We start from the raw sequence: 144,179 nt of genomic DNA, 5'->3' as shown, positions 1-144,179 counted from the left end.
AAATTTAGTCTCACTGCTGGGAACGTACAAGTCCCCCAATAGTCACTAATCTGATCGCTACTCACTGCTGTAGCCTGTGGCATGAACCGAGCCCGTACTGCAACTGACAGACGTCGGACTGGAAGAGTGAATCAGTGTGGCCCTCCGGTCAGCGGCGGCGCCTAAATACATGCTGTCGAGAGGGCGTTGGCGGTGTGTTGCTTGTCGGTGTGTTCCTGGCCTCTCTCTTGAGAGGCACACTTGATCCAGCGCCTACTACCAATCTTCACTCTACATCTTTACCGACTAGTGTGCTGGTGACAGCTCACACCAGAACAGAAATAACTGGCTCATTTGTTTAGGGACCATACATTTAAGATTAAGTACATGATTATTATATCCCATATCTGTTGACAGAACATGGTGTGGTTCTCATACTAACAAGCAAATCCAGCAACATGGTTTTATAAGGTTGCTGGCCTCACTTTGTAGCAATGAATCTTTTGTTGCTTGCAGAAATGCTGCAACACACCCCTTACTAAGTAGATGACTTCATTACAAAAGAACTGTTAGCATCACTGCTTGTGTGTGTGTGTGTGTGTGTGTGTGTGTGTGTGTGTGTGTGTGTGTGTGTGTGTCTGTGTGTTTGTGTGTGTATGTGTGTGTGCGTGCAATATCCATGTTAAACCTATAGGTATACAGTGCATGGTTTTATAACTCATTATAGGTCCTGATTGTCTCTTTTAAACATGGTGTCTAGGTATGCTATTGTATCCTACCACTACCAAATAACCCACTAACTACAGTCTTCCAAAACATGTACATAACCAGAAAAATATAACACTCATGTATTCTAACTTTAGGATTCATAACCAGGAAGATGTCATGATCAAAAATGGACAAAACTGGAGAACTATCTTCAGACTGCATATAAGAAAATTTTAATAGGTAATGGTCTAAGTCTGCTCAGTAACCATTACCTCCTTTACACATGAAGAAGGTATAATTTGTTCTATATCTTTGCCAGCAAGACATTCAGAACCTCTAGTGATGTATAATTGTCTTAGACAGTTATGCACTCAGGGGTAGTATACAGAAAAACTCTCAGCAATGCTGTTTGGGAGCTCATTTAGTCGACTACCAGATAAAATATATAAAATTATAGACTTGTAGAACATAGCTTCATAACCAATTATCAGTGCTAATTACGTGGGATGTATGCACAGCAACACAATCAACATTATTTACTTTAATTTTCTGGGAGATGCAGATTTAGGACCCATATCAGTCTTCAGTCTGTCTTGGTATTCATAAAAGTGAAGGACAAACACTGGAATGCGTCTTATCATGGAAATACAACCACCAATATAAAACTCTTTTTTTCTAATGATGATTATTCACTCTAGTATAAAAAAACCGTCAGGTAAAGGTCATGATGATAACACTCTCAGCCAGTTGATCTTCTGGTCATACTCTAAATGTGAATGGACTTGCAATCCTATTACATTATTTTGTGTGTATGTACCGTGAAGCAGATACCCCAAGGGCCATTGGGATGGACGTGGGTCAGGGAGTGACAAGAACATGCACTCAATATGCAGCACTTTCTGTTATATCATCCAAGTGTGGCTGTAAGTACACCCTTTTTATACGTGCTGTGACGTAGATGCCTCAACACCATAAGTAGGGTGGGTGTGATATTTTTCCTGTATCCATGAACACAACACATTGTTTGTTTGTTGTGGTCTTCAGTCCTGAGACTGGTTTGATGCAGCTCTCCACGCCACTCTATCCTGTGCAAGCCTCTTCATCTCCCAGTACCTACCGCAACCTACATCCTTCTGAATCTGCTTAGTGTATTCATCTCTTGATCTCCCTCAACGATTTTTACCCTCCACGCTGCTCTCCAATACTAAATTGGTGATCCATTGATGCCTCAGAATATGCCCTACCAACCGATCCCTTCTTCTAGTCAAGTTGTGCCACAAATTTCTCTTCTCTCTAATTCTGTTCAATACCTCCTCAATAGTTATGTGATCTATCCATCTAATCTTCAGCATTCTTCTGTAGCACCACATTTCGAAAGCTTCTATTCTCTTCTTGTCTAACCTATTTATCGTCTCCGTTTCACTTCCATACATGGCTACACTCCATACAAATACTTTCAGAAACGACTTCCTAACACTTAAATCTATACTCGATGTTAACAAATTTCTCTTCTTCAGAAACGCTGTCTTTGCCATTGCCAGTCTACATTTTATATCCTCCCTACTTCGACCATCATCAGTTATTTTGCTCCCCAAATAGCAAAACTCCTTTACTACTTTAAGCGTCTAATTTCCTAATCTAATTCCCTCAGCATCACCCAACTTAATTCGACTACATTCCATTATCCTCGTTTTGCTTTTGTTGATGTTCATCTTATATCCTCCTATCAAGATACAATCCATTCCGTTCAACTGCTCTTCCAAGTCCTTTGCTGTCTCTGACAGAATTACAATGTCATCGGCGAACCTCAAAGTTTTTATTTCCTCTCCATGGATTTTAATACCTACTCCGAATTTTTCTTTTGTTTCCTTCACAACACATAACGCATACTAATGGAGAAAACTTAAAGACACCCAGGCAGCGTTATAGCAAGAGGTTGATTTATTTTAATCATCATAACAATAACATGTGATGGTAGAATGGAGGATGGAGACAGGAGGCCGCAGGATGACAGTTAGAACTATCACAAGACCATGGTGATTCAGCTGAGACTAACGTACCAGAACGGGATAGCTGTGAGTTATGAAGAACTAAATGCGCTGAAAGCATATTTGACCATCCATCTCCATTGTGCATTCAGTCCCCTCCATGACACTCAATTGCATACATGTCAAAAGCAGGAATTTCCCAAGACTGATAGCTACTGAAGAGAACAATCGAAAAAAATGGTTAAATGTAGGATAAATGATTTTAAAAATAAATGACTAGCAATAGTATTAGTGCTAATCTAGTCGTTACAATCCCTCTATGCCGATTACCGCATCTGTATAACGATTTTTTAAAATTTATACATATTTGTATTAGTTCATGTCTCTCCCTATGTCCTGCTGTATAAGAAACATAATCCATACCTTTTTTCAGGGGATCTACAAACTTTCTCTCTGGCTCTCTCAGCCTTTTAAAGTGGATCTATATCAAATTGAAGGTAGATGGTGCTGTGATGGTAATAATAGCTCATTTTTCCTTGTAGTTTCTAGGAAAGTATCAAAGAGATCTCCATATGCTTTGATCTAGTGCTTATGTCACAAAAAAATTTGCCTACACTCTAAGCATAAATACAAATATCCTGTATGATCATATTGTATCTGGATCTTATGGAATTTTTTATATTTTCCATATTTTCCCCTTTTTTCGATAATTGTCGTATGTAGATGCACAAGTACATAAATTCTCTTATTGCTTACATGACCAGATCCCGCTTCCTACTTTTTTGTACCATCTATCTATGATACAGAGTCCCAATCCAACCAGGGTACCTACAAACAAGACTTATTCCTCCAAATGTCAACACAGAGTGGCAAAGCCAACACTAAAACACACATGCATGTACATGGATTGCTGTGGAGGTAGAGAATTGACATTATCCCTTTGGAAACACGCACAGAGAGAGAGTGAGAGAGAGAGAGACAGAGAGACAGAGAGAGAGAGAGAGAGAGAGAGAGAGCGCAGTTATGCTATTTCATGTTCTGGCTTCACCATGGGGCATCAACTCCCCGCCCCCACCCCACCAATGCTGGAGCATCGTCAGAGGCAGAAGTGGTGATAACAGTGGCAGTGGCAGTGCTAGCAACCTTGGCAGCATTGGATCTAACATCAGAGGATACATCTTTTGGACACCATCCTCTAGATCATATGTTGATGGATACATATTGAAGATTATCTGGGAATTATTATGCAGATGGATCCACCCAACTGTTACCCCTGTCTTTCCATAGGTGGAACCCATCCAACAGTATTCCCAGACGCAGTGCATACTGGATCCAGCCTGCACAATATTTGCAGATTTAGCACATGCTGGATGCAGCCTGAACAATATTCTCAGGCTTTGTGCAGCTGAATCTGCCCTGAACAATATCCCTCGACATAGTGCATGCTGAATCCATGCCTAATAATATTCTTTGGAAAAGTGCATTGTGGATCGAGCATTAACAATCTCCCGTACACATGCAGTCAAATCCATCTTTCAGATGCAACACTGAACCCGCCTCAGAATGCTGCCTCTGTCAGCGCCAGGTAACGTCATGCATACAGAAAAAAACCACATCCACCCTACCCATGGTCTTAGGGTATCAACATCGCAGCACAAATGTAAAAATAATGTTATTACAGACACAATTGGACGATATAACCGAAAGTATTGCCATATTGAGTGCATGCTGCTTGTCATTGCTGGACCCGTATCCCTCCTCATTGACCAGTGGATATCCAAATGGCAGCATAATGTTGGGAAGGGAGTGCAGTTCCTCATAAACTAAATGCGAATTTGTAGCAGTCTTCGTTATTTCTGGGAGTGCAGTTCCTCATAAACTAAATGTGAATTTGTAGCAGTCTTTGTTATTTTCACCAATGTGTTGGCATCTGTACGCCATTATTACTGTAGATGGGGGAACCCTTGGTCAGAGCTGATATAGCAGCCGTGCGTTTTGTTCTCCACCAGGCCAGAGTTGATTATATCTATAATTAAGCATCTTCTCGGTCATTGCTGGGTGGGGGGAGGGACAGTGTTCATGGCTGTACACTACATGTCGGAGGTTGAAGGGTGGGCTACCCTGCAGGCGACAGACTTTTCACTGGGGTCTTCTATTTGGGTCTATTTCTAATTGTGTATTTTGTAGCACTGTGCAACAAATGCAGTATCTTTGGTTGGAAGCATAAGGATTTCGATATGATGTCACACAATATAGTAATGTGATGGTGGTGTGCCAGGTATTTGTCTATTGCATCGTGGTATTTCTTATACATACATATCTTTGATTTAAGTTCGGTAGTGCTTACAGAACTTGCTATGATATCATGAATATGACGTAACGTCATTATTTCTGCCAACATGTCCATTTCTAATACATATACTGTGGCGTCACACACATATGTGTAATGTAGTGGTGCCTTATCAATGATTGATAGTTCGGATACTTGCTGTATTTTGATTGATTGAGAGTATCATGACCTCGATACAATGTGTTGTTGATGTGACGTCAAGACAGAATTTATGTAATTCGATAAAAGTCATAAAATTGTGGGAGAATGAGACTATTTACATGGGAATGGTCTCTTTTGGTGGCTCAAATAACGAAATATTAAATTGTTACTAACAAATAGCCCTCGAATAATGTGATTTAACGTAACTTTTTGTGAACAAATACACACATCCTGATCCTCTCGCTATACCGTTTTAACAGGTAACTGGATAGGGCATTGGTAGGTGGAGGTCTGTAACTGAAAGAATTCTGCAGGAAACATACCAGACTTCAGTTACTATTTCTTTTATACAAATTACATTGCGTACTGGTAGCACAAAATTCCGAAAAATATTGAGTCTGCAGGTCTCAAGCTCGGCCTGTATGGCATTCAGGTCAGTAGGTGTCGTTATGAAAACAGGAATTCTCCCTGTGAAATCACTGTCTATTGTCTTTACAAGCTCTACAGTTACACACTTTGGCACAAAGGGATACAGGAATTTATACACAGCTCCACTTGGTGCCGGCCGGAAAGGCCGAGTGGTTCTAGGCGCTACAGTCTGGAACCGCGCGACCGCTACGGTCCAGGTTCGAATCCTGCCTCGGGCATGGATTTGTGTGATGTCTTTAGGTTAGTTAGGTTTAAGTAGTTCTAAGTTCTAGGGGACTGATGACCTCAGAAGTTAAGTCCCATAGTGCTCAGAGCCATTTGAACCAGCTCCACTTGGTAAACATTGACGATATTTTTGCTTAGATAGTCTACAAACACGTAGTAAGTTGCTCTTACATATGGCTGCCAACGACACAGTCTCTCTGTAGCAAGAAATATTGCACAGTACATATCATCAAATTCTACAACACTTGAATTCACTATATATTTTAACTATGGTCACTTTACGTCTTAACATTTGAATGTTGAATGTCAGTCGGTGTGTAGGAAGGATCCTACTCGTCTGTCATCTTATTCTTTACATAACTCATCATACTTCACATGTGTCTTCATTGGTACCATTAATGTTGAACTTTGAAATCAATGCATTGTGCTTTTTCAACTGCAATAACCATGGCAGAGTCATTATGCGTATACAGGTCGACATTTACTCGTTTAGATCCACAAGCAGTAATGGTAGGGACCTGGTAAACAGTACTACTCTTGAGGGGGACATGCCTGTGGTTCTGTGGGCTCTAATGGTGACAGGAGCTGGTGCAAAGGTACACTACAGTTGAATGGCTGTGGCTGTCATGACGGTACCAAATAGTTTAACAACATCAGGTCCAGTGAATCAGGAAGCCCCATATACGTGATATAGACCTGGAGAAATAAGAAGGTTTCAGATTGATTATATAATGCTAACACAGAAATTTAGAAAGCAGGTTTTAAATTGTAAACATTTCCAGGGGCAGATGTGGACTCTGACCACAATTTATTGGTCGTGAACTGCAGATTAAAACTGAAGAAACTGGAAATAGGCAGAACATTGAGGCGATGGAACTTGGATAAGTTGAAAGAACCAGAGGTTGCTGAGAGTTTCAAAGGGAGCATTGGTGAACGGTTGACTAGAAGAGAGGAAATGAATGTGTTAGAAAACGAGTATGTAGCCTTAAGAGACGCAAAAGTGAAGGCAGCAGAGGATCAAATAGGTAAAAAGAGAAGACTTAGAAGGAATCCTTGGACAACACATGAGATACTGAATTTAACTTATGAAAGGATAAAATATAAAATGCAGCAAATGAAGCATGCGAAAGGGAATTCAAACATTTAAAAAAATCAGCTTGACAGGAAGTGCAAAATGGTTAAGCAGGAATGGCTAGAGGACAAAAGTAAGGATTCAGAAACATATTTCATTTGGGGGAAGATAGATACCGCTTACACGAAAATTAAAGAGGTCTTTCGGGAAAAGAGGAGCAGCAGTATGAATACCAAGAGGTAAACCAGGCCTAAGCAAAGAAGGCAAAGGTAAAAGGTGGAAGGAGTGTGTAGTGGGTCTATACAAGGGAGATAAATGAGAAAGCAATATTATAGAAAGGGAAGTGGACGTAGATGGAGATGGGATGGTAGATATGAAACTACGAGATGAATTTGACAAAACCCTGAAAGATTCAAGCTTAGACAAGGCCTCAGGGGTATACAATATTCCGTCAGAACTTCTGAGAGCCTTCGGAGACCCAGCCATGACAGAAATCTTCCATTTGGTGTGCACATAGTATGAGACAGGTGAAATACCCTCAGACGCTAAGAAGAATGTAATAATCACAATTCCATAGAAATCAGTTGCTGATACAGGTGAAAATTACCGAACTGTCAGTTTAATAAGTCATGGTTGCAAAATACTAACACGAATTCTTTACAGAAGAGAGGAAGATTGGTTTGGATTCAGGAGGTTTGTAGGAATAGGCAAGGCATTATCTTAGAAAGTAGACTAAGAAAAGACAAATCTACGTTTGTAGTATTTGTGTACTTATTGAAAGTTTTTGGCAATGTTAACTGGAATACTATTTTTCAAATTCTGAGGGCATCAGGGTAAAATACAGGAGCTCAATGGCAATAGTAAGAGTCAATGGGCATGAAGGAGAAGCAGTGGTGGAGAAGGGAGTGAGACAGGGCTGTAGCCTATCCCCGATGTTATTCAATCTGTACACTGAGCAAGCAGCACACGAATTCAAAGAAACATTTGGAGTAGGAATTCAAGTTCAGGGAAAAGAAATAAAACTTTGAGGTTTGTCGACATTGTAATTCTGTGAGAGATAGCAAAGGACTTGGAAGAGCAGTTGAACGGAATGGACATTGTCCTTAAAGGAGGATAGAAGATGAACATCAACAAAGGCAAAGCAAAAATAATGGAATGTGGTCAAATCAAAGCAAATGATGCTGAAGGAATTGCATTAGGAAAGGAGGCACTTAAAGTAGTAGACGAGTTTTCATATTTGGGCAGCAAAATAACTTATGATGACCAAAGTAGAGAGGATATAAAATGTAGACTGGCAATGGCAAGAAAAGCATTTCTGATGAAGAGAAATTTGTTAACATCGAATATAGATTTAAGTTTTAGGAACTCTTTTCTGAATGTATTTGTCTAGAGTATAGCCATGTATGGAAGTGAAACATGGATGATAAACAGTTTAGACAAAAAGAGAATAAAAGCTTTCGAAATAGCTACAGAAGAATGTTGAATTTTAGAGAGCTCGATCACGTAACTAATGAAAAAATATTGAACAGAATTGCGGAGACAAAACAATTGTGACACAGCTTGATTAAAAGAGGGGATTAGTTGATAGGACACACTCTGAGATATCAGTAGCAGAGGGACGTGTGGGGGGTTAAAATCGTAGAGGGAGACCAAGAAGTGAATACAGTAAGCAGATTCAGAAGCATGTAGGTTGCAATTGTTATTCAGAGATGAAGAGTCTTGCACAGTATAGAATAGCACGGAGAGCTACATCAAACCAGTCTTCAGAGTGAAGACCACAACAACAACAACTTATATTTTATTTAAATTTAGTAACAATTACGTTATTATTATTACATAGAAACTTTCATATCTAACAGTCTTAGTCTTCTTGTGTCTGGAGGGCACTAGCTCGTCCTTGCTGCTGATGCTGGCACTTCATCATCCTCTCATTGTGAAGATTAGATCTCGAATGAGAATTCATAATATAATAAAGGGAGGGGAGGGACAGAGAGCTCGAATCTTATTGGTCAATTTTATTGTGCTGCCATTGGCTGAGAGCGTTGTAACCGAAGTTTAAGGTATTTTCTTACCCCATTCTTAAATGATGGTATCGATTTTTTACGTGTTGCAGGCTTTTTCGGAAATTAAAAAAGTTACTCCAGAAAAATAAGATTTTTCCAAATATTAAGGTACAACAACAACATAAAGTATCTAGGAACAAATATTCTAGTGAAATTTAAAAGCCTTGCATTCGAGAGCATCTCGTCAGTAACGTATTTAGTCGTCTATTACATTGTTACTCTGCTACACACCAATAACCAATAAGCGAAATCAAATAAAGTACAAGTTTTATCAAAACTGAGTTAAAAGATAAATACTTTTTGTAACTGGAACTCTTGGAAATCAACACAAATCTCCATTTCAGGTGAGATAAAATTGTTTATACATTAAAGAAGCTCAGTAAATTTACAAATATCAGATATTCCACGGAAAGGTTCGAGACAATGCAGACCATGAAGTATGGCTTACATGTCCGTATGTTACGTAACTAGTTTTAAAACTGCATAGAATTTGATTTGCCATAACAGTCTGTACCTGAAGAATTAAGAATTCTATCAAAATAGCTGTAATTGCAGATCTTAAATATGTGTAACTAAAGAAAATGCTGCACAAACACTACCTCATGATTTCCAAGAAAAGAGTAGACACTGCATAAACTGTTCATGGTGGTCTCTAACGTGCATTCCTTCATGTAATTCTAAAATCAGTCACCAGACTGAATTAGCTACCAAGAAACATCACCTGTTCCAAAGTACACTATCCTCTACGTACAACACTGCCTGGTACTAATTTAGTGGTTGTTGGTGTCAAGTGTATCTTGGCTGTGATAAGGCGTTTACTAAGCTGTTCTTACTGCTCATCCACATTTCTATTTTTCTTATTCGTTATTAGATCTACTCCTTCATTTTCCTTGTCTGCTTTTATTTAAACAGACCCATACTACCCCATGAGCATCTAGCCAGAAGTCCTTCCAGCTACCACACATTACTTATTTCCACTATATGTAACTTCAAGCTATCCATTTAGCTATTTAAATTCTCCAGCCTCCCTATATGATTAAGGGATCAAACATTCTTCAGTTCGGACTGTAGAATGCCTATCTTGTTTTTCCTGATGGCCACATCCTCCTCAGTAGATCCCAACAGGAAATCTAAATGGACGTTATTTTATCTCTGAAGTATTTTACCCAAGAGGATGTCATCGTCATTTAATAATACTGAAGTCCTGCATGCTCTTGGGAAAAACAACAGCTTGATTTTCCATTTGCTTTCAGCCATTCACAGTACCAGCATTGCATGGCCAGGTTCGCTAACATTACAAGACTAGATCAACCAGTTATCCAGACTGCTGCCTCTGCAACCACTGAAATGGCTGTTACTGCTTTTGAGGAACCATGGATAAGTGTGGCCACTCCACACATAACCCTTCGTTGAGGTTGCATTTGTGGCACAGCTTTCTGTATTGTCGAAGTTCTCAAGCTACTCCCACTTCGGCAAGATCTATGGGAGGGGATTTAATAGTGCTTTCTAGAAAACTGGCTGCACTGTCACCTATAATGTTGGGGAAATCACCTTGATATATTTTCTGGTTATAAATATATTTTGGGTAAGCAGGTATGACTGTCTCGCCATGTATATTAGCTCCAATATACCATTAAATAAATGTAGGTACCCCCCCCCCCCTTCCATGAATCATGGAACTTGCCATTTGTGGATAGGCTTACGTGCCTCAGTAAAATTCAGATAGCCATATTGCAGGTACAACCACAACCGAGAGATATCTGTTGAGAGGCCAGACAAACATGTGGCCTTTCAGTAGTTGCAGGGGTAACAGTCTGAATGATTGACTATCTGGCCTTTTAACATAAACCAAAATGGCCTTGCTGTGTTGGTGCTCCGAACAGCTGAAAGCAAGGGGAAACTAAAGCCGTAATTTTTCTCGATACTGTGCAGCCCTACTGTATGTTTAAATGGTGAAGTCATTCTCTTGAGTAAAGTATTCTAGAGGGAAAATAGACCCTTATTCGGATCTCTCCTACTCAGTAGGATGTCGTCATTAGGAGAAACATAACTGGCAATCTACGAACTGGAGTGTGGAATGTTAGATCCCTTAATCCGGCAGAAAGGTTAGAAAATTTAAAAAGGGGAATGGATAGGTTAAAGTTAGTTACAGTGGGAATTAGTGACGTTCGGTGGCGAGAGGAACAGGGCTTCTAGTCAGGTGAATACAAGGTTATACAATTATAAATACAAAATCAAATAAGGGTAATGAAGAAGTAGGTTTAATAATGAATAAGAAAATGGGGATGTGGGTAAGTTACTACGAACATCACAGTGAACACATTATTGTAGCCAAGATAGCCACGAAACCGACACCCACGTCAATAGTACAAATTTAAATGCCAACTAGCTCTTCAGATGATGAAGAGACTGAAGAAATGTATGAAGACATAAAAGAAATTATTCAGATAGTTAAGGGAGATGAAAACATAATGGGGGAGTGGAATTCAGTAGTAGAGAAAGGAAAAGAGGGAAAAATAGTAGATGAATGAGGACTGTGGGAAGGAACGAAAGAGGAATTTGCCTCGAACAATGTTGCAAAGAGCATAATTTAATCATCGCTGACACTTGCTTTAGGAATCATGAAAGGAAGTTGTATATATGTGGAAGATATCTGGAGACACCAGAAGGTTTCGGATTGATTATATAACGGGTCCCCAGAGATTTCGGAACCAAGTTATACATTTAAGAAATTTCCAACAACAAAACAAGGATAATGGAATGTAGTCGAATTAAATCAGATGATGCTGAGGGAATTAGCTTAGGAAACAAGATGCTTAAAGTACTAGATGAAATTTTGCTATTTGGAAAGCAAAGTAATTGGTAATGGTGGAAGAAGAGCGTGTATAAAATGTTGACTGGCAATGGCAAGAAAAGCGTTTGTGAAGAATAGAAATGTTTAACATCGAATATAGGCTTAAGTGTTAGGAAGTATTTTCTGAAGGTTTTTGTCTGGAGTGTAGTAAGTGAAACATGGATGAGAAAGAAAATAGAAGCATTTGAAATGCTACAGAAGAGGGCTAAAGATTAAATAGGTAGATCACGTAATTACCGAACAGAACTGGGGAGACAAGAAATTTGTGGCTCAAATTGACATGAAGGGATCAATTGATAGGACACACTACGAGACATCAAGGTATCACCAATTCAGTATTAGCGGGAAGTCTTTGGGGTAAACTAAGAGATGAGTAGATTCAGAAGGGTGTAATTTGCAGTAGGTATTCGGAGATGGTTGGACAGGGTTGAGTAGCACCAAACCAGTCTTCGAACTGAAGTCCACCACCACAACAACAGCCGATATCTATCTGAATGTTCATCAGAGTAGTGTGTATAAATGTGAAGTAAATCAGTCAAGAACATTTAGAGATTTTTGGTAATAACGTTGCCGCTTTATATATTACATATTTATTTAAATAATGTATCTTATTAAAAATAGGTGTATAAGAACACACACATATTCAGATGTAACGTTATGTCAAAATTTTGAAGCCGTCAATAAAGAACATTGGGAGATTTAAGATACTGAACAAACAAACAATTACATTTTTGTACAGATTTCCCCTATAATTATTACATACACTCCTGGAAATGGAAAAAAGAACACATTGACACCGGTGTGTCAGACCCACCATACTTGCTCCGGACACTGCGAGAAGGCTGTACAAGCAATGATCACACGCACGGCACAGCGTACACACCAGGAACCGCGGTGTTGGCCGTCGAATGGCGCTAGCTGCGCAGCATTTGTGCACCGCCGCCGTCAGTGTCAGCCAGTTTGCCGTGGCATACGGAGCTCCATCGCAGTCTTTAACACTGGTAGCATGTCGCGACAGCGTGGACGTGAACCGTATGTGCAGTTGACGGACTTTGAGCGAGGGCGTATAGTGAGCATGCGGGAGGCCGGGTGGACGTACCGCCGAATTGCTCAACACGTGGGGCGTGAGGTCTCCACAGTACATCGATGTTGTCGCCAGTGGTCGGCGGAGGGTGCACGTGCCCGTCGACCTGGGACCGGACCGCAGCGACGCACAGATGCACGCCAAGACCGTAGGATCCTACGCAGTGCCGTAGGGGACCGCACCACCACTTCCCAGCAAATTAGGGACACTGTTGCTCCTGGGGTATCGGCGAGGACCATTCGCAACCGCCTCCATGAAGCTGGGCTACGGTCCCGCACACCGTTAGGCCGTCTTCAGCTCACGCCCCAACATCGTGCAGCCCGCCTCCAGTGGTGTCGCGACAGGCGTGAATGGAGGGACGAATGGAGACGTGTCGTCTTCAGCGATGAGAGTCGCTTCTGCCTTGGTGCCAATGATGGTCGTATGCGTGTTTGGCGCCGTGCAGGTGAGCGCCACAATCAGGATTGCATACGACCGAGGCACACAGGGCCAACACCCGGCATCATGGTGTGGGGAGCGATCTCCTACACTGGCCGTACACCACTGGTGATCGTCGAGGGGACACTGAATAGTGCACGGTACATCCAAACCGTCATCGAACCCATCGTTCTACCATTCCTAGACCGGCAAGGGAACTTGCTGTTCCAACAGGACAATGCACGTCCGCATGTATCCCGTGCCACCCAACGTGCTCTAGAAGGTGTAAGTCAACTACCCTGGCCAGCAAGATCTCCGGATCTGTCCCCCATTGAGCATGTTTGGGACTGGACGAAGCGTCGTCTCACGCGGTCTACACGTCCAGCACGAACGCTGGTCCAGCTGAGGCGCCAGGTGGAAATGGCATGGCAAGCCGTTCCACAGGACTACATCCAGCATCTCTACGATCGTCTCCATGGGAGAATAGCAGCCTGCATTGCTGCGAAAGGTGGATATACACTGTACTAGTGCCGACATTGTGCATGCTCTGTTGCCTGTGTCTATGTGCCTGTGGTTCTGTCAGTGTGATCATGTGATGTATCTGACCCCAGGAATGTGTCAATAAAGTTTCCCCTTCCTGAGACAATGAATTCACGGTGTTCTTATTTCAATTTCCAGGAGTGTATATGCTTATATATTACATGTGATGCTTCATTACGTATATAAAAACATACACATAAGCAAATGCAACATTATGTCAGAATTTGAAATCAATAGTGAAAAACTTTTGGAGATTTCAGATTTTGAACAAATAAACATTTTGCTTTTATTTATGTAGATGTAAATGTTCAATTGTTCAAAATCTTAAATCTCTTAAACTTCTTCACCGATTGCTTTGAAAATTTTGACACAACATTGAATTCGAATACATGCATGTTTTTATACATCTACAGGAACACCATATGCTATATAAATATTACTTGTTATTAAATGTATATATGCTCTCCAGTAGGTATATAAAAACACGCTAATATCTGCATGCAACATGGTGTCAAAATTTCAAAGAAATCGGTGATGAACTTTCCCAGATATACAATTTTGAACAAAAACACATATATACTAACAGGAACAGTAAAACATAAAGACCACCGAGTCCTGCAGCAGTGACAGCGCAGCCGTGGCCCACGTTGACTGCTGCCAACATGCAACAGTGCTGCTCTGTCACTGCTTGAATACTGGTTACTCTTCCTGTTTTCCCAAAGTCCAACATAATGAGTCACGAAACTCCAACAGTTTTTCTGCGACTTCGCCAATGCAGCGTCTCCAAGCGGCTGGCACGTATAAACACACTGCAAAACGATTGTGTATTGTTTATATGAAGTGTTGAAGCACATTCACAGTGCAAATTACGTCTTTTTCGGAGGTTATTGTGGCGTTATAAATTGTAACAAAAACAAAAATGTAATTCGGAAACACCAGTTTTTGGATTTCCAAAAGGTCTCAGTGATCAAAGGAAACCAGTGTCATTTGTATGACAGATTTGAATATGTCAGGCCTGGGGTAGGTGTAAGGCAAGGATGTTCATTGTCACCGCTGATGTTTATTTTGTAATTTGAAAGGCGAAGGAGGGAAGAGAAGGACTGTTATTGCTTATCAAGGACAGAAAATTAGCACTATACTGTAATTAATGTACAACAAAGGTAGCCCAAAGTGGACAGGAATTACGTTTTGTGCTAAATGTAATAGAACATGAGCTAGCAACAGTTTAAGATATGCTCAAAGAGTAGAAGAAACCTTCACAAGTGGACACACTGGAGGATTAATATTACAGACGAGGAGGAGTACCCTGGAGATTTTCAAACATCTGGATGCCTGGAATACAGAATAGATAAAAAGTGTAAATGCACTCGAGGCATAGACTAGGAGAAGGTCAAAAGGGCGTTTATAAGGAGAAGCAGCAGCTATCTATAGGAATATAAAAACTTTGTCTAGTTCTAAATAATTAAAATGAGTCCAGAATCCTCAAAAAAACTTGTGAAACGAACTACAAACGACGCGAAGCATGAGAAGGTTCACTGGGGTGGCAAAAGTCATGGGATTCGTCCTATAATCGTGTCGGACCTCCTTTTGCCCGGCGTAGTGCAGAAGCTCGACGTGGCAAGGATACAACAAGTAGTTGGAAGTCCCTGCAGAAATGTTGAGCTATGTTACCTCTACTGCCGTCCATAATAGCAAAAGTGTTGCCGGTGGAGGATTTTGTGCTCAAACTGAGTTCTCAATTACATCCCATAAATGTTCGACAGGATTCACATCGGGAGATCTGGGTGGTCAGATCACACTCTCAAACTGTCCAGAATGTCCTTCAAACCAATAGCGAACAGTTGTGGCCTGGTGATGTGGCGCTTTATTATCCATAAAAATTCCATCAATGTCTGGGAACATGAAGTCCATGAATGGCTGCAAATGGTCTCCAAATAACCGGTCCAGTCGGCCCAGAGGTTCCAGTCCATTCCATGTAAACACAGCCCACACCATTATGGAGCCACCACCAGCTTGCACAGTGCCTTGTTGACAACTTGGGTCCGCGGCTTCGTGGGGTCTGCGCCACGGTCGAAGCTTACCGTCAGCTCTTATCACTTGAACTCGGCACTCATCTGACCAGGCCACAGTTTTCCAGTCATGTAGGGTTCAACCGATGTGGTCACTAGCCCAGGAGTGGCTCTCCACGCGATGTGGTGCAGTTAGCAAAGGCATTCGCGTCGGTCTTCTGCTGTCATGGCCCATCAACGCCAAGTTTCGCCGCTCTGTCCTAACACATACGTTTCAGTGGTTATTTCGCGCAGTATTGCTTGTCTGTTAGCACTGACCGTTCTTCACAAACTCCGCTGCTCTCGGTCGATACGTGAAGGCCGTCAGATATTGCGCTGTCTGTGGTGAGAGGTATTGCCTGAAATTTGATATCCGCGGCACATTCTTGACACTGTGAAACTCGGAATGTTGAATTCCCTAACAATATCCGAAACAGAATGTCCCATGGGCCTAGTTCCAACTGCCATTCGTGTTCAAAGTCTGTTACTTACCGTTGTGCGGCCATAATCACGTAAAAAACCTTTTCATACGAATCGTCTCAAGCACGAATGACAGCTTCGCCAACGCACTGCCCTTTCACACTTTGTGTACACGGTACTATCATCATTGTGTATGTACATATCGCTATCCCATGACTTTTGTCATCTCAGTGTGTGTGGTAAGCACTCGGATGTACTCGTAATTTCCTCTTCAAATTAAATACATCAGGTTACAATTCATTTCCTGTCGTACAGGATTTCAGAATATAGCTTTGTAACTTTGCTACTACGAACTGTATACATATATTTCAGTGCATTGAGATTTTTTTATTATACAGAGTGGTCCATTGATCGTGACCGGGCCAAATATTTCACCAAATAAGCGTCAAACGAAAAAACTACAAAGAACGAAACTTGTCTAGCTTGAAGGGGGAAACCAGATGGAGCTATGGTTGGCCCGCTAGATGCCGCTGCCGTAGGTCAAACGGATATCAACTGCGTTTTTTAAATAGGATCCCCCATTTATTATTACATATTCGTGTAGTACGTAAAGAAATATGAATGTTTTAGTTGTATCATTTTTTTCGCTTTGTGACAGATGGTGCTGTAATATTCACAAACATATGGCTCACAATTTTGGACGAATAGTTGGTAACAGGTAGGTTTTTTAAATTAAAATACAGAACGTAGGTACGTTTGAACATTTTATTTCGGTTGTTCCAATGTGATAAATGTACCTTTGTGAACTTATCATTTCTGAGAACGCATGCTGTTACAGCGTGATTACCTGTAAATACCACATTAATGTAATAAATGCTCAAAATGATGTCCGTCAACCTCAATGCATTTAGCAATATGTGTAACGACATTCCTCTCGACAGCGAGTAGTTCGCCTTCCGTAATGTTCGCACATGCATTGACAATGCACTGACGCATGATGTCAGTCGTTGTCGGTGGATCACGATAACAAATATCCTTCAACTTTCCTCACCGAAAGAAATCCGGGGACGTCAGATCCGGTGAACGTGCTTCGACGACCAATCCACCTGTCATGAAATATGCTATCTAATACCGCTTCAATCGCACGCGAGCTATGTGCCGGACACCCATCATGTTGGAAGTACATCGCCATTCTGTCATCCAGTGAAACATCTTGTAGTAACATTGGGAGCACATTACGTCGAAAATCAGCATACATTGCACCATTTAGATTGCCATCGATAAAATGGGGGCCAATTATCTTTCCACCCATAATGCCGCACCATACATTAACCCACCAAGGTCGCCGATGTTCCACTTGTCGCAGCCATCGTGGATTTTCCGTTGCCCAATAGTGCATATTATGCCGGTTTACGTTACCGCTGTTGGTGAATGACGCTTCATCGCTAAATAGAACGCGTGTAAAAAATCTGTCATCGTCCCGTAATTTCTCTTGTGCCCAGTGGCAACAATGTACACGATGTTCAAAGTCGTCGCTATGCAATTCTTGGTCCATAGAAATACGATACGGGTGCAATCGATGTTGATGTAGCATTCTCAACACCGACGCTTTTGAGATTCCCGATTCTCGCGCAGTTTGTCTGCTACTGATGGGCGGATTAGTCGCGACAGTAGCTAAAACACCTACTTGGGCATCACTTGTTGCAGGTCGTGGTTGACGTTTCACATGTGGCTGAACACTTCCTGTTTCCTTAAATAACGTAACTATACAGCGAACGATCCGGACACTTGGATGATGTCCAGGATACCGAGCAGCATAGATAGCAAACGCTTGTTGGTCATTTTGATCACAACAGCCATACATCAACACGATATCGACCTTCTCCACAGTTGGTAAACGGTCCATTTTAATACGGGTAATGTATCACGATGCAAATACCGTCCGCACTAGCGGAATGTTTTTTTTTATTTTTTCCTTTATTGTATTTCAATTCCCCATAGGGGCGGGCTGGCAGCAGCATATGCACTGCTCTTCAGCCGAAAGACATAGAACAAACAATAGAAGACATTTAAAAATACTCAAAGGAGAAAACATGGTGAACATAGATATAAAAAAGGAGGAACATCATGGAAGACAAGAGACAGAAGAAGAGGGCGACTGTAAAATGGAGATAAAAACCGTAAAAAATAGCTCACACACTGGGACAATTAAAATACCGCAAGGCACAGTATGACAGGAGCATAAAAGTATCGTCGGATTGCATAGCACATAATAAACTCTGACAGTGACACTAAGTACAAGACCAACACACAAAATCACACCTCTCGACGCACAGGAGAAACAGCACTAAACACAACACTGACGTGGCACACTGATGATGATCAAAACGGAGGATTATCCAGGTGCAAGGAGATGAGGGTGACCAGAAGAAGAGAGGGAGGGAGGGGAAGAGACGGGGGGCAGATGGGCGGGGGCGCGCTGAAGAGGGCCAGGTAGGTAGGGATGTGGGAAGGAAAGAGGCAAGGATGCGGTGCACGGTCTCAGGGGATGAAGGAGGAAAATCCGCTCTGGGAGAAGGAGGGGAGAGGAAAAAGGGGGCCCTGGGGAGGGAGGGCAACAAGGCCAGGCTATAGTTGGAAGGAAGGGTAGATGTCACGGCGAAGTTCATCATCCGGGAGGGGGAGCCACTGGAAATTGCCCTGATGAAGGAGATGGAGGGTGTGAAGGTGAAGAGAGGGAGGGATACAGCGAAAGAGGCGTGGCAACGGGTGGGGGGTGGAGAGGAAGGAGTTATAGTCGGAAGGAAGGATAGATGTCACGGCAAAGTTCATCATCCGGGAGGGGGAGCCGCTGGAAATTGCCCTGATGAAGGAGATGGAGGGTGTGGAGGTGGAGAGAGGGAGGGATACAGCGATAGAGGTGTGGCAATGGGCGGGGGGTGGAGAGGAAGGAGGAAACCAGAGGAGGGGGAGGATCAAGCCTGCGGACACTGTAAAGGATGTGGAGATGTTGGAGGAACAGGAGGAGGTGGGGGAAGGGGATGAGTTCATACAGGAGCCGTTTGGGGTAAGGACGGCGGGTACGGAAGGCAAGGCAGAGCGCATGACATTCGAGGATTTGGAGGGCCTTGAAAAAGCGGGTGGGTGTGGAGATCCAGGCAATGCTGGCATGACAGAGGATAGGACAGATGAGGGATTTGTAGGTGTGGAGGATGGTAGAAGGATGCAATCCCCATGTCCGGCCAGACAGGAGTTTCAGAAGGCGGAGGTGGGAATGGGCTTTCTGCTGGATGGTCTGGAGGTGAGGGGTCCAAGTGAGGTGTCGGTCGAGTGTGAGGCCAAGGTATCTCAGGGTGGGGGTCAGCTGGATGGGACGACCATAAAGGGTGAGGTAGAAATCATGGAGACGAAAGGAGCGGGTGGTGTGGCCTATGATGATTGCCTGTCGGAATGTTACGTGATACCACGTACTTATACGTATGTGACTATTACAGCACCATCTATCACAAAGCGAAAAAAGTGGTCCAACTAAAACATTCATATTTCTTTATGTACTACACGAATATGTATTAAAAAATGGGGGTCCCTATTTAGAAAACGCAGTTGATATCCGTCTGACCTATGGCAGCGCCATCTAGCGAGCCAACCATAGCACCATCTGGTTTCCCCCTTCAAGCTAGACGAGTTTCATTCTTTGTAGTTTTTTCGGTGATGCTTATTTCGTGAGATATTTGGCCCGGTCACTATCAATGGACCACCCTGTATATTGACATTAAAAGGGGACAAGGTATTACTTTAATTACGAGATGTATAGCCTCAAAAGTCGGCATTTGACATTTTGGCTCGAAAATGAAGTACAAAGATTTCCTGTTTCTTTATCTTGAAATATGTCCAAAAAACATCAGTCTACTCTCCGAAACCCTTCTTCTCTTACATAAAATAAGCATTGAAATTCAGAGTTATTTCCAGAACTCAATATATTCTCGCAAGAGAACTTTCCAAAACTCGACATATGCAGTTAATTCCAAACTCATATATTTTCCTTTGACTGTGAACCATGACAGCATGTAATTTTCCAGAACCCGACATCTTTTCACGTGACGTGTGTTGCTTTGAGGTACGTGGTATTTATTTTACACAAGTTTGTAACACTGCATCTTTATTGCGCGCTTTTCTCTGGAGGGAACTCTAACAATGTAGCATTAGCTTCATGTCATATTACTAAACTGTGTTATCGCCACATCCGCACTTGTCTATTGTTGCTCAAAGTGACTTGGTGTGTTATCCTGAGTTTATAAAATGGAATCTCACGCACAAGATGTGTTACCAGTAGAGCCAGGAAGTGGAAGGAATAGAGTCCGTGATACCACTAACTGGACAAAATACGTGAAACAAATAGAAAGGTAACTGTCAAGTATTTGCCCTCTAGTCGCCGAGAATATAAGCGCCGCTCCTGCCAGCCTCGGCTGCACCGTATTAGCACAGTACAAGACCCAGCCTAGCAGAGAGTGCTATGATAGCAGTCAGTAGTGGTCCACATCAATTGCTTGCATGGACACTGTCCATAGTGAAGAATATTACTTGTTTGCATGTTGCCCATCGCTTCCGACACCATAGTAAATTCAAAGTTAGGTATTGTCAATCTCCTTATTTGTAGTAAAAACAATGTGAATTGCTTGAATTGTTATATAGCATTCTTAGAATGCAGCATCTTTTAGGCACCCTATACGAGACGAGTGTGCAGGACCCCACATTGGCGATGAGGACTTCAAACACACCCCAGGCCTGACGTCCACAGAATTTTCTGTTTTTTTGCTGGAGCCTTAATTTTCTCTTGTCTTTACTTTGCAGGGGCGCTCATTTGCTTTAACAGTTTCTTATCGTTTTTTGCTAATCTGTGTTTTCAGGTGGGCATTGGGATGTTCCTTGCGACTGTATCTTCCAAAATGCCCACCCCTCCTGTCCCGTCCCCTGCTCAGGCGCCGCAGCCTTGAGCATTAGATGCCATACAGCTATTGCAGATGTCTCAGTTCCAGTCACAGCAGATATCTGCGCTACTCAACACGGTGCAATAGCTACTGGCCAACGCTGCGCTCCCGACAGAACAAGCACCACCTACCGCAACGCCTACTGCTATGCCGCATTTTCGACAGTTTAGTGAACATGAAGAGGAATGGATCGAGTGGTTTTCCCAGTTTGAAGCGCATCTCCTCGCTGGCAAATTACCAGGTACTGTGAGAAGCAATTATCTATTATCAACGGCAGCAAGTGCAGTGTTCCGCCTAACAAAAAACTTTTCCCTAACACCACTCCGAGTGAATTGTCTTATGACGAACTGGTGTACCCGCTAACAAACTATTATGACCAACAAGTGAATGTGGTAGCAGCTCGGTCTCAATTCTTTAATTCCAAAAACGGTCGGAACAAACTTATAGCGAGTGAGTAACAGATTTGCAGGGTATGACAAGGAAATTCAAATTAAAATGTGCTTGCGGTGCTTTATATTCGCATGTTATGTTGCTTGATGCATTCGTGTACAGTGTACTTGATGTCAAACTCAGAGTACAAATTTTGAAACAGTCTGAGCCATAATTTCAGCAGGTAGTGCAAATATTAGATCAGTACGATTCAGGTTCGGCTCATAAATGTGAGTGGCCAGCTGTTTGTTGGGCTGAGTCCCTTAGTAGGCGATCGCCCCGCCTTTTTCTTTAAAAAAATCTCTTTTTGTTCATTTTCGTTCGTTCTATCTGCTCGGCGCGAACGCCAAAAGACACCCGTTTCAGTTCGTTGTTGATACATTAACCCAGATTTTTTATTACAGAGAGTAGCTAATCCTCTAACCAAACACGCTGAGCTACCGTGCTGGCACCCATTCGGCGGCGACAGCAGCTCGCCATGCCGAATAAACAACCTTCCACGCCACGTAAGCAGTTCGCTACACAGGCAAACAGAATTAAGTCTTGCCCTCGGTGTTGTTCACGGCACAAACGCCAAGACTGCCCCTCCCGACAAGCTCAGTGTTACGCTTGTGGTAGGAAAGGATATGCACAATGCAACGGAAAAAAACGTAAGAATTCGGGCCACTCACAAAAATCTAGTCACAAGACCCATATCATTAATGCAGCATATTCAAAGTTTGCAACAGGGAAGCGTGCAGTTTCTACAATGATACACCAGTCAAACTTTTTGATCAATTACTGTTTTGTAGGAAACGTGTGAAATTCCGGTTGGACACGGGTCCCTCCGTCACATTGCTAAATCGTCACACACATGAACTGTTAGGCTCCCCAAGCCTGTCTAAAACTAGCAAGAAACTGATGGCTTATAGTAGACAAGACATTCCCGCTCTCAGAAAATGTACTTTGCCTGCCATGCAATGCTCGCATACGTGAATAGTGACTTTTACAGTGCTACAATCAGGCGAGTGTGAGAACATATTTGGTTTTGATTCTTTTGATTTGTTTGGCTTTAACATTCAGGACAATGTGATGTGTCTGCATTCCATGTAAAAGACAGTGTAGATAGCTTGCTAAGAGAATTCCTGGAACTCTTTTCTGAAGGTTTAAGCAAAGCTAACAATTTTCTTGCTCATATTACGCTGAAAGACAATGCTCAACCGAAATTTTGCCTTGCCAGAACTGTTGCATTATGAGACAAAGTCGCTGCTGAACTTAAGGAATTGCAAGATAACAGAGTTATTGTGCCCATATCAGCTAGTCAGTGGGCAAGTCCACTGGTTTTGCTCCACAAACCTTTAGGTCGCATTTGCCTCTGTGCTGACTTTAAAGTTTACAGTCAACTCACAAATTGTCATTGATACTCATCCATTGCCACGGCCAAAGGTTCTCATGGAAAGATTAGGCGCTGGACGCTACTTTTCAAAAATTGATTTGCGCGACGCGTATCTTCAAATACCGCTCGATGAAGAATCTAAAAAAGCGTAGTAAATACTCTTTTGGGCTTGTTTAAATATTTGCGTTTGCCTTTTGGCAGTGCTTCCACACCCGCCATTTTTCAACGGTATTTCGAACGACTGACTGCACAAGTGCCAAACTGTTCAACCTATTTGGACGATATTGTCGTAGCAGGTCGTACACCTGAAGAACGTATTGCAAATTTGGGTGCTTTGTTTCGTGTGCTATCTGAGGCACTTCAAAAGTGGAGACTAGACAAGTGTGATTTTTTTAAACCTGAGTTGCAGTATCTTTGCAAATGTCACAAACAGTCAATGTGTACATCCTCTTCAGTCGCATTTATTAGCCATCCTGCGACTTACCAGTTCCTCACAATGTCACAGAATTGCAGTCGATTTTAGGCAAAATGAACTATTGTATTCGGTTCATACCGAATGCTGCACAAATCGCAGCTCCTTTGCATCGCTTGAGTGGCAAGAAAGTCCTCTTTGTTTGGACAGATGAGTGCCAAGAAGCTTTTCAAAAACTTAGAGATGCATTGCTCAGTAATCGATGGTTAGTTCACTTGGATCCTGAAATACCAGTTGTATTGCAAGTTGACGCTTCCTCTTACGGTATAGGTGGAGTGCTTTCGCACAGAATTGATGATAAAGACAGACCTATATCTTTCGCATCAAAAGTGTTGTCCAAAGCTCAATATAACTATTCAGAAATTGAGAAAGAGGCTTTGGCTATTGTGTATGCCATATGGTGTCACAAATTCCACCATTATTCGTCTGGAAGAAAATTCTACTTACAAGGGAACCTCCCCATCGCACCCCCCTCAGATTTAGGTATAATTTGGCACAATGGATAGGCCTTGAAAAACTGAACACAGATCAATCGAGAAAACAGGAAGAAGTTTTGTGGAACTATGAAAAAATAAGCAAAATATACAAACTGAGTAGTACATGGGTAACATATGCAACATCAAGGACGACGTGGGCACAAGAGCGCCGTGGTCCTGTGGTTAGCGTGAGCGGCTGCGGAGCGAGAGGTCCTTGGTTCAAGTCTGCCCTCGAGCGAAAAGTTTACTTTCTTTATTTTCGCAAAGTTATGATCTGTCCGTTCGTTCATTGACGTCTCTGTTCACTGTAGTAAGTTTAGTGTCTGTGTTTTGCGACCGCACCGCAAAACCGTTCGATTAGTAGACGAAAGGACGTGCCTCTCCAATGGGAACCGAAAACATTTGATCGCAAGGTCATAGGTCAACCGATGCCTCCACAGGAAAACACGTCTGATGTATTCTATACGACACTGGTGACGGCGTGTGCGTTACATGACAGGAATATGTTGTCGATCCACCTAACTTGCACACTTGCCGAATGGGTAAAAATATCCTTCTACCTTGTCCGATTTTGGTTTTCTTGTGAATGTGATAATCATTCCCAAAAAAGTGATGAAAACGTAAGAGTTTGTCACATAAACTGAAAATAAAAAATTAAATTTTTTGCTCAAGGGAAGACTTGAACCAAGGACCTCTCATTTTACAGCTGCTCACGCTAACCACGGGACCACAGCGCTCCTGCACGCGCAGTTCCCTAAATGTTGCTTATGATGTACATGGACTACTCAGTTTGTATATTTTGTTTATTTTTTCACGGTTCCACACAACTTCTTCCTGTTTTCTCGATTGATCTGTGTTCACTTTTTCAAGGCCTATCTACTGTGCCAACTTATAACTAAATCTGAGGGGGGTGCGATGGGGAGGTTCCCTTGTTAGTAACGGATCACGCCGCTTTGCAGTCCTTGTTTCATCTGACGAAACCGGTTGTTGTACGAACCGCCAAAAAATGGCAAAGATGGGCTTTGTTGGTGTCTCAATACCAGTACAAGATTGTGTATCGTCCAACAGCTCAACATGGTAACGCGGACACGCTTTCACGTCTTCCGATTTGCCCTGATACAGACTTTGACGCTTCTGCTGCATCTTGTTATCATATCGATGCTCAGAATTTTGAATTGCTTCAGTCTTTTCCGCTGAACTCTAAGAAAACTGCATAGGCCACGGAAGCTGATTTAGATTTGAACATTTTGCTAAATACATTCGCACATCTTGGTCTCGTTCCTTGCGTAGCATACAGAACCCTGTAGTGCGCCGATACTTTGCCCGTTAGCATAGCCTCGCTGTACAGAAAGGTGCGATTCTTGTTCAAAATGACAGTGGATAGTCATGTGTGCTGATCCCTAAAGCTTTGTGAAAAGAAGTGTTGCAGTTACTTCACCAAGGACACTGAGGGATTGTTCGTGCGAAACAGTTAGCGCGTCGACACTGTACTTGGCATGGTCACAGTGTCACGCATGTGCGGAAACTCACGCTGCTCCGCCACAAACATGCTCTGCTTGGTCTAAGTCGCTATCACCACGGCAATATGTGCACATAGACTTTGCGGGACCTTTTTGGAACATTCACTGGTTGATTGTGGTTTACTCGTATAGCAAATTTCCTTTTGCTGTGCTGATGACCTCAAGGACGTCACGTAGCACAATTCAAGTGTTGTCATCAATTTCTTGCCTCGAGGGTTTACCTGAAGTCATAGTGTCGGACAACGGCTCTCCGTTCACGTCAAATGAATTTGAAACATTCTGTGAACGCAATGGCGTACACCATGTAACTAGTGCACCGTTCCATACACAGTCAAACACCGAAGCGGAATGTTTTGTCATAAGCAGATGGTCAAACTCCGCTCCGCTCACACCAGGGATCAAGCAATGCCACTGTATCTCGCCTCATATCGTTCGCAACCACGAGATGGACCATCGCCGGGGGAATTACTCCACGGCCGCCGCCATCGACACTGCCCTACCCTCCTCGGCATCCGGCGCCGAAGGTAGGCTGCAAGTATCGCTTTGCCCAGCATGATATTGTCTTTTACAGGGTTTTTAGCGGCATCATAAGATGGACGCGAGGCGAGATCGTATGTTGACTTGGTGCTTGCATGTATCTTATTCCAGGTCCAGATGGCTTGCAGCACCGCCATCAAAATCAACTTCGCCTCTGTCATGTACACGATGATCTTTCAGTCTCTCTTCAACCAGATTCACGGGTCCACAGGACAGCACGGCCATGGCACCCGCCAGAGGGTGTCCTCACGACACCGCAGGACGACTCCATGGAGACGGAACCTTCGCCTCCTCCGCCTAATCTCGTCCTGCCGATGGAGCAAGACCCGCCCACACCGCAGCTGTCACCGCCTTCATTTGGTCCATGGCAGCAGGAGTTGGACGCGTACCCTTCTGGTCGTTTTCTGGGGAAGTTTCCCCCAGAGCGCGCGGCGGATGGCGGGGTACGGTCGGAAGCTTGACGTTCCCTGCAGCAACAGCCACAGCTTCCGGTCCGGCGATGTGACTACACTCCTGCCTTCCCCGCCGTGGTCGCACTCTCTACACGACGGCGATCCATCGCTTTGGACGGGAGGAATGTTCCGGTGTAACGATAAGCGACGGCACGAAGATGAAGAACGCAAGAGCAAAGAAGGCTGTGAGACGACGTCTGCCAACAGCCAACTGACAAGGACCGCACCACGACAGGAGCGGCCTCTAGTCGCCGAGAATATAAGCGCCGCTCCTGCCAGCCTCGGCTGCACCGTATTAGCACAGTACAAGACCCAGCCTAGCAGAGAGTGCTATGATAGCAGTCAGTAGTGGTCTACATCAATTGCTTACATGGACATCATCTATAGTAAAGAACACTACTTGTTTGCATGTCGCCCATCACTTGCGACACCGTTGTAAATTCGAAATTAAGTATTGTCAATCTTCATATTTGTAATAGAAACTATAAATGTGAATTGCTTGAGGTGTTGTACAGCATCCCTTAGGCACCCTATACGAGACGAGTGGGCATGATCCCACGAATACTAAAGCAGGGAAACGCACTTTCTAACACGGGAAAAACGGGGCTTCACACAGATGCCTCCATCATCGAAAATTAAAAACTGCGTGATGGTGAGCAATTACTTGGGAAACATTTTGGAGATAGTTGGAGACAGATGGAATCCTTAGTGTGTTACAGGAATATAATAGATGGTATTTATGATGATGATGAAGGAGGAAAATGTGCATCCAGATCCAGACTGTGCTATATGTGAACCACAGGAAGATGAATATAATCTGATCATATAAATATTGTACTACATATTATTAACTAACGAAAACATAAAGACAGCGTATTGGCTTTGGCTCTGAGCACTATGGGACTTATCATCTATGGTCATCAGTCCCCTAGAACTTAGAACTACTTAAACCTAACTAACCTAAGGACATCACACAACACCCAGTCATCACGAGGCAGAGAAAATCCCTGACCCCGAAAAACAGCCTAAATTGAAGAGACTAACATATGTCAGTAAATGTTTTTATGTACAACATTTTGAGTAAAATAAGCATTCTTAACTAAAATATCACATATGGCTTTATAATGAGTTCCAGAGTCTGCGTTTCAAAAGGTGGCATATTCAATAATCAGTGCCAAAACACCACTTCTCCACATTTGTAGACCTTATAACCCACAAAATAGGTACTTTATTTTATTCGCACCTACATATTGTCTACTTAATGTTCTTTTTAATGACAATAGAATATAATTTCCATTTATTTTTCTAAGGATGACTTTGGAAGTGTATGTCGCCTTTTGGAACTATACACATCTTATATGTTCCTGTTTGTATTGGAAAAATCACCACATCATTTAGAGACTGACATACTTGGAAGTTGTGGAGTCGTCCTAAGACTGAGGTTCCAGGTAACAGCTGGTGATTCACGAAATCACCATTGCTGCCAGACGCAGCCAGGAATGAGAGATGTTGACGAAGATGCACTCTCCAGAGATTCCGTCCACTGCCGATGCTGGAAGACTACTTACGTCAGAGAGCAGCCCCACTTGCCCCACTCGTTGATGGCCGACTATGAGAACAGTTTTGTCATAGATCAGATGTGGCAGTGGTAGCATTATTAGTCAGATCTATGTATCAAACATTATAATTAAATGTACACTGACATGTGACTCTTTCAATACTATTCAATATTATAATCTCTGCAACAGTAGTAAAAGTATATCTTTCTGAGGCAGAACTTTCACCCTAGATATCCTTTTTAATGGGATCGCATACACATGTGGTGGGTAGGTTTGTCACTCACTGCTCATACAATGAATGCAATTGGATCTAAATTAATAGTTCGGGAAAAAGCAAGTCCACACATTCAACCCTTTGAAGTTAGCCATGTTTACTTCCATTACACTGAAGGCTTAGTGGAACGCACCTAATTATAGTGTTCTACAGCTTCCTTGTATAATAATTGCAAATGAGGGTTTCAAGTGATAGCGCCCTATAAAGGGGGTACTTGTGTCCTGAGTGGGCCAACACTACTTCAGACATGATACAGAAGCTGCAAGGACTACAGAAAATAGCATTTCTGTTCTGTCGTAACCATAAGTGCCGGAACAAAGATGAATGCAGGAGAAGAGAAGGCGGAGAAAGGACATTGGCCAATGGTGCTCTGATCAGGACATTACCATGATAGGAGCGGCATCTAGCCGAAGTTAATATAGGCGCCACTCCTGACAGCCTCGGCTAGACATTAGTGGACAGTATTCGCAGAGTATTAGTATGGCCTTGCAGAGAGTGCTTCGATAGCAGTTATTAATGATACACAAACTGTGTGTCAAACTTGCATGAACATTATATAGAAAAAAGGACTCGGATTTATGTTACATGTCGCCAATCGCTTGCGACACCATTGTTATTTCAAAGTTAAGTATTGTCAATCTGCTTTATTGAAATAAAACTACCAATATTATTTGCATGAATTCTTGTGTAGCATTCCAAGAACGCAACATCCCTAGGTACCCTAAATGAGCTGAGTGGGCAAGGCCCCCGCACTTTCGGCATTACATGTCCCTACTTAGTAAAGGTCACAGAGTTACCCATGAGACGGACATCCCACGCTTCTTCCAGAGATAAAAGAGGCTCCCAAACAGTTTTCATCTTTCATGACATACATCTCAAAACACACGTTTGGAACCTTGGGAGTATGACAAGAATGAAGCCTGGAAAAACTGGTGGCCCTTGTGACTGCTAAGGGATTGAGGCGACTCACTTCCAAGTCATTATGATTTCGACCGGTCACACCCAAGCCATCCTTATCTCCTTAATAGTCGGTTTCTAATCAATTACCGTCATATCATAACGATCAATAGCTATCGCCATACGATGGCGTGTAATATTACAATAAATATCAACTGGGAATAGACATTTGTGGTCTTTGAAAACAAGCACACCTAGTGATATGGGAATTGTGGGTAGAGACCTTTTCGTTCCTTAGGAAGGCAACCTTTCCACAACAGAACTGTCACACTGAATATCTTTTTTAAAGGGTCCGCATACACATGTTGTAGTTCTGTCACTCATCGACTGATAGTTTTACTTCATTTTATTATAGCATATTTGAAATAATCAGAGTTTCGACACGTGATCTTTCTTTCCTTATGAGATATGCATTGTTCAAAAACAATAAAATCCCAAATTATTTAGCTGTAGGAGTATAAAAATAATTTTATATGTTTCATCAAACAGATACCATTCAAGGATGATGTCATATTTAAGATTTTAATCCTTTTTTTAATGTTTGAGTTTAATGTATGTTCATGACACGTTTAGTTCTTTTAATGTTGGCAAGACTGAACAATGTACATGCCTGTACCAAATAAGCGACAATGTTGCTCAAGAATGTTTCATACATGTTGAAAATAAATCGATAATTCATCTCCTTATTATCAGTGTTGTGTCACTCATTGTTCTTAACTTGTAAGAAATACGTGTACTTAAACAAAAATGTCAATATTTTGTATCGCTATATTACGAATTGTGTCCCCAATCGTGAAATATCGATATTCGTGTGTCAATTTTTTAGATTCTTTTCTGAAAATATCGGAAACTATCACACTTATTTCAACAGACGTTAAGAAATTTTCTAACTACAAGCACGTGTTATCTGACAATGGACTCCCCTCATTTTTGAGAATGTTTTCATGCTGTCTGACATACACTGCGATAATTCTACAATGGCTCTACAACAATTTTCGTGCATCTTCAAAGAATGAAATAATTACCGTTTCTTTAATTCCAGTTCCAATCTTCTATTAAGTTCTCCATCCCTCTAGTTCATAGTATAACTCACTTAACATACATTTTATACAATTTTTACATCATTTTATCTATTTTTTTCAGGTCACTACAGTGATCATTTTCCAAGTATTATAGGTTGTTAAAGTGTGGGACTTGTAGTTAAGAGTCCTTTTTCGTGTTCTTAAATTAAGTGAATTACCACTAGGGATGACACCTACATTCAGCCCTACCCCCCTCCCCCCCATCCATGCCTTTCAGGCATTCCTGGTGTGTATCAACATGGTGAAAATTGTTCTTAATAGTTGACCTATGCTGCAGGACTGAAGTGAGTCTTATTTAATGCTCCTGTAAATGATGGAACAGTTTTGTCAAGTTCTGCTATGTTGTAATGATAGTGAGATCACATCTTTCACCGCCACATACTAAGCAGGAAGAAATTAAGAAGAAAATCGGTATTTGACACAACATACAAGTGGGAGTCCAATAAAGTAAGGAAATTGTAGTTTTCACTTTTTCCTTTAACACTTTTTCTTATGTATATTTCTTTCTCATTTTAGACCGTTTACAAGAGCAGCATCATGTTTTCTTGTTACCGATGGCAACATTAGAAATGCCTTATATGCGTTTGTGGCCGTACCTACTGGTGTCAATATACAGTACACACAAACAGTGTCTGCTTCAAAAGTGAGGTTAGCTTGACAAGCTTTGTTGGTACATATACAGGTTTGTCTGACAAATCCATGACCAGGTAAAAGTAAATTTGACAAACAAATTTAATCATCCATGTGGCCTGAGAATTAATCTGTTACTATATCGAGCTTTTTGGATTGCTACGAAAATTTCACGATCCAGCGGCAATTTTAGCGAAATAGGATATTTGTCGCTATGTTTGAGTTGTACGTAAGACAAGGTAAGTCGTTAATCTTTGTACTTAATAGGTTAACGCAGCACACAGGTCAGTGCTATTTCCCATAATAATGGATGCGATTTTGGTATCCAGCTCCCAAATACAAATGCTGTATTTAACCTTTGAGCACATTTACATGCAAATTGTTTCATTCATCAATGTTAATACAATAATAATAACAAAAACTTGGACAAATGTCATTATGAACCAGAAAATAATGCAATGTAGAATCACTGTATATTTCATTAATTGAAATCAACAACAGAAAGTTTCCTGACAGAGCAATTAATAGATAAAAGAACTACAGAGTTAAGTGAATGCCAAAGACAACAAATAATTAAACAGATAAATGACAATAAGTACATGAAACAATAATAAAATAGTTCCACAGATTAGCATATATACTGTTTGTTGTTAATTTACTGTTCATTCTCATAAGAAATGTGAGTCATTTATCATACACTCATGGAACTCTTGAGCAGAATAAATTCCTTTACTTTTCATCCATCTCCAAAAGCTAGTTTTAAATTAATTTACTGGCAGTGTATAAGCATTTTCATCTAATTTGTTGAAGTAGACGAAGAAATTTGTAATTGCTATGGGCCATTGGCAGTCCAGCATATGGCACATTGAGTGTATGTCCACTTCTTGTGTTATGGCCATGATCTGTCCTCCTTAGATCAAATTTAATTAGATTCGCTTTAACAAAGACAGAATAGTTGAATAGTTGTAGATATACAGACTAGGCACTGTCATTATATTTAGTTGATTCAAATAAGCTCGACAAGATTCATGTGGGCTAAGTTCTGCAATGGACCTTACGACTTTCTTTTGGCATTGAAACACTAATTATGAGCCTACAGAATTACCCCATAACAGGATCCTGCTACTCAAGTGGTAATGGAAGAATGCAAAATATGCATATAATTGAAGTTCTTTACTGTCACTGCTTATTAGTTGGTATGGCAGATAGATGACTCATGCTAGTCTGCCACATAATTTCCCTATGTGGATATCCTAGCTGAGCTTTTGGTCTATGTCAAATCCTAAGAATCTGACGGTTTTGTTATTATGACTGGGAGAATACAGATTGAATACAATGTCTTCAGTTCAGCTACAATTCTTCTGTGGTATATTGCCTCAAACTAAGTATTACACATCTCCAATGTTACTAACATGCTGTGTAGCACATTTTCAAGGGTAGTATCACGTGTGATGAGTGTTATTTCACATGCACATAGCATTGTATCACATGGTACAACTGTGGATAAATTATTTATGTAAGTAACGAAAAGGAAAGGTCCAAGAAGAGATCCTTGAGGTGCCCCCTTTAAATGTGGAAGATATTCTATCTTTTAATTATTTACTTTAATAACGGTTTTCTGTTGTCAAATAAGACTGCATTAAGCATAGAGCATTCTCTCTCACTCCAGAGTGGCAGAGTTTTTATATGAGAATATCAAATCTTTCCTGAGGCTCAACAGTATTATGCAGATAATATTTTTATTTTCAGAATAATTGTATGTCTTCGCTGCCACGCTCTCAACTGCTTTGACTGTTAAAAGGCAGAATCTGAAACCATACTGTGAGGATCTAACTATATAATTAGATTCAAAATATTGAGTCATCTCTTTATGTATGCAGTATTCTGTTATTTATGTAATTGTGGGTACAACTGATATATGTCGATAGTTGGATGCTGTGCTTCCTTTATTGTTTCTCCTTTCTTATGTATTGGTTTAACAACAGTTAACATTCTGGATAAATATCTTCATTTAAGATTTTATTGATTATTTTCGTAAATATCATTACAATTTGATTTTTGATATATACTGACAGAAAAAACGCAACACCATAAAATATTTAACGTAGATTTATGAAATTTTCGGGAATACGTTTGTCTAGGTAACATAGTTAAGTGCTTAACGTTGTAAGATCACAGGTTAAAGTAAACACAAGTAAAGATACTGCAAATGTGAAATGCTGATACATTAATAACCAGCGTAATTCCAGAGTTCAATGCAAGCGTGCAAACATGCATTGTGTTGTGCAGCTGTCAAAAAAATGGCTCTGAGCACTATGGGACTTAACTTCTGAGATCATCAGTCCCCTAGAACTTAGAATTACTTAAACCTAACTAACCTAAGGACATCACACACATCCATGCCCGAGGCAGAATTCGAACCTGCGACCGTAGCGGTAGCGCAGTTCCAGACTGTAGCGGCTGGAACCGCTCGGCCACCCCGGCCGGCTTGCAGCTGTCAGTTTTCAGTTTGTGGGATGAAGGTCCATGCCTGTTGTACTTGGTCAGTCAGTACAGGGACAGTTAATGCTGGTTGTGGATGACACTGGAGGACGTTCCGTCTGTTTTCGACTGGAGACAGATCTGATGATTGAGCAGACCAAGGCAACATGTCTACACCCTGTAGAGCATATTGGCTTACAACAGCGGTACGTGGCTGAGAGTTATCCTATTGGAAAACACGCACTAGAATGCTGTTCATGAATGCCAACACAACAGGTCGAATCACCAGACTGCATTCAGGGTGCATAGGATAGACACGAGAGTGCTCATATTGACATTAGAAATTGCTCCCCAGACCTTTAATCCAAATGTAGGTACAATGTGTCTAGCACGCAAACAGTTTGGTTGCAGGCCCTCAACTGGCCGCCTTCTAACAAACAAATGGCCATAATTGGCACCAAGGCAGAACCAAGTTTTCACAATGGACCTCCACCCTACCTTTAATTGAACTCTAGCTTTACACGACTGAAGACGCAAATGGCGGTTGTTTAGGGTCAGAGGAATGAACGCTAAAGGGCATGTGGCTCGGAGCTATCCTTGAAGTAAAGCCCGGTCCACAGGCAACGATCTGTCTGCGCAGACATCGGCGCAGATGTCTGTACATGCAAAAGATCGCTGCAAATGTGGTGTGTTCACACGACACAAACCCCAATCTACTACTCGCCTGCCATCTGTCGGTGTAGAAAAGAAATATCAGTGGCAAGCGACTACACTCCCACTAAATGTCAAAAATTTAATTCAGTTATTTTGAAATATAGAAATGGAGGAAGTTCTGTTGTGGTCTGTGTTCGCAACTTGTGCTGCAAAAAACATTCAGACCAACCGCAGGAAACAGAGAAAGTGGTCAAAATGGTGTAGACAGTAACTGCTAAAGCGAAAGCGGTTTTCTTATGTAAATTTACTGCGAGAGTTGCAGGGCAAACCTAACGACTGGCGAAATTATTTGCGGATGGATGTCGAAACTTATAATTATCTCTTAAAGCTTGTAACCCCTCATATCATGAGAAACAATACTTGTATAGAGAAGGGCAATTTCTCCTCATGAACGGCTGGCGGTAACATTAACATTTCTAGCAACAGGAGGGAGCTACAAGGATTTGGAATTTTCAACTGCAATATCGAAACAAGAGTTGAGTGAAATAATACCCGCAATTTTTCAATTAGAGCATTGTATGCTGCTGTCTTTTTGTCCCGGTCACTATATTCTTTACTTTAATCTTCCACAAACTTTTTTTTTTTTTTTTCTTTATTGTGATTTCATGCCCCTGCCCCATATGGGCTGGGGAGGGCTGTCAGCAGCACAATCCGCCGCTCTTCAGCCGAGTGACATGACAACTAAAACAAGAATAAAATAATACATACATAAGGAGGTAAAAAAAGGGGAACATAAAACAGAGTAAGGGGAGAAAATGAAGGTAAAAATCACTGACATGTAGAAGTTCATTGGGGACAGTTAAAATAGTCACCAGAAAGTTAAAAAACACAGTTGGCGATTCTTAAAACACAGAGAAGACACTGGATGCACATGCACAGATTAAAAGTCGGCCACAGTATTAAAAACACTCCGAAGACAACACACTTAAAACCCACTTGGAGCACACACGACGAAGAGTAAAACTACCAGGCGGGACCTGCCGAGGGAAAGGGCAGAGAGGATGGAAAAGGAGGGGAGAGCATGGGGCAGCTGGGGAAGCGGCGGGAGGAAGAGAGGAGGGGCAACTGTGGGTTCACAAAGAGGCAGGAGACACATGGGGCGGGAGAGGAAAAGGGAAGACAGGGCAGGAGGGAGCGCAGAGACACCGAAAGAAGGCACAAGAGATGGACGGGGAGTAGGAGGGGAAATCCGCTGAGAAGGAGGGAGGGGGAGGAGAGGGAGCCCTGAGGAGGAGGCAGGAAGAGGGGGGTTAGAGTTGGTAGGAAGGGTAGATGTCAGGGCGAAGCTCATCATCCGGGAGTGGTAGACGGTGGAAGTTGTTCTTCCACAAACATGGATGGTTTCTATATATTTCAATGAATTCACTTACAAACTCTCGAGAACACTGACGAGTATCAGCCATTTTAATGCCTGTGCGCACAAATACAAACACTAGACTGAGCAAACAGCTGTTTCGCGCCAGATTTGCGGCGATCTCCTGTCCACACGCTCCAACTTGTCTGCGCAGATGTGGTTTGAACCCACAGATTTGAGGGGTTTCGCTCAAACCTCCAATTCCAACTTCCAGGTTTGCACACACTTCAGCTTGGTGCAAATCTTCTGTCCACATGCAACGATCTGTCTGCGCAGATGTGATGTGCGCAGACATTTGCGCAGACAGATCGTTGCGTGTGGACGGGCCTTAACCAGTTTATAACAGTTTTGTCACTGTGGTGCCCCCTGCACAGTTTGTAATCTTGTCGATAATTTATTCTGAGTGCACATTCTTAACTATCTCTGAAAGAGATGTCCCAGGCTTGTCGAATTTCATGGATTTGACGGTTGATGCCTCATTAACACCAGAGGTGATTCCACGTCTGTGGCAATCCGCTAGAATGTAGCGGTCTTCCTGCGCAAGTATGTGTGCGTGCAATAATCGCTGCAAACGTGTTGTGTTCACGCGACAAAAGTTCCAACATGCTGCTCGGTCGCCATCTGTCGGTTTAGAAAGGAAACCTCAGTGGCGTACGACTACACTCCCGTAACATCATAAATTTATTTCATTTTTTAGGAATGGAGGCAATTTTATTACGGTACGTGTTCGCTATTTCTGTCACAAAAAAGAAATGAAAATAAATTCAAAAACAGTAAGATCGATCAAAACGATCTAGACGGTAGCTGCTTAAGCGAAGGTAGTTTTCGTAGATAAATTTAATTCACGAGTGGCAGGGCAAATCCGATGAAAGGTGTAGGAAGGAGCTGTACGGGCCTAGAAGTTTCTACTACAGTTTCAAAAAAAGAATTGAGTGAAATTCTATCCTAAATTTTGTGAGACTAATTTTAAAATAAAGATTCTCTCACTCTTTCTCTTTTTTGTCTCAGGCACGTGCCTCCCCCACTGAATCCGCTCTTGCACCAAACATACGCGACGCTATTGACCCTGTCATGAAGAATGACTTCTTGGAGGCAAGTAAAGTACTGTACCTCAATTCTGGCAAGTTGGAGATAATATTTGGAAATTTGTGGTAAGTTCCTATGGTACCACACTTCTGAGCCCATCGGTCCCTAGGTTTACACACTACTTAATGTAACTTAAACTAACTTACACTAAGGACAACACACACATACACACACACCATGCCCTAGGGCAGGCTCGAACCGTGGTAAGGCGCTTCAGATCGCACGGCTACCTCGCGCGGCTTACAAATAATATTTTTTGTCTGAAATAGTGTATTTTTAGAAATTATACGAGAGGCCAGTGACATATAATGTAATTTGTCTCTGAGTCGGGATTTGCAATTCCCTACTTGAAGTCTACCAGCAACCTGTTAAATACTTTTCACCAGAATATAAGACTCCATTCTGAGTTCTAAGCAGGCAGTCATAGTTTATCTGGAGTTTCACTTCCACTGTTGCGGTAGTGAGTTGTAACAGTACACCTCTATACCACTCTAGTTATGAATTACATATTATATTAGGAAGCAAACAAAGTGTAACTATCGTCCCTGGAGAAACTGTTTCCAGATTTCCCCATATCAGCTTAACGCAATATTCTGACTGCACTCTTACTTAGAAAACACAGAGCCTATTTTATTTTGCTACACTGCCACATAAGACTGTGCCATAGGACCAAGCTGAATGTTAGTAATTCCGCTATACTAGATCGAATAGAATTAGTTACTTTTCTTGGCTCTATGCGATAAACAGTCCACAACGAGTTATTTTTTTTTATTACCGTTTCCTGTTTTCCGTAGGGTCAACCGGTCATAATTTGTCTATTAAATAATTACAAGCTGCCGTCTTCTTCTCTCTATGGCTGTAGTCCCTGTTTCCAGTTTTCCACGAACATGTATGACTCCTATACATTTCGATGAATTCGTCAATGAACTCTCTAGAACATTGAGGGTATCTGCCATTTTAAACGCACTATGCACGCCGACGAAAAACACTAGACTGAACAAACAGCTGACTCAAACACGTTTCGCGCGCCAGATTTGCGGTGATCTCCAGTTACACGTTCCAATTTGTCTGTGCACTTGTAATCTGAACTCCCAGATTGACCGGCCAGGGTGGCCGAGCGGTTCTAGGCGCTACAGTCACGAACCGCGCTACCGGTACGGTCGCAGGTTCGAATCCTGCCTTGGGCATGGATGTGTGTGATGTCCTTAGGTTAAGTTAGGTTATGTAGTTCTAAATTCTAGGGGACTGATGACCTCAGAAGTTAAGTCCCATAGTGCTCAGAGCCATTTTTCCCAGATTGGAGCAATTTCGCTCAATCTCCTTACTCCAGACTTCACACGCAAAGATACGCCTGTGCCGATGTGATGTGCGCAGACATTTGGGGTCAATTCTCGTGTCCTGTTACACCAGTCGGCTTTGAGCAATAACTCATATCTGAGGTAAAGACGCTATGTAGAGGCAATATTTGAAACCAGCTATCATATTCGTAAACAAACAAATGTACCATACGATGAAATTACAATCACAAGTCACGTGTTTAATTACTTAGCTAAGAATTATAACGAAAAGAATGGAAGGTAACGAAAATAAATAAGAATAGAAAAAGAGAAATGTGCATGTCTGAAATAAGTTATTATCGTAAGAAAAGCGCAGAGAACATTTCGATCAGTTACAATACAGCGTGTGATGAATTTGTGATATTATAAAATAGCTTTAATTCATAATAATAATTATTGAATCTAAAAGGACTACCGTGGGAAATTAGGGAGAAACTACAGTGTAACATAGCAATGGAAAATGAAATAAATAATAACATTTCTTAAACAAAGTGAAAACTGAATGAAATGTGAAGAAACCGACTCAAAAATCGTAACAGAACTGCCAGCAGACAAATAACGAAAATTCAAAAAATAAGAAATACTGAAATCGGTAGCAAGGTCGTCTTTAGTCACCTACTCCACCTATTTCACGGTTCATTAATTAAATCGTTCCCCAAGCAGTTTTGTGAACTGAAATATAACAGGGTTTCAGTATTTGTAATAGCTGTCTGAACTACAGCGAACAAATAATAAATATCGGAATGGGTAACTAGAACTGACTTACATAAGCTAATTCTGGTTACCGATTTCAACCGTTCCACGGTTCGTTATTTAGACCGTTTTTGCAAGTGTGTGCACTACAGGGTTACAGAATTTCTACGATTGGTAGTACTCTCTTCATTACTATGAAAAAGAAAAAAAAAAATAGAGTCGATACCTACAATATTTGTTACTTTTTCGCAGTGGTTCAGAGATGAATAAGAACTGTAGAAATCGTATGAAAACAGAGTTCACACAGCAAACATGTCCAAAATAATGAACCATCGAATGGTTTTCATCGGTAGTTACAACGATCTCCTGTATAGGTCAATCCAAGTTACCGATTCCAACTTCTCCATGGTTCACAATTTAGGTCGTTTTCCGGCAGCTATGTGCACTGAAATGTAATGTGATTTCTGACCTAATAATAGCTCTATGATCAAGAGCGAAAACTAATACTGCAACCGATAACTAGCATTGACGTATGTAGGTCAATTCTAGTTATCTACGCCAGTATTTGTAACTTTTTGTCAATTTTCGTTTTTTGTGTGCTGGTTTATTTTGGATTTCTGCTACTATTTCGCATACACTATTATTTATTTCATTTTCCCATTGTTGTGTTAGATTTCACTTTCTCCCCGCCCAAAATCCCCACTTTCCCGAGGTAGTCCCATTAGATTCAATAATTATAATTATAAATTAACGCTATTTTATAATATTACGACTTCACCACATATACTACAGTCGAATTTAAAGGTTCACTGTGCAACGCGGTAATAGTACAGTGCAAACTATCAAAGGATAAAGACAATATACGTCCATGTCACAGCAAAAAAATCATGATCGCATGCAATGCACTCGTCCACACGCACACGCACACACACACATACACACACACACACACATTTCGTGGCTAAATAAATAATCTCATTAATTTTGATTGTAATTTTAGTGTGTGCTCTTTTGTCTGTTTACGAATATCAACCGCTGTTTTCAAAGTTTGCCGCTATGTAGCGTTCTTGCCTTTGATACGACGTCACTACTCAGACCCGACTACTGGAATCGGACAATAGAAGTTATCTGACATTTGCGCAGACAGATCATTGCGCGTGGACGAGTGTCTTGCATGCGATCATGATTTTTTTTTTTTTTTTGCTGTGACATGGACATATATTGTCTCTATCTTTTGATAGTTTGCACTGTACTATTACCGCGTTGCACTACTGTTCGTTACCATTTCGGCAGTACTTTCACGAAATGCTGTGGACGTTGTACTCTTTGTTTCATACTCTCAGTCTGTAAATGAAGCTCATCTTCTGATTTTTTTTCTTTTGCAGTAGCAATAGCTCATATTTATTTTCCAGTTTTTAATCTCATTTAGTAGTACAATGATGACCTCATTTGCATAGTCTTTGTAGCTAAGGTTTAAACCTAATTTACAGCCGTTATATTTGTTGCATACCAAATTTTGCGCTTGGCTTTCCCATCAGCACAACTATAACGGCATAATGTCTTACATTTTACGCACATTACAAATTTTATCGCCCGATTTTCGCATGTTCAAATATCAGTGCTTATTTTTGGCGATTAGTCATATAACGACGTGACCCCGCACTCGAGAATTCACTTGCGTATTTTTCAGTTATTAAGTTTATTTCTGGCATTTCTGTTATTGTACAACACAAATTACACTCTGTTTCTCTGTATATAAAAATGTTCTGCATTTCAGACACTTTTCTCCGGAATTATTAATTGTATTTACGATCCAGCTAAACTCACAACTTACATTATGCATCACGTTAACGTTACTAGATTAGAAGCAGTATGGGCGTTCCTAAGTTGCAATTTCTAATTCGAAGTCTGAATAGTAAAACGACTAATGTATGCTGTTTAATATCAAATTATGCGCCGTGAGCGCTCAAAGTCGATTGATCGCTTGAAAATGAGTCATCTGTAGAATCGAGCTTTCTGGTCGAATTATCGATTTTCGCGACTTTATGTGTCCATTCGCGCACATCTCTACTTGACAAGTTGACGTACGAAGTCCGAAAAGGAGAGGAAGTGGGTGTTAGTGTGTTATTATTGTCAAACAGTGGAAAGTCGCTCGTACATTGGGGGTGCATGATCTCATAAAAAAGGATTTGAATCGTTTGAATGGTATCGTAATTTTTCTCCTTTGCAATAATTTTTTCATTGTGTCATGCGTATCTGTGTCACATAGTGACAGGACTTGATTATCTTGGCGAGAAAAGAATTTTATTGTTAGAAATCAAGAATTTGGTGTTAGTTTTGTCCGTTGTTTATCTGACTGCATGTGTGAACTTTGTTGAAGGCGAATTACTTTTGTAGGTTGTGCCATGCCGGCAGCAGCTAAATTAAGGAAATATGAAGAACATAACGTACGCAGTTTGAGAAACAAGATGTTGAAATCTGCATGTGGATAGACAGTACAGTATTGTAACATTTCGCATACATGAACAAGTTGTCAGTATAGCTTTGTTGCAGGATATGTTGTAATGTTGAATTGCAGTGTATACGGACTCCCACTGACAGTGAAGTCAAGAAATATCAGTCTAGGGCTGTAATTATACTAAGCGTGCGAATACTGTGAAGAAGTCCAGATTACAATGTCACCAAGACCTGGTATGCCTCCAGGCACGAGTACTGACGCACCACCATCACCACCTCCCAGTGAACCGCCGTCACCGAGACAGATGAAATGTGCTGAAGGGTTGCCAGAGCCTCCTGGTCTAAATGAAGTTGAGATAATTCTCAGACCTAATCGTACCTTAATGGGAAGGAATTGCACAGTCGTTAAATCATTAAAATTGAGAGCTACACGTTACCTTCGAACGACGATTAATGCTTCAAGTAAGTGTTTTTATCGTATTCTGTGATTAATCTGCTCGGCATGCAAAGCGTTTGTAATAAAGTTTAAAGCCATTGTAGATAATTAGTGTGCCGTAATTTTCCTTACTGTAATCTACTGTTAATTGCGAGATTGTTATATGCAGTGTGTGCTTGTTTCGTAACTACGTATGAGGGATAGTAATATATAAAATTTTGCGGGCACTAATAGGCCTATTGCACTATTTTGTCTTGGTATTACTGTGTGTGTGTGTGTGTGTGTGTGTGTGTGTGTGTGTGTCGTATCTAATACAGATTGTTAGATATCTAAGTGAGCCCTCATTTGTGAATTAACGGCTTTCTTTCACATCAGTACATTGCCATTTTGTCTGCCAGCCTACAATCATATTGTGTGTGTGTGTGTTTTCATCTCATGTTACACAGGTGGACTCAGGCTTTCTAGGAAAACATTTTTGTTTGATTTGTTCCCACGAAAGTGGCAAAGAGGCTCAGACAGCAAAGTATTAGGAAAGTAAAGTCATTGTGAAGTACCTGGTGTTAAAATTGGGTAAGCATATACAAGACATAAGATTGAGTCTCTGATTTATTTGTCTTCTGGTAATGTAGGCTTTGACTCATTCCACATCCTTGAAGGTTCTCTGCCTTGGATTCTATGGAACACAGTGAATAAGTGGGTCATTCCATGTCAATTCAACCAATTTGAGAAAATGTTCTAGCTGATAAGTCTCAGATTTGCCTGAAATTTAGCGCATCAATGCTACCAAGTGTGGAACACTCGTGTACAACATTTTAAGTTCCCCTGCCAATTAGTTCCAGAATTGGAACACTCATGTACAACATTTTAAGTTCCCCTGCCAATTAGTTCCAGAATTATGGCTTGTGAAAGGTGGTGTGACCCGGAAATATATCTTCAGACCCAACTTCAGGTCTTAATAACTTTGGAACTATTCCGCACAGTCCAGTGAAATTTTTACAACCCACTAACATCCACTTAGAAAACACGCTCTATGAATCAAAACACCAACAACCTATTTCTGAGGGAGAATAAAAAATTCAAAAATGTGATTAAAAAATGTAATACATTAAAAGGTACATATTGTAGGTGCCCTCTATGCCAAATATAATTCACTCAAAAAGGGTATAAATTTTTTTGTGGTAGGCCTAAGCTTAATGTGGACTAAACACACACAGAACTCCTATTGTCCATATCAGTCACACAAACAGAGTTACATGCACACGAGAATACAAAAATTTGAAAAAGTACCTGAAAAACATGGATTTTCTAAGTGTGGTAGCACAAAAGGGACAAGTGATATCAAAGCCAAATTTCAAACACTGCATAAGTAGATCATAATATAATATGTGGCAAAATTTCAACTTGTTATTGCACGGCATTTGTGTACAATAGAAGTTGACAGAGAGGTAATTGGTTACGTTTCTTTTAACATGATTTAGCAATTAATAGTGATGATACAGACAGCTAGTTTCAGATAACGCTGCAGCAATTGTTGTGAACCATTAGGCAACAGAAAGTTAAACAATGGTAGTTTTCAGGGACAGAATGAGTCATTGTTAGGCAGGAACAACAATGGAAACAAGCAACAATTACAGGTTACTCATGTTTTTAAGATTCTAGTTCAGATTGGTCTGTAGCTTACTGTTGTGGAAAGTCAGTATGGAGGCAGAAGAGTGTACTAGTGGTGCTTTTGTTGAAACAAGTTGCTGTATTGGTAGAGCACAAGCATCTGAATTTCATAAAAGAACATATGAAACAAAATGTGGCATTCGCTTTGTACTGTATGATCTGGATGAATCGGACCAAGATTTGTTGCTATGGAGATCCGGGATACACCCTATGGGCACAAGAAGTACAGTTCCAGGAAACTTTAGTGTTTGTTATCATCATATGAAAGTGTTTCTGGATAAGTATTCTTTCCTACAAAGAAGTTGTTTTGATCCATTTCAGATTCATAAGAAGACAGTGAAGTGTAGCCACAGAGAAATTGTTATAAAATCAGTATTGAAAGTGAATCAGTGCATGGGACTTAACATGAAACGAGGGCAAAAGTTATGTTCCAGGTGTGTCACACTGTTAAAAAATGAAGAATATTCTGGTAATTTACATGACAGTGACTAAGAGTATCAGCCACCTACAACCACAGTGGATGAGCAATTAAATACTTCAGTGGCTGCTCTTCGTTTGTCTCCCATGAAGACACACAAAGTTGGGAAAAGAGACAGGCCCTGCTACGGTAGAAGAAAACTACAAGAAGCTCAAATGGAATTAAAGCACTAAATAGCTGACACACTAATGGTGGAAGAGGAAGAACTATCTGCTCCAAAGGAACAGAAATGATGCCAGAAATGCTCTGATTTGGACAAAATCGTGCATGATTTGAAAGAAAAATGTGCCATATCCACCTTCCAGCTGGTCTATTGACTACACCGCAAAGGAATTAAATGTTTCCACATATATGGTAAAGCAAGCTAGGAAAATAAAAACACCCAAGGAATGCTTCCACAACTTCAGCAGGCTCAGGGTAAGCAATTGAGTTCAGAAATAAAGGTGCTAGTGTTGGAATTTTATGAAAATAATGACTACAGCCGAATAATGCCTGGAAAAAAATACTATGTAACGGTGAAAATGGGAAATGTACGTGTACAGATGCAAAAAAGACTTGCTATGCAACATATCAGAACTATATCTAGAATTCAAGGAAAAGTATCCCAATACCAAAGTAGGTTTATCATCTTTTTTCAATCTTTGGCCAAAATGGGTTGTGCCTGTAAGTGCAAGGGGCACACACAACGTTTGTGTACGTGAGACCCATCAAAATGCTAAGCTGATGTTTGCTGCTATAAAGGATTGTGGTCTGGATTACAAAGGTGCAATGAAGCTGCTAGTGTGTGACTTCAGTTCCTACCCAGTGCATGATACACAGGTATGAAATGTGTCCAGGTAAGGCAAATCTTGCAGAACCCATGAATAACAAACTGTATGATGAACTCCTTATGGATGATGATGATGATGAACTTGTTTCTTATAAACAATGGACACACATGGATTGCACAAGTCTTGAAACAAAGCAAAGTAGAGTGGGAGATTTTGTTGAAATGTGTTGTCAAAAAATGGACAAACTGACCACACACAGCTTCACAGCAACAGCACAATCGGCTTATCCCCAGTTTTGTAAGGATAATTTGAAACAAGATGAAATTATAGTAATACTAGACTTTTCTGAAAATTATGCATTTATAGTTAAAGATGCCATCCAAGGATATCATTGGGACAACACTCGAGCAACCCTCCAGCCATTTGCAATTTACTATAGAGGTGAATCGGGTGATGTGTCTGTCATGAACCTGTGCGTTTTTAGTGACTGTTTAATTCATGAGGCCATTGCAGTTCATGCCCACATTCGGACTGTCATGGCATGTGTGAAAAACAAGCTGCCGCACATACATTTTGTGAAATACTTCAGTTATGGGGCAGCTAGTCTGTATAAACACTGTAAAAATCTCAAAAATGTATGCACACATTACCATGATTTCCAGATTCACGCAGAATGGAATTTTTTCGCAGCAAGTCACGGTAAAAATGTATGTGATGGTATTGGTGCTACCATTAAGCGCATGGCATCACGAGCTAGAACTACAATGATACCAACATACCTCCCTGGGATGGGCACACCCAAAGTCACTTATAGGTCTTTGATGACTCTTCACCCAAGAGAATATGCTGCACACTTCCTGCCAAGAAATTCTCAATACAGTCACAAATTTATCTTGATATCTCATATGATCATACTTTTGCTAATAAGTGCAGGTGTGGTACTGAATCAAATGCATTTCGGTAATCAAGAAATAATGTAGCTACCTGATTGTCTTGATCCATGGCCTTCAGGATGTCATGTGAGAAAAGTGTGAGTTGAATTTCACATAATTGATGTTTCCAGAATCTGGACTGATTAGTATGAGGATGATTATTTTGTTTGAGATACCTCATTACAGTTGAGCTCAGAATATGTTTTGTTGTCCTACAACAGATGGATGTCTAGGATACTTTACGATGTTTTCGTGAATCACTTCTGCCACTCTTTTGTAGTAGATGGGTTTGACTCGTCTTTTCTTCCAACTTCTGCGAGTGGTTTTTGTGTTACAAGGATTTATGCTATCTTATGGTAAAAAGAGGGACTAACTAAACTGCTGTTTCAGTATAGACTCAGACGATGATTCCTTTGAGCCCTGGAGCTTTGTTCAGTTTTAGTGATTTCATCTGTTTCTCAGCACCACTGTCACCAACATCACTCAACTTTCCAGTGGTGCAAGAATTAAATTGGGGCACTACCCCTTGATTTTCCTTTGGGAAGGAATATCTACAAATGGAGTTTAACAATTGTGCTTTTACTTTGCTATCCTCAATTTCAGCCCCCATCTTGCCCACGAGTGTCTGGCTTTATGTAGGACTAGTATTTCTTCCGGTTTTGAGACACTTCATTTGATAATATTCTGCTATGGCTCTTCTAAGGCTTCATGTCATGGTATCTTGACATCCAAATGCATTTCATTCAGCATCTGACTGTATATAGCCCTATGCTTGGTTCTACACCTAGCATGCAGTATTATTTCTTTAGAAATTTCTTTACAGTGACTATACATAGAAGGAACCTACCATCATGAATTTGTGTTCTAGGTACACATCTGCTCAGGGCATGGTCAACTATTCTTTTAAACATGAGCCATAGTTCTTGTACATGCTTCTCTCCTGAAATAAGTTTTCAACTTTTTTATTGAGATATGACACTGTCTTAGTTTGCGTACTATATAAGTCAGTGTACTTATTTAGTTGCCCTATGTACGTTGGTAATCATAGTTGCTACATCTGTCTCATGGTCACTGATACGAGTTTCTATGTGAACGTCCTCAAAGAGGTTGGATTTATATGTTGCTAGTACATCCAGTTTATTTCCATCATGAGTGAGCTTCTGAACAATCTGTTCTTTGAGAAGGCATTTAATAATGTTTTGCAGAATGCCTTGACATGCCCATTACTTACAAAACTAATTTTCCTAATTGATTGTTGGATGGTTAGTCTCCTCCAGTGATGATAATACGATTGGGGAATGTATGTACTATGGAACATATGTTTTCTCTAAAGTTTTTGGTTATCTTCACCTTTTGTAGTCCTGTCTTCCTCAGTTGCGTGTAATATTAAGGTATATTGATATTTTGTGGTGATTGATAGAAGGATCCTATTGTAGTTTGTGTCCAGTCTTGATACTCGTTGCATGAAGTTACGTTATCTGTTTTGGGGGGGGGGGGGGGGTTGTTCAGTTTCTTGCCTACTGTGACAAATACACTACCTCCATTTACCAGTAGCTATGCTTTTGATGTATGTTAAAATTTTCCCCAAATATCTCATTGCTGTTAATTTTGGTTTTTTCTGTACCTAATATGTGAACTCCACTGCTTTTTAGGTGTGCTTCAAACACTGGCACTTTGTTGCTAATGTGTTGGCAGTTAATTACTGAAATGAAACGAAACGAAATGAGTGTATGGCATTGTTGGCCAGGAGGCCCCATCCACTAAGGGTTTAATACTCCCATCTGTAGGTGGTATTTCTTTGGATGATATACTGATGCTTCAGAGTTGTCATTATGCAATCTGGATAAAAAGTCACCCATACACTTTCAGCTACCTGGATAGCGGCCTTTGATGTGTAGTGCACTTCTGACCCATTTAGTGGGGCCTTTCAGCTCTCAGTCCCATGACACAAGTCCAGGAAGTTGCAGCCTAGCTTGTCAGAGAATGTTTGAAGTCTCTGGTTCAACCCTTTCACTCCACCCATATCCAGGGAGCCACAAACAGTTCTGGGGACAATGCTGTAAATTGTGAGTTACATTGAAACCCCCTGAACAAGACTGATCTTCTCAACCTGCTCTGTCAGTCTTTGGAACAATCCAAGTATGACTTCAAAGCCTGACAGCAGGCATCTTTTATTCCAGTGTGTGCCACAAAATTTGCAGTTGGTTGCACCCTGTGCCCCTCAGTGGCTTCCTTGGTCATCATTGAGTGAAGTCCCCAAGAATACACACTGAATACACTTGGTGTCCTTCCAGTCCCTTGCTGCCAGTTCCCTAAGGGGTGCCATTATTCATCCTAATCTTGTATGTTTGCCTCCTCTTGATACAGCAGGTTTGCCAATAGGGGAAATGAGTCCTGCTAGCTCAGTCAGTTTCAGTGAAAGCCAAACCTCAAACTTGTTGGTTAGGGGATTGGTATAATACCTTGAGTTCTCCCTGGTCCCTGTCTCCTTTGTACACGGTGCCTAGCCCTACCACTAATGCCCGTGACACTGTCATGTGGATGAGTGGTGACAGATCCTCTACTTCTCGTAGAGGAGACAAGATCCACAGAAGAGGATAGTGCTTAATTCTCCTGTTACCAAGCTTTTTCACACCTCTGTTTTACCAAACGGGGTATTTGGACTACCCCAAAAGAGTTTTGTGTTTTATTGTAAAATTTGTTCTCAGTTTTTGTTATTTCCATTGAATGGGTTTATTTAGTATTGAAAAACAGCTTTTCAGGTTATTGGAAGTATTTAATCAGATCACAGATACAAAGTACAAAAAATTTTTGTATCTTTCACTAAATTCAGTACTCAATGAACAGAAAATTAATAATCTATGTACCTCAACAGTTACTGCAGTAAAATAACACAAGACTTTTTTCAACTTTTCAGTCAAGTACATTTTTGCACTGCATGCACTTCACAGTAACAGTTTCTTCTCTGTATATATTACAAACAGGTTTCTTGCACATTACACAACAGAATCTTGTTTCCCAATCTTCGTTTCTCTTGCAATCTTGACATTGTTGTGGCGTTGGTAACTTGGAACAATGGAATCACTGGTGTAGGAATTGCAATACCACAAGCTTTCAGTGCATCTTGTACATCTTTATGAAGACGGTTGATATTTTTGGCTCTTTCTTCCATGTTGCCTTTGCTGAGTCCAAAAGCCAGTTCAGTCGTGAAACGTTTAAGTCGGCTTCGGTTATTCTTCTGCCATTCGGGAAATCTTTGAGTGTACAGAATATATGCATTTAGTGCTGCAATATCTATCATTTCCATGACGATTTTTAATGGCCACCACCTCGTTCCTCTAACACAACTGTATTCTCTTGTTATTTTATCTCCATTATCTACAGCACCTTTGGTTTTGTTGTAGTGCAGTATGATTTCAGGTTTGTGTTCACTTTCTTCACCACTCACTTGTCTCTCACTATACTGGATAGAGAGTAGTATTACTGCCTTTGCCTTCTTTGGAACATAGAAACTAGGGTCAAGTCATTTGTGAAACCAAACATTGAAGAGTGAACTTCGCTCTTTCTGTTTGGCAAGAATTTCTTCGGAATCTCTTTCTTATTGGAACGCAAGGTACCAACCAATGTTGTGTTTCGTTTTAGTAGTTCAGCAGTCAATGGAAAACTGGTGAAAAAATTATCAGTTGTTACACCATGACTATTATTCAGAAATGGTTCCATCAGATCCAAAACAACTCTCTGTCCTTGATTCACTTCCCGAGTATTGTCCACCATTTCTTTGTAAATTTGGATCTGTAATAAGTAAGATGTCTTCACATCAGCACAAACCCAAATTTTAATGCCATACTTGCTAAGCTTGCTCTTCATATAAACCATATAAGGGCAGTTTCCTCGGTACGTTGCTAATTGTTCATCAGTAGTCACGTATTCATAACGACAGAAGTTCTTGCACAGGTTAGACTGAAATTTGTTGAACACTACCCTGATGCCTTGTAGCTTGTCCTTGGTTTCTTCAATTCTCTGTGCTCTTGTGTCTGTATTGTCAAATCGCAAGAATTTCAGTATAGACAAAAATCGGTTTCTTGACATGGCAGCAGAAAAGAATGATTGCCGAAAGGCAACATTACCTCCCCACAGATCGGAAGCACTTGTGCAATGTCCATGAGTTCGGCCAGCTCCTATTAGAATTTATTTATTTATTTATGCGTTTATTTTACCTGGCAAGATTAGGACCTTCAGGCCCTCTCTTACACCTAACCAGGCATACTCAGGTTCAACAAATTTCAGTTTCTACAGAACATTAAGGACATATAACATGTTATACAGTATTAATGTTAAAGAAAAAAAAGTAGAGATTATAAAAGTAGTACAATGATAATTATAACAATCAAAAAATAATTATAACAATCAATAATAATAATAATATAATATAATAATAATAATAATAATAATAATAATAATAATAATAATGACTATGTATATGAAAGTAAACATATTTTTCTTTTATGAATGTCAGTCCTATTGCTAGTTGGGAATTTTCTCATTATATTCTTGCAGCTTGTGAGTTATTCTCATCAAGCAGAGACATAAGACGATGGAATGGGGTGAAAGAGATATAGAAGAGGTAGATAGGTTAGAGGAAGAGAAATAGAATCGTAAAATTCGAAGCTATGATGGAGAGGAGAAAGAAAAAGATGAGAGGGGCACAACGATGGTGGCTATACCGTCCCTAATATGTAAGTCTTGAGTTCCCTCTTGAATGTTGAGTGGTTCTGGATAAGACGCAGATCACAGGGGAGCGCGTTCCATAGTCGTATTGCTGAGATGGAGAATGACACAGAGAAAGATTTTGTGTTATGTAAAGGTACAGCCAAGATGCTAGACGTATCCGATCTGGTATTGCGGTTGTGGAATGATGATAGGTATTTTATGTGAAAAGATAATTATTGGGGGCACCAGTGGCTAAGAAATCGATGAAGTAAGCATATAGTGTGGAGATCGCGTGCCTTATGTGGGCGTATCCAACCTAGCTGGGAGTATGAAGGACTGATATGATCATACAATTGTATATTGCATACGTATCTAACGCAAGCATTCATCACTAGCTCGAGGGATCTCGAATTTTCACTATTTGTGCCGTGTTGAACTACATCACAGTAGTAAAGATTAGGCAAGACTAGTGTTTGGACTAATTTTTGTTTAACATGGGTTGGAAATATTTTTCTAAATTTTTGAATTGCATGTAGGGAGGAGAGCGATTTCCGGCAAGCTGTGACTGTTTGTTCTTCCCAGTTTAGGTGTTCATCCAAGGTTATTCCAAGGTCTTTTACTGTTTTTTGGTATGGTAGTTGGGTACCATTGAGGAGTATTTGAGGGACTGTTTCGCGAAAGTACCGACTGATTAACTTTGGATGAGATATAAGTATGACCTGGGATTTCTTGGGGTTTAGTTTCAGACCTAGGTTCTGTGCCTATCGAGAAACAGAGCAAAGATCTGCGTTCATACTCGCTACTGCGTCAGCAATGTTCTTGGGGCTTGCACTTATGTACAGTTGGATGTTGTCGGCATATAGATGGTAGTTGCAGGAGTGAATCACTGAAGAAATATCATTAATGTACAGTGAGAAGAGTAATGGACCAAGGACGGAACCTTGGGGAACTCCAGAGCGCACGTTTTTCCATGATGACTTTTCCGACCCACAAATGACTTGTTGACTTCTGTTTTTGAGGTAGCTGTCGAACCAGTGTATTGCGCTGTTTGAGAAATTCAGCTGCTTCATTTTAATTAGTAATATATCAAAGTCAACTGTATCAAAAGCCTTGCTAAAGTCAAGCAGTGTTAGGATGGTAGCTTCACGTCTGTCCATAGCATGTTTAATGTCATCAGTTACTTTGATTAATGCAGTTGCTGTACTATGGTGCTTTCGAAAGCCTGACTGATATTTGTCGTGGATGTTATTAGTTTTGAGGTAATCCGTCAGCTGTTCATGGATGATGTATTCTAGGGCTTTAGATATTGCAGGAAGTATGCTGATCGGCCTGTAGTCACCTGGCGACTTATGGTTGTCAGTCTTGGGTATAGGTTGAATTAAATTTTGCTTCCACTCAGTAGGATATGTACTACTGACAAGAGACAGGTTGAAGATGTCTGTGATAACTGGAGTAATAGTGTTTACGACGTTCTTAATCATGCCAGTGCTCACTCCATCATTTCCTACTGCCTCGGAAGAGATTCTCATAATTGCCTTGTGTACTGTGCCGGTAGTGACATGTTTTAGGAAAAAACTTGTCTCTCGAGAGATTGATATCTTGGGGCTGGTAATTTGTCGCTGCGTGGCAGTTTACAGCTGTTGAGAAGAAATCGTTTAATTCTTCTGCAGACGCTTGATATACAGCGTCAGATCTTCGCTTCCCTATACCGAAACTGTGCAGCTTTTTCCACAGTGCAGCAGGTTTTGATATGCCGCATACGACAGAGCGGGCTTGTCTGATTTTGGCATTCCTCACGCTTTGCTTGGTTCTATTTCAGAGTTTCCTATAAGCTTCGTACGCCTCGGGAGTTGGGCTACGCTTGAAGACCCTATGTGCAACATCACGTTTATTCATTAACTGGCGTAATGCAGTGGTGAGCCACGGAGCGGGAGCTCTCTTTACCTTGACAGTGCGTTGAGGAGCATGTTTATCATACAGTGCAATAATTTTGCGACATAATTCCCGAATTTTTCCGTCTAAAGTCGGTTCATTGCTTATATCATGCCAAGGGATGTCTGAGCAATCCTTTTGAAGAGCGTCATGGTTAAAATTTTTTAGGTTTCTGTAGGTTACCAGGTGAGATTTTTCTTTGGTAGTACGTACTGAGTAATTTAAGAATATCACGTCATGAGCAGAGAGTCCTGGAGCGGATGTCTGATTGGCGCGAATTATTTTATCTGGTCGCTTTGTTGCTGTTATATCTATGAGTGTATGGCTGTGTGGCGTGTGATGAGTTGGGTCCAGCGGTGTTAAACTCATATCATTGGAGTGGAACAGTCTCCTTAGTTTTTCTGCAGAGGGAGATTTTAACTGCAAGTCGATGTTTGTGTCGCCCATAATGATTATGTGTTCGTACAGTATCACGTGCGAGGACAGGGCAGACTGAAAGGAGGACATAGCACCGACGTTTGTAGGTTTATAGATTACTCCAATTAGCAGTTTCTGATTTGATGTATTTATTTCGAAAAACAAGAACTCTGCTTCTCCTTCGCCCTTTGCATCCGATGTGCATAGTATAGTAGGTCTCAGATCAGAGCGAACATAGGCACCCACACCACCCCCGCGTTGTGTTTCACGATCTGCCCTTAGGAGAGAATAACCAGTGATTTGGATAGCGTCGGAAAAAATGTTTGGTTTCAACCAAGTTTCAGAGACGAGGATAATATGGAACAGCGATTGGCAGAACAGGTCACAGAACTCGTTGAAGTGAGCCGTTAGCGACTGAGCGTTCGCGTGGGCCACAAAGAGCCCGCCGCCGGAACCAGTCCGTCCCATTGTGGCCGCCTGTAGGTCCGAGCGCGCTCCGTCTACCTGCTGGCCGGAAGAGGGACAAAAGCTGGATTTCACAGGGGAAGACATATTTACAGGTGTGTCCAAGGTCGTGACTGACTCAAGCGTCTGTGGGCTAAAGGTGAAAGACAAGCTGGAGGTATCGGAGAAGGGAGCGAAAAGAAAGATGGAAAGTGGCAGTAGTGGTTATGAAAAAGATAATAGTAGTAGTAGTGGTAGTGACGAGGATGAAAATAACAGATATAGAAAGGCGGTTTTAAGGAGATTCCTGTTAGTGGAGAATGTTAATTCCCGTTTGACTGACAATATGAATATACATGAGCACTTATGATAGACAAATAAAGAAGCAATATTTATGTGAAACAATTGACTGATTTTTAAATAGAGTTCTTATGATACATATAGAAATAACGAAGCAATATTTACGTAAAAAAATGAAAAGAAAGAATAAAAATTAACTTATATTAGACAGAGTACAATATGAGACTTTGTGTCTCGTGAGATTTCGCTCAGTCTTTCAGTTCGGACATGTTCGTCACCGTTTTCCTCCCTCCTTCTGTCTTGACTATGATCCTGCCATCCTGGGTCCATACATTTTGAAGGCCGAACTGTGTGATCGCAGTGTTCAAAACTTTGTCTTTCGCGCATCAGATCTTCCCTCAGGTTAACCCCACTCTTGGCGAGTTTTCTTTTCTGAGCAAACACTTCAGCTCTTTTCCGGTATGACACAAATTTAATTATTATGGGCCTGGGTTTCATCGCACCTGGTATCCTGTGCCCAACACGGCGGCTTCTGTCAATATCGGCCACGTCGATCTGCACGCCAAGTTTCTCACGCACGAGGCTAATGGCCAGGTCGTCGGTGTTTTCACGATCGTTTTCAACTACCCCGAACAAGCGCAAGCTGTTCCTTCGCTGATACTGCTCAATTTCATCGGTGGCCGCAGAATTGGTAATACAGCGTACACTTCAGTTGCATTTATATCTTTCCATGTCGTTTTGTTCGAATAATGAGCTGCATTCCACAAAGAAATTACTCGTTGGCTTTCCTGTTTGTTTCTTTTACAATGATGCTCATGATTTCCAGTGAGATAAATAATAAAAATGACTCTGATTGTTTTTCCATCATTCACTGGGCCAGGTGTTATGTTCAAAATGTTGCGACGTCCACGCCGCCCACCTTTTGGTGGTTCACTAGAAAATTGTAGTCCACTTCTAGAAAGAAACCAATCTCCAGTGTCTTCGTCTTCTTCTTCATAACAAATAAGCATGGTTTTAGAAAGCATCTCTCATACAAAACTCGGCTTGCCCTTTTCTACATTATATACTGAGAATTATGGATGAAGGGCAACAGGCAGATTCCATATTTCTAGATTTCTGAAAATCATGTCACATGGTGCCCCACAGCAGGCTGTTCATGGAGGTAGGGCGTATCGAATAAGTTCAGAGATATGTGAGTGGCTCGAAGACTTCTTAAGTAATACAACCCAGTATGTTGTGCTCGACAGTGAATGTTCGTCATAGACAAGAGTATGCCACAGGGAAATGTGATAGGACTGCTGCTGATATTCTCTACATAAATAAATGATTTGGTGGACAGGATGGGCAGCAGTCTCGGTTGTTTGTTGATGATGCTGAAGGTGTCCTCCTTGAATGACTGTAAGAAGATAAAAGATGACTTAGATAAAATTTTCAGTTGGTGTGATGAATGCCCTAAATGTGGAAAAATGTAAGTTAATGCAGGTAAATAGGAAGATCAAACCTGTAATGTTTGGATCTAGTATTACTAGTGTCCTGTTTGACACAATCAAGTCATTTAAATATGTGGGCATAACATTGCAAAGTGACACGAAGTGGAATGAACATGTGAGAACTATGGTAGGGAAGATGAACGGTCAGCTTCTGTTTCTGGGGAGAATTCTAGGACAGTGTGGTTCACCTGTAAAGGAGACGGCATATAGGCTGCTGGTGTGATCTATTCTTGAGTACTGCTTGAGTGTTTGAGATCCGTACTAGGTCAGATTGAAGGAAGACATTGAAGCAGTTCAGAAGCGGGCTGCTAGGTTTGTTACCGGTAGGTTTGAACAACATGTAAGTGTTACAGAGATGCTTCAGGAATTCTAATGGGAATCCCTGGAGGAAAGGCAATGTTCTTTTTGAGAAACACTATTGAGAAAATTTAGAGAACTGACAATTGAAGCTGACTGCTGAATGATTCTATTGCTACCAACATACATTGTGTGTAAGAACCATGAAGATAAGATTGAGAAAATAATGCTCATTTAGAGCCATATAATCATTTTTGCCTTGCTCTATTTCCAAGTGGAACAGGAAAGGAAATGACAAGTAATGGTAAATGTTACACTCTGCCGCACAAGACACTGTATGTTGCGAAGTATCTGTGTAGATATAGATCTGTGCTGTATCACTGAAAAGCCTTCAGAATCGATTCTGTATTTTTGGACTTTAGTGGACAGCCTACAGTGCGATAGTGTTGAAACTTACTAGAAATCTAGCACTATAGAATTCCTTGTTGACCTGTATCCATGGCACACTGAATATAATATGTGAAAAGGGTGAGCTGTGTTTCATGCTACATCTGTATTGATTTATGGATAGTAAGCTAATTCCCTCCACCCTCCCTCTCCCCCTCCTCCCTCCACACTATCCCTCTCCCCCTCCATCCCCTCTGCCTCCCCCCTCCATCCCCTCTGCCTCTCCCCTGTCCCCCTGCCACCCCTGTCACGCCGTCGCCCTCTCCTCTCTCTCTCTCTCTCTCTCTCTCTCTCTCTCTCTCTCTCTCTCACACACACACACACACACACACACACACACACACACACACACACACACACACACACACACACACACAAAACTACTTTTCCAGTTGCTTAGCAGTGTGATGTTTTAATGACTTAATGTTTTTTATATCTGTGTAAGCAGATACAAATATATCATTGATGGTTTTTTTCCCCTTTTTTTGGGTTGTAATTTTTAATTGTTAAAACTTGTGAATCGGATGGATGACGATAGTGGGAAACATTATTTGGTATCTGGTTTCATCGAACAAAAATTTTGCTGACCTAGCTTCTAGCCCCTAACGTGTGAGCTGATTGAAGTCAATAACCACCGTATTGTGGTGCAACAGCGTAATTCTATCTTACTTCAAAGCAAGGTAATTTATGAAACAGAGTGAAATGGGACTAAAGGGCTATATTATTTTTGTACCCCTTCCTACTGGAGAACTATTCTGTCCCGTATGAGATGCCACATGTTAAACAGTTAACTGTGTGCATGAGTGGTGTACTAAAAACTCTTTGATAGGAAAGCACAAAGAGAACTAGTCTCTTCTGTGTTCTTGTACAGTGATTATCAGGGTGCACTTGTAGATGTGAAAGCAGATTTGAGGAAGGGGAGAACTATTGCGCTTTTCTTACTGCTTCTTTTCTGTCAAATTCCTGTTTGGATGCTTTCGTTATCGTAATGTAATGAGCTCTTGTCATATACATGTGCTCCAAGCAACTCCTTTGCTTTCCCAACATCGTTTCCAAAGTTCCATTTCAAAACATTTGCTAACCCTTTAGTATTGTGTTCTGTCATCAAGCACATAACTATTTTATAGTGGTGATATATGTATCTTTTTGTTGTTTTAATGTAGTGTATATTGTAAATAGGTAAAGTTATATTGACAACACAGTGTTATATTTGATGTGTTCACTATTTTGTTTGTTGCAGTTGATCACTTGAAGGAGTACTTGCAGTATTGTTTGTCACATGACCTGCAATGTGATATTAAAGTGGCAGACATGTCTATTTATGTACAACCAGCACCTCATGGCCCAATGATTGAAGTTAAGGGAACCCAGACAATCCGTTGTGTCCGGTACAAGTACTGGAGGTTTAGCTTATCACCTATTACACTTTATTATTGCTGCAAGAAAGGCTGATTTCACAGTATTTACCTACATTTTTCAGGCATGAATGTACGCTAATGAAAAAAGGACTCTGAAATGGATATTGAGACAACCCATAATTTATTTATAAAATGATGAACAATAAAAGTGTTAGTATAATGCTTATGAAAACTATAATTTTGAGAGATTTCACGTGTGAAAAAGATTTGAGCATATGTGAGACAACTTGGGAGCACACAGAATTTGGCTGTGCATTAGAGATTGTCAGTAGTGATAAACTGTAAGTAAGTTTAAGTTATCTTGCTATATTTCATCAGTTGCAAGGAATGTAAGACCTATTCATTTGTATAAAGAAAGTGGTCTCTTGTACATAATTACTAGTCAGAATTCATATATTACTGGAAAATATATTATTTGAAACCAAACATAGAACACTTGACACAGTCTAATTACCCCCAAGGCTAAACATATACCAAGTTAAATATTTCTATAACATACCTCATCTAAATGCTATACTCACTTCTTGAAACTAAATGCAGGTAGTCTACAAGACTAGTTACCTTATATCCTTTTTCCTTGATTTTCATTCTTTCCTTCTCTCCTTCAATTCCTTTTGTCTGATCTTTTAACCTGTTGTAGGTAATGATATTCCAAATTTGTCTGGAACGATAACTGTAGGGTCATGTAGCAGCAATAATATAAGGCCTTGATGACAACAGAAACAGTCATTGACTGCTCTAGGGTAACTTTACTGATTCAAATTTCAGTGCTATTCATTCACAATGAGACAATCCCAAACATGCATAACAATAAAATCCTTTATAGTCACAATTTCTACTGGAAGAGACAGACTGATTATAGGAAGTGAGAGAGAGAATCTGTAACATATCTTGCTCTTCTGTGACAATTGAGAGACTGCACATTTCAGCTGTTGACTAAATTAAAAAAGCCAACCCCAGTAAATGAGCATATTTGCTGCTCACTAAAAAGTATTTTATCAAAGTAACATTTGCAGTCTAGGAATATAACACCGTTGTGGTATATAATAGTCCAGTGTAGTCATTCACATCCTAAAAGTGCATATTAAATCTAATGCTAAACAGTAATCCAAATAATATCCATTTAAAGTCTAGAATCTTGTGCAAGTAGTTAGGTGGTTACACATTACAACAGCTTTCTGCACATTTTGTCTCGACACTCTTTGTTGTCATTGCATTAATAAAAGATGTGCTCATACAACTGTAGTGTGCATTTTCACATATTTGAATGTAATTTTTAAGCATGTTAATGGAGAAAATTGTAATAGACTGAAGTCCCATGTTAATATTAACAACTTTAGAAACTCTCTCTTCCTATCCTTTCATTCAATATTAGTAGATTTCTTAATACTGAATGAGTCATCCACAATGTGTGTACCACATCAGTAAACATGTATTCAATGGTTAAACGGTAGGCAGTTAGCTTTAAGAAGTGATTGTGCCTCTGTTTATGCAGTCCTTATGATGAACGGTGGCTTTTTATTGTTCTGTCCAATCATGGTACTCTACTACATGCACTGGTTGACTGCTAAAACTGTGCATATTCTGTTAGTGGGTGATGCATATTTCTTAAATTTATCTTTTCATGGTATATTACCAGCAAGATCAATCTTGCTGTGAGAACATTCTCAGATAAACACTAAAAGTGATGGATTTGCATGTTTTACATGACCACTGTTTTGTTTTTAACAAACCTAATTCAGTTTTCAAAGGTCAACATATCACGTCTTCTAAATTTTTCGGTGGTTTAGTTCAGTTTTCATTTTTTTATTGTCATCCAAGGAATTATTACTAATAAAGTTCTTGAGCCCTAAAGAAGTTACTTCTGGCTTTTATAATCAACTGCTAAGATATCAGGAAAGTCATTGTACATGGGAAGTTCCTCACCTACAAAAAAGTATTGTGGGAATGGAAAAACAAATATATATATATATATGAATTGTGTTCTCTCGTGCAAGTGATTTTTGATTTTGATAGACCAAATCCAACTTCAGTGATAATTCTACAGCATATGATGTTAGCCGTACAGCAGGTAGTATGCATTTGATAATATCTTGACTAGTGCAGCATTGGTGCATTTTTAATTCTGAATTATAATGCATGTTAAATACTTTATCATTGTGAGTTAGATATCTAACTTAATTTGAACTAGTGTGAGTAGGATGTGGGTATGAGTGTGGGGAAGGGTATGTGGAAAAAGGTTATTGAAAATGATTGTCATATGTTAATCATTGCAGTTAATAAGATTCATCATCTTATGGGGTATCCATTGCGATACTTCTGGATTAGTGATAATATCAGAATCTTTAGCAATACAGTACTCTGTAAGTAGACAAGATTAGAGAAACAGATGTATGCAAGCACTCAATCTGTTATAAGAAATTTGAATTTTACAGCCTTGACATTTGCTTGTAGCTAAACATATGAAAGATGTTATTAATACTTACAGCAGTTTACAAACTGATTGACTAAAAATTATGGTATTAAAAAGTAGGGTTTGAGTCAAAGAACAATTATTTAATCTGATTGGATTATTAGTACACTGTCAGCTCTATTAATTTAATTTTAATAATAGAAACTAGTACATTCTGAAATCCACTATAATTCCTGTAGTTGCAATGCAGTATAGAATCACATACATTAATTTTCCCTTCTTGTAAGTCTATATATGTTGTTGTTGTTGTTTTCTGTCTGAAGACTGATTTGATGCAGCTCTCCATACTACACCATCCTGTGCATGCTTTTTTATCTCCAAATAACTACTGCAATCTACATCCTTTCAAATCTGTTTACTGTGTTCATCTCTTGTTCTCTCTCTACAATCTCCCTCCCCCCCCCCCCCTCCCTACTTACCTCCAGTACTAAATTGGTGATCCCTTGATGTCTCAGAATGTGTCCTATTAACTAATCCTTTCTTTTAGTCAAGTTGTGGCATAAATTTCTTTTCTCCTCTCATTAGTTACATGATCTACCCATCTAATCTTCAGCATTTTTCTGTAGCACCATATTACAAAGGTTTCTGTTCTCTTCATGCCTAAGCTGTTTATGAGCTCTGTTTCATTTCCATATATGGTTATGGTGCAGACAAATACCTTCAGAAAAGACTTCCGAACATCTAAATGTGTATCTGATATTAACAAAGTTCTCTTCTTTAGCAATGCTTCTCTCGCTATTGCCAGTCACATTTTATATCCTGTCTAGTTTGGCCATCATTAATTATCTTATTGCCCATATAGCAAAACTTGTTTCCTACTTATAGTGTCTCATTTTGTAATCTAATTCCAGACTACATTCCATTACTCTTGTTTTGCTTTTGTTGGTGTTATTCTTCCTCCTTTCAAGACACTGTCCATTCTGTTCAACTTCTCTTCCAAGTCCTTTGCTGTCATTGATAAACCCTAAAAGTTTTTATTTCTTCTTCCTGAACTTTAATTCCATCTTTGTTAGTTACTTTCATGTTCCATGGATCATTTTGCACAATAAATTATAATGCTGTGGAATTAATTTTACATTCACATTGCAAATTAATTTGTAAATTTGGCTACATGCTGAACATTTGTAATTTTTTAAAAATAAATATACAGATGTGAGTTAATAATTCCTATCCCACACATTTTAAACATAACAGAAATAGCAATTCTTCTGCGGAGTAGGAGGAGTTGTCAAGGAGAAACTTTTTCAGTTTTATTTTTAAATTTCTTTGGCGTTGCTTATACATTTTATATCACTGGGTAATTGATCAAAAATTTTAGCTACTGCATTATGCAACGTTTTCTGTGCTAAAGTCAACTTTAATATGAAGTAATCAGTGTCATTTTTCCTTCTGGTATTGTGGTTATGTACATCATTGTTTCTTTTGAACGGCAGTGAATTATTTACAACAAACTTCATGAGGGAATTATTATGCTGTGAAGCAGTAGTCAGAATACGTAACTCCTTAAACAGATGTCTACAAGATGATCGTGGGTGAGCACCTCATGTTATTATTAGAGCATGTTTTGTTTCTTAAATATTTATTTCTCCAAAACTTTGTTCCATAGGACATCAGTGAATGAAAAGATCCAAAATATGTCAACTCACTGATTTCTCTCTCCCAAAGATTCACTATGATTTTAAGTGCAAAAGTGAAGTAAGTTTTTTTGTGTTTCAAATTTTTCTTTGGTGTCCTTTACTGCTTGCTCAGTGTACAGATTGAATAACATTGGGGATAGGCTACAACCCTGTCTGTCTCCTCTCAACCACTGCTTCGCTTCCATGCCCCTTGACTCACATAACTGCGGTGTGGTTACTGTGCAAGTCGTAAATAACCTTTTGTCCCCTGTATTTTACCCTGACTGCCTACAAAATTTCAAAGCCTTCATTCCAGTCAGCATTGTCAAATACCATGTTTAAACCTACAAATGCTATAAATGTAAGTTGGCCTTTATCTTCGAAGGGAAATTGTAAGGTCAGTATTGCTTCGAGTGTTCTTGTATTTTTCAGGAATCCAAACTGATCTTCCCGTGAGGTCACCTCCTACCAGTTGTTCCATTCTTCTGTAAAGAATCCACGTTAGGAATTTTTGACTGTGACTAATGAAACTGATAGATTGGTAATATTCACAAATGTAAATCCTTGTAAAGATATTAAAATTCTGACCTTTTGTGACTGCTTGCTTTCAAAATTATTTTCCTTTCCCTGTAATCAACATTGCTGTTGCACACTAATGACTTGGAGGTAGTTGCTTCAAATCCTTTTGATGGAAATTTTCTTCATCAGCATTTCACCAACAAATGTATAATCAGACTGTGGAAGTGAATTAGCTTAAATTGTGAATTTGTCAAAGATTTCCAATGAAATGAGAGTATGTGATATTTTTCTTCCCCTGGTTGAATAGAATAAACTAAGTGCCACCATGAGGTTTCATTCTTTTGCTTCTCTCACATCATCATCATCATCAGCATCATCATCATCATCATCATTATTACAAGCAACAGAAGCAGTCACCACTAACACGTGATGTTATACTGTACAAAACTACTGTCACCTGTCAATATCTACAGCATTTACACCAAAGACACAAATCATGTTTTGGCACAGAAACATGTCTAAAGGGTGACAAATAAAGAAATCCTTATAAATGTAGGCAGCTGAATGCATAGAGAGCATCTCAGCCACCAACACTATGTAACTGCATCTTTAACAGCTGCATCTGAAGAAGAAATGTAGAAGGATGTGTAAATATAGTTGAGACATGAAAATTGCAAGCTGGCAATCATATTTTCTGGAAAGAATAGTGTGCTGAAATTATGAAAGATACTGAATCATTATTTAAGCGATACTCAACATTTTTAAGAATGACTACAGTTCACATAACTATTGAAAAATCTTGATTTCAGTTGATGCCACTTTGCTTCTTCACCCAACAGTCCTAGAAGCTTTGGTTATTATTTTATTCTTAAATAAATATTGAAAGAATTTTTACTTGGCAGATGGCACTATAGATAATAATATAAAAAGGCACTAAATATCAGATTCAGAAATTGCTTCATTAGCCAAATCAAGGGAATAGGACAGCTGCATCGTGAAGTAGAAAAGTTGTCAAGGTCAATTTGGCCCAGTAAGAAGAGCAGTTATTGTTTTATGATTGTTGAATCCATTAGTTTTGTTGTAATACAATGACATTTTATGATTTTTACCTCCACTACTAAAGAAACCTGTGGTAGTTTTAGTATAAAAATATCTTTGTTGCATACAGTGTTGCATGGACCATGTTAATTTTAATACTTTATGAAGTTGATTATATTTGTGTAAAATAACCTGCTCAGGAACTGTTACAATTATATTTGTATTCTACACATTCATTTCCTTGTTGGTTCCTCGTGACAGCTAAGAGGAAAGAAGCAGTGATACATTAATATAGAATGATTTAAAGATTTTGTGCTGATTCTGCTGCTACCTATAGTTACAGCAGACTTGATAGCTGTTCATAATTGTTATGTAGCTCTATGAATGCAACTGAGAAAATGAGTTGAAATTATAGATGAAATATGATGTTAATTTCATCTTGGTGTAACATTATCATATAGAAATTAAAAGCTTATTTTGTATTGATTTGTCTGATGTTCTTGTTTGCTCTTCAGGATTTGTTACAAATTGTATCATTTATTTTCACATTGAGCTGTAAAATCTTATATGAATTATATAATTATAGAAGTAGCTTCAGTCTTACATTACTACATTGTAGGTAGATGATGATGGGTAGCTGACTTTTCTGAAATACTTGTATGACAACAATCATCTTCAAAGTGAAACCAGAGTAAAATTTTGTACTGTTCACCAAAAGGTCCTAGGTGGATACTGACAAAAGAAAAGAAGGAAAAAGCTAGTTGTTGTTACCTTAGGTCTTTTGCTGAGAAAAAGAGGTGAGAAATGGGTTGAAGGAAGTGGGGTGATGCAGTGTTAATTTCCCTAAATCAAATTAGTTAAATATTAGGATTGATTATTTGACAAAGTTAGAGCCAGTTTTCTATATGATTGTATGCTCTGTCTAACAACAACATTGTTAATGGGATGTCAGACTCTAATCTTCCTACCTTTTCAGCAAAGTAGTGTAAACATCACACAAGATCCCAGGTCATGGGAGACATAGCAGGAGAGAAAGTGAGGAAAATAAACATTGAAATACTAGAACACCAGAAATATGGGAATCACTGAATAGAGGGAAATGATTGGTGTACCAAACTATTACTGTATAATGACATATGTGTATAAGAGAAATTTCAGACAGATTTCTTCTCAGTTGCACCATAAAAGAATGAGGAAAGCTCTCACTCGCCAACAGTCCTTGTACGTGGCATCTTGACACATCGTGATGGTGTTACTAGTGCTATATTTCACTATGAGAAATTCTGATATGATTGGGTTACATACATGCTGATATTCCTGCCAGAAACAATATATTTTCCAACAAATTATTAATTCTTCTTACAATTTAAACACAGCTTCAGTTTTCAGTATAAGTAATAATTTATTTTATACAAAATTTATATAAAAAATTAAATTTCTGGGAGGTTAATGTGGTGAAATTTTGTAGTGTTCAGTCATAGAACATGAGATTCATGTTGTGTTGCTGAAGGTAGAATGTAATTCACTTTCTCAAATTTTTTTTTTAATTAAGAGATATTTATTGCCTCTTTCTAATGCCGGTATAGAACATCTGTACATGTCTTGAAAACCTTCTGACTTTTCACTTTTTAGGGAACATTTCATCAAATGGTACTTTCAGAAATACTCCTCTTGAAATATTCAGGAATATACGACTGAGGGCAGTTTCTAGGGTAGGCTTTAATTCAGCAAAAATTTCCTTCCAGTTTTCATTTAGGAATTTATTCATGTTCTCGTCTGCAAAAAAGAAAAGGCAGAGTATGATTACATTTATAATTGTATTGTACTGTATGGCATAGTATAATATACTAGTCAAAGACATCTGAAGTGTCTTGCACATGTATATATTATAGTTTCCTATTGACTTCGTATTTTCTCATCTAGAAAAGTGTGTTCTCTCTGTGATTTCCTTTCAATGGAATCCATAGAGGAAAACACTATTTTGTTTGAAAGCTGGAAATTACAGATATTACCAACCCGTGTAGAAAATATAATGCAAGTATGAATTAAAGAAATCTTAACTCAATTATGGCTATAAACAGTTGTAAAGAGTATGTTTATTAATTCCCATTGCTAATTTTGAACTTTTCATCACTTATTCTCAGGCAACACATACAGAAGATGAGTGAGAAATGTCTCAAATGTAATGGTCTGAAAAAACAAATATTTCTCAAAATTGATTGTACATACTGTCATTAAAAATATCTGCAATAATTAAGCTGGTGTTTGTAACATTAATTAAGCTAAAAAGTACTGTGCTAAGTCACAGTAACTGTCAGTATTATTTAATTATACCATGTAAATTGCTTAGATTATATTTCTTATAGTTTGTATAGGAGTACAGTGAGAAGTGTCTGAATTAACTCAGTGGGATACAATAATTTTTTTGTACCAAAATGTTGAAAGCTTCATCTGAATAGTTTATTCATAGGAAGAAGAAATAATGGTGCTTTTAAAATACCTCTGTGAAAGGAAACAGAATTTGTTACTGATTAGATAGTGGAATTATATTAATGGAATTGGAAGAAAGGCAGAATTTATAGAGGGGTGTGGAATAAAAAGGGAAGAGGAAACTGACTTCCGTAAAAGTGCAGAAATTTCACATTAGTTGTCAGGAATGTCCTTTGTGAGAATGTTATCAGACAAGGATAAGGATGAAGCAAATAGATGAAAAAATGTTTAATCTGTCATACAGATTTCACAAAGGGGAGAACGCTTACAGACATGGAATGAATTAAGAAAATAAATAAAAACATTGCTTTTTGCAGAATTTAAGTGTAACTAAGTTGAAACAGTATCACATGAGCTGATACTTAACACACTAACAGTCATCATTGTACTGATAAAATGATCATAAAGGCTAATAATTTGTGTGTCACATTTTGTTTCTGTGTTAATTATGAAATTTGCTTGTGGGCTGGTGTCAAGGTGAATCACTTACTTCCAGTCTTTTGGAGCTATTGAGAATGAAAGCATTTCAGTTTGTAAGTAGCATGAAACCAGATAATCACATGACATTTGGAGTCTGACTTAAACTTTGTGATGGCATGACAATCAACAAGTTAAGAAGTACTGCTCTTATGTTTCTGACTAAAGCAATTTAATTACAATAACTTCAAATATACAAGTATAAGAATGTTACATGTATTATAATATCTCGGCACAGTGAAAGTTGTTACTTCTTTTAAAATCCTCCTTTGTGAAGATAGAGAGAATAGTTGTCTTTCGATACAATTTTTTTGTTCATTTTATTGAGATATGCCCAGATAGCCCAGCAAGTGGCTGTGTTCAGGTTTGATGATCCCAAGGTTTTTGGAACTGGTAGTTGATTAACCATGCCAGTCCTCATTTTCTATGCAGCGTGGTTACAGTTAAACTTTCTCTACTTCAGAGAGCCCCCACAGGACTACAAAACTTCATGGAAACATTCATAAAGACGGGCAGAAGAGAAATAACAACTAAACCTTTGCCAGAAGCACATTTTAGTTTCCACTGTGTGCCACGTGTATGTTACAGCTTACAAAAGTTGCTCAGTGTGATGACCATTTGCATCCAGGGCAGCCTGGAACCACACTAGAGATTGTTCGTAGCACTTTTCAAATGGTGGACCATGGGATTTACAGCTGTCATCCACTGCTTGAGAATCACACATTACGCGCAGCATTCTCAGCCACAACAACAGTAACTTTAACAATTTTTGGTGAAGTTGGTTACATCAGCATATTCGAGGAGTAATTACCAAATTGACAGTTAGCCATTTAAGTCGAACTTTAGAATGAGACCCATGTTGACTGACTGCAAATGTAACGCACACTGATTCTTGTTTCAACCCTATGTCGCCATACATTTACCAATGCCTAACAGTGAGTGGTGGCACTAACACTACTAACAATGCAAATGCTGCAGTGCACATTCTGAACATAATTTCTAGAAAGTTTGGTACTCATATTGTAAATAGTTTTCTCTCTTGACTGGCTCAACAGTGAAACTTCAGGTGTAACCACCCTGTACTTCCATGACATGGGGCCCAGTGTGTCAGCTAGCCTGGATGTAGGTTTTAGGCAGTTTTCCACATCCAACGAGGTAAATACCAGATTGGTTTCCATGTCCAACCTCAGTTCCATGATTTGCAAACACTTTGAAAAACATTATCACATTTGCCCATGTGATAAACACTAGATGCAGACAGAAGGGGTACACTGAGTTGGCAGTAGCTTTAAAATGCCTTTGGGAGTGGCAACCTCAATGTAATAGTAGTCTTTGTAATAGTACGGTTGGTTCTGTGCATGCTTGAAGATGTACTTAACTAGTGTTGACCCAGTACTAGTGTTGACCTGGCCTTGGCTTGATAAAAGGTCCCAGAATGGATAAATGGATTTATTGAGAATGTTACACCTGATCAGAACAGGTATTGTCAGTGTGTTTTACAGTTAGGAGATAAAAGCAATGTTTTCTTTAAAATTTAATGAATAGGTATACTCCTTTTTCTTATCAGTTTTCTGTTATTATCTACATTAATTTGATTATTGAGTGTAAGCCAATCCTCGCTGTAATCATAACATTCCTCAAGCCACATGTTTCCTCCTCATCTCCATGAGTAATGTCAAATGGTAGGCAAATGTTCTGTACGTGCCACGGAGGAATTTATGGAAATAAATTAGCTGATATGGTGCCCATGGGTGTGCACTTCCCAAACATCCCACAATCTTTCATTTAAGGTATATGTATTCATGGAAGGATGGATGGCTGAAAATGAGGAGATAAAATTTTTGATGAATGAAAGTCAGCATTTTACTGTGACATTGCCACTCACATAGAATGAAATGGTCATAAACCACCTCCAAATTGTATACGTCAATGGAAGGTGCGCTATGAGTATGTAAATGAATGGCATATGAATTTCTGTACATTCATCAAGTTAACTGCTGGCTTACCAGTCTTGTGTACAAACTGTGAGGATGAAATCACAAATTTAGCTAACGTGTGTCACGCATACAGTTTATAATCAGTGCACTGAAAACAGTCTCCATGTAGGAAAACATGAGCTGAGTACAATACAAAGTCTGTGAAGTATCGCATCTCTTGCCTATAGGTGGACAAAAGTTAGATACAAGAAGAAAATCATGCAAGAAGAAAATTATAGTCACTGATAGTGCAACGAATGATATCAAACTACATGGGAAGAAAAAGGACACTGAAAACAAAGTACGACAGCCATTTTCTACCTCAGAAAAATAACAGATCCACTGTGAGTCAGGTCACTGATGGTGAACCAATATTGAGAATTTCCTACAATGCATTATGAGCTCGTACGAACAAGAAAGACAAAGGGAACTGTTGTTGTGCAGCAGGAAAGTGCTAATAGGAAAAAAAATGAGTAAGTATCAACCAGCAATAACAGGTAATGAAACCAGGCACAACATTTCCCACAGCAACTTCTATGAATCATGTGTAATAACAGCTTCAATGTGCAAAGACATTCATGTGTTCTTAGCAGGCTCTAATAAAGTAGCATGAAATGAAACAAAAGACCTAGTGATCTCTCTCAAAAGAAGACTGTACGAGTTGAGAAGCTTAAATGTAATCATCATCTCTGTTCCACATTGTCATGAATTACCAGATTGGTCATGTGTAAATAGAGGTGCAAATTGCAAATGGAGATATACTTTTAAATCTCCTGCATATATTTTGTATAACTTTTGTCGATATAAGTAGGACAGGGAGAAGATTCCACATTGCTACATCTCAACAGATGAGGATAGGTCATAGTAATAACATGGATTTTAGATTAATACACAGTTGAATTTTAGAAATAGTAAATTGAATGTACAATGTCATGCTGCAGATGCTATTCCTATGAGACAAAAATTATTAATTCTTGGGAGAAGTAATCATGAAATGCCATGTCAGTGAAGCAATACACCTGCAGCACAAGGGTTATGGTGTTTTTTGTGACAAGTAAACATTCCACAAGGCCATACTAGACCATGCCAGTGTATGGCACATTACTCGTATATGCCTCGGACAGAAATATTCACATGAGAGTGATCTACCATTTTTGCATTATAATATACAAGACTTACAAAACAAAACAGATTTTTTTGAATAATTTATCACAGGACTGGCTCAGTTTTAATAGTTTTTACAAAGCACCAGAAATCAATAGGTAACATTTATTTTTTTCAAATTAGAAGTATATAACCTAGCAGTGTCTTAATTGTAGAGCATATAATAAAGGTGGCATGTAGAGCATGTAATAAAGATGGCAGTTTTGCTGTTTAATCAATGAAAATGAAGCTCATAACCAACACAAAAGTGCTGTAGTTGAACAGATTTTGTGCTGACAAATTTACCCTGTCCCTGTGTGTGTGTGTGTGTGTGTGTGTGTGTGTGTGTGTGTGTGTAAATTTGAGTAAATTATTGTGAAGTCATAGAAGTGTAAATCTTCAGATATTTGAAGATCTGAACATTAAACTTTACCAGATCGTCAGGAAAGCAAACATTTTATAGGTGTATCCTATCTTAAGGGGCCAAAGATCTGCTCGGACTAGGACCCACTAGAACAGTAAATTAGTAGTGAATTAGGTATAAACCTCTATTATTTTTGTATGCCCCTTTTTGTAAACAGAGAGCAGCGTGATCTCTGCTCATTGTTGCTTTCTTTTCTAGGGATTGTTCTCTGCATCTAGAACATTGTCACACCATTTGTTTAGTCAGAATCACAGTGTCAGAGCAAGTAGTACTATCATCTGGTGTGCAAGTTATTATTATAAAGTTTCTCACAGCAGAAGGTGTAAACCCATCTGATATTTTGAAAAGCAGCACAGTTTGGGGACAACCATCTCAAAAAGAGTCAAGCGTACACCAGACACAAAAAGTTTGTGAGGACGAGAAAATGGTTGAGAATGTATCTCATCGACATCACCTGAAGACCTGTAGACTGAGGAGAATATTAGCATTGTTAGACAGTTTATTGAAGACGATTGTCAAATATCAGTTGCTGAAATTGCTAATGATGTTGGGACAAGCTATGGTAGCGCTCAGGAAATCATCACTGGCAATCTTGGATTTTGGAAGGTGCTCAGAAGGTAGGCACAGAGCACAAATTTTACTGTCTTGAATGTGTGCAGACTTCTATTCACACATTACCAAACTGAAGGGGAAACTTTTTGCAACAGACTTTGAAATGCAATGAAACGTGGGTGCATCACTACAGTCGGGAATCGACAAAGAGCAGCATGGACTGGTACAAAAAGGATGAATCTGCACGCATCAAAACCAGAAGCTGTCTTTCCACAGAGAACGTTCTTGCACCAGTCTTTTTGATTTTATGTGTCTTGTTATCATTGTTTTTCTTCAAAAATATTGTACTGTGACTGATGCATACTGTTACCAACTTTTCAAACAAACAAAGTATACTATCATCAGAAAAGGCACACATTTCCAGTCCAGGATGTGGTCAGGCTTTGTGACAACTCTCGACCCCATACAACTGCCTGAACTCGACAAAAAATTCAGGAGCTATTCTGGATGACACGAACATTCTTCCTACAGTCCAGACTTATTGCCCTGAAATTTTCATTTGTTTGGACCACTAAAGGAAGCAATCAGAGAAAACAGATTCACCAATGACATTGCCATCGACATGTCCATGTGCAACTGGCTGCTGTCACAGCCACGTTTATTTAGTGAAAACAGGACCAAGAAACTGGCTGTTTGCTGGTATGTAGAAAAGTCAGTTTATTTGTATGAATTTTTCCGAAGTGTAAATGAAATTATAAAAAAATTCTAACTTATATTTGATTCACTCTCATAGTAGTACAGTAACTCATGTTATAACAAAAATGATCCATTCTCAGATCATTTGAGTCAGTGCATGCTAAAATACGTAATTCAGACGTAGAAAAATGAATAAGCACAAGGGAATACTATCTGCAAACTACATGTTAAGACATTCTTCAAGTCAGGAATATTGGAAATCAGTAGCTACTACCATCGGGGCCGAAAATAAATGGAAAAAATTCTTAGAACTGTTTGGACTCTTTAAATAGTAACATCCCACTAAAACGGTAATATTTTTTATAAAACCACATTTAAAATCAAAGCCTGTACCATTATATGTTAAAATAAAAAAAATATGAAAGGAAAAATGGAAAACATGTATAGCCTGCACAGATTGATGAACTCTTTGAGTAAGATAAAGAACCCTAAAAGTGGTACAAATACCAGTTTCACAAAGATGTCAGGAGATTAAAGGCACAAAGAATCACAACAGGTAGGAACCTCAGATAATATTTCAAAGTCTTGTTGGACAGCTGTAAATAAGAACTGCAATATACCACCTGCAGTATGCAGTGGAGACATTCTGTAGCTTATTGATAGTTTTTTTTTAAAGGGGGGGTGGGGGGCAGGATTGGATAAAATTACCCTATTTCTGTTGAAGAAATTTAAACTTATGATAGTCTTAAGCAGTTTCCTTAAAGGTGTCCCTCAGGGCTTCATTTTAGGCCAATTTCTGTTCATATGCTATGTAAATGATTTCCCAGATTTTATAGATAATAAGCTTCTGATTACTACGTATGCCGATGACACATCTGGTATCTGTTGTGCAGGCAGTAACCTTTGAACTGAATTGAATTGAATTTTGAATTATTCAAAACTTTATTAAAAAGACAAGTTCACTTTGGAAGAGACAATTTAAAAGTTAATGTAGAAAAACAAATAATATTCACCTTGAACTGAGTGGTCCAGACAGAGAAAATATTGTGAATCATGAGATTCTGCCAAAAACTTTTTCAGAATCTAAGTTTTTGGCTGCATACATGTGGGGAGCAAAAAACTGATGATGGTCGAAGTAGAGAGGATATAAAATGTAACTGGCAATGGCAAGGAAAGTGTTTCTGAAAAAGAGAATTTTGTTAACATGGAGTATAGATTTAAGTGTCAGGAAGTCGTTTCTGAAAGTATTTGCATGGAGTGTAGCCATGTGTGGAAGTGAAACATGGACGATAAATAGTTTGGACAAGAAGAGAATAGAAGCTTTCGAAATGTGGTGCTACAGAAGAATGCTGAAGATTAGATGGGTAGATCACATAACTAATGAGGTTCTGAATAGGATTGGGGAGAAGTTTGTGGCACAACTTGACTAGAAGAAGGGATCGGTTGGTAGGACATGCTCTGAGGCATCAAGGGATCACCAGTTTAGTATTGGAAGGCAGTGTGGAGGGTAAAAATCATAGAGGGAGACCAAGAGATGAATACACTAAACAGATTCAGAAGGATGTAGGTTGCAGTAGGTACGGGGAGATGAAGAAGCTTGCACAGGATAGAGTAGCATGGAGAGCTGCATCAAACCAGTCTCAGGACTGAAGACCACAACAACAACATAATAGATGATTGACATTTATGGAAGCAACAAGTTGGCCTTGTCTCTCCAGTCTGTATGCAGTACAGAGATTACCACTGTTCCCTAGGGAATGTGTATTTTGGACGAGTATATCCCTTTTTGTCTTATGAAACAGTACTGTGGAGTGGGACATGCCATGCTAATACGAAAAATGTTTCCATGCTGTAGAAGACAGATTTGAGGTTCATAATGAAAGTGAAACAAGGAAGATTTTTCTAAAAGCGTATTTACCAGTTTCAATATTCTCTTAGTTTTTGCCATGTATCTGCTAGAAACCATTGTGCTAGTGAAAGAAGAGATGAAGTTCACAATTAGCAAAACATAATGCTGTAATTCATATTTTATTGACTATGCACATGCAAGTAAAATTACATGTTAGAGGCACAAAATAAATATGAAATGTGTTTTCTATTAAGACAGTTGTAATAAGAACTAAAAATCCATAAATAGATAAATATGATGTTTAATGTCCTGCATAAATTGGGAGGGAGGGAATTCTATTTTGTTTTAGGTCAACTGTCTCAGCAGTTGGTATGGTAAGTGATATCAGCCACAATTTTCTGATGTATTATTTTTACTTTCATAGACTTAATTTTATTATTTTATGTTAGAGTTTAAATGTAAGGATGATTGTGTGTATGGTAGTGATCAAGTAAGATTTGAAATATATTTTTATGTTATCATTGTATGAGTTTACACATTTTAATGGCATTTGTCTCTAATTCTCAGTAAAGTTGCTGCTAATCTTGCCGTTGACTGTATTTATCAAATGGCTCTCCTCCAACACAACAATGAAAATTACTTTTTTGTGTGTTACGAAATGCTCTACATCCTCACTGTGGGTCTATGAAAAAAAAAAAAAATCACTTGATCTAATCTAATTGGAATGGGTTCCCTTCATAAAAACAGATTTAGGAAAATGTGAGAAATGCATAGCACATACCGGTATAAGATTTTTAGTGATGTTTAATACATAGAATCAACAGCTTCTCATATCTTTCTTGTTAATGAAATATTCTAAATTGTTTGCTGATGTTGATTATTACATTTCATTTTAATAAAAGAAGGGGATCATTTAAAAAATTCTATTTTTTTTTCTTTTTTGTGGAAAAAATGAAATTTTGAAAGTGAGTAAGAATGGGACAAGTACATATTAAAATCTACCCAAGAATGAGTATGAGAAATTGGCTCCTCATTAATATATCATCAAAGAAGAACTCCTGCAGCAAAAATGAAAAAAGATACCAGCATCTCAGAGTGTTGTTATTTTTGTATACAGGGTGGTCCATTGATAGTGACCAGGCTAAATATCTCACGAAATAAGTATCAAACGAAAAAACTACAAAGAACGAAACTCGTCTAGCTTGAAGGGGGAAACCAGATGGTGCTATGGTTGGCCCGCTAGATGGCGCTGCCATAGGTAAAACGGATATCAACTGCGTTTTTTAAAATGGGAACCCCCATTTTTTATTACATATTTGTGTAGTACATAAAGAAATATGAATGTTTTAGTTGGACCACTTTTTTCGCTTTGTGATAGATGGCGCTGTAATAGTCACAAACGTATAAGTACATAGTATCATGTAACATTCCGCCAGTGTGGACGGTATTTGCTTCGTGATACATTACCTGTGTTAAAATGGACCATTTACCAACTGCGGAAAAAGTTGATATCTTGTTGATGTATGGCTATTGTGATCAAAATGCCCATCGGGCATGTGCTATTTATGCCGCTCGGTATCCTAGTTGACATCATCTAAGTGTCCGGACCGTTTGCAGGATAGTTACATTCTTTATGGAAACAGGAAGTGTACAGCCACATGTGAAACGTCAGCCACGATCTGCAACGAATGATGATGCCCAAGTAGGTGTTTTAGCTGCTGTCGCGGCTAATCCGCACATTAGTAGCAGACAAATTGTGTGAGAATCAGGAATCTCAAAAATATCAGTTTTGAGAATGCTACATCAATATCGATTGCACCTGTATCATATTTCTATGCACCAGGAATTGCATGGTGACGACTTTGAATGTCATGTACATTGTTGCCACTGGGCACAACAGAAACTACGGGATGGTGACAGATTTTTTTTGCACGCGTTCTATTTAGCAACGAAGCGTCATTCACCAACAGCGGTAACGTAAACCGGCATAATATGCACCATTGGGCAACGGAAAATCCACTATGGCTGTGACAAGTGGAACATCAGCGACCTTGGCGGGTTAATGTATGGTGCGGCATTATGGGAGGAAGGATAATTGGCCCCCATTTTATCGATGGCAATCTAAATGGTGCAATGTATGCTGATTTCCTATGTAATATCCTACTGATGTTACTACAAGATGTTTCACTGCGTGACGGAATGGCGATATACTTCCAACATGATGGATGTCTGGCACATAGCTCATGTGCGGTTGATTCATGACAGATGGATTGGTCGTAGGAGCACCATACATACCATGGCCCGTGTGTTCACGGGATCTGACGTCCCCGGATTTATTTCTGTGGGGAAAGTTGAAGGATATTTGCTATCGTGATCCACCGACAACGCCAGACAACATGCATCATCGCATTGTCAATGCATGTGCGAACATTACGGAAGGCGAACTACTTGCTGTTGAGAGGAATGTCGTTACACGTATTGCCAAATACATTGAGGTTGACGGACATCATTTTGATCATTTATTGGATTTATGTGGTATTTACAGGTAGTCACGCTGTAACAGCATGCATTCTCAGAAATGATAAGTTCACAAAGGTACATGTATCACATTGAAACAACCGAAATAAAATGTTTAAACGTACCTATGTTCTGTATTTTAATTTAAAAAACCTACCTGTTACCAACTGTTCGTCTAAAATTGTGAGCCATATGTTTGTGACTATTACAGCACCATCTATCACAAAGCGAAATAAGTGGTCCCACTAAAACATTCATATTTCTTTACGTACTACACGAATATGTAGTAAAAAATGGGGGTTCCTATTTAAGAAAACACAGTTGATATCCGTTTGACCTACGGCAGCGCCACCTAGCGGGCCAACCATAGCGCCATCTGGTTTCCCCCTTCAAGCTGGGCAAGTTTCGTTCTTTGTAGTTTTTTCATGTGATGCTTATTTCATGAGATATTTGGCCTGGCCATGATCAATGGACCACCCTGTATAAACTCATTTGCAGCTTGTCATATGAATCAAAACTTAACTGTGTTCTGTCTGCAAAGATGTTATGACAGTTATGCAACTTAGCCTGAGAAATTGTATGGGAGGTGAATTTGAAATAGTAATAGCACTTTATATAAAAAAGTAAGCTGTGAGAATGCATTCAGTTTCTTCATATATTCTTGTAAGGTATTAATGGTCTATTTATGCAGGAGGGTGTATTTTGAAAAATTCTGTAATAACCAATGTTGTGTGTGTGTGTGTGTGTGTGTGTGTGTGTGTGTGTGTGTGTGTGTGTGTGTGTTTTATTAATTCTGCAGTCATAACGATCTACCAATATAAATATCCTGGATGAACTTATAAGGGAGTGTAATTTTACTGGTTAAAAGCCATAATGTATCTTGAATAAAAACCATCATTTCTTAAGTAATTCATTGTTACTGAATCCGAAAAATGCCTTTTTCTTGATTACCCTCTGCAAGGCACCTAACAGCAGTTTGCAGAGTATTTATGTTGATTGCTATTCTACAAATACCTGGGTATAACACTTTGTACTAATACGAAATGGAACGATCACTAGGGCTAAGTCGTGGGTGAAGCAGGCACTAGGTTTCGGTTTACTGATAGAATGCTGGGAAAATGCAATTGGTCTACAAAGGAGTTTTGCTTGGAGATCACTCATGTGACCCATTCTGGAATATTGTTAAAGTATGTGGGTCCCATACTAAATAGGACTGACAGGGGATATTGAACGTAAATAGAGGACAGTGCAAATGGTCACAAATGGTCACATGGTTTGACCCATGGGAGAGTGTCACAGACATAATGAAGAAACTGAACTGGCAGACTCTTGAAGATAGATGTCAACTATCCAGAGAAAGCCTACTTACTAAGTTTCAAGAACAAGCTTTAAATGATTCTAGAAATATACTACAGCCTCTTACTTATGACTCATATGGGGATCACGAGAACAAGGGTAGATTAATTACAACAGACAGAGAGACATTTGAACAATCGTTCTTTCCTTGCTCAATATGGGAATGGAATGGGAAGAAACCCCAATAATTGGTACAGTGGGACGTACCATTTGCCTTGCATTTCAAAGTAGTTTGCAGAGTATAGATTTAGATGTAGACCTAGTTAATGATTTGGAGGAACAGTGTTTTAATTTCACTATTCCCTTGCTGAAGCATACACCATTTAGGCATAAAATGAGGCAGCAGTAAGCTAATCTTGCAGCATTGCTGTCTGATATCATCTTTTAGTATTGTTTCAGCTAACACATTGATAAGTTGTGCTGTCATATGTCAAAGTGAACAACAGTAATATAAAATAAACAGTGAACTAGGTGAGAAAAAAATTATGATTCATACAAGAAAATGACACAGATTCCAAGCCAACACTGCCATCCAACAATGAGGCAATTCTCTACAAGGTAATTAGTGACTGAATATGAGATCTAATGCAACTGCACTGTCTAATGCTTTGAATGGGTCATTACTGTGGGGTAACGTATACACAGTAATGGAGAGATGTAATGAAAGTTTATTTTGCTACTGTTTACTTGAAAAGTGATTTAGCTCAAATAATGTAAGTTTAATGTAAGTTTATTTTATCGCTGTGTAATTAAACTAAGATTTTGCTCATACATCTTTACCCAGGTAGTATAAAGACAGCTGTTCTTTTCATGTGTACAGGGTAAGCCATGTACCCACTTGAGGGCTAAAGGTTCCTGATTGTGAGCAAATTTCCTATGGTTGACTGTACTAAGGTTGACACACTTTTCTCAAAACTATTTGTTCAAATCAGACCAAATTTGAAACATGCGTAAGTGTCATATTTCTTCAGATTGTGTTACTTACATGATGGCAATATTGTTAACACAGAAGAAATTCCAAAAAAGGAGTGTGACCTAAAAAACTGGCATTTAAGAAATAATATCTAAATATTGGTGAATCTTTTATTTGATTGCCATAATTGTAGTACATTTTAATGAAAATAATGTCATTAATTTCTGTACTAGTTTCATTGACATAGATATGTTAGTTTAAGAAAAAATTGTATCTGAAGCTAAAAATTTCATATTATCGGGAAAATTTATTTAAAGTTTGTGATATAATCTTTCCAACCTACATCCGAAGTTAAAACTCTCAGGTTCAAAGCCGTCATCATTGCAATTTTCTGTACTCTCCAGCTTGTGTTTGGAGGCCCTGTTTTCAATTCTGGCTCCTTTTGTCATTTGTAGGGCAGTTTTCTCAGCCCCTCACACCCACAGCTGAGACCAAGTGACCATGGTAGCCTGGGGAGATGCAAAAATTCATCCCTGTGTTCACAAAACCAGTCTTGGACGATGAGAGCTGTGTGAGCAGGGGTCCTGTCATACTGGAATACAACGTCGCATTTGTGGAACAAACATTGTACCGTGGGATGGAACTGATCAGCCAAAATGGTCACATAACTCTTAGCAGTAGCTAATGTGACCTAGCAGAGTAACCATGGGACCTATCCAGTACCACAATATATGGCTGCCCAAATCATCACTGAACACGTGCCACATTTCACTTGTGGAATGTAAACTGGGCCAGAAATTGGAAATGGTATGAAACAAGACTCATCTGTCCAAATTATTTTCTTCTATTGATTAACAGTCCAGATTATATGGCTTTGGCACCATGTTTTCCCATTATAGACATTTGTGTCACTGATATATGATTTTAGAATTTCAGTTTAACCTGCTATTCCCAGGTTATGAAACTCTCTTCATGGTGTTTTGGTGTTCACAGGGTTCACAAGTACAGCATTCAGTACTGCAGCAACTTTCATACTTATCGTCCCCACATTTTTCATCGCAATCCTCTCCAGTGACCATCTGTCACAATCGTTGAACACACTTTTGTTAGCATTATGACCTGGCAAGTGATTTTTTTCTGCCTCCTGTGTATGTGATATAATTCTTTGATACAGTGCCTCTTGAATCACCAAACACTTTGGCTACCTTAATTACAGAAGCATCCACCATATGAACATAAACTATTTGCCCACATTTGAATGCACTGAGCTCTGACATAGTGCATTCACAACAATGCAGGACACTTTTCTGACTAGGAGTGATACTTAAACATATTGAGGACACTGCACAGTTGCCGTTCATTTACAAATACAACAACTTGATCTGCGTACTTGGATAGCATCTGCATATATATTCAAGCATGCATTTCTCATGGCGTTTTTATATTTTTGTCGAACCCCTTAACCTACTAGGCATTTTGATCAGATGGGTTATGACTCAGTTTATTACTCGGCTGTAGTTAAAGAATTAGATGCAGCTTCAAATTGTGTTAATGTCACATGGAGAATAGCAACAATGACTTGTATCAAAGTTATTTTAACATGAAAAACAACATAATATTCATAATTATTGAAGTTCACACTTTCGGGACTTGACACAAGTGAATGAGTATCCCACTGATCATAATAAGTAGCACTATGCTGTAGTTTATGATGACGCAAAATGGTAAAGGTGTTCTTGACTCTGTATTAAGATAAAAAGTATGAATTAGGGTATGAATATGGAACTGAGTATCAGTGGTGAGTAATTACGTGAATTACTGTGATCATGATTGACTAAACTCAGAACAGGTTCTTACCTATAGTTTTTCCTGCATTCAGAAGGTTCTCAAAATTCATCTCCATATGTGCTGGTTCCATAGTGTATATGAATTCAGTTTCATTTCTGTAAATTTTTCCTCCTTTCTCTGCTGGAACAGCTTTATGGATGAGATGGGATTTCAAATCCGCTGCAAAAGAAGTTGGTGCACTTGACTTAAAATTTACAGTAAGCAAAAAATAGAAGTGTAATTGTAAGTATGCATTTCATGAATTAAATATGCTTATTATTTTAATTGGTATCATTTTTATGAATTAGAACTGTAAAATAACTGCATTTGAAGTCTAATTTTAAACTGCCTGTAAAAGCATTAGAAATTATGTAGATGTAGTGTAATGGGATACATGATAGTGCTTCAGTTCTGAAAAAAGGATGTTGTTTCAATTAGAAAAAAACTATGCATGCTTCACTGCAACTGTATTTAATCATAATAATTTGTGTATGTTTGTCCATGTACAATCTGCTGTTTATACATTGTGACTCACAAAAACGATTGGACCAAAAGTACTATTGATACTGTCTTTATTTCAGTACAGAATTCTAAAATTAAATGTATTTTATCTGAACTAGGTAACATAATGGGCAGTGTGTGGACAGTAATACTGTGTTAGTGTTCATATGGTAGTGAAAGGTAGTTCACTACTGTGTAGGATCATGCTAATGAAAGTTATTTGCTTTTACTGTGATAACTCACTCATTATAATTTTTGATTTTCCTTTGCCTTTCACAGGGAGCAGCAGAACTTTTCCATCAGCTTCATAGTCAGCCTCTATTGTGAGTTTTGGTGTAATAGTATCACCTTCAAGATTATATCTTGATGGATCAGAGCTGAAATACAAATAAGTTCCATGTTACTTATGATATTATTTTCAATTAATTTCAACCGCATATTATTATAAACTGTACATGTCAAATCGTTGAGTTTTTCATTCTGATATAGTATGAACCCCTGACACAGTGATCATATGTATACATGTAAATGATATTTGCAACTCAGTGATTACTTGATAACTCCGAGAAACAGTGATTTTGTTAAACGAGACATTTTCACTAACTGTTGTATGTTTTGGTATGCTGATTCTGAATATAAAGTTAGAATTTCTCTATTCAGCTCCAATTTATTGTAATGTATTTGGTCTGCTAATTCTGTGAATGAAAATAATCAATTTTTGACAATAACTGGATGGGTAAAAAAACCTACTCACCAAACGGCAGCAGCAGAACACACACAAACATAAAAAGGTTTTGGAGCCAGTGGCCCCTGCTTCTGGCAGAAGAGTTGAAGGGAAAGGAATGGGGGCAAAGGAAAAGGACTGGAGAGGTTTAGGGAAAGAGGTACAGTTCTGAAAAATCACCCAGAACCATGGATCGGTGGAGACTTACCACACAGTATGAGAAGGAAAGACTTCTCATCCCTTCCAAAAAGTCTCCCCTGACCCCAGGTTTCTGTGTGACTTTTCTGAACTGCATCCCTTTTTCTAAACCTCTCCAATCCTTTTCCTTCACGCCTCTTCCTTCCCTTTCAGCTCTTCTGCTGCAAGAAGAAGCCACTGGCTCTGAAAGCTTGCTTGTCTATGAAATTACATTATATTGTCAAATTCTGAATATGAATTTAGAATCACTCTTTTGGGCTCCAATTACTATCACAATGTGAAAATATTGTAAGCTAAATTATTTATTATTGCATACCAATATTTATTTCTGTTATTTGAAGCTAAATTGTTTATTATTGCATACTAACATTTGTTTCTGTTATTTGAAGCTAAATTATTTGTTATTGCTAACTAACATTTATTTCTGTTGTTTGTAGATACTGCTGTATTGAAATAATATCTTCCTATTGGAAGAATATTTAACAAGGGATGTATATCAGTGAAATAAAAAAAATCTTTTATGTTTGACATCTTATTAACTTTGTTTACAACTTCCCAAATTTTTAATATTTTGTGATTGTATATAGTGTGTTTGCCGACTAACAATGCACCATATGTGTGTTAGCCATCCAAGCAGTTTTTGTTACATCTGTGGAGTGATAACTTTTAACTCTCAAAAGAGAAATATAACCTTAGTGGTAAGAATAGCATATGAATTCTACTTTGGCTGTAAGACAGGTGATCAGGATAAACCACGGCCACCACATACATATTGTGCTTCATGTGTGACACAGTTAAGAGGGTGGCTGGAAAACAGATCTCTTCACTTGTGATTTGGCATTCCAATGTTTTGGAGAGAACTGCGGTACTACACAACAGACTGCGACTTCTGCATTACACAGCTCTCTGGAGTAACAGTGAAGATTAGGCACACTGTCCACTATCCTGATCGTGCTTCAGCTTAAAGGCCCATCCTCTCAGTTAAGCCTGCCCATTCCTCAAAAACCAGAAACATGGAGGATAGATATTGATGAGACCAAGGATGATGAATTTTCCAAGGCTGAGATACATTCTGATTGTGAAAGACAGGACCCGTTGTTTTTCGACACAAACATTTCAACTGAGCTTCATATGATTACACAGTCTGAATTAAATTATCTGGTTGGTGATGCTGGGAAAAAGGATGGAATGTTCTGGATAAAAAATGCAAGGGGTGTTTTTTTTAAAAAGAGAACAACAGTTTTAACATATTTTCAATCAGTACGATAACTTGATGTACTATAATGATGTGGACATTTTACTTGACATCTTGGGGAAGCCGCACAATCCCAATGAAAGGCAACTTTTCGTTGATTCTTCGGAGATTAGTTTCAGAGCAGTCCTTCTGCACAATTGCAACTAATATCATTTGATCCTTCTTGCATATGCTGCATGTGTGAAGGAATCATATAACAACATGAAGCTTGTGCTGAACAGTATATAATATGATGGATGACATATATGTGGTGATCTGAAGGTGATAGTCCTGTGTCTTGGGTTACAACTAGGATATACAAAGTTCTGTTGTTTCCTTTGTGAGTGGGACAGCAGGGACAGAAAAAACAAGAATTTTGACAAAGCAATGGATCGTACTGGCAAAGGTTTTGAGTTTCTCAAAACCAAATTCCCTAGTATTAGTGACACCAAGATCAAAGAGGGTATATTTTACTCTCCACAAATAAGGGAACTAATGAATGATAACACATTCATAGAAAGTTTGAATGAAGTTGTGGCGACTGCATGGAGATCCTTCCAAAGCATTGTAAAATAACTTCCTGGGAAACTATAAGGCTGATAACTATGGAGAACTTGCTAGTCAGTTTATTGAGAATTATAGGAAACTTTGTTGTAATGTCTCTAAAACTCAATTTCTTGCACTCACATTTAGACTTCTTCTCCTCCAATGTTGGCAGTGTAAGTGATGAACATGGTGAATGTTTCTATCAGGAAATATCTGTGATGGAAATCCATTACAAAGGTAAATGGAGCCCAAGGATGTTAGCTGAGTACTGTTGGACTCTCAGAAGGGATGATCCTCAAGCTAGATACCCCAGAAAATCACAGAAATGCACATTCTATACTCCATTCACCGAAACAAGAGACGTGCTGTAAACATGGCATGGCGCGCGACCACATCGCTGCCGTCGAGGGGTGTACAAGGCAGGGGCATCAGAAATTAAAAAATGAAAGTCGTGTATTTTATAATTTGGCACCTGAACATGATAAAGTGATCCGAGAACTACCTTCCGACACCTTTTTTTACATTACATTAAAATTTATTGTCACTGAAAAAGAGAAATATTTAAGCTTTCAGGAAAAGTTGTTTTTCCGCGTTACTCTATATTCATCACACCATATCTCCTAAACTGTGTGTCGACAGCAAAATAATTTGAGAATTGCCTTCAGTACTATATGTTGACGACGTCTGCAAATTTTCTGCCCAATAGAGTGAGTAATAGTGAAGTAATAAATTAAAATCTCATGTGTGATGCAGAACTTTTACCAAATCATCATCCGAAATATAGTAAGTGACAAACTTTTCCCCTTTAAATTTTTTTGTGGGGGTGTAAGCGAGAAAAGTTTCAGAAAGGTTTGAATTTAATTTTGTAGTTTGTTCAAATGCGATGGGTGCAACCATTTGTCCTTTATGAGTGATGCATTGTGATGCATTGCAGGTGTGAGCTGTTGTACAGTGGCGATTTCAGGATATCTTAAGTTTATCTGTAAAGGCGCTTGAAAGACTAGTTGCTGGTTGTTAGAGTAAGTATGTGTGTTTGCAGTCACGCTGAGCATTCACTGTTTATGTGCGCATTCAATAGCATCACATGGTTTCTTATTTTATATATTCACTTATTTCATTAGCATCACATACGGCCATCCTCATTATGTCATCCACGGATTCAGCGAGCGAGGTCGACGTGTCAGTTCTGAGTCCACCAAAGAAGCGAGCAAAGAAGAAATCATTAAGTTCTTCTGAGAAGCACATGGTGCTTAATCAGTATAAAACGGAACTGTTACATCCTGAGCATTCGATGAGTGATGTTTCGAAAACAGCTGCAGCTACAGGTGTTGGACATTCTTCAGTGTATCATGTGATAAGTGAGTACAAGACCACACACTCTTTGAAGTCTCCCAAGAAAGAAAAATTACGACAGAAACTTTCTGAAAGTGTTGATGACTTCGATAGAAATGCGATACGAAGGAAAGTACACAAATTTTTTTTTTTCGTAACGAATCGCCAACAATTGACAAAGCGCTTACAGTTGTGAACGAAGACGCAGATCTGGGCAATTTTCGGAGAACTACATTTTATAAGTTATTGAGAGAAATGAATTTCAAATATGTTCGGCGTGGGCACGATAGCATGCTAATAGACAGGGATGACATCATTTTATGGAGCGGCGTTATCTTCGAACCATTTAGCGGTTGAGAGATGAAGGCAGACCCATTTACTATTTGGATGAGACGTGGGTGAACGCAGGACATACCCGAAGTTACGTCTGGATAGATGACACTATAAATTCCTCAAAACGAGCGTTTCTGTCCTGATTATCCACCGGAAGGAAGGGCCCATCAGATAAAGGGAAACATCTGATTATCGCCCACATTAGCAGCAAAGCAGGGTTCGTTGAAGGATGTTTGTGGACTTTCGAATCCAAGAAAAGTGGAGATTGTCATGAGGAGATATGCGCCGAAACCTTCGAGAAGTGGTTTCAAGATGTTCTTCCTCGGCTTCAGGAAAATGCAGTTATTGTTCTTGGTAACGCGCCGTACCATTCTCGGAGAAAAGAAAAAGTTCCCAATGCGAATTCCAATAAGCACGAAATATCAGAGTGGCTAAAATCTAAAAACATTGATTTCGAAGATGGTATGTTGAAGAAAGAACTTTTAGATATAGTTAAAAACCACAGAACAGCGCACAACGAATACGCAATAGATGAAGTGGCGAAGAATGCAGGGAAAACTGTTCTCAGAATTCCTCCGTATCACTGTGAATTAAACACCATCGAGTTAGTGTGGTCCAGAATCAGAGGCTATGTTGCAGCGAAAAACAAAACATACAAAATGCCGGAAGTTAAAGTACTGCTAGAAGAAGCAGTAAGAACAGTGACTGCAGAAGATTGGAACAAGTGCATCCTCCATGTCGTAGAAAAAGTGGAAACTCCAATGTGCAAATTAGACTGCATTGTAGAGGAGAGAGAGGAGCGGTTTGTTATGAACCTCAATGAAAACAGTTCAAGTTCGACAAAGTGAACCTTGTTTCGTCCTTTATCATTATTATTACTGGTATTGTTATTAAAATTAACAATTAATTGTTTTTGAATGGAGCATTTTGTTAGCAACCTGAATGAAAACAAATCTGTTTTGACAAAATGAACTCAGTTAACATTATTGTTAAATTTATTTCGTACATTTTTGCCCAGGTTTCTCACGGGCCGCTGTGACAGCTCGGCAGCCAGCCGAACGCCGCCAGCTGCAAAGCTTGCGCCAAGGATTTTCCACACGCCTACGTATCACGTGAACACCGAATGCTTTCTCTGGAAACGAGCGTAGTCGCTCACGTGACACTGTTTATGTTTCGTCCCAGCTCTTGGTGAATAGACTTTAGGCACTATACAGGGAAATGTAACTTTTTTGGCACTAAATAAATATATAATTTCATTGAATTGTAATGTATGTGTTTAAAAAGTATATTCCCAATGGAAAAAGAAACTGTTAACAGATTTGAAATCAGCAGACAAAACTCCATATAAATCACCTTTCAGTCTCTATTTAACACATCAATTCCTCAGTGTAATAGGAAATTTCTACTATTGAGATAGAGTGCAAACACACCCCCTATGTCCCTACATGGTGTGAGCTGCATGCAGTTTGTCAGCTGGACTAGGTTGGGATAGGGACTGTGTTGGGTGGGGTGGTACGAGGGCTCGGGTGTGGTATGTTGGGGCTCAGAGAAACAGCCACTTTTCCAGCTAGGGATGCATGGGGAGGGGTGACTCATGAGCTAGGCATGTGATAAGCAGGTGTTGGAGCCAGTGGGGAGCAGCAAACACTGAAAGTGGTGTGGGGTCATGAATTTTGAGGGTGTGATAGGGTGGAGCAAGGAGAAACTGTTGGGTGGTAGGTCTGGGGCATTAGTTTACAGGAGATAGAGGTGAGAACAATTACGGAAGCAAAGAATATGTTACAAGAATAACTTCCATGTACATAGTTCAATGAAGCTGGTGGTGAAGGGGTGGATCTAGGTGGCCCATGGGTGAAACAGATGTTGAAATTGAGCATATTCTGCTTGGCTGCCTGTTGTACCACCAGGAGGTCAATTTTGTTCTTGGCAACAGTTTGGCAGTGGACATTTATCGAGATAGACAGGTGGGTGGTAATCATACTGACGTAAAAAGTTGCGCCATGTTTGTAGCAGGGTGCATAACCTGTCTGCTTCCACAGGTGGCCTGGTCTCTGGCGGTGTAGGATAACCCTGTGACAGGACTGGAGTAAGAGGTGCTGTTTGGGTCATTGGGCAGGTCTTGCACCTTGGGCTCCCACAGGGATATGATCACTGTGGCAAGGGGTTGGAGTGGGAGTGGCATAGGGATGGACTAGGATATTGCTTAGGTTGGGTGGGAAACACAACACCACTTTAGGAGAGGCAGTGAGGATAATGGCTAGGATGTCCTTCATTTCAGGGCATGATGTTAAGCTCTGATAAGGGATATGGTTCAGTTTTTTTTTCAGGCCAGGGTGACATTGGGTAATGATGGAGGGCTGATTATTGTACGTGGTGGGAGGATTGGGGTGTTTGTAGGAATATGTTATGGGAAATCTGTTTGCAGACTAGATTTGGAGCGGTAGTGCCTGTCTGTGAAGGCCTTCGGGAGACGTGCAGCAGGGAGGTCTCATCACTGCTGACATCTCGTCCATGGGTGGCCAAGCTGTATGAGAGCAATTTTTTTGGTGGGAAAGGGGTGATAGCTGTCAAAATGCAGGTACTGATATTGGTTAGTGTGTTTAAGGTGGGCAGAGGTGTGGATGGAGCCATCAGAGAGGTGGACATTAATGTTTAGGAAGGTGGCACATAGGGTTACGAAGGACCCTGTGATGTGGAGGGAGAGGTGTTGAGGTCGTGAGGGAATGAGAGTAGGATGCCTTGGCCTTGAATCCAGGTCGTGAAGAGATCATCAATGTCTTGAACCAGACTAGGGGCAACAGCTGTCAAAATGCAGATGCACTGGATCCTTGCATAGTGAGCATAATTCATTCCAGAATCTTACTTGTAGTGCGAAACACTCGTTAAGTGAAACTATTTGCAAAACAGTTGTTTAGTGAAACAGTTTATTCCATATAAATTAATGTAAAATATGATAATGCATCCCATGTAGAAAAAGTACCACAAGTTTATCTTATTTGTGTCATTTATTCAAAGAAAATTATACATACAGTATTATGTACTTTATTATTCACGATACATAACTTATTCTTTTCTAGTAGAAAGCTATCTATAGTCATTTGTTTCTGTGACGCTTCAACACTTGGCGTAAATACTACACATCATTATTGTCAAATAAATTTGCAGTGCGTTTAGACACTGCTTTATTGGGGTGATGATTTTCAATGTATGATGCAACCGATTCCCATGCTTTCAACATTTTTCTTATTGCACTAGAAGATTGCTGCTTTGCTCTTACCAGTTAATGGCCTTATCACAGTGGTAACACTGGTTCTCGTCAGATCACCAGTGACACCTGTGGGCTGAGGTTGACATGGCAACCAGTTGGTACCATTGGGCCTTCATGGCCTGTTCGAGTGGAGTTTTTAGTTTTTGCTGTTACTGCCTCCTCCAAACACCTCTCCACAACTTCCTGCTGTGAAACACATTGCAATTCCATAAGCTCTTCGTTGGTGATTGCTTGGCTGTGATCTTCCACAAGCTCATCAATATCATTGTTATCCACTTCTAATCCCATACTCTTGGCCAAAGACACAATCTCGTTGACTTCAGGCTCCACAGATAATGACTTGAATGCCTCAAAGTCACTTTTGACAACGCATTCCGGCCAAAGCTTCTTCCAACCAGAAGTGAGAGTTGTCTTACGTAGGCAGTGATGTTGAAGTGATATTTCCAAAACTTTTTAGGAGTGAGTTTGGTAGTTTCAGTCAACTCAAAGCAATGCTACAAGATTGTTTTAGTTTATAGCTTCTTAAAGTTAGAAATAATCTGCTTGTCCATAGGCTGGAGTAATGGATTGGTGTTGGGGGCAGAATTTGGATCTTGATGAATCAAAATTCTTCAAGAATGTCACCCTGTAGGTCTGGAGAATGGGCAGGAGCTTTGTCCATAACAAGCAAGACATGGAGTGGCAGATTCATCTCAAGCAAATATTTTTTTTACTGAAGGATCAAACACTTCATTGATCCAATCACAAAAAGATCATGTGTCACCCAAGCCGTGTTGTTGAGCCTCCACATCACATTTAATCTGCTCCTCTGGACTGTACACTTCTTGAAGGCTCTTGGAGTTTCTGAATGGTAAACAAGCAATTGTTTGATTTTCAAATTGCCACTTGCATTGTGGCAGAATAACAGTTAAGACTGTTTTTCATTGGTTTGTGACTGGGTGATGTAGACCCATTTTGTCACAATTAAAAACCTGTTGCGACAGATAACCCTCAGAATCTACAAGCATCTTAAAGTTGCTGATGAAGTTCTCTGCTGTCTTTGTGTCGGAGCTGGCTGCCTTGCCATGCATCACAATGCTGTGGGTGCCGATTCTTCTCCTAAACTTCTTAAACCACCCGTGGCTTCCCTTAAACACTTCTTCGGTCGCTGATGATTCTGTCGTCTGCTTAACAAGGCCGGCAAAAATCATTCGTGCCTTCTCACAAATAATGTTCTCATTAATAGTGTCATCTAGCAATTGCTTTTCATTTATCCATATAAGGAGCAACCATTTGACATAGTTCAGAATATGAAACTGTTGTTTTGATACTCTTGTCACTCCCTTTGAAGTATATATTTCCGTAATCTTGTCCTTGTTCTTGAGGATGATATAAATATTTGACGTAACCAATTGTATGTGCATGCTAAATAAGCTTGCTCACATCACATTCACGTTTTTCAATGATTTCATGTTTCATTTCTAACATCATTTTCTTTCTCGTATGGACATCTTCTTGTGGCTTTATCTTCAGGGACATTTCTACTAAGGTAATTAAAATTTGCACACAAAAAAAACACTGTGTGTACTTAGGTCTAGAAAAATGTGTAATCACAAGGTGCACTAAGATGGTGGTAGAAAGAGCACTAAACCCAGGCTGCAGCACATTGTTCATACGTCACTGCCAACAATGAAAGGTGTTCATATTGTTAAAAGTTTCACCTGACACCTGCAAATAGCTGTTGACATCACATTCAATCATTGTGACTCATTATGTGAAACATCGCTCGTTAGATAATTTTTTTAATAACTTGTTTTGCTCGTCATGTGAATTATTTGTCCAGGGAGGTGCTCGTTAAATGAGGTTCCACCATACTGTTGTTGCTTAGTGTGTTTAACATGGACAGTGGTGTGAATGGAGTCATCAGAGAGATGGAGATAATGTCGAGGAAGGTGGCACTTTGGGTTGAGGAGGACCAGGTGATGCAGATGGAGAGAAGGTGTTGAGGTTGAGAAGGAATGAGGTCTTGGTTGTCAGTCCACATCATGAATATATTATCAGCGAACCTGAACCAGACTAGCTATTTGGTGTTATGGGAGGCTAGAAATGTTTCCTCTTGATGACTCATAAACAGGATGGCATAGGAAGATGCCCTGTGGATGTCCATGGCTGTGCTGTGGATCTTTTTGTACCTTCCCTTCAAAGGGGAGGTACTTTGTGTCAGGATGTAGTTGGTAATGTGTATGAGAAATGAGGTAGTGGTTTGTGGAGTGAAGGATGTTGGGAAAGGTAGTGTTCTACAGTAGCGAGGCCATGGACGTGAGGGATGTTAGTGTGTAGGAAGATATTAGTTAGTTAGTTAATTGGTTGCATGATCCATTGATCAATCGCATGGTACAGTAGCCGTTATGATGTGGGACATGTCAAGTGTAACAGTAACTGTGGAGAGATGACATCAACAGTGACAAGTAGGGATCCAGGAGGCAAAGTGGTAGAGATGGTGCAAAATCGGTGTAGGAAATGGTTAGTATCTTTCAAATGGGTGGTTAAGTTTTGGGCAATTGGTTGGAGGTGTTTGTCAAGAAGACCAGAAATTATTTCAGTTGGAACACAATAGTCAACTACAACAGAGCTTTGAGGATTGTTGGTTTTGTAGATTTTTGGGGAGTATGTAGAAGGAAGGTGTGTGGGATGTTGGGTTGAGGAGAGAGATAGACATGGGACGTAGGGTGGGCGGGGGGGGGGGGGGGGCGTGTTTTGGAAAGAACCATCGTATTTCTGATTTCTGTATGGATTGGAAGTTTTAGTGGACTTCTGCGATGGGAGCACTATGGTGTGTCTTGTAGTTGGAAGTGTCAGACAGTTGGTGGAAGCCTTCTGCCAGATAGTCACTGTGATTCATCGTGAAAGTCATGGAGCCTTTGTCTGCTGTGAGGATGATAAGTTTGGGATCTTTTTTGAGGTTCCACATGGCTGTCCTTTTTTCAGTTGAAAGATTAGTGTTCCTAGGAAGCGACCTGGGGAAGGATGGTGAGACCAAGCTGAGGTAAGGAATTCCTGAACATTGACCAGGGGGGGGGGGGGGTGTTAGGTGGGAGGGGGAAAAGGTCATGGTTGGATGGTGGTATGAGTTGGGAAAGGTGAAGTCCAGTGCTGGGATTTGGTTGGCATTAGAGGTGAGGCAAAGAAGTGTTTCCACTGTAGTGATAGGGAGAAGGATACAGGTCTTTGACAAGTCAAATCCTTCAAATTCCACAAGTCTAACACTCTGCAAATTCCAGAAACTAAACAGATCCCAAACACTATTGTTAACCATTCCACCAGAAACTTCAGCCCCATACAAGTTTGTCTACTCACCTTCTTCTGATCCTTACAGTAGAAACACTTACTTGGCACCAGTCCTTCCAACTAAAGCCAACCTAATCCCAACACTGACCTAGCCTCTCCCAGTTTGTGCTACAATCCTATCATGATCCTCCCCCTCCTACCTAACCACCCTTGTCACCTACCATGAATTCTTTACCTCCAACTTCGCCTTACCATCCTTCCTCAGGTGTCTTCCTCAGATCACTAGTCTTGCAATTGAAGAAAGGATAACCGTACATGACCTCTAGATATATACTGACCTAATCATGATCCCTGCATATAAAGGCTACAACACTGTCACGATGAATCGTAGTGACTACCTGGCAGAAGACTTCCATAAATTTTGTGACTACTCCTCCTACAAGCTGTGCCATAATGATCCTATCCCAAAACTCAAAATAGCATGCAATCCCCAGTGAAATGCTTAAGCCCTTCCCAGAACTTCTCCCCGAAGTCCATCTCCCTCCTCACCCCAATGACACCTTGCACACCCACTTCCCACATGCTCCCCAAAATCCACAAACCAAACAATCCTGGACATTTTTTTGTAGATGGCCACAATGCTCCTGACTGAAAGAATTTCCACTCTTGTCAACCAATGCTTCCAAGCAATGGCCCTAAACCTAGCCTTTCACATCAAAGAGAGCAACCACTTCCTTCTCTGACTCTCCATCATCCCAACCCTTTTAATTCCTGAATCCGTACTCACAACTGTTCGTGCCACCTCCCTATACATCAATTTCCTTCATGCCCGTGGCTGTGTCACTATCAAACACAACCTATCCTAACATCCTTCAGGCTCCAAACCCATTATCTCATGCCTAATACAACTTCTCACAAATCCTGAAACACAATGGCTTCTCCTTGGAAGGGAAGAAATACAAATCTGCAGCATAGCCATTGGTACCCATGTGATACCCTCCTACAGAAACCTGTTTATGGGCCATCTAGAGGAAACCTTCATGGCCTCCCAAAATACCAAACTGCTAGTCTGGTCCAGATTCAAAGATGATCATGATATGGACTCAGGGCCAAGACAGTTGTTCTTATTCCTTCACAACCTTAGCACCTTCCCTCCCATCTGCATCACATGGTCCTCCTCAATTCAATGTGCCACCTTCCAGGACATTGACCTCCACCTCTCTCATGTTTTATCCACACCTCTGTCCATATTAAACACACTAACAACAACAGTATCTGCATTTCAACAGCTGTCACCCCTTTCACACCAAAAACTTGGTCCCATACAGCCAGGCCACCCATGGATGACATAAATGAATTTATGAAAACTCCCTTGGCCAGTATGCTGAAGGTCTCACAAAGCCCTTCACAGACAGACATTACCCCTTAACGGATTTTCTGTGACATGTCTTTAAATACCCACAGTTCTCCTATTGCCCATAAGAATCAGCTACAAAGGAGCCCCCACTATCTCCCCCTCAGATCCCCCCATCTTCATCCAGTATCACCTTGGACTGGAACAACAGCACCATATCCTTTGTCAGGGCTTTAATTATCTATCATCATTCTCTGAAATAAAGGTCATCCTATTCAAGATCCTCCCCACCCCTCCTCAACTGGTGTTTTGTTGCCCACCCAACTTACACAACATCCAACCCCTTCCCTATGCCACTACCACCCTCAACCCCTTGCCACAGGGAATTTGCAAGACCTGCCCAATCCACCCACATAGCACCTCCTACCACATTCCTGTCACAGGGTTATCCTACACCACCAGAGACAGGGCCGCCTGTGAAAGGAGTTGTGTTATGCACTCTGCTGCAAGCATTGAACAGCTTTTTATGTTGGTGTGACTACCAACCATTTGTCCTCCAGAATGAGTGGCCACTCTCAAACTGTTGACAAGAACAAAATTGACCATCACGCGACATGCAGCTGAGCATAAAATGCTCAATTTCAGTGGCTGCTCCACAATCTGGGACATCTGGATGCTTCCCTTCATGACCAATTTCTCTGAAGTACCCATATGGGAATTATCCTTGCAACAACACATCCTTCACTCCCATAACCATCCTGGCCACAGTCTTTGACAACCCATTGTCCCCACAATCTCCACATGACCATTTCCCCTTCCTCCATGCTATCATTCCCTCCCATTCACTCTATCATCATCATCATCATCTTCTGTTTGCTGCTCCCACTAGCTCCAAAACCCATTCATGAATTTCCTAGCCTGTGAGCCGCGCATGCGCGCGCGCGCGCGTGTGTGTGTGTGTGTGTGTGTGTGTTCTTTCTCGTTTATGTGTGCCTGTCAGTGACTCAATGCTTCTGCTTTTCAGTGAATGGTCCCTTTCACTCCTAAAGTATTTACTTGATAATGCTTCACAAAGCCATATGGTTCAGGGGACTGTTGTGAACTTATGAGGGACAATTTGAAAGTTCTGTGGCTGTTACTAATTATTATATTGTGATACTTATAACATTACATAACTTTGAAGTATTTTTCCTGATGTTTTATGTGTACTTGTGTTCATTCAAACAACTTTAAGATTACATCAGGATAAAATACTTTTGGAAATTCCTTAACTACACATCACACAAATAGGTGGATTGTATTTGGAGACTAGTCAACAACCACAGAAAACAGGAAGAAATTACACAAAACTATATCAGGACTACAGCATTGGTGAGTAAGCGTCTAGACTTGGGTTATTCAAGCAAAACTTTTTGAGTAACTATTGTCTGTGCATTCCTTTGGATTTGTTTAACTTTTAAGAGAGGGCTGCCAGTTGCCACACTTTTTACAGATGTGAAAGTAATAAGAAATCACTACATTGTGAAAAAAAGATACCAGCATTATTAATTTTTATTTTTTGAATGACAGTCAGTCAAGTTTTATCTTGTTTTCATACAATTATGAGTCATCATCCTAAACTAAAACTCTGTCCTGTATAATAATAACTCCGTGAGCCAGCCACAGTTCTGAAGTGCTTGGAGAGATCATCTGTGATGACACAACATTGTGCAAGGTGGCATAGCAATTGTGTAAAGCTGCATTGGAAGATATGTTGTATTGACTTGCATGTGTACATGCACATGATACTGACATTGTTTACTCTATCAGATTTCACTGGAGGGCATAGCTAATGGAGGAGGAGTAGCTACTGGTGTAGGCTGGGATCATTCTAGGTGTAAGACTCATAAGAAATATCCTAAATTTGTTGGCAATATGATGTGTGGGAGGTGAAACATGTGCATTATAGGAAAATGTAGTACCTGTGTACTCAAATCCAGATACACTCACTGGATACAGAAATGTAACAGATCATATTTTCTGAAAGCATTGTACCTTCTCAAATAAGTGATAATATAAATGTGTATGAAGCATTTAAAAATCAGGAAAACCCACATTTGTCTCATCGCCCCTCATCTGTTTCCTTCTGTTGTGTATAAATAGACTGATTCCCCATGAACAAATCTCCCAAAATTCATTTTTACTCTGCAATAGCAGCTGAATAGACTTAAGGAAGATAATCAAATCTGAATACAAAATGTGTTCTGCAATTCAAGGGAAAACAGATCTGCGGTATAAGTTACTCTTTTACCTGAAAAATGGAAGTTTGTGCTACAGCACTGTGTAGATTAAATTTGATGCAATTTCATTTAAAATTACACCTTAACTAAGCTTATATTCAATCTGCATAAAGTTATATAAATTTTTGTAATCGTATCTTCTTTTCATCAAACTATATTGTTTCTCTCATCTATCTACAAATAAAATTCTCCATGTGATAACTACTGTCTTGGAAACTTTCCAGTAGTTTAGAAGTTCAGAGTTTGTAAATATACTCACTTGTGTTTGGTGATTATAGAGTCAGAAATGCCATAAATCTTCATGTTCTTAAACTTTAGCCCAATTCCAACAGGACCATCTCCCTTATCTATTTCAAGTGCTGTAATCTCCAAAGGATCCAGTGGCAGCATATCCAGCTCACGCACACCTTTAAGAACAAGCTGTATAATAATACTTTCTTGTTTTAAAAAATCAAGTGAAGAGGGGTTTCAACATTGTGCAGCAGCTCCTGACAAAAGTGAGAATTGAAGTGCTGATATATGAAAGGAGTGACCTGAGGATCTAGTTGACAGTGGTGGACTCAGATATTTCGAAGTTGGCATCTGCTCATCAGTCACTAATAACATAGATTAATCTAGTTGTTGGGAAAAATGTTATTATTATTATTACAGTTACTTAAGTTTTATTGTTCTTGCATTTTGTATTGACATGCTAGCTATCAAGGATTAGCGTGCACCACCGATTTTGTGTTTGCTTTCTGTTTCCATCAAATTGTCAAACATGGTAATTACCACTTATGGCTGTCAACTTTTTTTTGTTTCAGTAAATAAAAGTTTTGGCAGCCACAAACAGTAGTAAACATATTTAACAATTAATCAAAGGCTGTTTACCTACCCTTTATCAAACTGTTTGTATTAAATACCACTTGAAATAAAAGGCCAACAGATATTGACATATAGGTGTTACTATTGTTTAATAAAACAGTCTCTACATTACTTTTGACCTGCTTTGAGGTGACTGGCTGTTTGTGTTGTCCTCATCATTTCATCATCATTCGTGCAAATGGAAGATTTGGACTGAGAAAAGGTTGGGAATTTGTACGGGCGCTGATAACTGCGCAGTTGAGCGCCCCACAATCCAGTCATCATCATCATCATCATCATCTACATTACTTTTAGAAAAATCTATAAACAGGTTCCATAATTTTCTACACCAGGACTAAATTCTTAACCAAATCATTTAGCTCAGTTTTTGTAAACAGCTCATTGGTTCTGTGTAGTCCAAGGTACAATGAAAATTGTTATGAGGTTATTCATTTACATCAGACTGGATACCACTACGAATGTCTATGATCATCATCAAAAGCTTCTTGTGATTTAGAAGTGGAAAGATCTAGGTCATTGCCTACTGACTGAATGTCTAGAAATATGTTGTTATGTCATGTATGTTCTATTATTGTTTGGACTTTTAACCGTGTGCAGTATCATAGTGTATGTAAGTAAGTTCCTTAACATGTCCAGCATACTTTATATAATCTCTTTTACATTACTCATAATGACAGTGATTGCATGCAAGTGCTCAAAGGTGGATGAATAAATAAACAATGACAATCAGAAGTTTAGGGTATATTATTACTGCTTTTAGTTTTTGAATTGAAACCAGACATGAGCATTACAAATTTAAAATGTCACTAGAGTGGTATCTCTGGAATGGCAAGTTTGAAGAACTGTTTTCTATTTTTTTGACATTTTTCAAGATTCACAACATATACAAAACATGCCCTATGCAGTTTCCACGACTTATTTGAACTCTGTACTATTCCTCTGATGTTCCTTAATCACAAACTCACCACAAACATAGCAAAGACTACCAAGAAAGCTTTTACTGTCACAACTAGCCTCTGTACTAAATGCATGTACTAGAGGAAACATAGGTAAGGTTACGCTGTAACAAATGAACAGCTGTAAATTGAAGAAGAGGAGCAAAAGCCCTGGTCCTAATAGTTGTAATGTTTGCTAATCAGAACAGCCACTGCCACCATAATTTCACTTAATATTATTGACTAAAATAATATAAGAAATATGTAATTAAAATCACTAGCAACATTCAAAATATTTAGAGTGTTAATTATTTTAAAAAATTGGCAATATTACTTTTTTGTTCTCATTTTAGAACTGACCACACCAAAAATCATTGTTTGCTTGGGTAAATAACTACATGTTGGAATGCTGATGTCTGTCCTCTCCACATATACTGACTCAACAGCAGGATAGAATACGTATTATCTTGTAATATGCCATATCTCTCATTGAGTTTGGTGATGTGGCTCTCTATCCGCCTTCTGGTTAAGCAAGTTAAGCCAAGCTACCTCAGGACTGTTATTTTTGAATTAATGACTTGTCTGAACTAATGCAGCAGAAATAGTGAATTAAAAAAAATCATTAAAGCCATTCTATGGAAAGAAGAAACATTTAAAGTTCAACATCCCATTGACGATGAGGTCATTACAGATGGCATTCTATGGAAATATGTATAATGTAACTCACCATTCTTCAGCTTTGGAAGTGTGTCCTGGATAGCTTCCACTAAGCACTCATCAAACTTTGGGTCATTTTGACTACACCTCTTCCAGTCAGCAGCTGTGGAGAGAGGAAGCATAGTTTCAACAAACATATTTATTCACATTGTGAGGGGACATAATGCACACCCATTGAGCAGACAAACAAATGAAAATAATAGAGGTCTGTCATGTTAGAAGGAGTTTGCTGTCACAGTAACTGTAAGACATCAATAAAAGCCCCTTGTGTGTAAGGATACTCAAAAATTTTGAGTAAATTGATCAACATGCTTTGATAAAACCAAATAACTCAAGTGACTTGCTGTTGCTTTCATACTCAAGTCTTAATATCGATATTTTGTCTATATTTTTGTTTACAATTCACCAAGTACACATCTTTGTTACAGGCAATATAAATTGTATTTTCTCATACTTTCACATGAATTGTGGAGGAAATTTATTTGAATTGTATAGTGTCAGCTTGATTTGTACAAAGGTCATCAAGAAAGTGGAGAATGCTAGAGCTTAAGCTACACTGCAGACTTCCATGTTTTTTAAAATGTGTGATGACATTAAAATTTCTGTAAAGTGTAAGCTCACAGGTTACTTACTTGTATCTGTCATGAAATGGCTTATCATGAAAAGAACCATTATCCCTCCTGTGCGAATGGTATGTTTTCTATTATTATTATTATTATTATTATTTGTATTTGGAAGTTTACATTTGTCAATTTTGCATTCCTTTCTGATTTTGACTAGTTTGTTGTGTTCATAGATGGGTAATTGATGTAATAAAATATGTCATATTTTTCTTACAAATTTGAAGTAAATTACAATTAGTTTAGCAATGTAAGTCATTGAAAGGTGATACTTTGGAAATATGTCAAAAAGAGGGAAACAGGGTCTTGTTATTCAAAGTCCATGTTGTGGGGTTTGCAGAGTTCATGAGAAGGATTTCAAATAAAATCCAAAAGAGACCAAAACAACAAATTATCTTTCCTAACTTGGACCAAGTGAGGTAGCATTTGTTGTTGGGAGGAGCAATGTTTACTAACTGCCTGGTCATGTTGATTTAGATCTTTCATGGTTCTGTTCATGAACAGAGTCGCTTACTGTGATGATTGTTTCAATGTTGTCATGGATCTCTTTGCAATTTTCCCAATTTCTCAGAGGCTAGTCTGCAATTCTTTCTGCAGTGAATGACAGGGGAAAAAATACACCTTAGAAAGGGATGCATCGTGGTTAAAGTATAAATTGAGCTCAGAGAGAGCTTTGTTTATGTTTGTGCTCTGTTGCACCATGGAAATTTGATCATGGATATAATGGAATGCTGGTGGAATCTGTTTGTACTTCTGTTATCACAATCTGACAATTCCACCATATTGCAAATATATTCTACACACAGCTGCCTTGAAACACTAGATGCACACAGTTTCCACTATCTGTGAATGCTCCTGTTCGATATCCAGTGGTAGTTGAACAGCAGAGATGAAGCCCTTCCAGAACCTCATTATCAGTGGGATGGATGGTGAACACTAATCTGGTGAAACTTTAGTTTCTCTCGGCATATAAAATGTCCAAACAACTTGGGAGAATGCACATAGGTGTTGTCTTTGATATCCCATGCTATTTTTATAGGTTTACACTCCATTATTTTTTAGGCACAAATGGTATTGGCACAACCAGAAAGGAAAAACTTAGGAGTTATTATTAATGGGTGAGAAAGTAGCATTAACTCTGTCCCTCAGTTGTTTGGCCAGTAATAGAGCAGGATTCAAAGCAGAATTTAAGTGAAAACCTCCTTGAATTATTTGAACACAAATTTTTCTTTTATTTGTCCTTGTGACCCTGCTCTGTTTTAAAGCGCAGTGTGAAGGAAAACCAGATTATGCAGCATCTAGTCAAAATTGAGTTGTCATTAATAAAATTACAGAGCTTACATGCTATAAAGATGGAAGATCAGAAGGTGCTATGAAAACCAAATTTCAGGAATACCAGCATAAGATTTATGTGGAGGAGCTCACACATTTTATTTTGCTCCTATGAAGCAGTGGCACATGCAGGTGTCCCAGGTTGTGGGAGAGGTCAGTCCAACACTGACCAGTTGGCAGTGAACATGTAGGTATTATTCATTGTCTGCTGTAATATTTGTGAGCTGATTGAACCAAGTGAACCTGTTATTGTGCTTGCTGCAGTTGTCACTGAATAGTGATTTTAAAAGCAGTTTCAGCTTTAATAGTGGATGATTAACCTCTGTTAATTTAGCGTCGAAGATCAGAAAAAGGAGAGATATATGTGCACAAACAAAAGATGAGACACACTATATAAGGACAGGCAGGAATGGGGAGGACAATAAATAGAATGTAGAATGAGGGTGAGAAGAGGTGGAGTTCTTGAAAACGGCAAAAAAAAAAAAAAAAAGAAAAAAAAAAAAAAAAAATTGGACAGAAAGTCTACTTCTTGGGAAGGAAAGCTATCACATTCAGAATTGTATGAAAGTGTAACAAATATGGAGAATGATCACATGCTACATATTATAGTTGCAGAATGTAGTAGCACAAATAATCTAAAAGAGACAAATGACAGTAGACAGGTGACAGAAGAATATACAGTCACTTGTGGAAGTATGAAGAAAATACAAATGTTATTGGATGTGACATGAAAAAAGGAAGTTTCCTGTGTGATCTGTGGCCGGAATGTGAAAATGAGTGAGACTAACTAATTTGAAGAAATTAATGTATTAAGCATAGGGAATAAGACACGTCGTCAGACACAGTTATCCAGAAGGTCATACAATTAATTTTTCTGCCATGGTGGTTGATCATTTCAGCTCGGTAAATACAATTCGCGCACAAACACTGACGAACTACAGACCCTACTGGATGCCATCTTCAGCTGCAGACAGAAGACATTCATCATAGGGCATCTGTACGTGACACATGGCCAAATTCTTTATGATCACAGACTGTAATATGTCCTTAGCTGTGGGCTCTTTATGTACTTGTACCACTTTCAAACAACCTATTAACAACTTAATGCCTTTGGGACACAGAAAAATAATTATAATTGGTCATTTAAATGCAGAGTTCAGTGTCATGGTGGTGAAAGTTGTTTGAAATGTATTAGAAGAGATAAACCTCCACACATGGTGCACACAGGAGCCATATTACTGAAATTGTACACTACCCAACACACAAATTGCAGTGGTTGTCATAACATTAGACACAATCCAATAGCAGTGGTTGTGTTGCTGGATACAAGCTTGACAGTGCTATAGGTGTATCAACCTTGTGAGGATCATGCTGTAACAGTATAATTAAGAAATTATATGAAAAAAGTTATGCATCAAACCAACACCACTACTTAGGACGCAGGACACAACAATGACACCAGACTGAGACATCAGACAAATGTTAGTAATGGATACTAATATGAAATCTGCATTGGTGCACAGCAGAGTGACTGAGGTAAGAGAAATCTACCTTTAGAATACTGTACAAGAACTTGGGCTTCACAAATACAGGCCTTGCAATCTGCCTATTTTCGGTAATCATGTAGGTATGACAACAAACATAGACACTGCATAGGACCTAAAGCAAGTGACCTCACTCTTATGTACTTTACAGTAATGAATTAGACAATGACTTAAGGCTAACACCATGCCAAGCTATCTCAACTTGGCCCTTTTTTTACCCTTTTTTGAGCCAATGAAGCGTGCATATCTCTCATTCATGATTTAAGAGTCACTCACCTTTAAAGCTAAAGCTTATATTGAACTAACAGTCTTTTAATTTTATTTAGGGTACTATCACAGATACAGATGCAGGTCTGAAGTGCAAGTTCTGCATCATCATAATCATCATCATTTAAGACTGATTATGCCTTTCAGCGTTCAGTCTGGAGCATAGTCCCCCTTATAAAATTCCTCCATGATCCCCTATTCAGTGCTAACATTGGTGCCTCTTCTGATAAGCCTATTACTTCAAAATCATTCTTAACCGAATCCAGGTACCTTCTCCTTGGTCTGCCCTGACTCCTCCTACCCTCTACTGCTGAACCCATGAGTCTCTTGCGTAACCTTGCTTCTCCCATGCGTGTAACATGACCCCACTATCTAAGCCTGTTCGCCCTGACTGCTACATCTATAGAGTTCATTCCCAGTTTTTCTTTGATTTCCTCATTGTGGACACCCTCCTGCCATTGTTCCCATCTACTAGTACCTGCAATCATCCTAGCTACTTTCATATCCGTAACCTCAACCTTATTGATAAGGTAACCTGAATCCACCCAGCTTTCGCCCCCATACAACAAAGTTGGTCAAAAGACACTGCATCGTTCATGGTTCATGGTGTGGGTTCCTGTTGTCATGTCCTAGTCCGTGAATCACGGGCAACGTATGAGTGGCCAAGTAAGTGGTCCCGACAGTCGGGATATCAGTTACTTTGGAGTAAGGCTGGGCATCTCGGACATATTCTGAGTCGTGATCACCTTTGTACTCATATGGCAAAGACTACCAAACCCACCGGTTAGTCCCTCAACTCAATGGGACTCGGGGCAAGTAAGGCTAGCAGCCTGCTTCCCTGGTACTTTAAATATGATGCTGGCAACAATCAGTGCAAAGTAGCCACTCCTTCAGCAGCAAACGTGACTTTGTATGCTGATGGACCACAGGTGGAACATCTTGCAATGTTGTTTGTTATTCAGTGATCGCGACTGACTGTCACGACCACTGGTGGAGAAGACGGAGCTAGCTGCTATGTAAAAGGACCTTGTCTCCTATGAAAGTGATACTCTGTGTGGCCTAAGTGGATGACAGTTTCAGATACCAGTTTCCCTCTAAGATCTCCAGACATGTCGTAAACTGTAGTGCACTAAGGCAGCATAACATGGAATTCATAGGAGACAAGGCCCTTCTGTGCAGCAACTAGCTCCATCTTCTTCACTGGCGATCAGTGAATAACAGACAACATTGCAAGACGTTCCGCCTACGATCTGTTAGCGTATGAAGTCACGTTTGCTGCCGAAGAGATGACCTAACGGCAGGCGCTAGCACCTATAACTTCGATGCTCTGTAACATTGTTGGATGACGTTTCCCGACATGCATTCCTATCCACGATTTGCTCCTCAAGACACCCTATACAACCCCTCGAAGTTTGTTGCAACATTTCTGGGACACTCTGTATAACCAAATAAAATAAAAACACACAGCACAAAATATTGTCCGTTTCCCTGGTTAAGAGCCACGTTTCAGGTGGGCTATCTTTAGCAAGACGTGAAAGTCGCAAGAAAAGTTGCAGGCGCCTGGGTTGGGCTGAGTACTGGCCAGCTTGGATGGCTGAATGATTGCTTAGCTCCGTTTGTAAACCAAATACATCTTCCATTTACTAACAATAGGCAACTTTTTGATTGACAACTGAGAAGGTTTCTTACAGCCAGCACTCTTCTATTCATATCTTGTGTAATGCAATGAAATAAACAGCTTACAGCTCGTTACCAATTCTACACAACATTGTATACGGTCCAGTAGTAGCTTAGTACTGAAGGGGATACCCAAGTCCACCAAAAGTATGTAGCCTATGAGAATCTGTAGTTGTTCTCCGATAATGACGATTTTACTGATTTCGGGATGGGGCAGTTGAGTTTTAGCCGATCAAGGAATAGCGAATTTTTGGAATCATGCATTGCAACCGAAGAAGATAGTGCCAGCGTCCATTTCATTACATAGATGTAGCAAAGACAGCACAAGATCGATGTGGTGCAGGCTGCATGTATTTCTGAAACTTCTTGAACATGGACAGCTGTCATACCACTCAAACAATGGAAGCGAAGGATATTTTTGTGTGTTTGCAGCTCCTCTACTTCGGACAAGACTTCGCTGTTCCACACTTGTTTCGTTAAAGAACTAACTTTTCATGTAGTATTGGTTTCACAGTGACTAATTTCTCCGTTATGAGTGGCCTCTTTAGCCAAAATAACTAGTATTTCGTTTCCCTTAATGGCGCAGTTTGCCTTAATCTGGCAGAGACTGCCGTATTGACAGTTCTGTAACAAAGTTGGTCCCTGCATATTGCTTACTGGGGTATTATTCAGGAGCTGTGCAAATGCTTAAAAAAATAAAAATAAAAAAAACCCTAATCTGGAGTCTGTTCCTTCACTTCTTGCTAAAGCGTGTGAGAGACATATGATGACTGTCATCTCTGCTGTTAGCGAAGTGACGTCCACTGGAACACGAATTTTCCTTTTCTTTTCCCAATACTCATTCTTCTGTAATGATCCTGACGGTCCTTTGTTTTGAGAGACATTTTGATAGGATACTGCAAGTGTGACGGTCCTTAAAAATAAGGACTAACGAGACTTGTAGCCGAAAGACGATGCATTCGTTTGCTGGTAGGGATCAGTGATTAGAGTAAGCAACCCATCAGTAAGAAAATCTATGTTATTTTCTGCAAAGAGATCCATTTTCTACAGACTGCTGCGAAATATTTGGCAGGGGGTCCTTCCCATCGTACCACATATTAGAATTTCTACGCGGCCTGTGTGGCTTCGGGTACAAAGGGAGCTGTAGTATATTCCTAGATAGCTCACTTCATACACATTTTTAAAACTTTGTACGTCAGCTTTTGATACATATGTGACATCTGTCTTCAAATGTCTGGAAGTCCACCTTTTTCAGCGTTTTCGTGACAGAAAAAAAGAATCGTGTGGCATGGTTGACGGGGAGATTCGGACGCATTGTTAAGCCGCCTACTGCCACACAATGGCTCCTTTCCGTGTCGTGTGAGGGTAGTGACGCAAGTGTAACTGTTGAATTTAGGTGACTGTTATATTCGTGTAGTGTCATGTTTGTTTGTATAATAATTAGAGGGGAGAGAGAGGATGAAACCCATTGTTATCATATTGGCTACTTCTCTCGAACAGCACCATGGTGGTCGCCGAGCTTAACCCCCCACCCCATCAACAACAACAGTGTCAAATGCCCTCATTGCAAGAGACCCTACATAAGGGATTTCAAGTTTAATCTAGGACATTGACTCATATACCGATGAGCAGAACATACACACCACCACATCTCTTTACCTTTCCAGCCAAATACTGGCGGTAAATATTTCTTCCACCAGCAGGATTTAAACCGGATACTTCTCCTCCTGGGAAATATACAAATCTGTGCACGTTCATGCCTTCCATCGTTATATACATTCAGTTGCCCTGGATTCTACACAATTGTCCAACGTTGACCTTCTTTATATACGAGGCGTGTTTTTTTTAAGTACCGTTTTGAAACTAAAAAAAGACGTGCTAACGTATCTTAATAATTTTATTTTTACATGAAAGTCTGTTCCTTAATCTACGCACTGACGCCATTACAGTCTGATTCGTCCTTGTTTACGTTGTGTACTGAGTGTTTAAGATGTCTCCGATAATCGTGAGTCCTGCCGACTGTGAAGTACGGGCTGCTATAAGATTTCTTTGTGCTAAAGACCTAAAAGCGATCGATATTTATCGTGAGATCTGTTCAGTTTACGGTGAAAACATTATGAGTGATGGAATGGTAAGAAAGTGGGTGAGAGCATTTAAAGATGGCCGCACAAATGTGCATGATGAACAACGGAGTGTGCGTCCTTCGGTCGTTAATGAAAGTTTGGTGCAGGAAGTGGACAGTAAGGTGAGAGAAAACAGACGCTTTTCGATCTCCTCCTTGCGGGATGACTTTCCTAATGTTTCTCGTAGTGTTTTGTATGGCACTGTGACCGAGCACTTGAATCACCGAAAATTGTGCGCACGTTGGGTACCGAAAATTTGACGGATGTGCACAAAACCAAATGTTTAGACAGTGCATTGACTTTCCTTGAGCGGTACCACAACGACGGTGACGATTTCTTAAGACAAATTGTTACGGGTGATGGAACATAGGTGGCCTACGTCACACCAGAATCAAAGCAACAGTCCATGGAAGTTGAGCAAGGGCATCGTTTTGCTGCAAGTCAATGCCCGTCAGCATGTGGCGAATCAGACCAAAGATCCCGTCACATCTTTTCGATGGGAAACTCTAGATCATCCTCCGTACAGCCCCGATCTTGCACCCAGTGACTAACATCTGTTCCTGCACAGGTGTGGCGGTCAGCGTCTTCAAGACGACGACGAAGTCAGATAGTGGTGATGTAGTGGTTAACAAGTCAGGCGGCAGACTTCTATGAGGAGGGTATTCAAAAACTGGTACAACGTTATGACAAGTGCCTCAGTATTTACGGAAATTATGTAGAAAAATAAATTAAGGTACAAGCTTTCCTGTAAAAATAAAATTATTGAGATATCTTAGCACGTCTTTTTTTAATTTCAAAACGGTACTTACTTAAAAAAAAAAAACACGCCTCGTACATTCAGTTACCCTAGCTTTCACACGATTGTCCTACATTGTGAGATGAGTCATAAAACGTTTTGTAAGCAATCTCGTTTGTAGGCCAGTATCGTACCAATAAACCGAAAAGTACAACCTGATTTAGCTTACAACCGAGCGTAGGTGATCATTTCATTTCATATCCCCGAAAATCTTTTAACCAAAATGTTTATGTATGTTAACTTATTCCAATCGTGACTCATTGATATCGTGGCCATAGAATATTACGATTTTCCGTTTTTTGAAATGCACAGTTTTATTAACGTTTATTGCGAAGTGCCAATATTCGTACTCTTGTGAAATCTTATCAGATATGACTTGATATTTGTGTAGCTGTTTCATGTAGTAGTTCATACAGACAGTGCAACAGGTGCAAATAGGCTGAGGTTACTATTAATATTGTCAGCCAGCGAATAATGTACATGTACAGCAAGAAGTCCAACAGTTCCCCTGGAGCATATGCACTTACTGTATGTAAACGAAGCAAAATTGCTGAAGTAGTTTTTTGGAAAACGTTTTAATGGTTGCATAAAAATAAAATGTCACATATTTCGGGTTCACGTGGTTTTTCGCTATGCAATTCTTCTCAAACGATAACAGGGAAATTATTGGTTAAAATATTTTATTATTTAAAATTGTAGGTCTCACTTCACACCCTCATAATGAGGTGGTTATCTTTTCGTTATTGGTGACATTTATTACGATACTTTAGGGTGAGTAAATAACTGCCCATTGTTCGAAGAATTTGCAGAGAACTAAGAGTCTGAACTGCGGTTGCTAACCTGAGGGAAGCAGAAACTGGCAATCTGAAATTGTCATATTTCGACATGCATATCCTCCGCATAATTGAGAGACGAATGCCAGGTTAAAAGGAAGAATGAAAAAAGGTGACCCAACCAGAATTCGGTCCCCAATATTCTAGTTTCTAGCCGCACACTCAACTGCTTTCCTCTTTTCGTATTGTTCTGATCATTTGGTCTGGGCGGACGTCACATGACACTCATGACACTCTTTCAAGTTACCTGTTGAATACTTCACTCAATTTTTTTTTCTTCCAGAGGGCAACAGGCCATCTGACGGAACACGCTGAGCTACGGTGCCGGAAAACCGCTAGACCAGCCCACCAGGTGCGAACTAGATGCGCGTGCTGCGTTCTCGAGGCACCACTACTTTCTCGATTTGTGATGGCTGTCCACTACGTCGCAATCGCTTCGTTTTCACATCTTCACTTTAACTAATCGAAATTCAGACGTTTTGCACGAAATATTTATAAACTGTATACAAAAGCCTTCCCCGTGAATCAGTGTGTCTATCAAGCAAAACTGGATCAAAATCCTTACAGCAGTTCCTGAGGTTAGCCTACATATACAGATGTAAGCAAGTAAGCAAGCGAGCGAGTTCAATGTATTTAAGAGATGTGCAGTCGCCTTTGTATCTTTGGAAGTGTCCTTACAGAGACTGAATACCAAGAGAGGATGGACACGTATGATCCTAGCCGTTTCGCGCACTTAAGTTTATTTATTTATTTAAAAAAAAAAGAGATTCAACATGTAGGATCCCTTCAACTATGAGCTGTTCTACAAGGTACATATGTAGGCCTGTCTAGTGCTTGGTCAGGCTGTTGTTTAAAACTTGAGCCACAGATGCTCTACATGCTCCTCCCTATAGTTAAGCGTCGAGTGCCTCCTTGAGATGTGATACTACTGTCTCTATCTGCTCTTAGTTTACTGAACATACAAATCTTTGTACTTCTTGCGGCTACCCTATGTATTCATCTGTGTTTTTCACTAATAGTTCTCCTGTTTTGTCTTCTGTGATCTGTGTATCTCACGCTGATGGGTGATCGTTAAAACCACTCGTTAACCTCTCTTACTGCATTTGAAATGTCTCTCTGCTTATATTCCCTCACGATTTACTTTTACTATATGTACCCGGTGAGTACGTTGACAGTTCCGCTCGTCGTCAATAAACTCACAGCTTGAACTGGTAAATCTAAATGCACTAGTGAGCAGTACAGTTCATTCCTTGTTGTACTATAGTGTCCATACTAATCCTATGTGTCGGCACGAATTATTTGGTACCATGGTATTATGAAGTGCTCACTTTTTGTCAACCATGTTTCCGATATATTTCCTCTGTTTACCCAGTGACTGTGTGCCAAATTAATTAAATTACTTCTGGTACTTTTTGACGGAGTGTGCGTTCCATTGCACAAATTTCTTAATTACTGTAAACATCATGGAAACAAGTTTATGCCAACGACACTGGTAGATGGCGATGCCCAGTACTGATGTCGTCAGCATCGTTAATGATACATTACACACTTTGCTCACAACTACTGGTAAAATTTCCTTTCTGAGGCCTTCATTAATCTTACAATCAATTGAGCGACGTCTATGTGTAAGAGTTGCGTCCTTCGGTGAGAATACATCTGTCTGCTTGGGATCGAAATATGTTTAAAGTGTATATCTAATGCGCAGTTCACTTTGTGAACGCAATGCAAAATGTGCAACATGCTACTGGGCACGTTTCTGTAGGTCCACACGCCCTCATTGAGTGAACTGCGCATTGGGGACAAATTATGAAAATCTTTGGATCCCACAGAGATTAGGCGCAACTCATGTACAATGACGTCGGTCGATGTTGAGGTACTATATATGGGCAGGAATGGGCATTAGGCCTACTTTCCTAAACGATTCCGAGAAACTGTTTCGAACGCAAAACAGTGGAGGCTTTTTTACCGTACCAACGGTCTAGAGTTCAAGTGCCCTGATTTGACCCAGTACTGGGACATCGAAAGCAAGCGATTAAAACGCTATACTGTCCTTACAGGAAAACGAAAGCCAGACACAGCGCATTTTTGATTACTTATTTTAGTCTTAGAATAGCAGTACTTTTTTTAATGCGCAGGAAGAGAGAGGCGCATCAGTGGATGGAGAGTCACGAATCAGCATAGCTCGCTGCGTTTTCCGAATCTTAACGGACTCCATGAGATCATGAATCGCCGCAGTCATGAATGTAAAATGTCCTTCTTGCTACTTTATTGCTTGCCAGAATAACGACAGCGTTTTTAAAACGTCCACACGTTCATGAATGCAAAATGTCCTCGCTATTTTATTACTTGACAGAATAACGACAGCGTTTTTAAATTATGTCTGTTTATGCAGGGCATGTTTACCTGTCTGCATAATGTTATATAAAGCGTACTTTATTTGTACTGGGTGAAGCCAGAGTCTGTTTAGGGATCCTTTCTATTTTGTTACAAGGAACTCGTGGTCTCCGGTACTCGTTACAGAGTAACTGTGTTTCATTTCATTTCTTCTACATCTACATCCACATGATTATTCTGCAATTCACAATTAAGTGCTTGGCAGAGGGTTCATCGAACCACAATCATACTATCTCTACACCATTCCACTCACGAACAGCGCGCGGGAAAAACGAACAGTTAAACCTTTCTGTTCGAGCTCTGATTTCTCTTATTTTATTTTGATGATAATTCCTGCCTATGTAGATTGTGCTCAACAAAATATTTTCGCATTCGGAACAGAAAGTTGGTGACTGAAATTTCATAAATAGATCTCGCCGCGACGAAAAAGTCTTTGCTTTAATGACTTCCATCCCAACTCGCGTATCATATCTGCCACACTCTCTCCCCTATTACGCGATAATACAAAACGAGCTGCCCTTTTTTGCACCCTTTCGATGTCCTCCGTCAATCCCACATGGTAAGGATCCCAAACCGCGCGGCAATATTCTAACAGAGGACGAACGAGTCTCTTTAGTGGACTTAGTGGACTTGTTGCATCTTCTAAGTGCCCTGCCAATGAAACACAATCTTTGGCTCGCCTTACCCACAATATTATCTATGTGGTCTTTCCAACTGAAGTTGTTCGTAATTTTAACACCCAGGTACTTAGTTGAATTGACAGCCTTGAGAATTGTACTATTTATCGAGTAATCGGATTCCAACGGATTTCTTTTGGAACTCATGTGTATCACCTCACACTTTTCGTTATTTAGCGTCAACTGCCACCTGCCACACCATACAGCAATCTTTTCTAAATCGCTTTGCAACTGGTACTGGTCTTCGGATGACCTTACTAGACGGTAAATTACAGCATCATCCGCGAACAACCTAAGAGAACTGCTCAGATTGTCACCAAGGTCATTTATATAGATCAGGAACAGCAGAGGTCCCAGGACGCTTCCCTGGGGAACACCTGACATCACTTCTGTTTTACTCGATGATTTGAAGTCTATTACTACGAACTGCGACCTTCCTGACAGGAAATCACGAATCCAGTCGCACAACTGAGACGATACTCCATAGGCCCGCAGCCTGATTAGAAGTCGCTTGTGAGGAACGGTGTCAAAAGCTTTCCGGAAATCTAGAAATACGGAATCAACTTGAGATCCCCTGTCGATAGCGGCCATTACTTCGTGCGAATAAAGAGCTAGCTGCGTTGCATAAGAACGAAGTTTTCTGAAACCATGTTGATTACGTATCAATAGATCGTTCCCTTCGAGGTGATACAGTATATGCTCCAAAACCCTACTGCAAACCGACATCAATGATATAGGTCTGTAGTTCGATGGATTACTCCTACTACCCTTCTTAAACACTGGTGCGACCTGCGCAATTTTCCAATCTGTAGGTACAGATCTATTGGTGAGCGAGCGGTTGTATATGATTGCTAAGTAGGGAGCTATTGTATCAGCGTAATCTGATAGGAACCTAATCGGTATACAATCTGGACCTGAAGACTTGCCCGTATCAAGCGATTTAAGTTGCTTCGCAACCCCTAAGGTATCTACTTCTAAGAAACTCATGCTAGCAGCTGTTCGTGTTTCAAATTCTGGAATATTCCATTCGTCTTGCCTGGTGTACTGTACTGTACTGTACTGTACTGAAAAGTGCACAACAGTGAAAATGCAATGCTATGCGCGGTGTGTTTTGTTTGGGAATAAACTTACTGTTCCATTCGCTAACTTCTTTCTTCCTTTATTTTTTTGCGGCTTTAGCTGTACATTAACACTCGCTCTTCAACCTGCTGTGATTATGGTGGTCGACATTTTGAACACTACCCGTAAAGGAACATTTGTACATTTTTTAGGTACCTTACATGACAATGGGCCCACGGCCTACTAGCTGTGGTAACATTGGCTTCTGTCAGATTGCCAAATTTAAAGCCGTCGGACTTGTCTAGCACTTGGATGGAGACCGTCCGAGTCTGCGTAGCGCTGCTGGCAAGTGGGGTGCACTCAGCCCTTCTGAGGCCAACTGAGGAGCTACGTGACTGAGAAGTAGCGGCTCTGGTCACGAATACTGCCAACGGTGTGCTGACCACATGCCCCTCCATATCCGTGTCCCGTGACGCCTATCGGCTGAAATGACATGGCGGTCGGTCGGTACCGTTGAGCCTTTCAAATCCTGTTCGGATGGAGTTACATGGGAATGACAGAACGGGCTGAACTCACTATGATAAACGTAGATACGTTACGTCCTGAGGTAGTTGCCTTACTCTTGTGTTTCGTGTTATAAAATGGTTCAAATGGCTCTAAGCACTATGGGACTTAACATCTGAGGTCATCAGTCCCCTAGACTTAGTAACTACTTAAACCTAACTAACCTAAGAACATTACACACATCCATGCCCGAGGCAGAATTCGAACCGTAGTAGTCGCGCGGTTCCCGACTGAAGCGCCTAGAACCGCTTTGCCACCGCGGCCGGCGTTTCGCGTTGTACTTTTGATGGTTGATATTACAGGCTTTTTCACTGTTGTGAAGACTTTTTCTCAGAAACATATGTAGTTAAGGTAAGAAACCTAATAAATCATAATCACGTCATTACTATGTAACAAGCGCTTAAGATGAGGACGTTACACCAGAATATTCAGAAAAAGTCCCTGAATAACATTCAAAATTTTATCGACAGAGTTCGGATTCATCTTTTATTTGTTTTATTTGCTCTTTCCGCTCCTAGCGTTCTCCTTTTTGACGCTAGTCACGAAACATGATATATGTGTACCATCGCGCCGTTCTTCTGTGGGTAACTCGCTGTAAACACCACATAGAATGCATAGGGAGGACCACAAAGAAGAAGGATCCAAAGAGTTAGCAGGATACATTGACCGTATCCCCACCGGCTGCTAGATGTGCTTGTTGCGTTCCGCAACTGCACTAGAGTCGATCAGAGCCGAAGGTGATCCAGGCTGCGTGAGAGCGAGTCAAGGACAACCTTCACTGGGGAGTATGGGCCTCAGGTGTGTGCTGGGTCACTCGTAGCCCGCATACTGCCTTAGTGCCGAGCTCTAACCGCACGGTCGGCAGCAGAGACTCTGCCGTTCTCGAAAAATCCACGCGCAGTCACTTCCGTGGCCAGTTTGAGAGTGTATTGTCCAATCCCTTTGGAAATAACAACAAACCATTCCAGTGCTAGATAGGAAAACAAACGTGTAGTGGGAAACACGTGGTGTGCAACACAGAAAGAGAGCTTTCTAGCAACAGGGCCTGATCATAAAAATAATTGCAATGCTTGCTCATATTTCAAGTGGCTAACAGCAACATAGCGATACAAAAAGCAGAACATCTCAAACATGGGGCCTAAAATGAGAACACGTTCCATCATGTACGAAATCCAAGCGTCGTAGTGTAATTTGAAAACCGTGATTCGGAACCACTGATAAGTCCTGTCGACACTAATTTAAAGTTATTGATTAATAAAAAACAAATTATAGGATCACACTGCGCACCCATATTGAGTCATTACTTATTTAGACTGATCAGTGATGGGCGTTTTAACATAGATGTTCTGTGCACATGTACCTGAGCAGGTTCCACTGAAGCTCGCTTTTCATTAATCATCAACGTCCGCTAATTTAAATACCACCAGAACATCATGTGCTTAATGTCATCACGAATCTACTTCTGCTAGGGGATTATCGACAATGGCGATGACGACAATCGGCTGTTCACTGCAAGAAACCAAGAAAACGGGAAGGGAAAGGAATGCTATATCGCAGGTTAATTTTCCGAGGTTTTGGTTAGTTCTGCTTTTGGTTAGTTCTGCACAATTAAAGCCAGTTCGCAGTGTAACATACTGTACCTCTACGATCTAAATCGACAAATATTGATCATTAACTGAATCAAGTACGTAAGTTTCAACTTTTTCCTGGTTTATCAAAGAATAATATTAGATTCAGCGTCCAGTCCAGTTCTCTAAAAACTGTCCCGTCGATGTCAAGATCTTTAGAGATGGAGCTGTTCGAGAAGAATCTTGACATGCCAAATACGTTTTCGGCACTTGACTGTGCTGCAGATTTACAATATAATAGCTTTGATAATCCCCAGATTCAAAGAAGTTAGCACCATATTTCCATTTTTCTACGAACCTCCAAGGAAAAAAGTCTCAGGAATTGAAACAGATCAAAGTTTGTCTTCAGACTTTATGCAAGAAGCATGTATCACAGAAACCTATCACGTATCACAGTAACCTATTTTGCTTCAACGTTTGCGAATGAAAATGAAATGATCGTATGGCATTGTTTGCCGTGAGGTCCCGTCCGGCCGCCTTGTTGCAAGTCTTATTTCATGTGAAGCCACCTTGGGCGACTTGTGCGTCGATGGTGATGGGGGCATGATGACAATACAACACCCAGTCCACGGGCGAAAAAACATCTCCAACCCGGCCGGGAATCGAACGCGGGCCCGCTGCATGGGAGGGAAACACGTTACCATTCAGCTAAGTAGGCGGAAGACGTTTACGATCGCATTAGAAACACTGAATTTTGACGAAACACTCGCAGGAACTCGTTTTGTGACACGTGTATGTTTAGAAGCGCATTAACATCTAGCCCTTGCGAATAACAGCTGTGTACACTACATCTTGCTATGCAAAGATACTTTTTCATTGCAAGTGTATCTTGTTATGGAATAAGTTTTTATTCACGGCATGTAAGTAGAAAAAAAGAGCTGTTTGGCATTGTCCCTGGGAGACACCGAGCGGTAAGTTCAACCGCCTAATGGGAAACGGTATCATTCTCGTAGCAGTGTCTAAGAGTTGTGTATCTGTTGTGTGTAAGTGACTAATGTGGTGTCAGCTTCGTCTTGTACGACGATAAGAGAAGGGAGAGGGTGAACACACTGCCGACGCATAGCTCACTCCTCTCAAATAGCACCAAGAGGGGCGCCGACGTTAACGTCCCCATCCGACAATGTCGCATGACCTCACTCCATGAGACTCTGCATAGAGGTTTGGAATTTAATCCAGAACATTGACGCACGGTCTGGTGATCGGGAATACCACGCCAGCACCACTCCTTGCCAGCCGAACACAGGCCCCGAAAATATCTTCCACCACAAGGGTTCGAATAGGCTACCTCCGTTCGAGCGACACAACATGGATGACTACGAAGGCTGGTATTTCAAGTGAAGATAAGTCTATATAGAGAAGCATATACTGCCAAGAGTGCCTGGCGCCTGTCATGCAGAATATGCAACGTTAAACTCTTGTTATTTCTCCCTGTTGTCGAGACAAGACAGCACAATTATTTTATACTGGTACGAGGGCACGGTATCGATCCACTTTTTTTTTATCACGTATAGTTTGTTTCACCTCTGGAAATTTGTTAATGAAAAAAGTCACGTTTCGCCGTGGTCTTAGTGAGGGTGGCCACACTGCACTGGAATTAACGGGGCTGTTGCATAGGTGCGGCGCGTTTTCAAGGTCGCACGCAGCAAAATGCACCGCGGACTATTCACTTCTGGAACTCCAGCAGCCCGTTTCTGGAACTCCAGCAGCCCGAGTGACCACACGAGCAGCAGCGGTTCTCGACAGAATTCAGTTACGATGTGCGACGTGGAGGGTGTAGACACCGATCTTTTAATTGGTTGGCTCTGAGCACTATGGGACTTGACTTCTGAGGTCATCAGTCCCGTAGAACTTAGAACTACTTAAACCTAACTAACCTAAGGACATCACACACATCCATGCCCGAGGCAGGATTCGAACCTGCGACAGTAGCAGCAGCGCGGTTCCGGACTGAAGCGCCTGGAACCGCTCGACCACAGCGGCCGGCCATTGTCATCATTCCATTCTACAGCTGATAGTTGTCCTTATTCTGAATTGCGATTCATTTAATGTGTTTCATAACGGCTGTAGTCTCCGCAGTGCCTGTTCCTTCGGACATGCACGTCTAAAGGAACTTCCTATCGTAATCAGAATAACACAGGCACTTCAATATCATATCAATCCCATACTTCTGACTGATTTGCGTCCTGTCGTAGTCGAAGAATGACCGAGTGTAGACTTGAAGAGAAGTGAACGGAATGAGTTTCCTGATCCTAGATACCGGAAAATTATTTGAAAATTATGGTCAATGTATTATAATGCATGCAAATTTTATTTTAGTTAAGAAGATATAGAAACTTTGTAAAAGCATAAGGGATAGCTACCTGAGAAATTTAAAATTTCAGGAAGGCAGAAGTGGAGATACAGTGAAGAATAAGGGGGCTTACCTACATACCAAGCAACTGACCTTTCTTAGTCACGTATTCTATTAAGAGTGTGGGTTATTAAGACATATTAAAATTTTATATTGAATGTTCCGTTAGTTTTAATCACTGCAGTGCAGAAAACATATTTGCAGGTCAACAAGAATCAGTGAAGAGTCAGTACCAGTGGTTGACGAAACTGCGCTGTCGCCAAATGTTTCAGCTGCATCTTTGTATGTGCGTGTTACGAGGCCCCTGGCACGTATACTGGGCCGTCTGATTGCCCTGAAAAAGCTACAGTCGCTGGAATTCCTGCAACATTTTTTCCAGGTCAAATCTCGCTAGGAAAAACCCATTTGGTGCCGTAGTCTTACCGGTAGACCATCAGGCACGACTTGGATTTTTCTCAAACTTCGACGTTGTCTGCAGTTGCAACGGCGGACTTTAGTCCGTCATTGTTCAGTTTCCACGAAATCGTAAATACCATTGCTCAATGGTGTTTTTATGTCGGTACACCATATCTCTCGCATTACTCAATCAAAATGATTGATGCATTATTTTCAATATTTCGTTCACCACTAACGATGAAAAATACACAAATAGTTTAAAGTTATTGGTTTTGTTAAAAATTGTATTTCGAATGCGTTGTGGCTTTTTCTGTCGTCTGCATATTCTGTTCTCCTGCCAATACAGCTGACAAATCTTGACAACAACTGAAGCTGCCGCCGGCCGGGGTGACCGAGCGGTTCTAGGCGCTACAGTCTGGAACCGCGCGACCGCTACGGTCGCAGGTTCCAATTCTGCCTCGGGCATAGATGTGTGTGATGTCCTTAGGTTAGTTAGGTTTAAGTAGTTCTAAGTTCTAGGGGACTGATGACCTCAGAAGTTAAGTCCCATAGTGCTCAGAGCCATTTGAACCATTTTGAACTGAATCTGTCAAACTCTGTACTGATCGTTGCACAACACACAACAGAAACCTACACCATAGAAGAAGAACATATGAACGGCAAGATAGCTTACGAGAAGCTAAACGAAGAACAGAAGGCAATACCTGTGGAAGTCTTGCATTCAGTAAGAAATAGGTTTCCCAACTGTTACTTCACCGACGGATCTGGAAGCTTCGATAAAACGTCCGTTTACAAGACTTTGTGTCACATTTTTGGAGGTGAAAACACTGTTGTTTTAACAACAGGCATTGCTGCCCATTTCCTACCAGAGGGACACACATCACAGCCGATTTTCTGACTGTCTGTACCCATCTTTAAGACGTCGGTCTCATGAATTCACACTCACAGCAAAGATGCACAACTTGTCCGTTACTGTGGTCTCATCATTTGTGATGAGATTTCAGTGGGTCCCAAAGACGCGCTAAGCGCTGTCGATCGAATTTTAAGAGACATCATTAACATTAATCTCCCTTATGGAGGCAAAATAATTCTTTTTGGAGGAGACTTCCGTCAAGTATTAGTTGTCGTTAGGCATGCCAATAGTAGAGCCATTGACGAAATTATAATTAAACGACCACCCTTACGGTCTAATGTCAAAATTCTTGAGTCAAAATAAGAGAGCAAATGGTAATTCGTTGAGTCACCATTTGTGTCCGCTGACAGGACACGGGCAACAATGTCTGTCCAGGCTACTTACTGTTAAAACAACAATGTTTTCAATTCGTAAAATGGGACACGAAGTCGTGCAGACAAATGTTTTACCTGAGTCTTCCGGTCCATCATTGAAACAACTGTTGGGAAACTCATTTATTACTGAATGTAAGACTTTCTCACCTACTGTCTGCTGTCTTCGTTTAACTTCTCGAAGCTGTCTTGCCGTTCGTATGTTCTTCTTCTACGTTGTAGACTTATGTTGTGTGCCATGCATTCGCTCTCTGGCTGGTTGTTTTGGAAACAGTTGAGAGCACACTTCAAGCGAACAGGTTCCTGCCTCTAACAATAGTGTCAGACACACCAGGAGCCCCACTTTAGCCGGCTGCTGTGGCCGCGCGGTTCTAGTCGCTTCAGTCCGGAACCGCGCTGCTGCTACGGTCGCAGGTTCGAATCCTGCCTCGGGCATGGATGCGTGTGATGTCTTTAGGTTAGTTAGGTTTATGTAGTTCTATGTCTAGGAGGCTGATGACCTCAGATGCAGTGTGTGTTTGTGTGTGTGGGGCGGGGAGAGGGGGGGGGGGGGATTTGAGAAAGTGATCTTAATATGTACACCTATAGACTAGTTAGTCGTAACTGTCAAGATCTCAGAAATGCATCTAGGGTAGTAAATCCAACTAGGATGTCCAATCAACGTCTGTATAGTTCCTGATGTATGCCAGTGGCAACTATTCGACGGCTAGTTTTTGTACAGAAACGAAACCTCTACGTCTGACCTCTGTTGCAACGCCAGTCCCAGAAAAGACCAAGGCGACGAAGACGACTAAGCCAAATGTGGATTGTAGCTGTATTCTGCTAGCCGCGGTATTGAGAAGAAGGACACCAAGTGATGACTCTCCTTCTGTTTTTGGCTTCGCTTTTGCTCCTTATGTGGAACTTCCTATTGTGAACTGCATGCGATGGACAGAGAACAAAAATCTATTTTGCTTACAACATTGTAAAATAGTAATATGCTTAAATAATAGAAACAACATCTTGTCGACTTAGAGCCTAACCACATCGCAGTTAAAGGTCCGCTGACTATGAAGCACTATGAAGCAAAGTGGTCACGAGAAACGGTGTCGACTTCTGGATCGGTCAGAACAAATGAAAACTGTGAATGAATGCTATCGAGCAGCTAGAGCATCGCAATAAGTGATGTGCCATTGACTACATATTGTTAAAACTGAACCGAGTGCAGCAGTAATTACTCGACATGCACTGGTAGTCTAATGCGTACAGCACTACATTGCAATATTTGGGAGGTGAGCGACATCCGGTTTGTATCCGCGCGCCCAACTATAGACTGTTGGTCTGTCAACGCCATAGGCCAGGAGTTACTTTTAGGTGGTTTTTCGCAACTGGTTTCTCGTGTACACTTCAGGAAAACAATGCACAAACAGTTGAAACTCGAAAGCACGCAGAAGAGAGTTTACAAGACTTACAAACAAATGGTGTAGACAAGATTATCCATCGACTGACGTAATGTCAAGTTGGATATCAACTACTGAAATGAATGCTAGATGAAAAGGAAGAAGATAAAAGGTTCTTCGGATATTAAACCTGTGAGGCGGCATAACGTCAAAGAAGAGAAAAAGAGGTAACAAGTTTCATATGGGATTTGTTTTTCGTCATAGGCGTCAACTGTAGAAGTGGGTGAAAAAAACGTACACTCACAGCATTAGTTTACGTTCACTTCCAAGAAACTCACATACATAGTTCAGATGCATGGTAATTTCTCCGTCAGCTGGCTCGAAGCAAAGTCCTGATGGAGGCCAACTGCTTTGCACTTGTCAGCCTTAACCTATCTCGCTTGTACACCGATCACCGATGACGGCTAATTTCCGTGTCGCAGCAGACTTTTCTATCCGACTAAAGGCACGCCGACTAGGAACGCCACAAGAACCATGAAGTTTAATCACACGATGCAGGCTTCTAGAGCCGGTATTTGCGTCCTTGGTGGTGTTCGTTTCACGCGGCGTGTTATTAGGTCATGTTCCAACCAACATGCCTGAGACAAACACCACCAAAAAGCTTGAAGTTGGTGACCACTGAAAATGCAAGTAACGGGTTCTGCAAAGGCAAAATACTCTCATTAGAAATTTTTAATTTTAGCTGTTAGCTAATCAACGCTTTTGTTGATAGTTTTCTTTCATCAAAATAACACACTAGCTAAGGCAGAAAACAACGCTCATGATTCACGTCCCGATCACGGCAATGTTGTTAGAGACTGATAACATCTTGGAGAGGACAAAGATGGGAAACCATCACGGCATTCGCTTTAAGCAGTTTATGGAATTCAGGTCAACGGAAAGATAAATCTGAATGGCCGGACTTGGATTTGAATCCCGCTCCTCCCGAATAAGGGTACCGAGCCATAGTCACTGTGCTAACTTCTTCAGTATCAGCAGAAACCATGGGAGTTAATTCGTTTCTCATCTCTGATTATTCCCATGGTTTTTCTCCACGTTTTTTATTCCAATCCCCTAACTTGGTATTTAGTGGGGAGAAATTTCATCAAATGAGGAGAGAATAGCATCGTGTGGCGGGAGTTTCAAACTGAAAATCATAACTTTACATAAACGAAATTTCATGGATTTTCTTATTTTATCTATTTTTTTCTGGTCTTGTAATTGATGCTCACTTCTTGGGCCGCATTAATACTTGGTGTAGGCCCCTGTCTTCAGAGTCTGCCTAAACCTACTTCTCCGATGGAATGAAAAACAGGTAATCCCTCCGGACGAATGGATGTTTGAGAGAGACTACACTGAAAAATAAATAGATTAAAAATAATTGTTTATTGTGGCTTTACGATAGTTGTTACTGTACTCTAATATTCCTGAGTCGTTTTTGCTCAGTTAAGTTTTAGTGTACCGTCAGCTAAGTTAAATGCAGCTACTTTGATTTTTCCAGTAAAAACTTGATTAATGTTCTTTCAAAAGACAGTTAGCAATATCAGTGGAGCGTTCGTAACTGGTGCAGTGCATAAACGGTTTATTTGTTAGATCAATTGCATTGTGTGTCGCACAAATATGGAAGAACTCAGCTCCATGCTATTTAATGAAATTCGTTCTTGTTGTAGATCACATGTTGTAATTTTAGTCCCTTTTCTGATCTCCCCAAATAAATAACACAAGAGTAAAATGTATTTTCTTAGTCTGTTCAGGAGGTATGCTTGACGGATAAATATTCAGCTTGCAGCCAGATAATAAATAACGTATTACCACAACAACGAGTATGTCTCGTTGGCACAACATTTTGATGACTAAACAGTACATGACGATGACGAAAAATGTCACACTTATATTGCAACGAGACACTATATCACCCGCTGTCATAAAGCGATGTTCGAATATTCTGACGACCACCTGTGCCTTCCATCGTGCTATTTACAGCTCACTGGAAAAAAATGTCAAAACGACAACTTATGAGAAATGCTGAAAGCTGGGATGAAATGCACAAAAATTACACTTTAAGCGAGCTATACTGGACAGCAAAGATGTTAGAAAGGAACAACAACGTAAAAGGTTTACAAAACCGGCTGTTCGATTCAGCAGACATCCCATGAACAGGTTCTATATAGTGTTTAAGCATTCGGAGAGTAAAGTGTATTGACGGAATGGGCAATCCCAAAGACTTTGCAAAATGCTAAGCCAGTACGACAACGGAAGTATGAAGGCTCATTTCCGCTTATGACAATGATGATAGTGGTGGTGGTGAGGGGCACGATAGGGTTAATCAGTGAGTCAGATACCGTATCATAAATTCAAATCCCTCTTGGACAGAATATCATAAAGATGCTTTTGAGGAGTTTGCTTATTTTAATACTTTCTGCCCTGTGCCGCACTGCCAAACACTCAGTTCAGTTAGCAACCGGAGTTAGGACCTTTCATGAGCAGAACGCAGCACGTTATTTTAGACGTGTGCTCCAGGGAAGTGTGGCTATGTCGCTACTGTTCATGTTGCTGATGAACTATATTTTCTGAAATGCCACTATAAATTGAGTTCTTTACTGTTACTAAAAGTTCTAGTTTCATACTCGAGTCGGTAAGAATAGACAAAAAACTGCGAGTGGTGATGTGAAATGAACCCATTAGATAGGTTCAGTTGCAGGTAAAGCAAGCCCCTCCGATTTACCAGAGGGAAACTGCAGTTCGGCTGTGACGCACATTGTTTAAAGGACATTTTTACAGCGTATACTGAAATACTGCCTAATTATTTGCGGTTCATTTCAGGGCATCGAGCTCATAAGTTGAAAAATAGGAAATGACAGGAATTCAAAGAAAGATGCTTAATATCTCTCGGAAACCCACTAGCTAAATTCCAAGAACCAAAACCCTTTGCTTCGCCTACGTAGAAAGCGTGAAAGTAACAGTTGACTTATTGTGCCCACAAACCCACATAAGAAATCATCTTGATGAATGTTGAAGTTCTTGTGTTATTCCGTGTTCCTCAACTAAATTAGCATTTTGTAACGGCGTCTTGACCAAAACATAAGTCGAGACGTTGTTCTCTCTTTTGGTTACCGAGACATGATTCGACACCTATGTTCCGTCTTTTGTGGGTCTCAGTACGCTAATCTCAGTACGCCAATTAGAGAAGAAGAACTACAACAAAAATAGATGCAAAATACTACACTGCACACGCACCCATGACACTCACACAGAGGACACAGAAAGACACTTGATACTTCATAACAGGTCGGGGCAGGGCAACAGTTTCTACCAGCGGATTGCCCAGGACGGCGACGTAGGATTCTTGCATTTGCTCCCCTGAACTTATTTCCTGGGATTACGAGATCACTTCGACCGTTGATTTAACTATATACAATTTTGCTGCAAGATTTTATGATTTAACGAATTGATGATAGAAAAAAGCAAAGAACTGGATTCATTAAGGCATACAGCGAGAGTTATTAACATCGCAAGGAACAACTTCATAAAAAAAAAGAGTAAAGTGTTGAGGGTCAAATCTACGTAAAATCAGTATTTCAGTCTTAAAAATAACAAAATGGTTCAAATGGCTCTGAGCACTATGGGACTTAACTTCTGAGGTCATCAGTCCCCTAGAACTTACAACTACTTAAACCTAACTAACCTAAGGACATCACACACATCCATGCCCGAGGCAGGATTCGAACGTGCGACCGTAGCGATCGCTCGGTTCCAGACTGTACCGCTTAAAAATAACATTTGTAATTATAAGCAAGCATGCTTGTTAGGCAAGTGCAAGAGAACAAAAGGAATGTGAAAGTCAAGCAAATTTTACTTATCTTAAATTAATATACAGTACTTTCTCGCAGTATCTCATTACTTCCAGAGCTCAAGAATCCTCAGCAGACTACAGGAAGTAAACATTTTTATTGGTCCTAGCCAGAAGGAATGAGACATGGGAGGAATCGTTTTCCCAAGAATCGAACTCACTTGAAAACCGACGAAATTTCGTTAATCATTCTTTAAAAATCTCCTTCAACTAAGTGACACACCTTTTTTCTAGGCGCCGCCAACTTCATTCATATCAAGTGCCAATGGCCTTGCCTCGTTGATTCCACCGTTTCCCTTCTGATAACCGAAGTTAAGCGACGACGGGCGTGACTGGCACTTGGACGGGGAAATGTAAAATGTTCCGGACATTACACCGTGGCCGAATGGGTTTAACATTAAAACCCAACGTTTTCCTTCCCGTCTGCGGACGACATTTTCAAGGGGGATCGTTGCTTCTCTGAGTGTCCGGTTCACACCCAGGCGCGCTCCTGACTGCAACAAAATTCCTTTTACGAGTGCTCCCGCGCAACGGCGTGACGTCACATCTTTAGAATACACGAGCGCAATTGGCCGTTGTCGACTGCCGTCGTCCGCCGTTGCTATCATCCCACGATCGAAGACTCGTACACAAATTTTTCAGCACCGGGAAGGTGCTTCTCCGGTCGTGCAAGTTTACAATTTATAATTTTCCGCTTTTTTCCGGCGAAGGGGAGGAGGGATGGTGACATAAAGTTCCTGATCGCCAGACTTTGCGCCAATGTCGTGGATTAAATTCCAAACCTCTCTGCTGTGTCTTATGGAATGAGTTTATGGTCCCCTAGATGTTATTCGAGAGGAGTAGGCAATGTGCTCGTACCGGTTTGGTTCAAATGGCTCTAAGCACTATAGGTCTTTGATGTCATCACTCGCTTAGACTTAGAACCACTTAAACCTAACAAACCTAAGGAGATCACACACATCCATGCCCGAGGCAGGATTCGAACCTGCGACCGTAGCAGCAACGCGGTTCCGGATTGAAGCGCCTAGAACCGCTCGACCACAACGGCCGGCGCGTATTGGTTTCATCCTCTCCTTTCTCTAATCATCACACAACGCAAACATGACAACACATTACACATACACCCATTACAGTCGTCTAAATGTCTCAAATACACTTAACACACAAATCTCACACTTCGCGAAGGAAAGGTGACAGTGCACACGAAGGATAACAAAAGCCTTACCAATTAGGAGACTCAGCTTGTCGTTCGGAGTCTTCCAGCATATCGTGCCATACGCCATTACATTTTACATTCACATCGGGTGTGCATCGAAAAATTCAGCAGAATAGGCCCACAATAAATAATTATATCTACGTGTTTTACGAGGGCCCACAAACACGTTTTTTATTTCCAATTTTTGTGGTGCGACCGCAAGGGCTGAGCCTACATAGCCTGCGCGCAAAACGTCATTATCACATCAGACATTTGGTGCGCAAAAAGGCTAATTGTGAAGCCTGGCCTACACCGGAGTACCAGAGAACGAGAATTGTCTCTGGTGCAAACAGTATGCTGTGGCCGAGCGGTTCTAGGCTCTTCAGTACGGAACCGCGCTGATGCTACGGTCGCAGGTTCGAATCTTGCTTCTGGCACGGATGTGTGTGATGTCATTAGGTTAGTTAGGTTTAAGTAGTTCTAAGTTCTAGGGGACTGAAGACCTCAGATGTTAAGCCCTTAGTGCTTAGAGCCATTTGAACCATTTGCAAATGGTAGGCGAGCGCTAGCGAACTGCATTCTGTCACACTGGGTCACATACGCTGGTGCTAGCCCGTCTTCTGCTGGCTGTTTGTCTTTCAGCGAACCGTGGTAGGAAGTTCACATCCTCTCACCAGCTATCTTGATTGCGAACTACTTTTGCTGCTGATGTGAACTGCTTGAGGGACGCAGAGAATATAGTGCTGGTGACATTAGAATATACGCTACATGTCATCGGTGCTTGTCGATTCCAAGAGACCCGCAGACCAAATGCAGAAGGAAAAGAAGTATGATCGGTAAAAGATTGCCGTAGTACTCAAAAATATAAACGGAGACTCGAAAAAAAGATATATTTGGAAACGACTGAATAATCACAAACTTTGTATTCCTTTTTATTGAAAAGGAACAACATAATGAATTTCCTTGAAAGTAGAAAAAATATGTGTCTACTATCCTGATTGAAACTAAAAACATAGTAAAGACCAGACCATCCTCGTTGCTTATGTTCGTTTCAGTTGCAATTACATGGCTGATGTATTGATGTTATGTTACAGATTTTTTAATGTAATAACCGAGTAAATAAAAATCTTTTTCTCGTGATCAGGCCCTAGCAAACTATATAGGAAACTTTATCTAGTAACTTATGTCACAGGTTGTATGCATAAAACACATTTGATTAATCGTGTTTTATTACCATACTATTCCTAATACGTACGTTAATAAAACGGTGTAATTGCTTCGCATATGTCACTGCAGATACCACCAAATATCAATTATTAAAATACGTATCAAGTATTAACGTAAATTAAAAACTCAAATAGACAGTATTAATGTACCACAATAATGTTTATTTTATAGTTCGCTATGAATCGGTTTTCGGCTTTGCAGATTAAGTTGTCTGAGTGTGGCCTTGAAAGCCGGTTCATAACGAAATATAAAACAAATATTACTATGGAACATTGATGTTATGTATTTAGGTTTTTAATATGTAAATATTCTTACAAGTACCGACGAAAAATTCCTAAATACAAACTTAAATATTCCTAGTTGCTAATAAAAAGACTGTAAATAATAGATTTTCTGCAGGTCGTCGGAAATTAGTGTACTGCTTTTAAATTTCATCTTCAGTTGTAATGAGAAGCCAGCGGGAAGCGTCAGCCGAAGTCTGTGCGAAGTTTTGGATTAATTTTAAAAAGGACTGGAGCTGCAATTATGTCGTCAAGTACACTAGCTCCATGCATTGCAGGCTTACGTACCAATTTTGACACATAATTTTTTCTCTTCCTGCACCATTTAGCTTGAATGAAATTTTCACTCTGCAGCGGAGTGTGCTTCGTTTGGTCTGGACGGACGTCACATGAAATCCGTTCAAACTGATAGTTGATTCTTTTACTTATTTATTACAGAGGAAAATCAGCCCTCTGACCGAACACACTCAGCTACCGGCTTAGCCACAGCCTGCGGAATGTTTCCAGAATGAAATTTTTACTCTGCAGCGGTGTGTCCGTTGAGGAGAGAGCTTCAGTGAAGTTTGTAAAGTAGGAGACGAGGTGCTGGCGGGTGTAAGGATGTGAGGACGGGTAATGAGTCGCGCATGTGTTGCTCGATTGGTAGAGCACTTTCTCGCGGAAGGCGAAGGTCCCGAGTTCAAGTCACTGAGCTACCCAAGCACGAGTGCCGACCCGTCCTCACAGCTTTACACCATCAGTACCTCGTCTCCTACCTTCCAAACTTCACAGAAGCTCTCCTCCGAACCTTGCAGTACACTCCTGGCAGAAAGTACATTGCGGAGACATGGCTTAGCCATAGCCTGGGGAATGTTTCCAGAATGGAATTTTCGCTCTGCAGCGATGTGTGCGTTGAGAGAAGAGCTTCAATGAAGTTTGGAAGGTAGGAGACCAGGTACTGGCGGGTGTAGAGCTCTGAGAACGGGTCCTGAGTCGTGCTAGGGTAGCTCAGATGGTAGAGCACTTGCTCGCGGAAGACGAAGGTCCCGAGTTCGAATCTCGGTCCGATACACCGTTTTAAACTGCCAGAAAGTTCCACCATTTAGCTTGCTTCGTCAAAAACAGTACCCTAACCATAAAAAATAATTATCTCTGAATATCTAAGCTCTGCATCGCCGTTCTAACTATACATATAGTGTTGAACCCTGCGGGACGATTGTTGGTCCTCTAAAAACCGTAACGCAGCTGTCGTAGTGCTGCCACGATATGCTTGTTCTCTTCAATTATTTCCGGTGTAAATTCTAGTTCACAGTTAGAAGAGAATGGTCGTGACTACTGCAAACATGTCTGTGAATCGTCAATGACATAGTTGAAAAATTATTTATTTCTAAAAACGAAAGCACTACCTGGTTTGAGAACGTATGTCCTGTCTCCATTTGCATATTAAATTGTGAGTCCACGAAGGATGCATAATTAAGGTTAAATAGGTTAAAATATGTTAAAATAGTGCATGACATGCAAGAGAATATCCTCTTCAATTATAGGTCTGCCAGAAAGCCCCTCGCAGAGGTGGACAACGGTCGAGGCTTAGGGGCGCACCACACAGGGGGTCGCATGAAGGCAGAGGGGTGGTCTTTCGAATACAGTGCTTCACAAGACACCCATTAGACCTGTACGAAGCACATCCCAAAGTTGAAATTCCGGAGAGAGCGGCCGTGTGCCAGTAACGTTAGCGGGTGGACTGCTCAAGCCTTCTGACGATCTAAATTTAGATTAATGAACCCGCCAACAACTGGTCTAAGAAACCACAAACTGTCATCCGCTGCAGTCGTGTGTCTGCCAATTTCCTACATCCTCGTGTGAACGAGGCGTACAGATCGGGACGGCCGCAGGTGCTGCGGTACTCACGCAGGTGTGCGGCGCGGGCGGCGCAGGCGACCGCGGCGGCTACGGCGAGCAGGGTCCAGGCGCGGGCCATGCTGGAGAGCTTCTGGAGACCGCAGGTGCTGACTGCTGACCGCCAAGGCCGCGCGCCGCCTTTTATAGCGCCGCCTTACGTAAAACCTCACGTACCTCCCTCCTCGTCGTCTGACAGCCTCTGCGTCAACCTCTCTTCTCGGAAACACCACCTTTACCCATATTTTTTTCACCAATACCTTCGAAATGTTTGCTTCCATCACGTTGCAGCACAACAGACTTTGAGTACCGAAATTTCAGGTAAACTAGTCCCCATTAACCAACAGAATGTCCGACGATACAGTACACTTCTCCCACTGACGTAATTATTAATCCTCCCCTACTACCTGTACACTGGCAGAGCTGTTATCCAGTGAAAAGTATCCCCTTGGACGATGGCAAACACTTGGAAAAGATTCTGCTTGGTGCAATGAATAACAGATCTCTTGAAACCTTTAGACGCGAGATGACGGCCAATGTTAAGTGTTCCCTCACTATGACATCGGCCCCCTTGTCCCACAACTTGTAACCACGACGTTTATTCCTTTCAGACCCATCATCATCATCACCACTATGAGACCTGTCATACAGTGGACCAATGCAAGTTGCCTATTTCGAGGCCTGCCACATGATGGGCCAGTGAAGCGTGTCCTCACTACGAGGCTCGTCATATGGCGGACCACTGTAAGTGTTCCCTCACTATGGGGACCATAGTGTGTTCTTATTACGAGGCTCGCTGTATGACGGACCTATGAAGGGATCTCCTCACTATCAGGCTTGTCATATGCCAGACCACAGCAAGGACCATCGTGTCGCGCCGGCCGGAGTGGCCGTGCGGTTATAGGCGCTACAGTCTGGAACCGCGTGACTACTACGGTCGCAGGTTCGAATCTTGCCTCGGGCATGGATGTGTGTGATGTCCTTAGGTTAGTTGGGTTTAAGTAGTTCTAAGTTCTAGGGGACTGATGACCACAGTAGTTAAGTCCCATAGTGCTCAGAGCCATTTTGAACCATCGTGTCGCCGGCCGGGGTGGCCGAGAGGTTCTAGGCGCAATAATCTGGAACCGCGCGACCGCTACGGTCGCACGTTCGAATCCTGCCTCGGGCATGGGTGTGTGTGTTGTCATTAGGTTAGTTAGGTTTAAGTAGTTCTAAGTTCTAGGGGACTGATGACCTCAGAAGTTAAGTCCCATAGTGCTCAGAGCCATTTGAACCATTTGAACCATCGCACGAAGCTCAGGTACAGGTGCCCATTCAGGCGGCCAGGTAAAAGAATGGCCCAATGAGATCGTCGCCTACAATGCCAGCTCAGATATTCACAGCCAAACCTATTTGATGGCGTGACTCTACTACAGCGTGAGAATTTTCCTCGTCCTGCACGTGGCTATTCCTGCTGTTCGAAATACCATCTCAGTCAAATGAACCAATGAAAGCGTGCCCTCTGTACGTGTCATTTCATATCATGGACCAACAAAACTGTGTCCCATCATATGCGGACCAACGAAAACACGCCATCATTACGGAATAAAACAAAAATTTTAAGCAATCAGTACTATCAGCTATAACCCAGTCAGTCAGTTCTTGATTTCATCTCTTCATTTTCCGACGATTTATTTCGAGTCAAGAAATTCACAGGGAGTTTCCGAAAGAGCGTGGAAAAGTTTAACAGGACGTAGAGGTTGCTGCACTGAACAATTTGAGGTGGGGAACCTGGGGTCGGTAAGTCAGCTTAAGGAGACAATAGGAAGAAAATCACATTTTTGTGTACTTCTTTATTTACATTAGTTGCAGTTACAGTTAACTGCAAATACCATCGTTGACAGAATGAACGTACCATTTCTGCATCTACATCATACATAGATACTCCGCAAGCCACCGTACGGTGCGTGGCGGAGGGTATGTCGTACCACCACCATCTGTCATTTCCTTTCCTCTTCCACTCGCAAATAGAGCGAGGGAAAAACGACTGTTTATATGCCTCCTTATGAGCCCTTATTTCTCTTATCTTCGTGGTCCTTACGCGCAATGTACAGGGTGATCAAAAAGTCAGTATAAATTTGAAAACTGAATAAATCACGGAATAATGTAGATAGAGAGGTACAAATTGACACACATGCTTGGAATGACATGGGGTTTTATTAGAACCAAAAAAATACAAAAGTTCAAAAAATGTCCTACCGATGGCGCTTCATCTGATCAGAATAGCAATAATTAGCATAACAAAGTAAGACAAAGCAAGATGATGTTCTCTACAGGAAATGCTCAATATGTCCACCATCATTCCTCAACAATAGTTGTAGTCGAGGAATAATGTTGTGAACAGCACTGTAAAGCATGTCCGCAGTTATGGTGAGGCAGTGGCGTCGGATGTTGTCTTTCAGCATCCCTAGAGATGTCGGTCGATCACGATACACTTGCGACTTCAGGTAACCCCAAAGCCAATAATCGCACGGACTGAGGTCTGGGGACCTGGGAGGCCAAGCATGACGAAAGTGGCGGCTGAGCACACGATCATCACCAAACGACGCGCGCAAGAGGTCTTTCACGCGTCTTGCAATATGGGGTGGAGCGCCATCCTGCATAAACATCGTACATTCCAGCAGGTGTTTATCAGCCAGGTTGGGGATGATGCGATTCTGTAACATATCGGCGTACCTATCACCCATCACGGTAGCAGTTACAAAACCAGAATCACGCATTTCCTCGAAGGAAAAAGGCCCGATAACGGTAGATGTGGTAGATCCAACCCATACCGTGACTTTCTCGTCGTGCAATGGAGTTTCCGCGACAGTTCTAGGATTTTCGGTAGCCCAAATTCGTTTTGCTGTCCAGCGCCATCTGTCGGACATTTTGTGAAGTTTTTTTTTTTGTTTCTAATGAAAACCCATGTCATTCCAAGCATTTGTGTCAATTTTTACCTCACTATCTACATTATTCCGTGGTTTATTAAGTTTTCAAGTTTATACTGACTTTTTGATCACCCGGTATGTTGGCGGCAGTAGAATCGTTCGGTAGTCAGCTTCAAATGGCGGTTTTCTAAATTTGCTCAATAGTGTTTCTCGGAAAGAATGTCGCCTTCCCTCCAGGGATTCCCATTTGAGTTACCGAAGCATCTCCACGTGTTGTTAGAACGCACCGGCAACAAAACTAGCAGCCCTCTTCTGAATTGCTCCGACGTCTTCCTTCAATCCGACCTAGTACGGATCCCAAACACTCGAGCAGTAGCCAAGAATGGATCGCATCAGCGTCCTATGTGCGGTCTCCTTTACAAGTGATCCACTCTTTCCTAAAATTCTCCCAATAAACCGAAGTCGACCATTAGCCTTCCGTATCACAGTTCTCACATGCTCGTTCCACCTCATATGGCTTTGCAACGCAAATGACTTGCCACTGTCACTGTCAAGCAGGACGCTAGTAACACTGCATCCGAAGGTTACATTATACATTGTACTGTATCTTACAAAATGTGCTCAAACTGACTGAAATTTTCGCAATACTAGTTCAAATTTGATATTCGCTTCTATAATGTAGGAAAGTATTTCACAGTTGCAAAACCCGCATCCGACTAATTGTCCTTACATTTAGTCGCTGACCATAAATTCTAGCTCAGAGTGACACCAGATTAAGTAACCTAACGCAGCGAAGACTGTTTGGCAGTGCTCTTTCTCATCGGAAAATATGCAGTTCACTCATTTGGCTCCATAAGTACACTGTAACAGTAATTTCTGTGGGTATGCAATGCATACGGTTTGTAGAATTTAGTGGTGCTCTCTCTTCCACTTCTGTATACAGTATGACTGACCTAAACGGGCCCTTTATCGTTACTGGCCCGGGGCAGTGCTACATCATACTGACAACAGTAATGTGCTTATACTGATTATAATGATTACAAAATCAGGTAAAACTGTCAGGCTGTCGGGTTGTCAGTATGATGTAGCACTGCCCGGGGAGCCTGTGTGTCAGAATTCTCAACCAGTGTGGCGCAACGGCGTTACGATAGAAAAATGAGCCACAGGGAAGAGGGTTTGGTGGTCTGTTGGACTGATGATATGTTTGTATATCTATGGTCTGGGTTCGATTGCAACTTCTGTCAATGAGTTTAGACAGGGAGAGACAGATTCCATTCTCTTCTGGCTACACCAAGTGAAGAAGATACAATGGCATTGTGGTCTGAAATTAACATTAAAAATGATATTTCTTCTCTACCAGGTAGATATTAGGTTGAACCACAATAAAGTCTGGAGTGACGACATGTAGAAACTCTGTCACCAGTAACCTTTCTTATACTAGTTATTTATTTCTAGTGACGAAACAAACGCTATTTAGGCTCACAGGACACTTATTCCATCTTTTATCTGAGCATCTGTATGTCGATAAAATTGGTTCTGAACTGGGAATGCAACTCAGACCGTCCTTAACGCGGAATTTGATCCCTTCGTGACAATACTGCTCGGCTACAATTTGTTGTTTGTTCAAAACTGTAGGTTCCTCAACATCTCCACATATTGCGCGTGAATGGGTTCGAATCCTGGCCCGGCACTAAAGATTTCATTATGTATTATCAAACTCTAGCACGAGAACACCTATCTGCTGGTGGATAATAATTTTGATTTTTAATGTATTTTCACTCGTTGTCAACACTAACGATATGTGACGTTTTTAACTCCCAATGAGACACAGAACTATTTGCGAGATCACTGTAAGTTCAAGATGTTATTCCGAGCTGGAGAAAAATTCGGTAGCTGACGTCTCTTTGTGTGTAGTCAACAACGATATGTGTGGAGCTCTGTACCCAGTCAGCACTGAATTCTTCGTCATATTATTTCTAGTTCAAACATGCTCACATGCCGCTGCTGGTGCAACAAACCCATATTTAACTTTCGTTTTCTCTAGAATATAACAGCGATAGGTGCCGGGTTGGAGTCCTGGGAAGGAAGAAATTAATGTTTCGTCTCGTCATTTCAGTTAAAACTTCTAGCTACTGCCGAGAAAATCCGTTATGTCACAGTTGATTGTGCGTCGATATCTATCCGATTCAGTTCTGGGTTCGAATCCCTGTCCAACACAAAGCTTTACCTCACGACAATGCAAGTAAGTTACTTGTGAAGAAGCAATATTTAAGACCTCTCGTAGTTCGTTAACAGGGACAATAGATGCTGGGTAGGAATTCGCGTCCGTTAAAAATGTTTGCGTTATGCGATTTAAAGTTGATATTTGCTAACTTATATTGTCTAAAATCGAGGTATATCACTCTCTGTATGCCCAATCAGGAATGACTGTTAGGTTCCGTCAGTCATGAAATCGGTGCTTAGTCTGCATGATCTGGGTTTGAATCCATATGCAGAACGAGACGGTTCGTCGTGTCATTTGAAGTTCATACATATTCTCAACTAGCCGCTCATGAATAACTTAAATTTTTAATCTCATTTTGTGTTAAATAATAAGTACGGTATGTTACTTTGAAGAGGAAATCATGAATACGACGAACTTACTACGTGCAATACCTATCTGACGTAATAATGAGAGTGGTAACATTTCAGGTATGTCATTTATTGCGATACAGAGCAGTGTTTTCTAGTGGTGACTTGTTGGAACCATTTTCAATAGTCAAACGACTGTACCAAGGAGCGATTAGAGGACCTGCTAGACAGCTGCGTTATGTGGGTTGCATGCGAATCAGGCGAAATGCAATTCAGGTCGTTCGGATACTTTTGAGCATGACTGTACATGGAAATAAACAGCGCAGTACTTGTAAACTTGTATGCATGTTAGTTGTAAATAAGCTGGCAAACAGCAATGCTAGACAAAGTTTGCTTCCATATCTCCTTAATCTGGCTTCTTCGACGCCAGGCTCCCTACCTCAAATTCCTCAGTGGAGTACTCTCTATGTCCTGTTACGTTTCTGCACGCTCTTACGGAAACACCCTATGTTGAGATGATCAGTTTAGGTCATATATCTGTTAATTTTTCGTCGTTTGTAGAATGTCGATTGAAAGTGAAGCGAAATAATAAAATGTTAGCTGCGATAAATCGCACAATAGCGTAATGACTTACATACTAGATCAAATCGCTTACCACTAACAATACAGAAAAAATAATGGCTCAACCACCCATCACATGACTTAGAAGAGCATTCTTTTTTTTTTTTTTAGATTTTTGATCATTGCACCCCGCTCCTTATCAGACCAGATATGTAATAACATGTATTTTGATATGTAAAATTAGTTCTGTATTTGACGTGAAAAGTGATAATATGCAATTTAAACCTAACATTCAACAGAAATACGTACTTCTAAGTTTGTCGGTCCAAAGTCCGGATCTAGAAGAGGGATAGGAAAATGCACTTTTATTTTGACGCGTCTAGACTCTTGTCGTGCGTCTGTTCACTGACGTACTGTTTTCGTGTACAGCGGATCTCGCGCTCACGATTCCGTACCAAAGGAGGCCGCACCGTGCGGCTACCATCAGAGTTTAAGCGTTAAACGCACACAAACGTCTGTGCTCAAGTACCCGATAATTAGACTAGGGTGAACATATTGAAAAACACACATCTTTTAAGTATTTAATGATAATACCAGGAAGCAATATGAAATGAGACGATGACGTACAATCAGCATTAGGGAACGCGAATGTAAGACTTAAATTTTTTAGAAGGATTCCGAAAACGTTCAGTGCATCTGCAGACTGCCTTAGGATGTCTGTGGGACCATTTCTAGAGTACTGTTTCAGCGTTTTGAATCTTCGTCAAGTACGCGTGACAGCAGATATCGAACGAATCCAGAGACACGGTGGTAGGGCTGTAACAGGTCGGCATAGCCCATACCAAAGTGTAACAGACATTCTCACGGACTTTAAATGAGAATCTTTGGAAGGAAGACGACATAGTTGTCAAGAAACCTCTTCGGTATTGTTATAGAACTTGTATCCGAAAAATACTGTTCCGCAGTTCTGCTGCTAGCATCGCATCTCTCGCGAGGGTATCATGAAAATACGATAGAAAGTATAGGTACGTTCAGAGGCATATTGATAAGTCATGTATCTCTCTCTCTCAGTACGCATACGGAGTAGGATAGAAAACTGTACGAAGTACACTCCGCCATGCACTGTGAAATAGCCTTTGGCGTATTTATACAATTCTTCGAATTTTTTTGCGAGACTGATAAAATCTGATGCCGACAACTGTCATTGTACTACGAAACGTTCCCTTCTGTGAAAATTGCGTTTCTGTGAATGACACATGCGAATGAAATGAACCCTTAAGCAATTAATTAGTAAATGACAATACAAAAAATGAGTAGGATAGCAGATCTAGGGTACCAGTGTGTGTTCTAGATTTAATGAGACGCATCACTCAAGATAACCTGTGTGTAATCTGTCATCGCACTCATAGCTGTCGGGCACTTGCATATGGTACATTCAAGGTCAAGAAGTAACCTGGAACGTGTCACGTAGTCACGTATCCCTCCCTCTCTCACCCCCCCCCCCCCCCCCCTTCCAGGCCACACACGCATCTCGGGCAATTTTATGTTATTCATTCAAGGTCAGGGTGTAACCTAATACCAATCCCATGTATCTTGGGTAATCGTGCGAATAAAATATAGCGGGGGATCATCCAAACGTTGTGCTGGTTCTAGTCCAGATAATGATTCTAAGACGAGGTCATTCTCACCCTCCTCATCTTGGCTAACAGGAATGAGGGAAACCCCTCCCCTATCCCTTTTCTCTCTGGGCCAACAGGAACACATTAAAATACCTGGAAACCCTCTCTCCCTTCTCCTTTCATCTCTGAAGCAACTCAGTGACTTCCGTCATTCGAGGTCTGTACGCTGTAGTGGATCGATCAGGAGCAGTAGCAGAAATACCATTCTTGAAAATGGTGGCAAATATTATCATTATTTTCGAGGTAACACACTTTAACATAATACTCGTTTACTGGGTTCTGTAATTCAATGACGTCACGGCATATTCTGCTAAATGGCGGTAAATATTAACATAATCTGTGGCGTAAGAAACTTTGACTATACAGTTTCAGGTTGTGGAGCAACTGAATTACTGTAATTTAATGATGTCACAACATTTTCTGTAACATGGTGGGAAATACGTTTATTTATTACGTAAGACACTTCTACATTAAAATATGTGGCTGTATTACTATAATTTAATGATGTAGCATATTATGCAAAATGACGGTAAATATTAACATACTTTACAACATAAGATACTTTGACATTACAGTATGCAACTGAGACATTGTTGTATTATCATGAATTAATGATGCCATGACATTCTCTGTAAGCATTCCATCGTATGACCACCTCCTACTGCTATTTACAATTTTTGATCGATAATCCCCAAATATCCATGTTTCCATTCCAAGATACACGTAATTATATCATTTCAAATGTTTACAGTTACTGCAGTACATTATTATTTTAACAAAATACACTGATAACCTGAGTTAAACAATTTCTGAAGTTACTGGTTATAACGTAGACCTGTTATGTATAAAAACTTTCTACAATGTTTATTACCAACAAATATGCTCTTGCTATGCATGTTAAAAATATCACAGTGCAATATTTAAACAAATAAACTCTTGCTACATCAAAACATACGTCATCCCTACATTACTAATGTGTGACACCGTAGTAGGTGTGTGCTAAAACGGACGGTTTGACCTATTGGCAAAGTTAATATAATTTAATGATGTAATGAAATTTTATGTAAGCATTCTTAAGCTTGACCACCACAAAGTAACCCAAACAAATATCTCGGAGATGCTGGGTCCCATCGCTCGTGCATCGACTATAACATCACGTTCAAACTCACTTAAATCTTGATGGCCTGCCATTGTAGCTGCAGTAACCGATCTAACAACTGCGTCAGACACTTGTTTGTCTTACATAGGCGTTGCCGACCGCAGCGCCGTACTCTGCTGTTTACATATCTCTGTACTCGAATACGCACGGCTATTCCGGTTTCTTTGGCTCTTCAGTATACATAAATACAACATGCTTGGATTTTTAACAATTTCCGCTATGGACTCTTGCTAAGTACCATGTCTATGTTGTCCCTGCATCTTTAGTTATACTGAGGTGCCAAAAGTCATGGAATACCTCATGTATAGTGTCGGACCTCCTTTTGCCTGCCATAGTGCAGCAACTCAACATGGCAGAGACTCAGCAAGTCGTTAGAAGTCCCCTAAAGAAGTGTCGAGTCATGTTGCCTCTATAGCCATCCATAACTGTGAAAGTGTTGTTTGTGCGCGAGCTCACCTTTCCATAATGTCCCATAAATGTTCAATGGAATGCATGTCAGGCTATCTCGGTGGCCAGATCATTTTTTCTAATTGTCCAGAACGTTCAACAAACCGATCGCAAACACTTGTGGAGCGGCAAATGGAGCATTGTCATCCATAAAAGTTCCATCATTCTTTGGGAATGTGAAGTTCATGAATGGCTGAAAATTGTCTCCCTGTAGCCGAAAATAACCATTTCCAGTCAATGATCGGTTCAGCTGGACCAAAAGACCTAGTCCATTCTATGTAAAAACAGCCCACACCATTACGGAGCAATCACCAGCTTGAACAGTGCCTTGTTGACAACTTGGATACATGGCTTCGTGAGGACTACCCCACACACGAATCCTACCATCAGCACTTACCAAGTGAGATTGGGACTCATCTGAGCAGGCCACGGTTGTCCAGTTCTGGCCACAAGCCCAGCAGACGTGCTGCAGGCGATTTCGTGCTGTTATCAAATGCATCCGCGTCAGACGTCTGCTGCCATAGCCCTATAACGCCAAATTTCGCCGTACTAACGGATAAATTCGTCGTAGGTCTCACATTGATTTCTGCTGTTGTTTACACAGTGTAGCTTGTGTGTTAGCACTGACAACTCTGTGCAAATGCCTCTGCTCTCGGTCATTAAGTGTGTTGTCCGTGGTGAGACGCCACCCCTAAAATATGGTATTCTCGGCTCACTGTTGATACTGTGGATCTCGGAATACTGAATTCCCTAACAATTTCCGAAATGGAATGTCCTGTGCATCTAGCTCCAACTATCATTACGCGTTTAAAGTCTGTTAATTCCCGTCGAAACTTTTTCACATGAATGCACTGACCTTTTATGCCTTGTGTACACGATACTACCGCCGTCTGTATATGTGCATATCGCATGACTTTTTCACCTCATTGTATGTCACAGTAAGAGGCCTCAAAGTAGGCCTGTAAATAATGAGGAAAAAAGTCTCACGCACAAAGTCATTAAATTTTTTTGCTATAACCAATTACCTCGACTAATATTTAAAAAAATGACTCCACTATAAGACTACCTACAGAAGACTGAAAAAATCCTCTCACAACACACAAATGTAATGTATTGCGAACGCATAGAAAGAAGGCTCCTTTATTGTATGATTATATGATAGCGGAACGAACACTGGTAGCAGTTACTTCTGTAAAATATCTGGGAGTGTGCGTGCGGAACGATTTGAAGTGGAATGGTCATATAAAATTAATTGTTGGTAAGGCGAGTACCAGGTTGAGATTCATTGGGAGAGTCCTTAGAAAATGTAGTCCATCAACAAAGGAGGTGGCTTACAAAACACTCGTTCGACCTATACTTGAGTATTGCTCATCAGTGTGGGATCCGTACCAGGTCGGATTGACGGAGGAGATAGAGAAGATCGAAAGAAGAGCGTCACGTTTCGTCACAGGGTTGTTTGGTAAGCGTGATAGCGTTACGGAGATGTTTAGCAAACTCAAAAAGTGGCAGAGTCTGCAAGAGAGGCGCTCTGCATCGCGGTGTAGCTTGCTGTCCAGGTTTCCAGAGGGTGGGTTTCTGGATGAGGTATCGAATATATTGCTTCCCCCTACTTATACCTCCCGAGGAGATCACGAATGTGAAATTAGAGAGATTCGAGCGCGCACGGAGGCTTTCCGGCAGTCGTTCTTCCCGCGAACCATCCGCGACTGGAACAGGAAAGGGAGGTAATGACAGTGGCACGTAAAGTGCCCTCCGGCACACACCGTTGGGTGGCTTGCGGAGTATAAATGTAGATGTAGATGTAGAACACATCGCTAAATTGGCACTGTAAAAACAAATAGCGCTCTGGCATAGGATGGAAATAGGATAGACAAGCACTTTATTTAAACTACCTGGTAGCTGGCGGAAGAGACACTGCCGCGAGATGAAGAAGTCTGCCAGGTGGCTACTGCCATTGAGTATATATGGCCGAGGCCCCAAAGTTGACCTGTAAATAATGAGGAAAAAATGTCTCACACACAAGGTCATTAAGTTTTTATGCTACAACCAATTACCTCGACTAATATTTTTAAAAAATGACACCACTATAAGACTACCTATAAAAGACTCCGTGTCGCTACGGGAAACCCGTGTCTAGGCTGCAATGACTGGAAGTGAGAGAGATGAATAAATACTAGCTCTGCGACCGTTAAAACGAGATGGCTACTGGGGGGAACTCCAGCAACGTTGGGGAGACCAAAGGACGTGATGAGACAGACAGGAGACCTCCTGTCGAAATCTCCAGCAGCAGAGGAAAATGCAAACTGTATTAAACACTTTAATCGTTTTTTATCACACATCCAATAACGATCTAACTCTCGAAGATGTTTCCAGAAATTAAACATGATTAACATACTACTACTGCTAGAAAAGTTGTCCTGTACAGCAAACATTTTTTTATTTCTACATCGACCGTAGTAAAAAAAAGCGTTTGATATGCTCAAAAAATGGCTCTGAGCACTGTGTGACTTAACATCTATGGTCATCAGTTCCCTAGAATTTAGAACTATTTAAACCTAACTAACCTAAGGACATCACACAACACCCAGTCATCACGAGGCAGAGAAAATTTGATATGCTCGAATAACAATGCCGCTGATGGTGTATCATATTCTATTGGGCATCTCATTGGCGGCTGCTCATTGGTTCCGACGATGTATTCCCAAATCCTGTAGTTCTCTATTATAGTCACCCCCAGGGGTGGTGTGTGATAGCTGTGTTGTCAGGAGGCGAAGTAGTCAAGGGGTGAGACAGGCCCATGAGGCCCAGGAAGAAGCAGCTGTCAAAGCAAATACTTTATTTCCAAATTACATGTTGGTCTGGGGTGTGGTGGGGAGGCGTTCATGACCCTGCCTCACAGGAGTACGCCGGTAGTCCGTCTCCCGGCGACTAGTGGCCGTCCGCTGGCTGCAACATGCGCTGGTGCCCTACTTTGCTGACATCTGCACTTGGTGACAGGCCTGTGGTTATGACGAGCGAGCCACACAGCACCGACATTTGCAGCGCGTACTAGGATCTTGCAGAGGCAGCCCCTCTTCGACGAATAATCGTACCCAGGCGGCCAAATGAGCAGCAAGAGACACGGCCACTTGTTGTTGGAAGGCAGCTTCTCTGCCCGGGCTGTGACCCGCTGCCTGTTGGCAGGAGTCTGGGTGCTGCTGGAGGGGACCGGCAGGCCCGTTCTGCTGTGGCACCAAGTCTGGGGCGGTAGACTTAGTGTAGAAAGCAGGTACCCTGGCGGGGACTTGAACCTGCGGCTGTGGCTGGTGGCTCCATGTCGTTTCCACGTCTGGCGTAGCCCCTGTGTCCTGGTGGTGCAGTTGGACTGCTTATTGTCATAACCCATATGTCGACATGCCGCACTCACCTGCCACTGGCGGATAATGGAGTGTTCCATTGTACCTTCTCACAAATTTTACTCTTAACTTGGAAGTGGCTCTACATTACCCCCCAGCATAGTGAAGACCCAACCCCACAGAACTAGGACTGGTTCCCCACTGTGTGTCACTCATACAAAACAATTTCCCAACAAAACATCTGGTAGTACAATTTTCAACCCTTAAATGCCAAATGTCTCCTTATGCTATTTATTTGTTTATGTCTTAACGGTTTCTGTAGAACTTTCATAACTTCGTGCTTCTACACTTCTCACCTCCTGGCGAAAGAAATGCCACTGGCAATTTGCAGACGTTCACTGCTTACACCATGGCCTTATATCCCCTTAAATTCTGTCATATTCCTTTTGTTATATAACGTAATATTCCTTTTCATACTCCAGGGATCCAGTCCACCGGGATCTGTATTACTGACCGATCGGTCTGATGGGCAGCCCTCTGCTTCAAACAGATGAAGACTATGTAAAATAGATTGCATCAGAAGTTTTATTGGTTCAAATGGTTCAAATGGCTCTGAGCACTATGGGACTTAACAGCTATGGTCATCAGTCCCCTAGAACTTAGAACTACTTAAACCTAACTAACCTAGGGACATCACACAACACCCAGCCATCACGAGGCAGAGAAAATCCCTGACCCCGCCGGGAATCGAACCCGGGAACCCGGGCGTGGGAAGCGAGAACGCTACCACACGACCACGAGATGCGGGCTCAGAAGTTTTATTCTTTGTATCATTCTTCTAAGCTTTTTTTTTTTTTAGCAGAAGACTGCCACCAACAATTGAATTAGGAGTACTATGCCCCTCCCCCCCCCCCCGCCCCCTCTGCAACTCAGATTTCTCCAATTCTTGATTTTCAATAGGCCGTTGATGTTCTGCACAACGGGTGGAAACGGTACGGATGGACTGACCAGTGTAATTGTTTCCGTCCTCACAAGGGATATTATAAATCCCAAGGATACTGAGGCCGAGACTGTCCTTAATAGATCGAGCGAGGTAGCGCAGTGGTTAGCACACTGGACTCGCATTCGGGAGGACGACGGTTCAATCCCGCATCCGGCCATCCTGATTTAGGTTTTCCGTGATTTCCCTAAATCGCTTCAGGTAAATGCCGGGATGGTTCCTTTGAAAGGGCACGGCCCACTTTCTTTTCCATCCTTCCCTAATCCGATGAGACCGATGACCTCGCTATCTGGCCTCCTTCCCCAAGCAACCCAACCAACCCAATGTCCTTAATAGGACGTAGCATCTCATTTATGTTCTTAGCAGGTCGGAAATGAGGTATTATACCTCGTCTTTCTAGGACTTCCTGTTTTGCTGGATGTAGCGCCGCAGAAAGGAAGGAATACAATTGATGGACCATGTCGCGACCGTTGAACGTTTTCATGTTTTCTTACGTTGGAGAACGCTGACTTTATACCACCTGAACGATAGCCGTTCTTTCGGAACACGTACTTCAGATAGTTAATTCCGAAATCAAAGTGCTCCTTGTCAGCAACAGTTTTTGCTCTGTGTACCAATGTATTACTTCCGGCTGACGAGGGAAATGCAACGATTGTTATTAATACTATTGAATTTCATTGGTATCTGTCCATCCGTACACTCTTGAGGTGAAATTTTAGTATGTGCTTATCGAGTGTCTTCGATACCAATATTTGATACGGTTTTATCATTTGTACAGAAACGTCATCTTCTAAGAGTACAAGTCGCTTGCTGCAAGATTTTCCGGACTTAATCGAAATGGAAATATTGGACAGAGAAATGTCAGGAGGAACGTCAGAGGTAGGCAAAATGGCTCTTTGCATTAGTTTCCAGGGTTATTGAGATCTGATGAACCAACCATCAGCCACCAAAGTACATCGACAGCACTGCAGCACCACTAGCACATAAGGAAAGAACCTTATAACAATCCATGTGGTGCAATATTTTTTGAATAGACCAATTTTATTGAAATTGTTTCTAAAGTTATTTTCGTAAAGTCAATATATATCCTTTTTCCTGACCATAATATTTTGTAAACGTTTTGCGCTCTTTTAGAATTTAAATTGTTATGACAGTGATTATCTGTCGTAATCTCAGTTTACAGACGTAAAGCAATTGCTCGTTCAAAGCCAATCTGTTTTATTTGCGTACTGTGGTCGCACTGCTGCTTTGTTGTTTTGTTATTGAGTGATTTCGTTTGAGAATTAGAACCAATACTTCTCAGTAACTAATAATTTCACTTGTTGTGTAACTTGAACTTTAAGATGGTAGGCATAGTGCTTCGTAACAGTTCAGAAGCATTGATCCATCTTGTGTCTAAGTGAAAATCCTTCAGACTAAACACAGATATTATTCAGTTCAAAATAAATCCAGGTTCATTTGTGAAAAATTAAATCCATTCACTCCTTCAGAGCTCGCGACCAAATCTTCGTGTCTGTAGTTCGGTTTCAGAGAGACTGTCTGAAGGTGAGTTTAAAACCAGTTCTCATTGAGTCTACTCACTGCTACGGTGATATTGGAAACGGTCGCAAAGACAACAGCTTCGGTAGACAATGCAGTGTACAGGTGAAGTGCATTTATGTGTCCACCGCGATAAGAAATTGGACCCTCCTATCATCATTGTGCTTTGGATATAAGTTCATTTAATTTGGATTGCCTTAAATACAAATACTGTTGGGATACGAATGTCAAAAGTTTAATTCAAAAACTGTTAAAAGACATTTATTGAGCAAGTAATATTAGGTTTGTTAAGAGCAGAATGTGACGCTAATACTATGCTGAGTGTGGAGAGAAACAGTAACTGACGGGGAAAAGTTTGGGTTGTTAACGGTAGTTTATTGTTGGGAGGGGTCGGGTCCGTTTTTGCGTTCTCAGACCACAACTGAGCAATGATTTTCAGACGCTACATTTCAACATCAAACATCGCTAAAAGTAAAAGCAAGAAACGCAAAGACGTTTACGTTCAATCTTTCTAAATTAAAATTAGATTTCGAGCTACGGAATAATTAAGGGTTCATTCTTACGTGAACAGTATTTAGAGATCTTTCAGATCAGTTTCAGGTGTAAAAGATGCGGGCTCAGTTATAACCTCCATTACTTGCTGCATCCGTCTGCGCAACTGCTTATACGCTTTATGCAATTTCTCGCACTCCTCTGAAGCTTCCCCAGGAACTCCCTTGTTCTTGGCTGCCTGTTGCAAACCAGTAAACACGTCCTCCAGCGTCGGTATCTCATTTCGGAAATCCATGAATCAAATACTAAATGCAGCACCCATTGATGATTAGTAACCACCCCAACTTTTGCAAACAGAACGTGTCTCTCCAGATTTTGGCTCTGCATTGCTCACATCCCGACCCAGGCAAAGAAGTACAGCACCACCACAACCAGCATCGTTCCCATCTCCGCTATTGGTGTGCAGTAAACTGAGGTCAGGCACTAACATCATTTCCCCTCTCCACTTACAAGTCTGCTATCACCAGTCAGCATTTCTCATAAAAGTAAAACTAAAGAATCCCTATTCCAATATACAGCTCTTACGTTTACCCTTAACATACTATCCCGGTACCCAGCATATAATATCGAAAATAGCCGCCAATAAAGACAGCAAAAATACAGCTGCTACTTCCTTGATCTCAAGGTATGTAGCAGTTCTTGCACAGGTTCATTGACACATTCCTATGTGCTCTTCCGCTTCCTCCTTTTTGCTTTTTTCCTCTGGTTCTACTCTTACAATCCCTGGGATCGACTCTGAGCACCTATGAAAGGTCGTAGGCGTCCAGCATGCGCTATTGTCGACCTCGTCAATAACTGTGGTCTGATGCTACCTGGTGATGTGGTTTCTCTTACCTGCCAATGAAGTTGATAAATCGTTACAAATTTCTTTGTCTTGTCCTTTGGCGTATGAGGACTAGACCACATTACCCCCGGCCCCACTCTACACTGTAGTATTCTTCCCATGCGTCAGACAGCTTCATTCTGTTTCTCCAGTGCCCTTCGTGTTCACTTCCTTACCTCTCTCACTTCTCGTGAACTCACACACTGACTCCCAATCTTGCCTCTTTTTGCCTTAATCATATCAAATGGCGATGGAATTTTTCTCCAATACACCACAATCCTGAACTAATGTGGATATTTGAATTGCATACACACAGAACGAACGAAAGATACACGTTCCAGTCATTGTGGTGAGAGTTAACATATTAATTCAGCAGTCGGCCAATCGTCCGATGAACCCGTTCCGTCCTTCCATTCGATTTAGGATGAGGTGACCTAGGCCTTAATTTCTTCATACGTAATAAAAGACATAATTCCCGCACCATGTTGTAGTGTTTACGATTTGTTACCGCACACACTCACGGGTTCCTCTGAGCGACGGCAGGCAAGTAGGAATATACGTCATAATTTTGTATTTTGGATTTTATGTGAGTTGATGTACTGAAAATATTTGATTCCTATTTGTTTAATGACCCACTACATAATTAGGCAAGGTGTTACACTGTTGTTATGACGACGCAGCATCGGGTGGACCGGACGCTATTCGGGTCCAACCGACGGTGAGCGTGGGGTAGACGACGTGGAGGACATTGTCGAGACTGAATTTCATTATTGAAAATGTCTTGCTAATAAATGAACATAAAATTGTATCCAGTTCTGTATCTGATGTCTGACTGTTAACACTAAAAAGTCGTGATGTATCAGATCTGTACTACTTGATGATTAATTTGTTAATTTCTAAGTAATAAGTGCTGAAAAGACATGTTAAGATAGTTCAGTTGTGAGAGTTGGTTGATGTGGCAATCTTTAATGTGAGACTTTCTAGTTGTATGAAGATTAGCCAGGTAACTTTAAATGACTGTTCTTATAGCTCAGAGGAAGTTGTTAGAAGCTTAAATTGACTGTTGAATGACAGAAAGTGTTTTCGCTCACAGAATAGGATCGGAAGTGTAGCAATATCATTGATGGTAAACTGATTATTTCGTACATCAGTATTTAACGCATACTGAACTTTAATGAACGTTTATGAATTGTAAATGCTTGTTCAAACAATTTAAAAATAACTTGACAGGGAGAGGAAAGTCAGTGAATACTATTACAACGATTGTGAATTCTTCAAGAAGGATAGATTGTGAGTTCACCGCATGTGAGTTAGCCGAGTTAACTAAATAAAATTATTAATGGCACTTACGTGTTATTGAAGAATTTATGCAATCTAGTTGTGACTTTTTGGTAGATTGCTAGTGCGTTGCTAGCCAGTTAGAATTAATATCAGAGTGATAATTGAACACGCATTATTCCTGAGCCGTGGTCGCCTCGGGTTAATGCTGTTTTTCCTTTTGGGTATTTTGTCGCCATTGAGTAGCGTCTTATTCCTCCCCCAGTCACTCTCTGAAAGATTTGCTCACTTGCCTCCGTCACTGGCAGCAGCAGCATTTATTGATACTGGTACTGCTGTAAATTATTTGGTGTGGCAGTTATATTTCCGCGTCAGCTGGTCGGTTTCGGCGGAGCAGCGAGGAAGTCTCTGCGGCGTGTGATCAGGCCGGGGCTGCTGGCAGCATGCATGCACGGTCTGCGTTGTGTGGCACTAGCTGTGAGAACTGCTAAGTTCGTCGCCCACTGCACCTTCATACTGGAGTTGAGTAATCAGTGAGCCTGTCATGAAAACTCAACCATTGTGACATCTCTTTGTTGACTGCTAGTT

General features: G+C 40.5%; 2 protein-coding genes across 2 annotated transcripts; one reads left to right on the top strand and one right to left on the bottom strand.

Moving 5' to 3' along the window:
• The first annotated feature begins 40,804 nt into the window (after positions 1 to 40,804).
• On the top strand, positions 40,805 to 57,211 carry LOC126457442 (E3 ubiquitin-protein ligase RING1-like). Its single transcript, XM_050093724.1, has 3 exons — positions 40,805 to 40,939; positions 41,132 to 41,653; positions 56,753 to 57,211. The coding sequence occupies exons 2-3, from the start codon at positions 41,410 to 41,412 to the stop codon at positions 56,962 to 56,964; spliced, it is 456 nt and encodes a 151-aa protein (XP_049949681.1). The 5' UTR covers positions 40,805 to 40,939; positions 41,132 to 41,409; the 3' UTR covers positions 56,965 to 57,211.
• A 6,742-nt stretch (positions 57,212 to 63,953) lies between these two features.
• LOC126457441 (protein takeout-like) lies at positions 63,954 to 125,861 on the bottom strand. Its single transcript, XM_050093723.1, has 6 exons — positions 125,751 to 125,861; positions 96,359 to 96,451; positions 94,092 to 94,239; positions 79,541 to 79,674; positions 78,827 to 78,976; positions 63,954 to 64,352 (listed from the first exon to the last, which is right to left on the bottom strand). Exons 1-6 carry the CDS (start codon positions 125,818 to 125,820, stop codon positions 64,198 to 64,200), a joined length of 750 nt encoding a protein of 249 aa, XP_049949680.1. The 5' UTR covers positions 125,821 to 125,861; the 3' UTR covers positions 63,954 to 64,197.
• Positions 125,862 to 144,179: the final 18,318 nt, after the last annotated feature.

This window comes from Schistocerca serialis, chromosome 2, assembly GCF_023864345.2.
Source record: "Schistocerca serialis cubense isolate TAMUIC-IGC-003099 chromosome 2, iqSchSeri2.2, whole genome shotgun sequence".
NCBI lineage: Eukaryota > Metazoa > Arthropoda > Insecta > Orthoptera > Acrididae > Schistocerca > Schistocerca serialis.
Note: the sequence above shows the minus strand (reverse complement) of the source record. Positions and strands in the feature narration are given on the sequence as shown.

What these genes read in the sequence shown, in the direction of transcription:
- LOC126457442 (XM_050093724.1), top strand. Translation starts at nt 41,410, where the DNA reads ATGTCACCAAGACCTGGTATGCCTCCAGGCACGAGTACTGACGCACCA. An exon ending in AACGACGATTAATGCTTCAA is followed by an intron (nt 41,654 to 56,752) that starts GTAAGTGTTTTT and finishes TGTTTGTTGCAG; the next exon opens with TTGATCACTTGAAGGAGTAC.
- LOC126457441 (XM_050093723.1), bottom strand. Translation starts at nt 125,820, where the DNA reads ATGGCCCGCGCCTGGACCCTGCTCGCCGTAGCCGCCGCGGTCGCCTGC. An exon ending in CGCCCGCGCCGCACACCTGC is followed by an intron (nt 96,452 to 125,750) that starts GTGAGTACCGCA and finishes CTCTCTCCACAG; the next exon opens with CTGCTGACTGGAAGAGGTGT. An exon ending in AAAATCAAAAATTATAATGA is followed by an intron (nt 78,977 to 79,540) that starts GTGAGTTATCAC and finishes CTTCTTTTGCAG; the next exon opens with CGGATTTGAAATCCCATCTC.